General features: G+C 37.7%; 4 protein-coding genes, 1 long non-coding RNA gene, 2 other non-coding genes and 2 pseudogenes across 11 annotated transcripts in view; all 9 read right to left on the reverse strand.

Annotated features, from left to right (window-relative positions):
- Window positions 1–3,525, reverse strand: part of LOC148724795 (uncharacterized) — a 5,295-nt pseudogene extending 1,770 nt beyond the window's left edge. The window contains exons 1-4 of the transcript XR_015991086.1: window positions 3,389–3,525; window positions 2,733–2,824; window positions 2,054–2,210; window positions 719–1,118 (exon numbers count right to left, since the gene is read on the reverse strand). The product of XR_015991086.1 is annotated as an uncharacterized LOC148724795 (transcript). The remainder of the gene's footprint in view (window positions 1–718; window positions 1,119–2,053; window positions 2,211–2,732; window positions 2,825–3,388) is intronic.
- A 7,139-nt stretch (window positions 3,526–10,664) lies between these two features.
- Window positions 10,665–42,112, reverse strand: LOC148724796 (uncharacterized). Of its 3 annotated transcripts, XM_088731661.1 has the most exons (31): window positions 41,877–42,112; window positions 38,989–39,081; window positions 38,282–38,556; window positions 37,644–37,767; window positions 36,767–36,826; window positions 35,883–35,940; window positions 33,336–33,654; window positions 32,400–32,511; window positions 31,802–32,076; window positions 31,158–31,281; window positions 30,235–30,294; window positions 29,351–29,408; window positions 26,805–27,123; window positions 25,869–25,980; window positions 25,182–25,230; window positions 24,565–24,608; window positions 24,220–24,319; window positions 22,972–23,025; window positions 20,276–20,350; window positions 20,128–20,181; window positions 18,877–18,914; window positions 18,573–18,699; window positions 17,520–17,732; window positions 14,386–14,418; window positions 14,064–14,105; window positions 13,922–13,978; window positions 13,239–13,276; window positions 12,920–12,953; window positions 12,558–12,599; window positions 12,351–12,435; window positions 10,665–11,883 (listed from the first exon to the last, which is right to left on the reverse strand). In XM_088731661.1, the coding sequence occupies exons 3-31, from the start codon at window positions 38,551–38,553 to the stop codon at window positions 11,877–11,879; spliced, it is 2,985 nt and encodes a 994-aa protein (XP_088587787.1). In that variant the 5' UTR covers window positions 38,554–38,556; window positions 38,989–39,081; window positions 41,877–42,112; the 3' UTR covers window positions 10,665–11,876. The 3 variants fall into 3 exon arrangements, with proteins under 3 accessions (XP_088587787.1, XP_088587786.1, XP_088587788.1); XM_088731660.1 differs by lacking the exon at window positions 38,989–39,081; XM_088731662.1 differs by lacking the exon at window positions 41,877–42,112 and having other exon boundaries at window positions 38,989–40,331.
- Window positions 42,113–53,682: 11,570 nt separating this feature from the next.
- LOC148724797 (uncharacterized) lies at window positions 53,683–111,231 on the reverse strand (annotated as a pseudogene). Its single transcript, XR_015991087.1, has 29 exons — window positions 111,220–111,231; window positions 110,458–110,521; window positions 110,004–110,095; window positions 108,712–108,841; window positions 102,469–102,828; window positions 101,796–101,894; window positions 101,322–101,480; window positions 99,248–99,978; window positions 97,686–97,839; window positions 96,121–96,386; window positions 95,014–95,118; window positions 90,399–90,491; window positions 89,789–89,881; window positions 88,178–88,279; window positions 87,054–87,146; window positions 86,556–86,651; window positions 84,451–84,558; window positions 83,340–83,435; window positions 82,209–82,316; window positions 81,098–81,193; window positions 79,981–80,076; window positions 78,878–78,973; window positions 77,432–77,533; window positions 76,321–76,416; window positions 75,198–75,293; window positions 55,355–55,390; window positions 55,014–55,126; window positions 54,439–54,507; window positions 53,683–54,318 (listed from the first exon to the last, which is right to left on the reverse strand). The product of XR_015991087.1 is annotated as an uncharacterized LOC148724797 (transcript).
- Window positions 61,057–74,261, reverse strand: LOC148724798 (uncharacterized). The gene is made up of 5 exons (XM_088730803.1): window positions 74,075–74,261; window positions 72,636–72,731; window positions 71,519–71,614; window positions 63,324–63,862; window positions 61,057–62,002 (listed from the first exon to the last, which is right to left on the reverse strand). Exons 1-4 carry the CDS (start codon window positions 74,117–74,119, stop codon window positions 63,752–63,754), a joined length of 348 nt encoding a protein of 115 aa, XP_088586929.1. The 5' UTR covers window positions 74,120–74,261; the 3' UTR covers window positions 61,057–62,002; window positions 63,324–63,751.
- On the reverse strand, window positions 104,535–104,607 carry Trnai-aau (transfer RNA isoleucine (anticodon AAU)). The gene has a single exon. It is a non-coding gene; the product is annotated as a tRNA-Ile (tRNA).
- Trnai-aau (transfer RNA isoleucine (anticodon AAU)) lies at window positions 105,024–105,096 on the reverse strand. The gene has a single exon. It is a non-coding gene; the product is annotated as a tRNA-Ile (tRNA).
- Window positions 111,232–113,867: 2,636 nt separating the features above from the next.
- LOC148724801 (uncharacterized) lies at window positions 113,868–118,710 on the reverse strand. The gene is made up of 5 exons (XM_088730802.1): window positions 118,165–118,710; window positions 117,505–117,628; window positions 116,583–116,642; window positions 115,947–116,004; window positions 113,868–114,509 (listed from the first exon to the last, which is right to left on the reverse strand). Exons 1-5 carry the CDS (start codon window positions 118,485–118,487, stop codon window positions 114,271–114,273), a joined length of 804 nt encoding a protein of 267 aa, XP_088586928.1. The 5' UTR covers window positions 118,488–118,710; the 3' UTR covers window positions 113,868–114,270.
- A 13,669-nt stretch (window positions 118,711–132,379) lies between these two features.
- On the reverse strand, window positions 132,380–133,717 carry LOC148724802 (uncharacterized). The gene is made up of 2 exons (XM_088731370.1): window positions 133,364–133,717; window positions 132,380–132,906 (listed from the first exon to the last, which is right to left on the reverse strand). Exons 1-2 carry the CDS (start codon window positions 133,715–133,717, stop codon window positions 132,466–132,468), a joined length of 795 nt encoding a protein of 264 aa, XP_088587496.1. The 3' UTR covers window positions 132,380–132,465.
- An 8,141-nt stretch (window positions 133,718–141,858) lies between these two features.
- Window positions 141,859–144,179, reverse strand: part of LOC148724803 (uncharacterized) — a 3,267-nt gene continuing 946 nt past the window's right edge. The window contains exons 2-3 of the long non-coding RNA XR_015991044.1: window positions 143,790–143,835; window positions 141,859–142,806 (exon numbers count right to left, since the gene is read on the reverse strand). This is a non-coding gene — a long non-coding RNA (uncharacterized LOC148724803). The remainder of the gene's footprint in view (window positions 142,807–143,789; window positions 143,836–144,179) is intronic.

Raw genomic sequence — 144,179 nt, forward strand, 5'->3', positions numbered from 1 at the left:
ATAGAAAGATTTGATCTTTGTATAAATCTGCCTCATGTTTGAAGGGTAGAATTACGGTCTTTTCGTCCAGAAGTCTTTTCGTCCAAGTCTTTTCGTCCAAAAGTATTTTCACCTAAGTTTGTTCGTTTACTTGTTAAGTCTTTTCTCGAAGCAAATAAATAACTTTTAGAAGGCTAGACAAGGCTATAGAAAGAACTTGTTACGAGCTATTCACGTAGTGACGTTACACTTCGTTGACCTTTTACGCTCAATAGACGCTTAACAACAAGCCTACTATTCCCATTTCTTTCGCGCGAAATAATTAAACGGCAAGCAAGTCTTTACTTTCGCCACTATTTAATATAGTATTTTGCGTTACAACTTCATTCATTCTCTGTGTATATATCGTAAAATTCATGACGTTGAATTCGTAAACGAAGATTGGTGACTAAAGATATCGGTACCAAAATGGCGGCGGCTCGCAACAAGTTCTTTCTATAACCTTATCTAGCCTTCTAAAAGTTATTTATTTGCTTCGAGAAAAGACTTAACAAGTAAACGAACAGACTTAGGTAAAAATACTTTTGGACGAAAAGACTTGGACGAAAAGACCGGACACCGACGGAGAATTGAAGAGTAGCAGCTACAAATTTCAAGTTTAGACCATCATGTACATCAATGAACCTGGTTAAATTTCAAGAGGTCCCACCATTAAGGAATGAAAGAGAGAATTTTCCACCTTTCCTGTCTTACTCCACCAATCTGTATCTCTTTTCCTTTACTCTCTTCCTTCTATCATGGCTCTTGCAGACTCCACACTATTAAGCAATGTAAGAGTATCATTGTGAACAGTGTCTAACGATTCTGGACCACCAGGAGACAGAAATGGCAAGCCATTAGCAGAGCAGATAGACTGTAGCCAACCCTCTACTATTTCATAGGTCGATATATTAATTGGTCTTAGGTCCTGACCTCCTTTTTTCTCTACCTCCTCAACAAGAAGGGTGCTTTTGCATTCAGAGCCTTGCCCTGAGGCTTCAAGCTGAGAGCTTGCAGTGGAATCCACAAGACTGGTATTGCATCTTGGGTCAGAGTACAACTCAGGTTCATCACCATGTGTACCACCATTGCCTTCAAAAAAAGAAAACAGCTTAGTGCCCCCAGATGATGCAAAAGAGGCCTTATTGAAATTTATAAATAAAAATGAAATGCCACCAAAATGGTTAAAAAAAAAAAAAACAATAAGAAATGGGGAGTTCTAGACCCTCGTACTCTGCAATGGCAAAAACATGGTCAATATTATTCCACAAAAGCTGAATAAATAAAAAAAGAACTTCACTTAAAATAATTGAAACACATGACCACTGTGCAAATTAAATGTGTTAAACCATAAGTGGAGGTCAAATGTGTAGAATGAGCAAATCTGTAATAATATGGTAAGTATACATATGCATGTGAATAAAGGCTGATAGTTTCGAAAGAAACTGTTTGGGGCTGCGTCGGTGGGAGTAACGAAATAACTTGGATATATCAACAAAGTTGAAGTGGTAAATTGGCCACCGTAACGATTACAAAAGCTGACGTTTCGAGCGTTAGCCCTTAGTCGGAGCGAATAGAGGAATTGTGGGTTGTGTGTGCGTTACGGTGGCCAATTTACCACTTCAACTTTGTTGATATATCCAAGTTATATATATACATACATACCAAATGTCATTTCTTTTTCATGCTACGCTTTCCTTCACCTGTGTTCTTCTCTGACACTTCCCACTTTTTACACTAAAGTTCTTTTCTTGTGAAGGTACGTTTTTAATGTTTCACTTTTTTAAGCTGCTGCCATTTACAAATGTCCAAAATAATTGTTGAAAGGCTGCAAACAAGAACATTGAACTGATTTCTAGATAATTCTTTCAGTTGCTACATATATTGCTGAACTTTTTTTGGCAGGTTAAATGGACTAAGTTTTCAAGAAATAAGCTCTACCAAATTTTTTTTCACATCCCAAGCAGCAGTTTTTGGGATATTTATTCTTCACATACAGTTATTATAATTATTGTTTGTGTTTGGTAGAAATCCCTTACCATTGAATGATCCACCACAGTCCTTTGAATCAGACAGCGAGACACTGTCAAGGTGAGATGACTCGCGTGAAGAATTCTCTGCATCCGCAAAGTAGTTTTCTTCACTTTCTCTACAGAGTGCCAGATGATCATGTAGAAGAGTCTGCTCATATCCTGTAAAAGATGTAACAAATGAACTTCACATCAAAATTCAAGTGTCCAAGGAGACTCAGCACAAAGTTTTCACTTAGAATTATGAAAAAGAGATAGGAGTAAATGTACTTATCCACATAATTATTTTACGGTCAATTTAGAATCTAAAAACCTGCCAAGAAAATTGAATGTCCACTAGTTATGAATTTCAAATGGTGAGCATCTAAATAACAACCATCCAATCTAATATTGTAAATGATGGAAAAAGACCAAATGACATATTGCTGTTCAGATGAAACATTGCCACACATTGTGTCAAACATTGTGGGCCAAACATGCAATTCTAACTGGTGGCAATTTAAGAATTTTTCACAAGTGAAAATTTTGTTACTAAATTCACCACAGGTAACCCAACTTAAAGTATTGAATTATAAAATCAACACTAAGGTTATTTGTTTGAGGAACCATGAGTGGATTACAATGATGTAAGGTTCTTGTGAAGAAAAAGATACAGTTTTCTCATTGAGCACCACATCAACTTACCCAATTGTCCATATATCTTACAAAGAACTCTTGAAAGTTGTATCCACTTTTCTGGATAAGTGGAATGTTGGCTGCAGTTTTCTTCTAACAAACTGAAAATCAACATAAATGCGAGGAGACATTGAATCAAAATCTTTCAGCTTCTTAGGAATTTTGTTAATTTTAATCCACTACCAACTATCTCTGTCTAACAGACAGCTTCCCCATGTCTGTCTTTCTTCGTTCAACTGTCTTTTGGCTGGCTGTCAAACTAATTGGCATAAATTAAAGTAGTATAGTAGTAATCTTTAAAATCAACATCACAAAGTGGTTTACAGAGGGGTCCTCAAAAGAATACTAAGTTTAGATTAAGAACTAGTTAAACATATAAAAATGTAAAAGATTTATAAAAGTATATACAATCACCAAGCATCAAATATAACTAGTTAAAAATACAAGAATTTAAAAGATAAAAAGAATATACACCTGCTTGAGTGTCTCGTTGAGAAGAAAAAAATACCTGACTGCAACTTAAACTAATTTTTAAATTTTGACCCAAGCAACATTGTGGTGTGATCCATTTACTAACAGTTGTTTAGAGTAGTCATTTATCAATGAGAACCTATCAAAGCATCATTTATCACAAGTCAAAACATGTGTGGTTGAAATTAATTTACCATTTCATTAAATCAAAGAGCTGCATCAGGTCTTAAAACCCATAAGCCAATAGAGGGTCTTCAGCAAAAGGTTTGTCCTCACAGCCATCATTTAGAGCATCTGTTCCTTGTCCTGATAATGCTTCAAAGAACACAAATCACTTTACATAATACCTTAATGTAAAGTTTTCTTTGCCTGTTCCACTCGGGAAAAATCACTATTAAGACTTTCACTCCAACTAAATGCAACAAGGAAATTCAGACCTATTCCCTGGCCCAGACCAGTTATGGGTTCCTCTTTAATAAGTAATTTCAGCCACTAATATCAATGCCATTGACAAACATCTGCTCCTCTTCGCCAATTGATGATTACATGTTAATTCAAATTATCTATATTCTCAAAGCAGAGAATGTAGTCCTTTCTAATGCATTCAAACCTCACTTTTTATTTTCTGGTATGTATTGTAAATGAAAATCTCTGTTTGTGACTAAAATCGAGACCTGATATCTGTAAGAAACAGCAAATAGAGGTTTAAACGTTTTTTATTAAAAAAATCACACTGCCAGCACGACCGAACTACGTGCTCTCCTCGAATGACACAAGGTCCCCGCACATGCCCGGACAATGACGCATACAAAAGCTGATTGACAGAATCACAATAGAGCATTATAAAAAAGTCACGCAGCTTGTCACATCTTCCCTTTTTCCTAAGAAACGTTAAACGAAACAACAACAACAAAAAAACATTAGGGAGTGACAAAGTCTTTGAACCAATGGGGTGGCTTCACTTCCCGTTGTGACCGCCTCGGTCCAACGTGAACTTCAGATGGAGGGCAGTTTCCGGGTGGGACAGTGGCCTCGGGCTCTGGGCTTGCTTCTGCTGACTGATCCGGAATAATAAGTTCTGGGACATCTTTGGGTTCCCCTGCGTCGATTAGCTGCCGTCGATTTCTCCTATACACCGTCTGTCCTACCTGTACCCTGTAGCTCCTTGGGCCAGCTGTAGCCGTGCATGTTCCTGAACTCCATGTTTTCTCACCAGGTAGTTTCATTCGCACTGTTTCTCCCACGCTGATTGGGTCTAAAGGTTTGGCTTGCTTGTTGTAGTAGTGCTGTTGTCTTTGCTTGGTTCCTATCAACTTGCGAGTGTCCTCCTCAGTGGGAAAGTTGGGCTGTAACAGTGAGCCTGCTATCGGCAGCAGTGTTTTACAACGGTGACCCATGAGGCGTTGGGCGGGGCTGGTGCCAATTCCTGCCGTAGGTGTGTTACGCCAGTCTAAGAGTGCCTGAAACTCTGATGCTCCAGACGCCTTGCACTTTGTAAACAAATTCTTAACTGTCCGAACTGCATTCTCTGCCTTTCCATTCGACTGAGGATAGGCCGGCGAGGATGTCTTGTGCTCGAACATCCAGGCCCTGGAGAAAACTGAAAACTCGGCGGACGAAAACTGTGGACCATTGTCTGTGACCAGAGTGTCTGGAACTCCAAATCTTGCAAATATGGCTTTCAGTTCCCTAATGATGGCTCGGGAAGTGATGCTGCTCAGGCGGGCCACTTCAATAAAGTTGCTGTAGTAGTCGCAAACAACTAACAACACCCTGTTATCGAATTCACAGAGGTCATCGGCAATCTTTGCCCACGGGCGTGCAACGAACTCGTGTGACTGCATTGGCTCCTTTCCTTGCTCATTGCGATGGGATAGGCAGATATCGCACTTGGAAATATATTCTCTCAGTTCTGTGGCCATACGTGGCCAGTACAGGGTTTCTCTGGCCCGGCGCAGACATCCCTCAATACCAATGTGAGACGCGTGCGTCTTCTCCATGAGTTCCTTTCTCATCACTAAAGGAACAACAATCTGCTGACCTTTGAAGATAAGCTCGTCCTGGATAGTTAACTCATCGCGCACGTCAAAGTAAGGGCGAACACATTCGGGTGCTTGAGCTCTATTTTCCGGCCATCCGCCTCTGGTCACTTCCCGTAACTTCTGCTGTACTGGGTCATCTGCGGCTGCATTTTTCAGCTGTTGCCAGCGGTCAATGGTCACTGGGAGCCAGCTACGGTGGTCAACGTCTTCCAACTCTCTGGAGAACTCGGTGGCATTCACTTCTGGTAGGTAGGCGCGACTTAAGGTATCTGCCAGCAGCATTTCTCTTCCTTTCTTGTATTTCACTTTGAGACTGTACTTCTGCAGGCGCAGCAACATTCTCTGGAGTCGTTTGGGGGCTGATGCCAGTGATTTCATAAAGATCGCCTCCAGGGGTTTGTGATCCGTTTCTACATTCAACAGGTCTCGGCCATACACATAGGCGTCAAAACGATCGCAAGCAAAGACTATCGCCAGGAGTTCTTTCTCAATTTGGGCATAGCGTGTCTCGGCCGGTGTCAGGGCTCGTGAGGCGTATGCGACAGGCTGCCCATTCTGCATCAGAGCGGCTCCTAGGCCGGACTGGGATGCGTCGCACTGTAGTGTAACTTCTTCCTTGAGATTATAGTAACGCAGAACTGGGGTGCGCGTAACCATTTCCTTTAACTTCACAAATGCAGTCTGTTGAGGTTCATTCCAAACCCACTGTACGTCATTCTGTGTTAAGTCCCTTAGAGGCTTAGTTGTATCGGAGAGATGTGGAAGAAACTTGGCCAGGTACTGAGCCAGTCCCAGAAGACGTTGTACTCCTTGTTTGTCTGTAGGGGGTGGCATCTCAACGATAGCTCGGACTTTGGCGGGATCTATTCCCAGTCCCTGAGCAGTGGCCATGTGTCCAATGAAGAGTACTTGTGGCTGTCGCAGCTTGAGCTTTTCTAAGTTTAGGCGAACATTTCTTTCCTTGCATCTTTGGAGGAAGAGCAGAAGATTTTTGTCATGATCCTGAGCCGCTTCTTCAAACGTGTCACCGTAACCGACTGCAATAAAATCGTCTGCCACCACCTCAATACCCGTCATGCCTTCAATAAGCTCGTTCATTTTCCGTTGAAACACTTCCGGAGCTGATGAGATTCCGAATGGCATGCGCCTCCAGCGATACCGACCGAAGGGGGTCTGAAAGGTCGTCAGGTATGAAGATTCTTCATCAAGGTTGACGTGCCAGAACCCATTCCTGACATCCATAATTGTGAAGACCTTTGCTCCATGGAGGCGTGTCGCAATGTCCTCAACTGTCGGAAGCTGATAATTTTCTCTCTGTATTGCACGATTCAGATCTTTGGGGTCCAGACATATGTGCAACTTTCCATTCTTCTTTGGTACTGCGACAACGGAGTTTATCCACCTGGTGGGCGTGGTCACCGGAGCTACGACACCCTGTGCTTCTAAATCATCTAATGCTTCCTTAAGCTTGGGCCTTAATGCCACTGCGATGCGACGTGGAGCATGCTGTACTGGGGGGATCGTTTCATCTAACTTAATCTTGTATTCACCGTCCAGTTGGCCTAGGCCATCACCAAAAACGTCTGGGAACTTTGACATGAGCGCCTCTTTGCTTAAAGGTGAACGCGGGGCATCCACTGCAAAAACCGAAGCACTTCCAGTCTCAGGCCTGTGGATAAGGTCATTATCTTTGTACTGGATAATACCCATAGCTAAGCACGACTTGATGCCAAGGATAGGACGTAGTTTAGCGTTGTTGACTAAACGGCAGTCCAGACGGAATGACCTTTCGTTTCTCCAGACGCGGATGCTGACGCAACCAATGACCTTAACTTTCGAGCCCCCATAGGCGACAAGCGATGCCTCGGTGTGAGTTACCTTTTCAAGTGTTTCGTCTTTGGATGCCTTCTTATAAATATGTAGTGGCATCACGTCACACTGAGCGCCAGTGTCCGGCTGAAAACGAACGAAGTTACCCGACTCTAATTTCAATGTGACCAGTTGTGAATCATCAAGCTCCACGGCTGCTACGTCTGTTTGGTACATTTCGCTGGCCTCTTCGTCTTCTAAATCGGAGGCTTTGACCTCCTTGGACTTGCATTTCGCTATGAAGTGATTCCTCTTTCCACACTTCAGGCATTCCTTACCGAGTGCGGGACAGGATTCCAAATTTTCCATATGTTGATATCCACAATTGTTACACTCTCTCCAGTTACGTCCGCGTTGACTTTGCTGTTGTCTTCTCCGCATATTCTTCTTTAGTTTTCTTACGTTAGAGGTACGCTCTTGATCTACTTTGTTGGTTTCCGATTCGGTGGCATCTCCAACAACTTTCATTTGGGCATGCATGCTTTCGGCGGCGCGACAAATCTCGTCTGTTTTGGCTAAGGTGAGAGCAGCCTCGCGAAGTAATCTCTCCCGGACTTTTGTGTCGCGTATGCCAAAAATCAAACGGTCTCTGAGTATTTCGTCCGGAGTTATGGTATTGAATTCGCATCCCGCGGCGAGTTTACGAAGTGCGGTCTTGTACTGGTCATATGTTTCTCCTGCTTCTTGTGATCGGCGGTTGAATCGGTAGCGCTCAAAGGGGACATTTTTTCGCGGTTGGCAATATTCGGCAAACTTCGTCAAAACCGGGGCAATCTCGTTCTCGTCGCCCTCCTCGGTCCAATCTGTAAACGTGGAATAAACATCGCGAGCCTCTTCGCCTATGACTGTGAGGAGAGTAGCAACTTGGACTGGTTGGGCTTTCTTGTTGAGTTCCGTAGCCAGAGAATAGCTTGTCCATGCTAAGTGAAATTTCTTCCACTTCTCTGCGGCGTTTTGATCGTGAAGTTCTAGGGGTGCCGGCGGCGGTAAACTAAATCCTGATGCCATACTAGTAGTCTTCCGTCCGTATGGGTCCTGTGACCGCTGCCACCATGTAAGAAACAGCAAATAGAGGTTTAAACGTTTTTTATTAAAAAAATCACACTGCCAGAACGACCGAACTACGTGCTCTCCTCGAATGACACAAGGTCCCCGCACATGCCCGGACAATGACGCATACAAAAGCTGATTGACAGAATCACAATAGAGCATTATAAAAAAGTCACGCAACTTGTCACAATATCCAAATCTAAAGGGCTGTACACGTGAGGAATGGTTAATATTCCTAAGGAATAACTTAATTAGCCCCAGGACTCCACGCCATTACCGGTTTGTCATTGACCGACGCGTCAGTGTCATATGATCATTTTGTTTCGCCCGTTCGGTCGTTCGAGTTGTTTTGTTCATTTCGTATCGATCCTGTTTTTACCTTCTTCTGCATGGCTTCTGCCGCCAGTAAACGCCAAGGCAAGGCACCTTCTTTACCGACGGGTTTTGGTTACGACCTACCTTCACTAAATCGGCCGCCTCACAGCGGGTAAAGCGTTCATGTTAGGTCCATATCATGTCCCAATAACTAATACACATCAATACTACGTATTATTACGTTCATGCATGTACCACGATATGTCCTACATAACCTTGTTCTATCAGTTACCTTTGCTCTCCCTCATTAACCCACACCTACCCTAATTTACCCATGTTCTACTACGTTCACCCCCATATACCCTTGATTAACCATGTTCTACCGAGTTCACCCTCATCTACCCTAGTTAACCCATTTTCTACCACGTTTACCCCCATCTACCCTTGTTTAGCCATGTTCTACCACGTTCACCCTCATCTACCCTAGTTAACCCATGTTCTACCACGTTAACCCCCATCTACCATAGGTAACCCATGTTCTACCACGTTCACCCTCATCTAGCCTACTTAACCCATGTTCTACCACGTTTACCCCCATCTACCCTTGTTTAGCCATGTTCTACGACGTTCACCCTCATGTACCATAGGTAACCCATGTTCTACTCCTTTTACCCTCATCTACCCTAGTTTAGCTTTGTTCTATCACGTTCACCCTCATCTACCCCAGGTAACCCATGTTCTACCCCCTTCTATTGCCATTTATCCTTGGTTAGCCATTTTTCTACCACGTTCACCCTCATCTACCCTAGGTAACCCATGTTCCTTATTTTGAAGCCGTGTTACACCTCGTAGGAATGATGGCTTATTACTTATCGAAGCCCAAAAAGTAATGGATTAAGAGGCGCATTGAAGAACAAGTCGACAGCCTATAAAGGTCACTTGGAATCTTGAAAAGGCTGAAGGGATCAGAATTACTATCGTCGACAGGAACTCTGCAAATACGTGGAACAAGGACAAATTTTTATTCGTTGCTTTTTACAAGTGTAATCAAAGTTACAAATCTAACTGATGTTGAGCTATCTGCTGGAAACAGATATCTTATTAACCAAGCGCGAGGGCCCTACTGGGAGAATATCGGACCGAGGTCTTGAGAGTACGGACCAAGCGTAGCGAGGTCCGTACAAAATAGACCGAGGAACGATATTCTTCCAGTACGTTCCCGAGCAAGCTTTGTTAATACGAGATTTATTATATGACTGAAGTTCGAAGGGACACAAGTGCGGTATCATTAGGTACTATTCGGGAAAATGCCCTTCCAATACTGAGAGAATATTTACCGGCAATAGAGCATTTTGATTGTTTGATTTTAGTTATTGGCCCTCTGACTGCCCGAGTCTTGTAATAAATTTCCTTATTATACACTTTTGTAATTAGTTCAAAAGCATCATGACAAAAGCCCTTTAATCTTTCATCTGGATAAGCTGCACAGATAGCTGCCAAGTTGACGCACAAACCAAAAAACAATTCAGTGTACGCTCGTCTCAATTCGGGCTTACATAATAAGTGCTGTGCTCGATTGATTTTTCCGCTACGATGCCTCTATCTGCTACGTTCGGTTCATTTACAACCTTAAGAATGACCCCCTCGCACCACTTAAACTTTTGAAAATTGGGAAAAGAAGCGTTAAGTAGCGCTTCCAAAGTAGATTGAAAATCCCTTTACATATTCTTTCATTTTCCTCTGAATGGAAGGAGATAAAAGCCACGAGCAACCCTTCTAAAGCTGTACTTTATTCATACTGTTCCTATAGACTTAATGCTATCTTTTTCACCCTGTACATCTCCGTTGCTTCTTTCTCTCCAGCGTAACATCGCTCGTTTATCGTTTTATCTTGTAAAAAGTTCTTGAAGTAAAAATTTGCCTTGATTGTAATACGTTTCAGGTTTTGATGGACATTATAAGGGACTAGATATTCGATTGATTACGCACTTACAAAAGCATTGATTAATTTTTTTTCCGGGGAAAAGATGCCTACCTAAAGTGCATTAATTTCGCAAAAGTTTAGATAAGAAACCTCGGGAATGGTGACGGGGTTCTTAACGATAACAAAACTCCCACTTCGAGCATTTATGCAATTTACTTACCCAAGAGAGAAACGCCCCTGGTATCACGACGACTAAGTAAAGTTACAAAGTAAAGTAATGCAAGTTTTTATTATTAAAGTTACTGTTTCTAACTGAAGTCAATGGAAGAAGTCTTGGAGTGATATCCGTTAGGAAAAATCTAATCACCTAAAAGTATGACCTAACACAACAAAACTATTTAACTACGGGTCACTATTATAAGCCGGCCAGATCTTTTTTTCTTTTTTACAGAGGACATTTCGCCACCAATCAGAACTTTAAACCAGATTGATCATTTCTCAGGCGGTACTGTATGTTCTGGTAAAATGTTTTTAATTGTTACTAGTACAATATTTTGCAAAACGAAACGAAACGAAACCAGGCGAGATGTAACGAGATTAAAACTATAATGCAGATATATTTTCCAATAAGTGAAAGGTGACTTTCACGAGGATTTGGATTAATCTTCAATCAATGAGAAGGATTTTTATACATTTTGCAAAGCAATAAGATAAGAGGATTTACTATTTTTTGAAATCAACTATTTTCACCCTGCGGAGAAAACGTGACGCCTTTCATGTCACAAAAATACATTTAACCACGTCAAATCATTATTTTACCGAGGACTTTTGCCTTGGTTTTATTTCTTAAATCGTATCTAAGTAAATGCGAAATGTACCATTTTCACCCTTCAATAACAATCTCTTTCTATTCAGGTCATACAAATACGTTCAAAAGTCACTATCCGAGGGCAAATATGCTATTTTAAAGAACATCAAAATTCCAAGGGGCAACTATCAGACCGATAAACCCTCTATTGTCTTTATTGTTCACCACCAAATTTTCTTCCTCGCGGTAGTTGAAAAACAGCCAAAACCCACTAAATGCGGATCACTCAAATATGTATTCATGCGTACAGCCTATCACAAATTTCATTAATTCGCAACTTTACATTGGCTAAATAATACGTTATACCTGTCAGAATTGAAAAATAATTGTTTTACCGATCTGCCTAACTTCGCGGCCGTCAAAGCATTCAAATTTTTTTCACTGATTTTCCGCGGGCTACGGACCGATAGTGTCTCTCCACGGATTAACACTATTGCTTCTCATTATCAATTTAAACCAGTACGAATCGGATAACATTTAGTGGTGAACTTTAATTCCCCTCAGCGGGTAGTAACGATGTTGCCATTCTCGTTTACACGATAGGTTTTAATTAAACGCAATATCGAATTAAGAAAGATCTTGGCCATCTCCACCTGCATTAACGTTCAGTATCTTCATTCCCTATCAACAACAACAACAACAACGACAATCATTACTTCTACTCTTGTATTTGTCAAGTTAAAAAACAATATTGAAAAAAAGAAGAGTATTGGCTATCTGGAATAACCATAGGGACTAGCGGAGCCAGGTACTCAGTAGACAACAACATTGAATGAAAATGAATTACTGATCAGCAACAACATTATAGCATCAAATACATATTATACAAAATAATTTATATTAAGGCCTATAAAGGTCTACAGAATTTAACAAACAAATAACTAAGAAGATAATTTAGGAAAAGACAGAATTGCAATCTAAGATGATATAAATACATATCTCTGATAATAATTCAAAACGAGATCGTATTGCACTGATTCCTTTAATTTTGAAAGACTCTTCACTCATAGACTTCCATACTGTAGGACCTTTACATCTTATATTGAACATGCCATAATTTGTTCTTGCTTCATGTAAAGTTTAAGTACCTGATAGCAATCTTTTTGCGAACTTTTTTCGCGGGAAGATCCTCAGCCGGAGTAAGCGCATCTCTTAACTTGTTCTTTCCCCTTCCTGAAGACAGGTTTGTGTCAGAAGGAAAAAAAAAGGAAACGGCACATATGACATTTCACAACGTAGGTTTTGAAAGATTATACCGAAGTTCTAAAATCTTTTTTTACACGTTTTTTGCATACCTTTGCGCTCTTTCATCTTTGATACTTGCCTTCTATCAGTTGCTGAAGAAAAGAAGAACTATATCATGTAACAAAAAATCTACTTCCTGCTTCTCATACAACAGAATCATTAGGCAATGATGAAAATGCAAAACCGACCGGTAGTTGACATGTACGAGTGAAACTTCCAGCAAACGTTCCACATTTGCACACCCTCTATGCGTGACTAGATTATATACTCAATGAAAAATGAATCTAGTTATTTTTATCTTTTCGTATACTTTCTGCTTTTCAACCTCCACATTCTAACGACAAACTATTCTTCAGCAATGAATTAAACCATGAAGTTTCCATCCTCCATAGTTAAATACTATGGATTTTACCTGAAACTTTTGAAGACATCGGGTTCCCCACTTTCTATAAACAGTGGACAAAAACATCATTTGGTCACATCGTTTGTGCAGATATGGACTTTGAGAACAGCGATGATTAAATTGCTTTGATCTCACCTCACAGCAAAGTTGTAAAAGAAATGGTTTCTTCCCCTTTTTTCCATGGAATTCGTTTTTCGATTTACAGTAATTTTATAATAACAAAGATGCACTCACGTTTCTTGCAGGATATAAAAACGTATAAAAAAGAGATTAGATCTCCCGGAACAGGACACGTATTTTATGGGTGTACCATAACAAAAAAGAATACCTTTTCTTTCTTTTCAGTATCACGCACAATTATCACGTCTGAAAAAGATTAAGAGATGTGTAACAATCAAAAGTATACATCATATAGAGATCGTGGAGCCAACGATAGATCTTCGCCAGTTTAATGGAGAACACCTTGCTTTGTGACCGTGTGAACATTATTATTGTTGCTTCTATATTTATGTTTAATATGGCTAATTTTAATTGAACAATCCATCAAATAATAAGGGGAGAAGGAGATCAAGTTCATCAAAATTCCTAAGAGTACTTTGCTCAGCATCTATTGATACATCACCTGAAGGAAAAGCTGACATAGCTAATAAGTGGCATGAAAAAACTACATCATTGTGAGGTTTATCGCATTACTTCAATCTCTCATTACTCAATAGCTAGATTTTTCGCTAGGTTTTTTCTGAAGTTTCAACGTGAGGAAGAACTTATAAAATGTTGTCATATTTAGACGATGCAGGTGTGCATGCTTTATAACCTTTACCATGGGGTTTTTAAGTGAGCTATTCATAACCCAAGGAATGTATGATTCTAGGGCACCCCGCACTGAATAAGAATATTGGAAAAAGCTTGCATAAAATAGATTCAAAACTTCATCCTGTGATTAAACAGATATCATACAAGTAACTTAACTGAAGGCAGGGAATACACTTGACGCTGAAAATTGTAACTTGCCTTGAATATCACTCGAGGAACTTGTCTCGCCTGTATCTGTTCCTGTTGGGGACTCAACTAGAAAAAGAAGCTTCTATAAGTATTCTTTCTTTCTTCATTTTACTTTTCAAACCCGCATTTTATTTTCAGTTGTATAACTTGCCCTGAAAATCGCTAGTTGAGCTTGTCTCGCCTTTATCTGTACCTGTTAAGGAATCAATTTAGAAAAAGGAGCGTCAATGAGTTATCTTTCTTCCTCTAGCGAATTTTTAATCCCAGGGTTATATTTCATCTGTTCGTTTAGTCAAAAGCTTTCTTTTGGATAGTTATTTAAACCAAATAAAACACTGCCCAGAAGACAATAAAAAACTTAAATTTTTGTGAAATTTTTTTAACGTACTTTCACTGATAACAAGTCTGGTTTAGTTGTTTTTATGGTAAAGTACTTGTACTTAGGTCATTAAATTCAATTGAGATGCACGTACTAGATGCGGTACTTGTAGTCAGTGATGAAAAAGCTGCAAAACAAGAAAATAAAGCAATGATTTGGCAAACCATAAATATCACAGAAGCGTAATGTACTTATGTACTTGTTGTGGTGTGTAGTCTTTAATAGTTTGGTCAAAGCAGTTTAATGAAAAGATTTTAAAAACATCAAAAAGGCCTTCAAGGTAACAATATTCTCTTAAACCAGCAATAGTCTTCTCAAGAAAAAAAGGTGACAACCGATATAAACTGGTAGAAAAGGAACAACAGTTGCCGACAAGGGCATTTCTCTTTCAGTTCTTCAGGGTATGGATCTTTGATTTGAAACATACCTGCATCGTCTATCACCCTTTAGATGAAAACAGAAAAGGTATAACTATATATTTTCAAATTGCAACGTTTTTTAAACGTGTGTATGTATTTTTTGATTCAAAAGAATGTATGACATTTTTGGACATTTTTAAGGGATGCACACTTCGTGCTACTGTATCGGTTGCAAAAATGTGTACGGTGCCAGTTCTCGCCCTACCTTAAAGCCGTCAGGGGTGAAGAGAAAAAGATCACTCGGAATCCATAAAAGGCTAAAATGATCAGAGTTCCTATCATCGACCGGAATGCCGCAAACATGCGGACCATGGACAAATTATGAGTCAGTTTTATTAGCAAGCGTAATAAAAGTTATAAATATAACAGATGTTGAACCATCTCCGGAAAACATTTCATCGATATACAATTTTGTAATTAGGTCAAATTTATCAGGGCAAAAGCCCATTCATCTGTTATCAAAAACAGCTGCGCAGATAACTGCCAAGTTGACGCACATGGTAGAACATGGCACGTGGTAGAACATGGCTAAACAAGGGTAGATGGGGGTAAACGTGGTAGAACATGGGTTAACTAGGGTAGATGATGGTGAAAAGGGTACAACAGGGGTTACCTAGGGTAGATGAGGGTGAACGTGGTAGAACATGGCTAAACAAGGGTAGATGGGGATCAACGTGGGAGAATATGGGTTAACTAGAGTAAATGAGGGTGAACGTGGTAGAACATGGCTAAAAAAGGATAGATGGGGGTAAGCGTGGTAGAACATGGGTTAACTAGCGTAGATGATGGTGAAAGGGGTAGAACAGGGGTTACCTAAGGTAGATGAGGGTGAACGTGGTAGAACATGGGTTACCTAGGGTAGATGGGGGTAAACGTGGTAGAACATGGGTTAACTAGGGTAGATGAGGGTGAACGTGGTAGAACATGGCTAAACTAGGGTAGATGGGGGTAAACGTGGGAGAACATGGCTTAACTAGGGTAGATGAGGGTGAACGTGGTAGAACATGGCTAAACAAGGGTAGATGGGGGTAAACGTGGTAGAACATGGGTTAACTAGCGTAGATGATGGTGAAAGGGGTAGAACAGGGGTTACCTAGAGTAGATGAGGGTGAACGTGGTAGAACATGGGTTCACTAGGGTAGATGGGGGCAAACGTGGGAGAACATGGGTTAACTAGGGTAGATGAGGGTGAACGTGGTAGAACATGGCTAAACAAGGGTAAATGGGGGTAAATGTGGTAGAACATGGGTTACCTATGGTACATCGGGGTGAACGTGGTAGAACATAGGTTAACTAGGGTAGATGAGGGTGAACGTGGTAGAACAGGGGTTACCTAGGGTAGATGAGGGTGAACGTGGTAGAACATGGCTAAACTAGGACTATGGGGGTAAACGTGGGAGAACATGGCTTAACTAGGGTAGACGGGGGTAAACGTGGTAGGACATGGGTTAACTAGGGTAGATGAGGGTGAACGTGGTAGGACATGGCTAAACAAGGGTAAATGGGGGTAAATGTGGTAGAACATGGGTTACCTATGGTACATCGGGGTGAACGTGGTAGAACATAGGTTAACTAGGGTAGATGAGGGTGAACGTGGTAGAACAGGGGTTACCTAGGGTAGATGAGGGTGAACGTGGTAGAACATGGCTAAACTAGGGCAGATGGGGGTAAACGTGGGAGAACATGGCTTAACTAGGGTAGACGGGGGTAAACGTGGTAGGACATGGGTTAACTAGGGTAGATGAGGGTGAACGTGGTAGAACATGGCTAAACAAGGGTAAATGGGGGTAAATGTGGTAGAACATGGGTTACCTATGGTACATCGGGGTGAACGTGGTAGAACATAGGTTAACTAGGGTAGATGAGGGTGAACGTGGTAGAACAGGGGTTACCTAGGGTAGATGAGGGTGAACGTGGTAGAACATGGCTAAACAAGGGAAAATGAGGGTAAACGTGGAAGAACATGGGTTAACTAGGGTAGATGAGGGTAAACGTGGTAGAACACGGGTTAACTAGCGTAGATGAGGGTGAACGTGGTAGAACAGGGGTTACCTAGGGTAGATGAGGGTGAACGTGGTAGAACATGGGTAAACTAGGATAAATGTGGCAGAACATGGGTTAACTAAGGTAGATGGGGGTAAACGTGGGAGAACATGGGTTAACTACGATAGATGAGGATGAAGGTGGTAGAATATGGCTAAACGAGGGTAGTTGGGGTAAACATGGTAGAACATGGGTTAACTAGGGTACAAGAGGGTGAACGTGATGGAACATGGCGAAACAAGGGTAGTCATTTACGACATTGTTAATATGACTCTCGAAGTTCCTGAAGACAAGTTGTCATGCGCCTCCGAACTTATTCTTTCTTTCTCTTTCTTTCTCCTCGGGCCCCGGAGGCCTCTCGTTTTGTTTTTTTTTTTTTTATTAAAGATGCCCAAACATTTTCTGTCTCGTTTGTTTGTGTGTTGCGAGAGGGGTGTGGCAGGGGATAATTTGGTGCTTATTCTAGTAAATACAGTAATCAGATACTAGTTGGCACCTTGGTATGTGCCATGAATTATCAGAGTATAAATTGTTCTGATGCTGTTGATTAGTAAGGACCTTAAACTTAACAATGGGCAGAAAATCTTCAGAGTCCTCCTTCTAATGATATTACCACGATCACTGGCATATATGAACATAAAACTTACTCCTTAAAACTTGTAAATGTGCCTTAATTGTTATAAACTGGAGCATGTAAAAATTTTCTTGACACTAAATGATTATCATTTGCGAGAAGTAAACTTTAAAAAACATGTGAGATACCCACCTGGATTCTGCTTGACAGATGCACTCTGTTTCCACCAATCAATGCTGTGTTTTCCCATTAAACCATACAGCTTGGTAACCCCTTCAATACCATGCTGTACAGCCTCAGAGACAACCCTGTTCATCAGGTCTATATAACGGACTTCTGTTTCTCCCAGAAACGTTTCAGATTGTGAGTACACGCGTACTTTCACAATTCCAGGCTGGTGAGCAGCTGAAGTGAACACAATATAGAAATCAAAGGAGTTGTAAATCTGCATGTCAAGAATAAGACTAGCCCTATGCATAAGTCTTTATAAGTCTATGACAAGTCTTTAAGCATTTATTTATTCATTAAAATTTTTGGTGGTTGGTTTTTTTTTTAAGACTTGACATGGCTTGCATCACTTGCGTGGGGGAATGGCCTCCAAAGGAAAACCTTTAAAATTTCCTTTTATATCTAATTGCAACCAAATTGTGAGGATCAAATTGCAATCACTGGCACAATTTAAATAAAATTTCCTTCATACAGCTGTATATGACTAGTAAAAGTATGGATTCAGCTCTTTTTCAACTATAGTAGGGTAGATGCTACAGACGGTCTAGAGAGGCAGTTAGTAATCTCCTCAATAGCAAGGAGGTCACCATGGAAATTAAGCAATGGCCCACCTCAAGGCACCAGTTAACATGATACCAAAATACTGGTGTGTGGAATTGACACAATACCAGGGGAACAGAACAAGTAAAGCAGGTAAGAAACCAATCAAAAGCACACAGCAATAAAGCTAAAAATCTCCTTCCAGCTCGCCACATTTCATTGACGAAATTGCTGTACTGACTTGGTTTGAACCTTACCTTATAAAATTTTGTCCTCTTTTTTCCAATAACATACTTGTAATATTCAATCTATACCAATTTTCATACATTACAATTTACTTAATATAGAGATCCCACATGTTAAAGTGAATGTGACATGGTCTTTTGAACACAACTTTAAACATCCAACTTAAACTACAGACTGAGGCTGTTACATTTTTTATCTCATTCCTAAAACTTGAATTTTGCAAATACTTGCCAGGAATTATCCCAGTGAGGTTTAGAGTGTTTAATTTCTTCAACTCTACACGATGTTCTCCAAAATAAGCATAATTGATGTCTTCTAGCAGCACACCCCCCAATGCAATAAGGAATTCTGTTCCACCCTGCATGGATGTAACACGGAAGGTTATCAGAAAGTCTAGTTCAACTGTGTGGTGGCAATATCATTAGAGCTTCCACAGATGATATTACAAAATTATTAAAATGCAAACCAAAGGGTCTGCAGGTTACTTTCAATATCGTAAAGAAAAGGTTGAGAAAAAAAAAAGACTAAAACTAACTTCCAAAGCGCTTGATGAAGGGATCATCTTCTGCACCACTGTAATGAAACAATTATACATATTATTATCATAATATCACTGCCACCAAAATTGCATGAATTTCATTCACAGGGTTGCCACTGATCGGGTATGCAAAAGTTGCCAAACCTTGCCGTTCCTCAATAAAAATGATATAAAACGATTTTGGTTTATTACGAACCAACATAATGACAAGCTCCCCGCTGGCTCGTTGGCTCAGTTAGTAGAGCCCATACTGCACTGGTATTGCAGAAGTCATAGGTTCAAATCCTGTACAGGCCTGAATTTTTCTCAGGCCTTACTTTCACCAATGCTTAAGTAGCATTCATTACTGAAAAGATCCCTTTTATATTCCTTCCTTGCCTTTTCTCTTTCTCTCGAAAGAAACTCTTTGGGGCTGCGTCGGTGGAGTAACGAAATAATTTGGATATATCAACAAAGTTGAAATGGTGAATTGGCCACCGTAACGATTACAAAAGCTGACGTTTCGAGCGTTAGCCCTTCGTCGGAGCGAATAGAGGAATTGTGGGTTGTGTGTGCTTTTAAAGGCAGAAAATGGAGCTACGTTATTGGTGGGAACATGGCAACGAGAAAAACATGAATAAATTAGTGGAATGAAAAGCGTTCGTTGATCCCTGTGGGATTTAGACTGCCGGTTTGAAAGATGAGCTTTTGTTCAAGATTTTTACGGCTTTCCGTGCTACCTAAGTGCAAGGAAAGACCGCAGAATGCCATAGACCGCTTTCATAAATGGCTGCCGGATTAATATTCTTTTGTTTAAATTTAAATTTGCCTGGGTAGCCTCGCTTGAGATAATGTATTCTTTTGAATTTTGTACTGGAGAACGAGGCCACCTAGGCAAGTTTAAATTTAAACAAAAGAATATTAATCCGGCAGCCATTTATGAAAGTGGTCTATATGTTACTTGAATGATTAGGTAAATCTAAATCCCACAGGGATCAACGGACGCTTTTCATTCCACTAATTTATTCATGTTTTTCTCATTGCCATGTTTCCACCAATAACGTGGCCCCATTTTCTGCCTTTAAAAGCACACACAACCCACAACGTCAGCTTTAATTTGTAATCGTTACGGTGGCCAATTTACCATTTCAACTTTGTTGATATATCCAAATTATTTCTTTTGGAAACAACTGGTAGTTGTTTCTAACTGTTTGACTTTAAGAGCTCCTACAAGCATCATTTGATGATGAAAACTAAAGATGAGCATACAGTTTACATGTTCTTCACTGTTGATAGCCTCAGCACTTTCCAGTCTTGAATCACCTGCAAATATTAGAGTGAAACTGGTTAGAGACAGGCACTGAATGGCGTATGTAGTACTAGATTGTTGGAACATCAATTGAAAACAAAAGCTTACAGCTTTCTGGTACAGCATTGCTGTTTTCTTCCTCATTTTCCAGTATTGAATGAGCTATTCCATTTGGAATAAAATCTAAAAAAAATTAATTGACATGAATTTAAGAACATGTTTTATGACAAGTATTTCCTTAGAATACTAATAAAACAAACAAACCAACATGTTGCCTGATCAACCCGACGAAATCCGAAATAGGCAAAGTGAGCAAAGAGATCCTCAACCGCATCAACACCAACATCGCGAGAAAAAGCAACTTCAACCTATGGAAAAACACCTCAGCCGTTATCAACTGGTTTCGATCTATAGACAACAAATACAACTCTAACTTCATCTGCTTCGACATAGAAGAATTCTACCCATCCATCAGCCTAGACCTCCTAAACAAAGCACTCAACTTCGCATCTGATTTTGACAACATCACCACCGACGAAAGGAACATTATTATTCATGCCAAAAGCTCGATTTTAATCCACAAACAGCAACCCTGGCAAAAAAAAAGGCAACACCACATTTGACGTAACCATGGGCAGCTTCGATGGCGCCGAAACCTGTGAACTTGTCGGAAACTTCCTTCTGTCCCAGCTACAGAATCTCAACATAAACATTGGTCTATACCGAGATGACGGACTTGCCACAACCGACGCCACACCCAGGGACACTGAAAATATCAAAAAAGAGATATGCCGCATTTTTAACGCTAACGGACTCCACATCACCATATAAGCCAACAAACAAGTAATCAACTTCCTGGACGTCACATTTAACCTCAGCCAAAACACCTACCAGCCATATACCAAACCCAATACCACACTACAATACGTCCACCGCGAAAGCAACCATCCACCGTCCACCACGAAAAACATCCCCGCCGGCATCAACAGACACTTATCATCCCTCTCATCCGACAAAACCTCCTTCGACCAAGCCGCTCCTGCCTACCAGAAAGCATTAAACACCAGTGGTTACAGCTACACACTGCACTACGAACCAACGCACACACAAAGTCGTAAGAACCACCAACGCAACAACATCCTCTGGTACAACCCGCCTTTTACCCAGAACACCAGCACTAACATCGGACATAAATTCCTCGCACTGATTGACAAACACTTCCCCAAAGATCATAAGCTCCGCACAATTTTCAACAGAAACACAATCAAAATTAGTTACAGCTGCATGGACAATACAAAACAAATCATCGACAACTACAACAAAAGAATCCTCACCTCCCACGTAAAGACTAACGCCACCACAACAACCGACACCTCTACCGCAAACAACAACAAGAAATGAAACTGCCGACAGAAAAACTCATGCCCTCTAGACGGAAACTGCCTCCAACAATCCGTCATATACCAAGCTACTATTACGCGTAAAGACAACAGCACGACAGACACATACATCGGGCTCACTGCAAGCAACTTTAAGTCGCGTTACAACAACCACACCTCATCATTCCGACCACAGGCAGCCCAAGCTCACTACTAGAAAAGCGGACGTGACTCTTACCGTGTTGCGTAACGTTTTATATTTATAAAGGTTTGTATGGGATGTTATCGGTTTGCCTTAAAAGAGAGAAAAAAATGTCTTGTTTTAAAATAAAATGGGCTTACCTTATTGCCTTGTTGTTTTCTTTGTTGATTCCGAGCGTCTCAGGCCATTTTGAAGCGTTTTCGGCGAGTTAGCGCTATGTTAGTTGAACACCAACATAGCGCTAACTCGCCGAAAACGCTTCAAAATGGCCTGAGACGCTCGGAATCAACAAAGAAAACAACAAGGCAATAAGGTAAGCCCATTTTATCTCAAAACAAGACATTTTTTTCTCTCTTTTAAGGCAAACCGATAACATCCCATACAAACCTTTATAAATATAAAACGTTACGCAACACGGTAAGAGTCACGTCCGCTTTTCTAGTAGTGAGCTTGGGCTGCCTGCGTTCCGACACGCAAAACACCGCAACTCCACCGAACTCAGCAAACACATCTGGACAACAACATCAATTATTCCTTCACCTGGCGCATCCTATCTTTCCACCTGCCCTACAACAGCTCAAGCAAACGATGCAACCTATGCCTTAAGGGGAAATTCCTAATCATCTGCCACCCAGACCTATCAACACTCAACAAGCGTAACGAACTCGTCTCTTCGCACCGATACAGAAACAAAGCACTCTTACGCAACAGCTGACTTGACACTTTTCACACTGCATAAACCATGTTAATTAGCAATTAGTGTAATATATAAGCGATGGTATCGCATTATTCTGCCATTAAAATCCCCTGATGAGTGGGCAACCACAAAACAGGTCTGTAGGGATGCATATGTAGTTGTTTTTTTCCGACTACCACATATTATATATATATATATATATATAGTTTATGGTGGTTATGCTTTAAATTGAGTGTTAAATAATTTTTAAGCAAAGGACATCCCAATGGTCTACTGTATGCTCTAGGAAATTGTACAGTTCAAAGCTTGTAAAGGAGTTTTGAAACATGGGATTTAATAAAAGCCACTTCTACAACAATGGATTTTCAGTTTCTGTTATGATTACTGTCATATCTAAACACATGACAGTCAATTAGCCACATTAGATTCAGGACACTTGCTTGGTTTCTGTTGTGAGAGTTTCAACAGACTTAAATCTTGACTACTTCCAAAAAAAAAAAAAAAATTAGTGAAATTAGTAACTTACTCCATTCTTGAGAGCTGGTTTGGTTGTTCCCCCCACTCTCTGCAACAGGGAAAGCTACAGAAATTGGAATAAAACAGATTAGTACCATGAAACCAAATAATGGTTGTAAGAAGAAATGTGTAATTTGCATGTCAATAGTTGACAAAGACCAAAAAGCAGCAGTAAATCCCCATCTATTGAAGGAGACAATGTAAACGGGCACTAGAAATATGGTTGTAGTGAAAATAAAGACCGGTACGCCAAGAGCTATTAAGACCCCAAAAAACAAAGACCTGTAAATGAAGACCGAAAAACCAAGACCCCTTTATATTCTATGTTGAACATGATCTTTTTTGGTTTCTCGTCAGCTCAAGTTTAATTCATTTTGAATGCATTAAAGCATGCAATAAAACATCAGTTTTATTTAAAAAGAGCCTAAAAACAAAGACCCAAAAACAAAGATCCCTAATTTTCAAAATAACATGCCAACTTTGAAAAGAGCAAGCTCTCCAGCTCGACCTCCAGATTAGTCCAAGATTGTGGCTGGCAAAAAAATTTCATTCACCAAGTTTGAAATCTTGGACAACATAAATAACTTCTGAATGAAGTTGTGATGTGTTCTCCATGGTGTTTGTGTGTGATTGCCAACACAGATTTCAAATTTTCAGGATTTATCTATAAAGCTCTGTTGAAGCTCTTTTGAAACTTCTATGAAAAAAAAATTGTTGCTAGTATAAATTGTGTTTCAGTTTGTAAAAATGCTACAAAGTAGTTGAAATCTTTTTATAGGCTTGTTCCATATTTAAGTGTGGAATTTTGAACGATCACCTTCGATCTTGTTTACCAGAATTTGGACGATCTAAAGCAGATCATAATCAATGATATGAATGATTGAGCTTTACTTTGATCTACAATGTATTTTCCTCCAGTTTTTGTTTGACACTGATTCAGCTGGGAAAAGTCTTGGAAAGCCTTCAATTCTGTCTTTTAAAAAAAACCTGAAATACATTGCCCATGTAACTACACCTCCTAACTCTGCCCAAAAAAACAGATTTTGTTGTGATCTAACAAGCCATATACTTTACAAGTTCTGGGTGGAATAGGTCAACAGTGAGAGGGCTTGCCTCTCAAAGTTATAATATGTTCAATTCCCAAACAAGATGTCATAAGTAGATTAGGTTTGTTCTTTGGTTTGGACCTTGTTGCTGTTGTTAAACCAATCATTTATTGTATTCTTTATCAATAACTGGTCTGTCTTAATTAACTTACTAGGAGTGACTGTCAAAGATGAGTGACAAAGATATTTACTGAACAACATCTCTTCAAGAGATGGTGCCTCTACCATGTCCTGCTCCATAGGGAAATAGAGCTAAACGACAAACACGGAAAGAAAATTTAAAACCATAATACTAAGCCTTCTAAAAAATGTAATGCCTTTCTTGAGTTTTTGCTTGTGAAAAGGCATTAAAGTTATACTGAGTTCAATCAATTTCATAAATGTAACCACAAGCCACATCAGTCGGTCACAGTCTTAAACCTATGTTAACTCAAGTAAACCAGACAAATTAATAAAATAATGCTTTATATGTTGTAATATGCCATTACCACATGTACCTGTACATCATAATCTTCTCTGTTGTTGACAAGGAGTGGACCCCCTGAAGTTAATACATGATAAGTAAGTAATAGACACAAAATAATACATTATTTTAACTGTCAAATTTATCATTTTATTTTTATTCATGTTTTTATTTTTTACATATCACACATAAGATTACAAAATTTAGTAAAAAAAAGAAAAATCATAAAAAATAGTAATATCAATAATATAATACTAATAATAACAGATTAGTAATGTGAGAAAACCTAAGACAAATCATTTGGTTGACCAGTAAAAATTACAATTATATCATATTTTCATGATGCACTTCACAAGGGTCCAATTGTGAAGGTTTTCAATCACCAAAATGCAATCACAGGTCTGGAAATCCATAATGTTAAGTGCATTACAGCAACCAAGCAGAACAGGTGACTAAATGCATGTAGTTTTCTCATATTTAATTTAGTCATGTTTCTCTTTTCTCATCATATTTTTATCAAGCATAGAATAATGTTTGATGATCAGGTTTTAGGCTGCATATAAAGAGGTTTTAGGAAATTGTGTTTCCTGAAAAGTCAAACTGCAGTGAGTGTCAATCAAAGACAATGTGCAAAAAGTTGAAGTAACATACCATCATTAGATGAATCTATGCCTGAGTCATAGGTATCTGAAGAATGTCCCTGTAAAATAAAATTTTGAAGCATTCAGTAAAATATGCATTCATTTTGGTTTAAAAATGTAGCACACTCTGTTGGCTTTCTTTCAAATAATTCTAAATGAAAATCATCATCATCATCATCATCATCATCACCACTACCTTAATCACAATCATTATGGAATAGATTTTCACAAAAAAGGCCATTACATTCTCCCACAACAATAAAAACTAGTTGTTACCCTGGAATCAAGGATAATATATTCTGCCTAGTCTGCAGATTGAAAATGTCTCTGGAAAGCCCATTTTCAAAATAGTTTGGATATATCAACAAAGTTGAAATGATAAATTGGCCACCGTAACAATTACAAAAGCTGACATTTCGAGCGTTAGCCCTTCGTCAGAGCAAATAGAGGAATTGTGGGTTGTGTGTGCTTTTAAAGGCAGAAAATGGAGCTACATTATCGGTGGGAACATGGCAACAAGAAATTAATTTATTCGTGTGCAACTTTGAAGACCTATGTATGACTAAAGAAAAATACTTTGTAAAAAATGACTGTAGTTGATGAGTCAGCACAATAAGTGTGTATTTCAGCCAAAAAATAGTTGTAATAATAACAAAGATTATATAAGTTTAGTTCTACTTTAAAGTGGTTTACCCACCGCTAGTACGCCAGGAGAGCAGCCACCCCCTTCATCATGCTCCACTGGTGCCTTTCGTCTTGTAACATGTAGTGCATGTGCTGGAGACTCATTGGCAATGAGCACTGGCACACTGAGGCAAAAAAAAGAAAAAAAACGCAAAAACAAAAGACACAGAAAGATTAATGAATGCTTTCCTCTTCTGCACATTTTATTTGGTACATGCCTGTCTTAATTATCCAATTGAGCTACAGCCTGCTACTTTTGTGCTTAAATTCTACTTAATGTAGTCACCAAAATACACTTATCATTTCCATGCCAAAGTCAAAAAGCATGGCAAATGGTAAAAAAATTCCAAACCTCCATATTGTGCTCAGAGATACCCCAGATACCCCCAGATGCTGAGTTTTCAATCACAATATCACTATGGCAGTTTTGCCAAGATCTGCTCCTAAATTCTAGAATAGTCACCAAAACTGAAACAGACACTGATATCCATAATACAGAAGCAGATCTGGGTAAAAAAACCTTATCACATTTCTAAGTTCTAGGGTAACTCCAATCAAAATATGAAAATTAAGTCAATTTTCTGTGACTTATTCTCTCATGCCTTCTAGAAACAAAGTTGCTTTAAGCTCTAATTTAGTTGTTAGGTAAATAATTTTATACAAATTCAATGGCAACTTAGGTTATTTAGACTTATGCTGTTGAAAAATAAAAATTGTGTACTTTACACCACATATTTTTCCCAAATATTTTAATTATTACTTGCCATTTTCGTTCTACCACTGGAAAGTCATAAAAAGAATGAAAAACATCAACTAGCATATACTGTTTAACTTATTTACAAAACTATTCAAGCTGAAATTACAAGTAGGTTTGCAAAACAATAACAGATCATTACAATGAGAGACGACATACTTTTAATCACACTCCTCCGAAGCTTCTCTTACCTACCTGACATTCTGTACATTGTTCTGAGGGAGGTTTGGAACTCCATCAGATAACACAGCCTCAGTAGCAGGTAGGTGATCCAACAGCGATAAGTCTGTGGTATGCCTTGCCAAAAAGCTTGGAGGTATACCAGTTGCACATGTATATTGCTGGTTGACTTCAGAAACAGCTAACTGTGGATAACTTTGACTCCCTTTTGCTGTAAATGTCTCCATCAAAGCCTGTTTATGAGATGTCTTGTTCACTTCATCTTTCTCAGAGATTTTAACACTCTCAAATTGAGATATAAGAGTGGTAGTCCTTGTCTGCTCTTGTAAATCATCTACAGACAAAAATATCATATATTTAAGTTTATTTCAAAATATTTAATTTTTTTCTCCAATAACTGAATTTTCTTGAGCATGATGCATTACATTGACTTTTACCCATTTACTTCCTGATCAAAATGATCTTTTTATAGGCTACCAAATAATGAGCCTTTTGTACATTCATGTGTTTCTGACAACTCAAATAGAGTATCCATAACTAGTTCTGTTATCAGCAGTGTTCCCCTCTTTACACCCGTCATAAGTTTCATTAGAACATAGCTAGCAGAGTCTTGCAATCAAATTCATTATACGTGAGCGTGCCCAAAATCCCAATAGTGCACGCTAATAGCATCAGCAAATCCAACTTCACCAGAAATTTTTCTTTTCGCGCGAGCGGCCATTGTTAGCGCGGGGAAAAATAATATATTTCGCGACAATAATGGTTACAAACAGAAACTCGGCCTACTAGTCCGAAAACGAAGACAATGTTTCGACCTTTTCCCTTGGGTTAGAGTTCTTAAATGAGGCAGAAAAAGAGAAAAACAAAGGAAAAGGAGACTCGGCATCAGCGCCGTCACGATTCGGTTCAACTGATATTGTTGTCCGTTTTTCGCATCAGATTTGATGCACAATTCCACCGGTTATGTTCTAAATCAATTGGTTCATGGTTTTAGCTGTGCCCTATCGAGTTATGGAGCACGTGGGAAGTTTGGAGAGCACTCAAGAAGCTAGAGTTGCCAAGGCTTTTGCCTCGGGCAACTCTTACGCTTCTTTCGTGCTCTCCAAACTTCCAGCGTGCTCCATAACTCGATAGTGCACGCTAAAGCATGAACCAATTGTTAAGTATTACATGGCTGTAATCAGCTTCACTTGTGCAAACTCAATTTTCATGGAGAGTGGACAATACCTTGCTGTTTATATTGCCTCCTAGCTATGGGTTACCTTTTTAATAATAATAATAATAATAATAATAATAATAATAATAACAATAATAATAAAAAGTCTTTATTCTATCATAAGATAAAACTACATATCTTATGTTACAATGAATTTGGAAAAACTACAGAAATCTACATACATATTATGAATTAAAAAGTATGTCATTACAATAAATGGAGCTTAAAATAATATCAACCTATTTACAAAGGTGTTCATAAAGCGCTGTCTATTAATTTTTGGGCGCACGCAGCCTTTTTTCCAAAGATTGTGTACATATGTCTTTTGGACAGGAATGATGTCTTTCAGGGGGTGGCAATCCGTTGATTTTAGTTTCTTCAAAATGTTTCGGTCTTGTTTGTTTAAAAGGTTCCTGATTTAAACTGGAAATGAGAAAAAACCGCATTTATGACATCGGTCTAAAAAATTTTGTACAACTGTGTATCATATATTTGATCATATATTTGATCCCAAGACAATTTTTTTTTTGACCCACTATTTACTATGCAATAATTAAATACATGAGAAAACTTAATAAATAAGGGTGCAGGACATCCTAAAAAACCATAAGGGCTTGCCAGATAAAAATCCCATGCCAACTGATACCTCTCAACCAATTTCTCACACATTGCTAATGTTTAAACAGGACTGAAGTTTCAAATTATATGTTAGAGAACTACTTACATTCACTCATTATAGAGAAACTAATAAAGAGGAGAACATGAGGGGGGGAGGTTCAAAGTACTGCAAAACCACAAACAAAATAGAACAAACTGTTTATTAAACATTATCTGGTATGTAATGCTTATTTTGTTTGACGATTAACCACAGGTTATTAAAATGTAGTAAAGAACAAACTGCAACACCAGAAATGGTTTATTTCACTGAACACCATGAATTTGAAATTATAAACATTGCACACTGTAAGGTCTGAGATCACTGCAACACTGCAATGCAAGTTGTTCTTCACCTCAATACCTCATTCAAAAAGGGGTCAACACCACAACACCAAAAACCCCAATGTCCCCTCAATAAATTAAAGGTTGCAAGGGAAAAATGTGACTTATTGCACAATATTCCCATCTCTACTCTGTGAACCCAAGAACTGCTGAAAGCAACACTTCAGAGTGTTTGTTTAATGCCATGGGTGAGACACTTATGAAACAAGGGGCATAAATGGGTGAGTTGCTACACATTAAAACACTAGTAACATTATAATCAACTTGTTGGAAGTGTTGGTTGCGGTGGTAATGGCAATGTCATTTGAACCAATTTTGTTAGATCACACTGGTGAAAGTGTAATACCTGCTCCTGACTGTCCTGAGTCTGTGGAGAACTTGTTGGAGTCTTGTATTTGGTCTTCCTGGAAAAAAATTGAAAAAAATATATAATTAGATTGTAGAGCAATTCTCCTTCTATCCTTAATCTTTTTTAACGAATCCCTGAGTCTAACAAATTAGTCAGCTTATATTAAAAACTTGATATATATATTACTGTTGCTGTAGTAATATAAGCTACTGTTATCAATGATGAAAAAGTCTCCTACCTAGAGCATGATTGTTTTAGTTTACTCTCATGTGATTTGCAAGGAAATAAAATTTATCTCAAAAACCTTGTATGCATTATAATTTGTCAATAAAAGAAAATTTGATTGAGTGATGGTTGCAGAAAAAAATGGTCCAAATTTATAAGGTTTGTTTTTTAACAGAATATCATTATCAACTCAAAACAAGCAATTTTATTTATTTAAAAAACAGAAATGCTCTAGCTCTAAGCAGCAAAAGCTCAGGAGTTTTTTTTCTTATTTCACAATGGAATGACCCCAATTCCTATAGATAGGTAACTGGGAGACTTAGCCAAACCCAAGTCAAAGCTGCCAAATTAAAGAGTATATTTTTCAACTCCAGGCAGTCTCCATGTTAAGTTAGTATCTATATGCATGATGCACGATCCTCGCAGTAGATAGCGCTATTTGTGCAATAGCGAAAATCAGACCTGAAAAAAATCAGGCCTGTACGGGACTCGAACCACTGACCTCTGCGATACTAGTGCAGCGCTCTACCAATTGAGCTAATAAGCCAAGTGGGAGCAGGCCGTTAAGTTGATTCGTAATAAACCCGTGAAAGTGATAAATGAAATAGAATAAATATATGAAGTTCATATATTTTGAACTGCGGTCTTCAAAATACCTTTGTCTGAGGAAATTCTGAGTCTGAGGAGTAAAGGCCTGAGTCTTCACCTTTCTCTTCCTTAAAAACAAGTCAAAATGTCATTTACATAATCCTTATTTCCAGCAGTACATTCCACATATTTCATAAGGAAGCTTAAAATGGATTTTAAGAGGTACAGTTTATTTAAGTCGAACGATAATTCTGTAAAATTAAGTAACAACAGTGGAGGGCAGCAGGGAAGTCACCATGGCAACAAAGCCAAACTAACTTAGGTACCTGTCAAAACAAACACTAAAAAAGAGTCTGGAATCAATGCTTACCAATTAGTGGAAAGAATCGAAAGGGAGGGAAACAAAGCAAGCAAACCTAGAAACCAAGTAAAGGCACAGAAAGTTCCCCACAAACCTCCCTTGAGACCCCACATCTCACAAGTGAGACTGCTGCATTGACTTGGTTTTAACCTGGCCTAGGCTACAATTAGTCTTATTTACCATACTTATATCTACGCATGACATGCTAATTTAGGTGGCTCTGAACTGTATGTACAGATTTTTATAAAAGTTTGAAAGAACATGGAAAATGTGGTAACTATTTTGAAAAGAACAGCTCCCCTCCACCAACTGTGGGCCAACAAATAACTGACAGGCCACTACCAATTATGACCCACAGGTGATACGATGAGGGTTATTGGAACAAAACTTTGAATGTGCTGTATGTATCTTATTCTCAAAAAGCAAAGTATGTCAAATCACACCACAGTGCTTTGCAAATAACCTTTAGGGACATCATATGTCCCAAATGTGAAAATGGGTATTCCAGGAAATCTCCACCTGGTAAAGTGACACAACATTAACCAACATAAGGCATTAAATACAGAGCAAAGTAACACAAAGAACTACTTAAGACTTTGCAAAATGATGTACTGTCTGAGTAAGACGAACCTTATAATAGACATACAACACACTATCTCCCTTTATCATACTGTTTGTATATCTTCCACTCCAGATACCACACGCCTTGCGAAAGTCAAGTTTCGCTTGCCCAGTTGCCCTGGCAAAATAAAATCTGCAAAACAAAGTTAATTATAAGTAGAGAGGTCAACATAAGTTGTAATAGGTGAATCAAGGATGAGGCATCAAAATGTTTAGCTGCATGACTTAATGTAATGTGTACTCTCTTAAATTTATTTTCAGGTAGTGAAATAAATCACTTGTTCTGTACTTGAATGTTGAAGATAGAGATTGCCAGCCCTTGGGGACCTTGTAGTAGTTTTATGATTACAATTATTGTAATTACAAGTACCCTATATTTGCAGCCTATTAACCATGGATTATCTCCTAATTTATCAGTGAGCAACTGTTAATTGCTATAGGTAATAGGGCATGGTCATGCTAAAATGCAGACTGCAGACTACAGACTGCAGACTGTGCAGAACATACTGAGTGGGGAATTATTAAGAATTACTTATTCATTTGATAATTAACCTTCCAGTCCAGTACACCTATCATTGTCCCTGAAAAACTTAGTGGACAATGCAAGCTTCTAATATTAAGGGCTTTTAACTCTCATGACAACAAAATATTACCTTTCAGTGCCAGCAAGAATTGGGAAAGTATCCCTGAGCTTCTGTTCCATTTCTTCTTGTGTTGAGCTTACTGTGAATAACACTTGCCCGCGTTTTGTTTTATCTTTCTTTATCTTTGCCAAAGTTATTGTTGTTGGCATCCATACTTCGCTTGATCCAGGCTTTCTATTGGCATCCTCCTCTGTTATGAGCGTTACAGACTTTTTGATGACATCACCAGCAGCTTTCCTCTTCCTCTTTTTAGGAGGACATTCGCACTGATTTGTAGCCATATCCTTTTGAACAATGAAATTTAATTAACTGAAACAGTAAAATAGGGCATGTCTCAGCCCAACCCAGCTTGTCAAAGAACGAAAAATCTGTATTCACAATTCTAAACCAAACATTTCTAATATTTGGTGAACCCAAACATGGCAAAAAGAAATTAATTTATTCGTGTGCAACTTTGAAGACCTATGTATGACTAAAGAAAAATACTTTGTAAAAAATGACTGTAGTTGATGAGTCAGCACAATAAGTGTGTATTTCAGCCAAAAAATAGTTGTAATAATAACAAAGATTATATAAGTTTAGTTCTACTTTAAAGTGGTTTACCCACCGCTAGTACGCCAGGAGAGCAGCCACCCCCTTCATCATGCTCCACTGGTGCCTTTCGTCTTGTAACATGTAGTGCATGTGCTGGAGACTCATTGGCAATGAGCACTGGCACACTGAGGCAAAAAAAAGAAAAAAAACGCAAAAACAAAAGACACAGAAAGATTAATGAATGCTTTCCTCTTCTGCACATTTTATTTGGTACATGCCTGTCTTAATTATCCAATTGAGCTACAGCCTGCTACTTTTGTGCTTAAATTCTACTTAATGTAGTCACCAAAATACACTTATCATTTCCATGCCAAAGTCAAAAAGCATGGCAAATGGTAAAAAAATTCCAAACCTCCATATTGTGCTCAGAGATACCCCAGATACCCCCAGATGCTGAGTTTTCAATCACAATATCACTATGGCAGTTTTGCCAAGATCTGCTCCTAAATTCTAGAATAGTCACCAAAACTGAAACAGACACTGATATCCATAATACAGAAGCAGATCTGGGTAAAAAAACCATATCACATTTCTAAGTTCTAGGGTAACTCCAATCAAAATATGAAAATTAAGTCAATTTTCTGTGACTTATTCTCTCATGCCTTCTAGAAACAAAGTTGCTTTAAGCTCTAATTTAGTTGTTAGGTAAATAATTTTATACAAATTCAATGGCAACTTAGGTTATTTAGACTTATGCTGTTGAAAAATAAAAATTGTGTACTTTACACCACATATTTTTCCCAAATATTTTAATTATTACTTGCCATTTTCATTCTACCACTGAAAAGTCATAAAAAGAATGAAAAACATCAACTAGCATATACTGTTTAACTTATTTACAAAACTATTCAAGCTGAAATTACAAGTAGGTTTGCAAAACAATAACAGATCATTACAATGAGAGACGACATACTTTTAATCACACTCCTCCGAAGCTTCTCTTACCTACCTGACATTCTGTACATTGTTCTGAGGGAGGTTTGGAACTCCATCAGATAACACAGCCTCAGTAGCAGGTAGGTGATCCAACAGCGATAAGTCTGTGGTATGCCTTGCCAAAAAGCTTGGAGGTATACCAGTTGCACATGTATATTGCTGGTTGACTTCAGAAACAGCTAACTGTGGATAACTTTGACTCCCTTTTGCTGTAAATGTCTCCATCAAAGCCTGTTTATGAGATGTCTTGTTCACTTCATCTTTCTCAGAGATTTTAACACTCTCAAATTGAGATATAAGAGTGGTAGTCCTTGTCTGCTCTTGTAAATCATCTACAGACAAAAATATCATATATTTAAGTTTATTTCAAAATATTTAATTTTTTTCTCCAATAACTGAATTTTCTTGAGCAAGATGCATTACATTGACTTTTACCCATTTACTTCCTGATCAAAATGATCTTTTTATAGGCTACCAAATAATGAGCCTTTTGTACATTCATGTGTTTCTGACAACTCAAATAGAGTATCCATAACTAGTTCTGTTATCAGCAGTGTTCCCCTCTTTATACCCGACATAAGTTTCATTAGAACATAGCTAGCAGAGTCTTGCAATCAAATTCATTATACGTGAGCGTGCCCAAAATCCCAATAGTGCACGCTGATAACGTCAGCAAATCCAACTTCGCCAGAAATTTTTCTTTTCGCGCGAGCGGCCATTGTTAGCGCGGGGAAAAATTATATATTTCGCGACAATAATGGTTACAAACAGAAACTCGGCCTACTAGTCCGAAAACGAAGACAATGTTTCGACCTTTTCCCTTGGGTTAGAGTTCTTAAATAAGGCAGAAAAAGAGAAACACAAAGGAAAAGAAGACTCGGCATCAGCGCCGTCACGATTCGCTTCAACTGATATTGTTGTCCGTTTTTTGCGTCAGATTTGATGCACAATTCCACCGGCTATGTTCTAAATCAATTGGTTCATGCTTTCAGCTGTGCCCTATCGAGTTATGGAGCACGTGGGAAGTTTGGAGAGCACTCAAGAAGCTAGAGTTGCCCAAGGCTTTTGCCTCGGGCAACTCTTACGCTTCTTTCGTGCTCTCCAAACTTCCAGCGTGCTCCATAACTCGATAGTGCACGCTAAAGCATGAACCAATTGTTAAGTATTACATGGCTGTAATCAGCTTCACTTGTGCAAAATCAATTTTCATGGAGAGTGGACAATACCTTGCTGTTTATATTGTCTCCTAGCTATGGGTTACCTTTTTAATAATAATAATAATAATAATAATAATAATAATAACAATAATAATAAAAAGTCTTTATTCTATCATAAGATAAAACTACATATCTTATGTTACAATGAATTTGGAAAAACTACAGAAATCTACATACATATTATGAATTAAAAAGTATGTCATTACAATAAATGGAGCTTAAAATAATATCAACCTATTTACAAAGGTGTTCATAAAGCGCTGTCTATTAATTTTTGGGCGCGCGCAGCCTTTTTTCCAAAGATTGTGTACATATGTGTTTTGGACAGGAATGATGTCTTTCAGGGGGTGGCAATCCGTTGATTTTAGTTTCTTCAAAATGTTTCGGTCTTGTTTGTTTAAAAGGTTCCTGATTTAAACTGGAAATGAGAAAAAACCGCATTTATGACATCGGTCTAAAAAATTTTGTACAACTGCATGTGTATCATATATTTGATCATATATTTGATCCCAAGACAATTTTTTTTTTGACCCACTATTTACTATGCAATAATTAAATACATGAGAAAACTTAATAAATAAGGGTGCAGGACATCCTAAAAAACCATAAGGGCTTGCCATATAAAAATCCCATGCCAACTGATACCTCTCAACCAATTTCTCACACATTGCTAATGTTTAAACAGGACTGAAGTTTCAAATTATATGTTAGAGAACTACTTACATTCACTCATTATAGAGAAACTAATAAAGAGGAGAACATGAGGGGGGGAGGTTCAAAGTACTGCAAAACCACAAACAAAATAGAACAAACTGTTTATTAAACATTATCTGGTATGTAATGCTTATTTTGTTTGACGATTAACCACAGGTTATTAAAATGTAGTAAAGAACAAACTGCAACACCAGAAATGGTTTATTTCACTGAACACCATGAATTTGAAATTATAAACATTGCACACTGTAAGGTCTGAGATCACTGCAACACTTCAATGCGAGTTGTTCTTCACCTCAATACCTCATTCAAAAAGGGGTCAACACCACAACACCAAAAACCCCAATGTCCCCTCAATAAATTAAAGGTTGCAAGGGAAAAATGTGACTTATTGCACAATATTTCCATCTCTACTCTATGAACCCAAGAACTGCTGAAAGCAACACTTCAGAATGTTTGTTTAATGCCATGGGTGAGACACTTATGAAACAAGGGGCATATTGGGTGAGTTGCTACACATTAAAACACTAGTAACATTATAATCAACTTGTTGGAAGTCTTGGTTGCGGTGGTAATGGCAATGTCATTTGAACCAATTTTGTTAGATCACACTGGTGAAAGTGTAATACCTGCTCCTGACTGTCCTGAGTCTGTGGAGAACTGGTTGGAGTCTTGTATTTGGTCTTCCTGGAAAAAAATTGAAAAAAATATATAATTAGATTGTAGAGCATTTCTCCTTCTATCCTTAATCTTTTTTAACAAATCCCTGAGTCTAACAGATTAGTCAGCTTATATTAGGAACTTGTTATATATATTACTGTTGCTGTAGTAATATAAGCTACTGTTATCAATGATGAAAAAGTCTCCTACCTAGAGCATGATTGTTTTAGTTTACTCTCATGTGATTTGCAAGGAAATAAAATTTATCTCAAAAACCTTGTATGCATTATAATTTGTCAATAAAAGAAAATTTGATTGAGTGATGGTTGCAGAAAAAAATGGTCCAAATTTATAAGGTTTGTTTTTTAACAGAATATCATTATCAACTCAAAACAAGCAATTTTATTTATTTAAAAAACAGAAATGCTCTAGCTCTAAGCAGCAAAAGCTCAGGAGTTTTTTTTCTTATTTCACAATGGAATGACCCCAATTCCTATAGATAGGTAAATGGGAGACTTAGCCAAACCCAAGTCAAAGCTGCCAAATTAAAGAGTATATTTTTCAACTCCAGGCAGTCTCCATGTTAAGTTAGTATCTATACGTATGATGCACGATCCTCGCAGTAGATAGCGCTATTTGTGCAATAGCGAAAATCAGACCTGAAAAAAATCAGGCCTGTACGGGACTCGAACCACTGACCTCTGCGATACTAGTGCAGCGCTCTACCAATTGAGCTAATAAGCCAACTGGGAGCAGGCCGTTAAGTCGATTCATAATAAACCCGTGAAAGTGATAAATGAGATAGAATAAATATATGAAGTTCATATATTTTGAACTGCGGTCTTCAAAATACCTTTGTCTGAGGAAATTCTGAGTCTGAGGAGTAAAGGCCTGAGTCTTCACCTTTCTCTTCCTTAAAAACAAGTCAAAATGTCATTTACATAATCCTTATTTCCAGCAGTACATTCCACATATTTCATAAGGAAGCTCAAAATGGATTTTAAGAGGTACAGTTTATTTAAGTCGAACGATAATTCTGTAAAATTAAGTAACTAACTTAGGTACATGTCAAAACAAACACTAAAAAAGAGTCTGGAATCAATGCTTACCAATTAGTGGAAAGAATCGAAAGGGAGGGAAACAAAGCAAGCAAACCTAGAAATCAAGTAAAGGCACAGAAAGTTCCCCACAAACCTCCCTTGAGACCCCACATCTCACAAGTGAGACTGCTGCATTGACTTGGTTTTAACCTGGCCTAGGCTACAATTAGTCTTATTTACCATACTTATATCTACGCATGACATGCTAATTTAGGTGGCTCTGAACTGTATGTACAGATTTTTATAAAAGTTTGAAGGAACATGCAAAATGTGGTAACTATTTTGTAAAGAACAGCTCCCCTCCATCAACTGTGGGCCAACAAATAACTGACAGGCCATTACCAATTATGACCGACAGGTGATACGATGAGGGTTATTGGAACAAAACTTTGAATGTGCTGTATGTATCTTATTCTCAAAAAGCAAAGTATGTTAAATCACACCACAGTGCTTTGCAAATGACCTTTAGGGCCATTATATGTCCCAAAGGTGAAAATGGATATTCCAGTAAATCTCCACCTGGTAAAGTGACACAACATTAACCAACATAAGGCATTAAATACAGAGCAAAGTAACACAAAGAACTACTTAAGACTTTGCAAAATGATGTACTGTCTGAGTAAGACGAACCTTATAATAGACATACAACACACTATCTCCCTTTATCATACTGTTTGTATATCTTCCACTCCAGATACCACACTCCTTGCCAAAGTCAAGTTTCGCTTGCCCAGTTGCCCTGGCAAAATAAAATCTGCAAAACAAAGTTAATTATAAGTAGAGAGGTCAACATAAGTTGTAATAGGTGAATCAAGGATGAGGCATCAAAATGTTTAGCTGCATGACTTAATGTAATGTGTACTCTCTTAAATTTATTTTCAGGTAGTGAAATAAATCACTTGTTCTGTACTTGAATGTTGAAGATAGAGATTGCCAGCCCTTGGGGACCTTGTAGTAGTTTTATGATTACAATTATTGTAATTACAAGTACCCTATATTTGCAGCCTATTAACAATGGATTATCTCCTAATTTATCAGTGAGCAACTGTTAATTGCTATAGGTAATAGGGCGTGGTAAAATGCAGACTGCAGACTACAGACTGCAGACTGTGCAGATCATACTGAGTGGGGAATTATTAAGAATTACTTATTCATTTGATAATTAACCTTCCAGTCCAGTACACCTATCATTGTCCCTGAAAAACTTAGTAGACAATGCAAGCTTCTAATATTAAGGACTTTTAACTCTCATGACAACAAAATATTACCTTTCAGTGCAGGCAAGAATTGGGAAAGTAACCCTGAGCTTCTGCTCCATTTCTTCTTTTGTTGAGTTTACTGTAAATAAGATTTTCCCGCGTTTTGTCTTATCTTTCTTTATCTTTGCCAAAGTTATTGTTGTTGGCATCCATACTTCGCTTGATCCAGGCTTTCTATTGACATCCTCCTCTGTTATGAGCGTTACAGACTTTTCAATGACATCACCAGCAGCTTTCCTCTTCCTCTTTTTAGGAGGACATTCGCACTGATTTGTAGCCATATCCTTTTGAAAAATGAAATGTAATTAACTGAAACAGTAAAATAGGGCATGTCTCAGCCCAACCCAGCTTGTCAAAGAACGAAAAATCCATATTCACAATTTTAAACCAAACATTTCTAATATTTGGTGAACCCTTGCCTAGCAAAGGCAGAACAGTCTACTCTAAATCAGTATGAAGGAATGATGCTATTTCTTTCTCTGGGAAGATATCAGATAAAATCATCCAGAGACTTTGGGTGTTTTCTCATATAGAAAGGAATTGAAATATCTGGAGGTAATAAAGAGAAATGGACTACTAAAGGTTACAGAGGGGTCAGTAAATAGAACCACTGACTAGATACCCTTTGTACCAGCATTCTCTATATACACCTCAACTATTTGAATAAAAACATTTAGCTACATTTCTTAACATCTCACTAAAGAAGAAACTCTCACCTCCTCTTATATCCTGGGCAGGCAGTGTTTCAAACTTCTGCTTTCTATAGATTGCTCTTTTTTAGAGCAAAGTGTGTTTGGGCTTCCACAGATCTAGTTTAGGCACAAATGGTTAGTTATTTAGAGGTCAACGCCTTGCATTTGAGTATTCTCTATAAAAGGGTTGATTTCATTAAATTCATATCCTTCCACTGTTAGCTTTTGGCCCTTAATTGACACTTCACAAAAATAACTGTGCAGATAACAAGTTCCCCTAAAATGAGGATTAAACTTTGTTTAAATAAGGGGCATAAATGAAGTTTTCAACCACTACATTTTACCAACAACTAAATTGATCCCAGTTTGGGCTTTCCACACATTGGAGAGTAACTTGTTGATGACAACAGCTAGTGTAGAGCAGGCCAGCAGCCCTTAGAAATCAAAATCCAGGCCTGAAGTCTAATTGTCCAGTCAAACCTATATTTTCTCAGACACAACCCCATTTTGGCCAGAAAAACATCCATTGCATCTTATCACTATAAAAGTGCCCTCCTTGACATGATATTTAAATACATTTAAATATGAAACAAGTAAATTTTCAGAGCATTTTCTGACTGTACATGAGCATCCATCTCAATGCAGGAAAAGTGGTACAACCAAAACAGTCTGTGAAATCAGTATTACATCTACATCTTTTATATGGTTAAATTTTCATACTTACCTAGGTTATGAAGTTAATGAAATTAACTCAGGCTTGCAAACTAATTGATTCTCAAAGTAATACAAGCTAAACAAAGTTTATTTACTACGACAGAAACACAAATAGCATCCTTGTCCGCTGATTTGACATAATTTGAGCTCAGAATGACTAAGCTTAAGCATCACATTGTTTCACTGCTACATCTTATTGAAAGGGGCAAAGCAAAAATGTGCAATCACATACAGCCAGAAATCTTACAACCAATACAAATCCCTTATTAAAACTTCTTGGTCTGGTACTTAAGTATCTGTCTTCTTCTCAAGTCTTTGAACCTTAAAATATTAATACTTGAAACTCTACATATTTTCCTTACCATTATAAATGACTGGAAAAATTGTCAATCATCTAAGGACTGGACAAAAACTTTTTTTGACTGGACGTTGTTCATTACGCAGCTCTGAATGGGCCCTTACATGAAGAAAGCTCAAACCCCCCCCAAACAAAAACAGTTTAGGGCCATTGAAGAAACAAATGCCAAGGAATTTTTCAAAACATTTTTTCCTATGCAGAACAATTACATCTCCTTTTCAAAAAGTAAGGGAAACACTGCCTACCAACCAAAAACCAAGAGGCACGTGAACTGCAAATAAAGAAATTGAATTGCAGAAAAAGTAATACAATGTACTACTCAACTGGCACCTTAAGCAGGCACAGGCTCGAAAACCCCGTCCAAAACTGAATTTTTAGAGGCTTCTTTTTCTACAATTTGTTAAATTTCATTTTACCTAGAAGGACTGTTTTGTCAGGTCTTGCGAGAGTTGAATGATTTATTCATTGGCTTGAGACGTAACTGAAAAGTTCACATTCAGTTAACTTTAGCATCTCTCAGTCACTGTAATTGTGTTGAAGTTGTAAAAACGTTTTAGCTTTAGTCTTTAAAAAAGTAAATGTTAATTTGCAACCGTTGATTACACCTCTAAAATTCGATCCGAAAAAAATTCTCTCCTTCCTTCTGTTTTACTGAAACCAAGCAGTTAATAAGCACGGTGAAAATTTTTAGAACAACGTTACGACGCTTATATAAGAGCACAAAGGGGCCATACAATCTGTTTGTGTAGCCGACTGTTGTTTTATCGTGAATGTACCAGATTTACCGTTTGCCTCACCTATAGTGATATACTGCTGACTATGTAAATAAATCAATGATAAATAAACGTTGAATTACTTTACCTGCTGTGAATAGTCCTTTTGCCTCAAAAATGTTTTTTTTAGCGATTTTGAAAAAGTCTGTAACGACGAACTCAGACTTTTTCACTCAGCAGACAATTTTATCTTTTTGCAGCGGTAGTAACCACTGAAATTCTAATAACTTATTTTATATGTGGAGGGACAAACCCCTTCATCGATGTAACAACTTAAAAGTGCAATCATGTTCCCAAGCTCTTCAACGCTTTGGTTGCAATTATGAAAGGCACTTACCGCGCCAGTAATCATATCTAGCATGAAGCATAAGTGACATAGTTCTGGTATAGTAATATAATGGCAAATAATATAATGTTTTTTTCAATAATTTTTACCTTTACATTTTAGTTTTATTTTTATTGCATGTTGCTTTTATCCTGGGGGCTGCCATCAATGAGAATTTAGTTCCTCTCTGGCTTGACCCTTTTTGCCTTTTTGCATCTCGATGTTATTTCTATTGTTATCTGTCTGTATTATTATTATTATTATTATTATTATCTTATTATTTAGGCAAATGAAGTTATTATGAATAAATAAATAAATAAATAAAAACATGCACTAATAAAATGGACACGTGATCAGTGCTACGAGAACGCATGTAACATCCGCATGACCCCTGCTGGCAGAGGATTTGATAGTAACACAAGCAGACAACAATTTAGCAGCATTACGGAGCCGTGATTAACTTGAACTGGTGGGCAACAACCAGGGAAATTTAACCAAAACTCGAGTATGTGCGTAAACATCAATCAAGTAATGTCATATGCTCTCTTCAACTTCGACATGAATCCTACGATGAGATTGTGTTTTCCACCTCTATTCCATACGCGTCAATATGATAAAATTATCGTGACGAACATTTTTGATGAACAAATCACAAGAGTCAACACCCTGTCTCATAGTCTTTGTCTGTGATACTCTGAAATTACAGCTCTAAAACTTCGCAGAATTTGTGTTTGAAACTTACCATTGCGGCCGGGCTAAATCCTCACTTAGCGTACAGATACAAGAATCGAATCTGGCCTAAAATAAGGACGTTATCTAATGCCAGGCAATTCTAAACACGTCTGCGAGGAAAATCGATAAGTACTTCCGTCTAAAACATTTTGAAAATGTTTCTTAAGGTATCGATCCGCTCTATGAATTCTGATCGAAATTGATGAAAAACCCCTACAACACTGCTCACGTAGCCAGTCTAGAACATTTGCGTGACTTTTGTTATGTGACGAGCAGCGGATAACTTAGAAAATATGAATGATCACATGACCAACCTATAACAACAAGCGGACAAAAGAGATTTTATCAGTCGTTACTCTTGGTATTTCAGTTTATCAAGGCTAGCAGCTTGGTGTTTCACCATTTTTTTGAGATCATTCACCACTTTTTTTAAGGTTACCGTGCACCTTCAGGGGTCTCCCGCGTGCAAGCGACGTAGTGCGTCCGGTTTATAGGACTGGCTATCAAACTATACCAAAACTTTTGAAAAAAAATTAATTATCGAATTTTTCGATACTTCTAAATGCGAGCGCCCGAATCACCTTTTAAGAGCTGCAAGTCAAAGGGAATTTGTTTGATTTCTCTCAAATTTTTACAGTAGCTAGTTTTACATATAAACTACAAAAAGATGGCTCCGAATTTTTTATTTCTCAATACTTTTTTTTCAAGAGCGATTTTTGTACATTCACTCCACATTTTTTTTAATCCTATTTCAAAAGTGTCCTGTAACTTTTCACTGAAATTGAATATGGCAAATCGCAGACACTTTTTTTTTAGCGCTTTGGCCCCGGAAACGGAGGAACACATTACTTAAGAGAAAAACAAAATTCGCTTTAACATGTAACGTTCAAAAGGTGATTCGGGCGCTCGCATTTAGAAGTCGTGAAAAACTCGACAATTCATTTTTTTTCAAAATTTTTGGTATAGTCTGATAGCCAGTCCTATAAGCTTTAATTTAATTGGGGGTTTGGATATCTACAGTTTAAACCGGACGCGCTACATCGCTTGCACGCGAGACACCCCCTGAAGGCGCACGGTAACCTTAAGATCTTACACAAACTGAGATAACCGTGACCTGCTGCAAAGTCCTTCTTGCTGAAATTTCTCGTCGCGGTATTCCACTCCGAAATCAAAGCAATATTAAAGCGTAGAAGATTTTGTGAGGAAAACTGCAATATAAATAATCTCATCGATGCTTATATACGCACAAGTCGCCGACTTCTAGCATACAACATATATACTAATATGATGCACGACATTTCGGTCAAAACTTCCGCCATAAACTTTTGAAAGAATTTCCCCAATAAAAAAGATATTGTTGTCCTTTTACGGGTCGGAAATAAGTACAAAAAGAACTATGATGCTATTTCTCACCTTTAAACGCTCTTGAAGCTTCAAAATCAGCCTACGCACTGATGATAAACTGCTTCGACAACCTTCTTAAGAGCGATTAGATAAAAGTTGTTCACGTGGTCAGTCTAAAACATTTACATAACTTTTGTTATGACGAGACAAACAGCGGATGACTTCGAAGATATGAATGATCACATGACTAAGCCATAACGCCACACGGACAACAGAGATTTTAACGCAGTTATTATTCTGAGTATTTTATTTCATCAAGACTAACAGCTTGGTGTTTCACCATTTTAATGCTCCAAAAAGGCGGCAACAAGGACAAGTTCAGTAGAAATAATAAAGACATTGTTCAATGAAAGGCAACTACAAATGTTCATGTCATGTTCCGCAAAACACAGTTTCTACGATCAAGCGAGCACGAATCGATGGTTAAATTCAGAATAATATGAAAACCTCATTCGTCTGCATATTACCACGATATATTTATTTTTGCCCTTTTTTCTTCAGAAAAGTTTCGAAGTCGCCAAATTCTAGTATACAACATATACTCGTGTGATGCACGACATGTCGGTCAAAACTTCCACCATAAACTTTTGAAAGAATTTCCACAACAAAGAGATATTTTTGTCTGTTTACGGGCCTGAGCGAGTAAATTACTGGTCATGTGATCAACTTGTTTTCGCATTCCGGAAGGTAACGACCAGCAGGGCCGGGTGGTTCAAAGCTGGGTAAGATAACAAAGGGTCTGTGTGAAATCCGATTTCAGATTTAAAGGCTTTAAAAGAAAACTCCTTATAGCTATTTTTCGCTACGATTTGGTGATTGGATGCTCTAAACATAATAGAGAAAATTTCTACGAAAAAGGCTTAGAAACCCGGATTGAAATTTAACTTTGAGTTAACGCTAATCGGCCCTCGAACAACTGGGCCAAGGCAAATGTAACCATAGTTAGTAGAGGGGAACACAGGAATGCGTCAACGAAGTAATGGCATAATTGCTAAAATACGGTTTCTTAGGTGGAGCCAACACGAATCGGTACTTCATTTTAAAATATTTTTCGTACTTTAGCTATTTCCGCGCTCTTAAAGCATATTTTCTGCCCTTTCTCTACAACAAAGACGAATAGGAATTGGTATCCAATATAAAATTATTTTCGTACTCCAACTGCCTCTGGGTTATCGACAAATCTTTTGAATTCCCTTTCTCTTTAACTATGACGGGAAGCCTAAAATGTAAGTGTTTTCCACCTCTATCCTTTTCATACCCTTGATTATATTTAATCGATCGTGACGATACAACGAACTGATAACAAACACTCAGTCTGAATTTCGATCACGGGAAGCCGACAGTCCTGAATCAATTCTGTATCAGTGATGAACGTTTTTTCCAAAACAAGCCTCAAGAGTCTGAACTCTACGACATAGTCTTTGTTTCTGATACTCTGAAATTACACGTCATTGTAGCTCTAAAACTTCGCAGAATTGGTGTTTGAAACTGACCAAAGCGACCAGGCTAAATCGTCACATCGAGCATAAAAATACACGAATCAAATCTGGCTTAAAGTAAAAGGATTTATCTGATGCAACGCATTTCCAAACATGTCCGCGACATTTCCAAACATGTCTGAAACACTCGATGCCCAAAATCTACCTCAACTACTACATTGCTTTACGCCAATTTAAAAAAACTGCCCTGTAGTGCCTATCGAGCACTTTCCCGAACAGAAAAAACCAAACCGAATTTCTGATTCTATTCCTTTACGACCAGAATAGTAATTGTAAAAACCCTTCCCATTTCTCACCTTTAGAGGCTAAGCTCAGCTCGATCCGCTCTATGATTTAAGATCGAAATATTGCTCATGTGGTTAGTCTTAAATATTTACGTGACTTTTGTTACGACGTGACAAGCATGACGGAAGAGGAAGTGGATGAATGATCGCATGACTAAGCTGTAACAACACGCGAACAACAGAGATAGGAATACATATAATAACATAATACGTGAGTATCTCTCTCTATAAACTGGGAGATTTTATACCACAATCGTTCTCGGTATAATCATATGATTAATTATGTATGCAAACTAATCTAAAAAGTTAAAAAATCAAAAAGAGAAAGGTAATGTATTTTTACGTCTACAGTATATCTATCACCGACTGAAGCAAATTACACCGTCAGTTTACGGCGTTAAACCCTACATTACATATATCACCGACTGAAACAAAAAAGGCCGTTAATTAACGGCGTTAATCCTATACAAGAGCCAATTAGGGCTCTTGTCCTATAGTATATACATTACCGACTGAGATGAATTACGCCGTTAGTTAACGGTGTAAAATCTTCCAGTATACTGCATTATCCAATGTTCTATCTTACGCCTTAGCTTGCTATTTCTTAGCACAGTTGCCTTGGTAGGTCTTAGCTTGAAAAGTGACGGGGTGGGTGTTTGTAAAATATTTCTCGGGGTAGTTCGACACGACAAGTCATCGATTCATAATTGGTTGTCTGAGAAGTATGACAAAAAATAGAATTAGAACTAAGTTCGTCATTCTTCGAAAATTTCGTCGATGGAAATGCTAAAAGTGGCAGAAGATAGTCAATACAATGAAAATAGAAACGATCGATTCTCGTGAGTTTGTTGTGCTACAAACACAATTTGGTTTTCTTTACATACATACATGCATACTAACTTTATTGGAACTCCCTTAAACAGGGCTTTTCAGTCATAATAAACTAACTAAACATATTTACACAAACAATTTAACCTAAAATTATTTCTTATAAAACACATTTTTAAAAAGAGTCTTAAAACTATCAATTTCTCTCACATTCTTAATATTCTCAGCTAGCCCATTCCATTCCCTTGGACCCCGGTAGTAAAACCCCCTTTGTCCCGTTGACAGTCTACATCGGGGAACCACAAAACTATTACATCCCCTTGTATTCCTAATTGTGAACTCCTGAACGTTTAACAAAAAACTTAGCTGAATAATCTAGCTGGAGCTAGACCATTTACACATTTAAATGCTAAGACCAACTTATCAAATAGAACTTTCTCTGTAACATCTAACCATCTAAGAGATCTCTGATCCCGAGAGATATGGTCAAACTTCCTTAACTCTAATACAACTCTCGCTGCAAACTTCTGCACCAACTGTAATTTGTGTAGATTATGTTTAGACGTCTCCCCCACACTGAGGAACAATAAAATGATTTGCGGAAAACAAAGCTCTCGTAGTAAACAACTCATCTACCCAAAGTTACCCATGTTCTACCACGTTAAACCTCATCTACCCTAAGTTGGCCAAGTTCTACCACGTTAACCGTCATCTACCCCAAGTACCCATGTTCTACCACGTTCAGAATGGCAAGGATGAAATCTTAAAAATTCCTTAAAATACTTTCATTAAATTCTTTTTAAAATCATTGAACGAAGCAGCGTCTCTAATGGATTTTGGAAGCTCGTTCCATGCCTTGGCTCCACGAAAGCTGAAGGATCGTTGCCCTGTGGCGAGGCAACATTTAATCAACTCCAAGCCGTTACGTGTCCTTGTAATTCGGTTATGGATCTGGGAGCGTTTCCTGAACCTCTGTGATAGATACGCAAGAGTGTCTTCATTGGGGCTTTTATACATCATGACACAGATATTAAACTTTGAGTCTATAGTTTACGTCAAGGCATCCTAATGATTTTAGTCCTTTAAAGTTGTGATTGTATTTCTTCAGGTCGAGGAACATTCTTGCTGCAAAGTTTTGAACAAAAATGTTTTTCTCTGAGTTATTACTTCATACTATGGAGCGATAGAATAGTTTATTAAAGACAAAAGCGTAAAGTAGTACGATAGTTTTCTTATCAAGCAGGTTTTTTATGCGATTAATCATGATTAACTTGAAGATACAGCTTGAAGAAATTTTGTTGATGTGGTCATTGTGATTCAAACTATTGTCGAGGTAGACTCCAAGGTCCTATGCCGAGGTGACAGGTTCAATGTTCTTACTCACGAGAGTTACGGTTTTTTTTTCCAGCAAACAAAAGAGTATACCCTTGATAATTGAGCATCGTTAGTTATTGCTCACTGCACCCCTAAAAGTGTAAGTAATTTTGTTGGACTCCTTTCTCTTCACACTTTCTGCTCTGAACTTCAACCATCGTTCCAGCTTTCTATTCGTTACCACCACTCAAATTAACTTCAGATCTTGTTTTTTATAAGTGACCTGAAGGAATCAAACCCTCAATCTCTGACCGTCCTTTCTTCACCGGCAGTGCCCTAGCAGTGTATCGTCTGAACCTTTGTACCATGCAATTTTATCAAATATTTGAGACAATACGCGTGTTCTAATACGTTAATAGGTGTGTCTAAACGAGAGCATGTAAACACGGTTGTGAGGTATCGCTTTCTACGTTCCCTCAGGAGTATTTTATAACAGCAACAGAGGATTTTTCCCTCTGTGTTTACACAGCCTAATCCAAACACTCGGGGGGGATGGGAGGACTCCACGAATCGTCAAAGAGTCCTGGTTGAACAAAACAGGTGAATATAGTTGGTTCAAGAGGTCAACCTATTCACGTCTTTAGTGGAGTGTCCCAAAGCAGGGTGTATGAACAGCCTCCACCGGACTAGACGAAGTTCATCGCCAGATGGGTACAAATGGCGATGCTCTAAGGACAGTTGCAGTGGAAGGGTATCGATACGCCATAATCGATGGCTTTACGACAGTAGAGTTTCCATTAACAAGCTATTAACCCTGTGGTACACTTAGGCACATAATTTTTCAACTTCTCAAGCAGTGCACGAAACCTCAGTCGACGGCGAAACAACACTAACAGAAATGGTGGTAGACTGCGGGTATTAATTAACAAGAATGTCGTTGGTATTATTCCAAATGAGGGCTGCGTTTGTTATTCCTAAAATGTTTTTGCAAAGGCGGGACAGCTTCGCATTTTCTCTGTTTCAAGGTTTGACTTTATAAACTAACAAGTATGTCCTTTCTCCATTAACAACAGCAAAACGCTCACTAAAAATAGTTATTCTTAATCATTTCGTCCAAGACCATATGCTCATTTCGATTTCTCTTTATTGTCGCGAACAAATACATAAACTGAAACTTGGCTTAATAACTTGGATAATAATTATTTACGTCATCAATGCACATAACTGACCCGACCATAAAAGCTATACGCCTCTAATAATATACATAAAAATTAAATTGTTTTCAATTTCGTATAATATGCCTATTTCCTTTTTTTTTTTTCAAATTCACCCAAAACAATTCTTTAATAGGGCATGGTGTCATATATGAAGACTTTTCTAACACTCGCTAAGCATATAATAGATCTGAGTTTGCAAACTTTCACATTCTTGCGAAATTTAAAGTTACTGACCTTCCCCTTCCATTTTGGTGCTTTAGTTTTCGAAATTGCAAACAAATGTTGCTTACAAAAAGCAAAATATAACTTGTAAAATATTTGGGTATCATCCAGGTCATTTCAAAATTGACCCTAGCGTTAAACTTAGTAAAAACAAATCCGGACTCTTAGCCCTGTAAAACTAAGTTTGTGCTCTATGCATCCTTCACCTGACTGCAGGTAAAGGCGTGTGAGGAATTCCTTAAAGTTACGGACCATGTTCTGCCATATGATAGGTAGTCTTTACAAATATAAAAATTATCTATAGTTATGTCAAACCCACCAACTGTTAAGTATCATAATGTCCTTTTCAAATAAGTTCTGTAAAACCAGAACAACCGTAAATATTTCTTGGAGCCGAAAGATGTAAAATGTGCTTTATTGGAAGGGCAAGTTCGCAATTCAGTCAAAGAATTGAAGTAAATGAAAGGTTACCCAAACGACTAACGACATCAATAGAAATAGAAGGCAACAAAGGCCTCTGACACTCTGTGCTCAGTTTAGGAACTACCGCAATGACTGAAGTATTATAATATTTCTAAGGATACATAAATTTCCAAATAATACACCTAAAAAAAGCGCCAATAATTTCATCAACCTTACAATTGTGTCCTCTGACGATAGTTAATAACATAATGGTTGCCACTCCACGTTACAAAATATCGCCTTTGGCAATACAAATTTTAACTTTCATATTTTAATTCCACGTTGAGAGTTTCTATCTCATCTTGGGCATGGCTGTTTACTTACCCATTTTAAATTTCAAGTAATATCTTTTAGGATTCATAACATATTATCATCTTCATCGTCGGTTTTCTCGGCTTCATCTTCAGGTTTCTTGTCAAAAAAACTTTTTCCAGGCTCATTTTCTAGGTAGAAAGAAAGTTTCAAAAGTTAAAACGTCTACATAGTTAGCATAAAACGTAAGCTGGCTTTAAACTCTTAAAACCCATACCAGATTTTCTAGGCAGGAAGGCGCAAAGATTACCGCTATTACAACTGGATTGCTTGCTAATTCATACTGTCAACGTTAGAATCGCATAATTGAATAAAATCTCGCATTCTGATTGGGTATTACGCATGGATGCGAATTGAATGCGAGGCTAAGTAATATTGTTTCGTATCTCTTGGTTCTCGCTCAAAATGAAAAACAAAGATATCAATGCTGGTTTTTTTTTCCCGTATTGTTATTGAATTACGCGATTCAAGGAAAATCCATTTCCTGACGAGGAAATTCGGCGCTAAATCATGATTCCACATCGTCAAGTTATGAAGTTTCCCATAACATGCCGCAATGAAACTTCTGAGGTTCGGCCTGCCAAAACATCTTTTTCTTGGCTTATGTCTACAAGTTGTGGCAGCTGATATTATTTATGTTTGACAGTTGGGTCTGAAGCATTTCTCTTCCCCCCCCTCCCCCCTCTCCCGAGTGTAATGAAGAACTTGTGACATATAGATATATAGTTTTCCTATATATCACAAGTTCTCCATTACACTCGGGAGAGGGGGGAGGGGGGGGAAGAGAAATGCTTCAGACCCAACTGTCAAACATAATTAATATCAGCTGTCACAACTTGTAGACATAAGCCTTTCTTGAAACGATTTGATAGCACACGTGATGCAAAAAATACCGGGGAGTAAATTCATGCTCAGTTATTTAAATGAATCAGAAAACGACCTCTCGAAGAGTCAGTCAACTTTCGTGCACATTTGCCGGGAAACATGTATTTAAAACATTTTTGGTAACTGTCGCACCTTAGCAATGAAAGTACAGAATAGTGCACCTAAGTATACTGATGTCGAAACAAAGCTTTTTGCTTCCGCGTCAAAGCCAATTCAGTTTCTTTTTCTGATAAAAGGTCCTTAAGCCACCGAAGTATCTTTCGTTGGTGTGGATGAGGCTTTTTGGTCAGAACTTTTGTCCATCTTTAGATATACCTCGGAATAATATGGATATATCAACAAAGTTGAAATGGTAAATTGGCCACCGTAATGATTACAAAAGCTGACGTTTCGAGCGTTAGCCCTTCGTCGGAGCGAATCTTTTTTTAAGGGCCAGAAGGCCTTCGCCATTAGGAATGACAGTGTAAAGAGACGTAATGTCCATGGTGAAAAGAAGTTTGTTTTTGCCAAGGAAATTAAAGTCTCGAAAAACTTGAAGAGCGTGTTGGCTGTCTTTAATATATGATGGTAAAGTTTTGACGATTGGAGCCATAATTTTGTCTAGATAGCTGGAGATAAGTTCGGTAGGGCAACTGCAAGCCGAGACAATGGGCCGACCCGGGTTGTTAGGTTTGTGAATTTTAGGTAAAAAGTAAATACGAGAAGTTCTAGGAGTGGTTGTGATGAGATTCTTTGCTGTGGCTGGCAATTCTTGTTTAGTTATGAGTTGGTTGATCGTATTCTTGACGGAGTTTTGATTGCTGGCAGTGAGGTCTTTGTCGATCTTTTGATAAAAAGAGGTGTCAGAAAGTTGCCGCAAAGCTTCTTTTTGGTAGAGGTCGGTGCGCCAAACAACGACTGAGCCGCCCTTATCGGCCGCTTTGATAACTATGTCTTTGCGTTTTCTAAGACTTTTTAGAGCCGACCACTCTTCAGAAGAGAGATTAGAAAATTTGGTAATACGTTTGAAATTGAGTTTGTTGATATCGTGGCGGCATTTTTTGATAAAAAAGTCTAATGATGCGAATTGGCCCTCTGGGGGAGTCTATTTAGACTTTCGAGTCTGAAGTGTTTCGAAAGTGTCTTTGTTCGAGGTGTTAGAATCATCCTCTTTGTTGTGAAAAAAGGCTTTTAATTGAACGCGGCGAAGGAATTTTTCTACGTCTTGTTTAATTGAGAATTCGTCCGTTGTTTTAGAAATGGGAACGAAATTTAAGCCCTTACTGAGGACGGATTTTTCTGAATCGGAAAGTGAGAGGTTTTCTGGAATGCTAACTACAGTTTTGAGGTTTTCTGGTGATAAGTGGTTAGCGATTTGGGGACCGATAAGTTGGTCAAGTTTTTGGGCTTTAATTTGGTTTAAATGATTGAAAAGTTTGGAATTAGTTTTCTGAATTTTGGCGCGGATAGATTTTAATAAAACTGCTGGACAGATTTTGGAAAGTTCAGAGCGGCAATGTAGGATTTGTTCGGTGAGGCGATTACGTTTTTGGCACATAGCTGTAATGGTGATTCTCATGATGTTACGTGAAAAAGAATTTTGGGCGCATTGAATTTGGTGGTGGTATTGTTTGGTGAATGAAGATGCATGAAAATTGGAGCGAAAAGGCAACGACCGATGAAGTTTATGTGGCTACAAAACCTAGTTTTGGCGAAAGTGAAAATGGCTAAACGGAATGCTAGATCTTTACTAATAGGGGGAAAAGGGAAAAGATAACTTACGATTTCCTGGCGTAGCTCCTTTGTGAGTTTCTTAAGGCTTGGCATGGTCCGCTGTTCTGAATGCTGTGGATTGAAAAATGCTAAGACAAAAGTTAGTAGTCGCAGCAATCAAAATACAAATGAATAAAGGCTGATAGTTTCGAAAGAAACTGTTTGGGGCTGCGTCGGTGGGAGTAACGAAATAATTTGGATATATCAACAAAGTTGAAATGGTAAATTGGCCACCGTAATGATTACAAAAGCTGACGTTTCGAGCGTTAGCCCTTCGTCGATTAACTATGGTCGGAGCTAACGCTCGAAACGTCAGCTTTTGTAATCATTACGATGGCCAATTTACCATTTCAACTTTGTTGATATATCCAAATTATTTCGTTACTCCCACCGACGCAGCCCCAAAAAGTTTCTTTCGAAACTATCAGCCTTTAGATATACCTCGTCAGGAGGAAAACAGGCTCCTTTTGTATTTATGATCTGGGACACTAAAGTTAATCCCCGTAGCAAATATTAAGAAAATTATATCATTATTTTTGTATAGCTTTATGCCCAGAAGGGTGAAGAGGATATTGTGATTATTTAGCTTCAAAGTTGCGTACCGAATTTCCCCGAATAACTTCTCACGCTCAAATAAACGCCCCTCTCAGCTTCTTCCCACACTTTCTGAAATAGTAAGGAAACAAAGGAAAACTGTTTCTGTTGCCATTTTATTTAGAAATTTTTAAGGTTTAACTATAGCGGGGCCAGTATAGGTTGATAGTTTCTGAATAAGCGCCCCCTCTATTAAGTGCCCTCCTTCCAATGAGCACTCTTACTTTTAGCCGAAATTTTAAAGAGGGGCCTGGGCGCTAATTCGAGCAAAAACAGGATGATAAGAAGTTAAATTTACTTACTCGGAATGAGGCCCTCGGAAATAGCTTGGAAATGCGATTTACTTAAACCGTCATCTCCCGTAATCAGAAGTGGTTCTCCCATCTTCACACCAGCGACATCGACAACATCGTCGGTGTCTTCCCTGTCAATCAGTTGCAAAGCACCGGGAGATGGATAAAGCATACAATGTTCTCTGCAATTAAGCTTGAGGTTCAAGAGTTCTACAAGCTTGGCTACGAATGCAATTGATTCATTTTGGATCCCGCTACATTTAAGGCTGATAAGGCATAAGATCTCATCAGATGCATAGTCTTCGTGAATCCTTTCAGAGGAGATTTCTACGTAAGAAAAGGCATCTTCAGTGTCTCTGCAGGAACCAGCAGCACAGCGTAGGTCCAGAAGAATCTTCTTCACATTCTGCAAACAAATGCATTTTTAAGTGCCCTCGAAGTGGTTTATTCTATAACAAAACTTTTAAATGTGAACGTCTTAAGAATCTCGGCAGGATATTTGCAAAAAAAAAACAAAAAAAAACAAAAAAAAAAAAAACCTAACACTAACTAACAACAATAACGACAACATCAATAACAAAAACCAAAAATGCAACAAAAAAATCAGAAAGTACCCCAAAAATATCATTAAAAATTATCAGAATCCTTCAAGTCCCGTGGCCAAATCAGACTTTTGAGAACCTGATGCGCATTATTTAAAAAAAAATTGACTCCTTGATCACTTCTGCCCTATATGAAATTATACATACTCCTATGTGCGAACAGTTCTAATGTTTCACAACCTCTTTCTTGGGATCTATAAGTTTCTAGACAGCGAGATATTCCAAATCGAAGTAAAACATAATTAGAGAAAGCCGCCTGCTCACCTGTCGCGGCCGTTTCGTGTTCCCTTGAAAGACAAATTCATCTACCACTTGAACGTACTTGACAATTGAACCAACTTGGACATTTTCTGCTTTCACCTCCTCATCCTCCCAGGTACCTATGAGATCTTTCGTCACCAGTTGATAAGGTTCACCCACACCGGATCCTTCTTCATTGATCTTCCTCCCATAAATAAGGCTAGTAGCACCACTAAGGTGAGTGTTTGATATTTCAACGACTACGCAGTGACCTTATTTGGCATTGTCTGCAGCTGTTAATGTCAGTCTGTTCATACGTTGCCTGAGAGGTATAAAATCGTGATGCATTATGGAAAATTCACCAGGTTATTCTTCCATAATGCAAGGCTTAAACTGTTCACATCTCGGGATAAGATGTAAACAGTTTAAGCCAAGCTCAACATCTTTCGTTGACTCTTTTCCACGTTTGGCTTCTTCAACGATGTCTCTCGGATTAGTCATCTCTGTTTGCGTCGTAAACTTCTTTCCAGGCCTTTTAGGCAAACTACGTTATTCCATTTGACGTACCTGTTTATGTTCAATATTGAGGATAAATATGGTTGATTAGAAAATGCGAAATTCCTACTACAAAATTAAATTTCTTCCGAGGAGCAACCAAACATACCCTGGCATCAGCTTCGAACTTTCTCCTAAAACTAAGCCGCTTCTCTTTTTCCAGCCCTTCTTCTTCGCCCTGGAAAAATAATTAAAAACACTCCTGGGCTCAACAGTTTCACTTAAGAAACTAAAGTTAATGCAGCTTCGCAATAGCAGATTCTGAAGAAAGAGTGGATTTGAAAAGCTACTATTTCAAGCAAGAAAGCAATGCCTCTCACAATAACAACAGAATGCCGGAGACAGAGCAATATTTGAAGCTCAACCATTATCCTCTACGGCCTAAAATTAATCTAAATTCAAATCCGTAAATCTGCCCCGGCTTCAACCGACTATTCTTTTTATAGAGTTTGATACTTGGAAAATAATCTTAATTATCCCCATAAATGAAACAACACAATGACCCTACTGATAAGGCTTTAACGTCTCCCTTTTAAAGCTAACTACGAATGATAATCTGAACACATGTACGAGAATGACATCTTCGTGAATTCAAGAATGCATTCATCTGAACAGCAACTATCTTAAAGAAAGAAAACACAATACGAAGATACGTGAGGATGCATTTCCTTTAGAGAAAAGTACCTGAATGCAGTAAAATATCCCCATGAGCCAACTGCACTCAGCAGGTCTTCGTGGCAAGAGAATACCAGGAGTATTTTGTGCGCAGAATTTATGTCACTGGGCGAACAGGGCACCTTAAATGAAAAAAAAATTACGATAACCCTAACAAAATACTGAGTTTTCCACATGTCTTTTCAAGAAAAGCAGCAACAATAATCTTTACACACCATGCCAATAACGTCTTAAGATGTACAGCACCGAGTTTAAAGGAACTATGAACTGCCATAAAAGGTCTGATTTAGAACTTTGACTAAACTTTACATGAAAAATACAATTACAATATAATTGAACTTAATACGTACCGATGGCATGATCGTGACCCAGCAAAATCCTTCGAGCTTCAAAAATTCAAAAAAAAAAATTAGACCACGAACAGTACCATCTTTTCGGCCAAGTCCATTGCGCGAGTCAAAAAAATTCATTTAAAAAAAATTAATGTTAGCGTGCTGCGGGAACTATTGGAGTGAAGCCGATGCGCCGCGGGAGCTCCATGAGTGAGCGCTATCTGACTCTTCGAGCGACAAACCCGATATGTATTATGGCTGAAAAATGAAAACTGAACTTGGATTGCTTTTTGAAACGGTGACCATCATATCAAAATATAGGTGTTCATTTCCAAAAGGCACTATTAAATAGATACCCTAGTCCCAGAGGTTCTCTTCTCTCTACCGGAGTACGAGAGCTCGGCGCAAAGCGCCGACTAACGAGCTGCAAAGCAGCGAGCGGAGAGAACCTCTGGTCAAGAGCTTTGAGAATCTCATTTTCATGCCACCAAGCCTCGGGTAACAGCCATCAATCACGCCCCTTTCCGACAACCAATCAGAGGTATTTTACCCCCAGAGGTATTTTAGTACTTTACTCTGGTAGGACAGGACTCAGGAAAGCGTTGAAAGGTTTTCAGCAATGCTATCCGTTTAAAAATCTGACCACCGGTAGGCCATAGGGTAGGCCACAGGGTAGGGCCATGACCTAGGCCACCTGTTGTCCACACCCCGTCACAGAACATAAGTAGAGAACAAGATAAACTTGGCTTCATTCGATTTGCGTTTTCCTTGACAAAAAAGATCTAAGGTTGATTGCTTTCGCTTTTGACCTCGCAGGTCATTAATTTTCGCAATTTCGTACTGATAGTCACCTACGATGACTACTTTTTCCCAGTTTCCTGCTCGCACTAATAATGCATTCAGGTATCGAAATCCAATATGGCGGACAACACGGATGTTCCGAAAACACACACTGACCCCCAGTCCATGGACCCCCCTACGGACCTGGTTCACGAACCCCTGTACGGAGCGGTCCTCGGATCCTCTATGGACCCCCCTTTACGGACCCCCCATGAAAAGACAATAATAACAATGACAACTTATAGAGATTTGACTTACCGTAGTTTTTTTGTTCGTGATGGCGAAATTTTGACTGTTAATATTCCAAACATTACCGTGGCAGTAAAAGGAGGAAAAAAAGCTGACTAAAAAGTAAAAAAAAAAAAAAAAAAATGAAAAGACCGATAACTTAGCTAACTTGTGAATATATACCCTTCGGCATTCGCTGCCACTGACTGCCTCCGCCATTTTGTTCGGCTCATTCCCCTGCGTGTTCATTAACTCGTCCCAGTCTTCCACAATATGACATTCCTTCTCTTCTCTCTCGTGCAACCATGGATGACTGGTGAGCTTTTGAATTCAATCACCTTTGTTCTTTTGTTTTATTGTGACATCTACATCTAAAACAGTTTACAAATATATGTTCTTTCTTTAGCAGTAATTTCGTCTATGAAATTATGTCAAGTGACGAGGTGAGTTGAATTTGTTATACTTCAATGAGCAAGTCAAATCTCTATAAGTTGTCATTGTTATTATTCTTTATATGTCTTTATACTCGTCATCTGTGACAGTATTCTCAGCTGGCGCAGATCTCTTTTGACAACTACCATTCAGAGCACCTGTTGATGTGCTGCCGAACACTTCCAATGCTTTTCCCCATCAGAAATTCTTCTCTTGAATCGCTCCAAAGCCTTATCCCTCCCTTTACAATAGAAACCCACGACGGCTTTCAACACACTGGACATGACGAGATGTGATGTAAGCCGTTGTCAGTAGTGACTAAGTCAAAAGGTTGGAATAACGTTGCGTGCTGCGTGGCGTGGCCACTGACCAGAACAGATTAGTTTTCAAATAGGTTTAGATTAAGTTATCTCTTTTCAAACAAAAACTATTAAAATTTAAAAAAAAATGAGAATATTTTCAAACTGTCAGTTTAAGTAAAACATAGTAAACATTGCTATAAAGTGAGTATATATGGAGGGCTGGAAACTGGTTTACCAGTTTAAAGATCTTTTAATGACCTATTAGATCTTCAACTGCACGCAGCAAGGAGCGAGTATAGAGAAAGTGGCGAGACCCGAAACATCTTGAAGGCACGTGAGGGTAAGCATTGAACTGCTATTTTGACGGTTGACGGTAAAAATTTATTTACTTTTTAGACAACTGACCTTTAAATATTAGGTCCTCTGACGGCGGACGGTTAAACCCCTATGAGGCCTTTTAATGGTGCGTCGTCTGGACTTTTGTATTGTGCGTGTTTATCAAATATTGAGATGAAAAGAGTGTTCTCATTGGCCGATAAGCGTGTCTGGATGAGATTATGCAAACATTTCTAAGACGTCACACTTTCTATAATATTCCAGGAATATTTTATAACAGCAAAAGAGGATTTTTTTTCCTGTGTTAACACAGCCTCATCTCAACACCAAGGATTGTGAGTAATAAAAATAAAAAAAAAGCGCGAGGTTCAGTCGAGACTTTGCACAACTTTCTCGTATTCTCCCAATCCCTGTCGTGTTTAGATGGAATGATAACACAAAAAACCTTCTCCTTTGCTTGATTGTTCTATCTATGGTTCAATTTTTAATTTCAAACTATATTTTTAAAGCCTCATTCCTTTAGCAAAACATTTACTTATAAGAAATTTCCTCCCCTAAATCGAATGTTTTCATTTTCAAGATATGAACAAAGAAATTGTTTGCAGACGCCATTGCTGCATAAAACATCTATCTTACCATCTCATTTTCAATCACTTGCCACCCAAAATGGCTGCAATGGAGTTTGATTTCCTCAAATTGTTTCAAATCCTGTTTAAACAAGACAGATGGGTACAGTTGGTTCAAGAGGACAACCTGCTCCCGTCTTCAGTATGGTGTCACAACGCAGGGTGTATGAATTCCTTGTGCTGGACTAGACAAAGTTCACTTCGAGATAGATATGAATGGCGATGCTCCAGGAGCAGCTGATATGGAATACCATTGATACGCCATAATTCTTGGTTTTATGGCACTAGGCTTTCATTTTGACAAACTATCAACCCTGCAACATACGCTTCGGCTCAAATTTTGCAACTTCTCAAGCATGAAACTTCATCTAATGACGAAACAAAACCAACAGAAACGGTGGTAAATCGCGGGTATCAATAAACTAGAATGGTTTTGGTATCATTCAAAAACATGGGCATGCTACGCATGCAGGAGTTGTTTTTTTTGGATACGTAGGTTGAAATGGGACACGATATAACTGATGTTGGTGTCTTAATAACTGTTGGCAAAAATAAACTGCATTGGTACAACGCTTCCTGCAGTCCCCTCCACAGCCCTCATTTAAACTTGTCACGCAACGCTATCCCTCTCTCCAACATTGCATGACGAGACTAAACAACAACCTGCTCGTAGGTTAAAATTGTGCTTATTGCCGTTCCTTCGTCAGAGACAAAGTCCTAGTTATTATTCTGACCATTAAGGGCCAGAATCAGACATTCTGTTTGGTTTTTCCTGTGCAAGAAAATTCACAATAGCGTGCAGTTTTTAATTGGCGTAAAGTAATGTGGTGGCATATCCAGGGAACGAGGTTGAGTTTTGGCATCGAGTGTCAGTCAGATTTGAAGTACTGGCCGCGCAGCAACGATAAGCTTGTTACAGTTTATACTCATCTTTCGAGTGAACTTAAATATATTTATTTAAAGTACAAACCTAATACTGTGAATCACTACTATTATTAACGTACTAATGAAAACAACAATCCTTGGGAACAGTAATACAACCATCTTATGTAAACGTTGGCGATTGAAACCATACGTAAACAAATATTGCGAACAAAACAATTGTACTTTTCTGACCAAAAAAGGAAAACTTGTGGAAGTCACTGTCACATACCTTTAATTTTAATCAGCCAAAAAACTTGAGGTCTATAGAATGCCTTCTGTGATATATCGTTCCGAGGCAACCAAAAAATTGAAAGGTTTGTTATTAGAAGTAAGCAAGAGAAGTCCTTGTAAATAACGTCATCGCGTTCAAATACAACTTTTTAGTGAGTGATCCCGCCTTTCCTCCGGCGATTTTAGCAATTCCAAATTGTCATGGATGGCATCAACTTTTTCCGAAGTCTTAGTCTCCATAACTCTCCATGTTAACAAACCATGAAAAACACTCGACAGCGATTTTGCTAAATTAGCAAAGCCCTCAATTCGAACCAATTCAATTCAATCCGCTGATCCACAAATCCGGCCCAAATACAGGCTCCATATAGCTTCTTGTTCAGTAACAGATGGTTGCCTCAAAATACTCTTCCATATAATTTTGCAGTGGAAAGCTCTATTTTATCTCTTACAGCCTCTGGACAAAGATATTTTCCGGTCTCCGTTCTTTGGAACAAGTAAAAGTAGATTGAACCAAGAGAAAGTATCATTCTTCAAAAGATAATAAGGTGGGCTACTTGATTGGTTGTTGCCTATCTGGACTTTGCCCTTTGCGTGCGAAATACGGGATGAAATGCAGGTTGTTTACAGGAAATTGACACGCAATGGGGTGAAGTCCAGGTTAGCCATAAGCGAATTTTATTGGTAGAAAACGTCTAAGCACGTGAGAGTTGCGTGGAAAATTAACCGACCGTACCATTCTGTCCCTTGTGAAATATTTTTCATTGAGGTAGATTATGTCATAAAATTTGCGTTGTTTACTGGAAAATGGCATTTCATGATCTAAAAAAATCTAATCCATACTGGCGAGTACAAGTAACACGGAATTGTAACGGGAAAGTATCGTTTAAGCAATATTTAATTAATGGAAGACTTTTAGAAGCAAAGAAACCGATATGTAACATGGCAGTGGACGCAGAAAGTAAATGTAACTTGGTGGTCGTTTCAACCGCTGCTAAAAGAACAACCATATGGCAAAAAAAAGATTATCAATCAAATATGATTTACGCAAATATCTTGCGCAAGATTTACCAGAGTCAGTAAAACTAGCCTTTCCGAAACAACACGCCATAGCGCTAAATTCGTGTTAGGCCTCCAGCTGACGGTGTATGCGTCGTAAGTGAAGGAGCGGTACACAAAACATGCACGTTTTAACTCGCTAATCGGTAGAAAAAGTTCCCTGACGACCTTTCAAATCCAGACAGATCATAGCGATAGAATCCTCACGAAGGACATGAGCCATTACACTGAATAGATGATCTTACAACTCTTGTAGATGTCATCTTACCTCGCTCCTTTAGCGAAATTCAAAATTGGAATCGCTGATAAACTCATATAAAGCAATGAAATATCCTGAAGTTGCTCTTAGCAACATCTGAAGTAATATTTGATTCAAAATTGTTCTTATGTTCCACTCAGTCTCCTTCAGAAGGAAGAATAAGCATAGTCGTACAACGATTACAACTCCGCCACTTTCCCAACACGACTAATATATTTCCTTAATTCGCGAACCGCTCTCTCCGACTCAGGCGTTGATTCGCTGAAATTTGAAGACCTTTCAAACCACAAATTAGCAAGAACAAGAACGCTCTGATTGGTGCCACATCGAAAAATACTACAATCTGATTGGTTTGTGATACACCAAAAAATTGGGCCAATCACATTGCGTTGAGATAACCAAAAAAGATGCGCCAATCAGATTGCTTAGAGATACACTAAATTGCGCTGATCAGATTACACTACACCACAACACATCAATCTATACGCTAACATATAGTTATTTATTTTTTAAAAAAAAAACTCAATAAAGGCTGTCTACTATCCCTCAGATATTTTTGCAACGAACGGAACAAAATGTTAACGAACAGCTTAGCATTAACTCTGTGCAACATTCACTTTCCAGTGTTCTTTGCTTCGAATTCATGTAAAAGCAAATTTGTCCACTACTTCTATAACAACAGCAAAACGCTCTATAATTGATTGGTCATTCCATTCAAGCTCACATGTTAACTTTGATTTCTTTTTATAGTCGCGAACAAGTATATATACTGAAACTGTGCTAACACTTGATAACAATCATTTAAATTAGTCATCATTGGACATAGAAGTAACCTGAACCTGACCATAAAGAAAAGCTATACACTTCTAATAATATAAATAACATTACGTTACTACTGATCAATTTCGGATAACATGCTATTTACCTTTTTTGCATATTCACCTTAAATGATTATTTAATTAAGCATGGGATCGTATATGAAATAAAAGCTAAACACTTCTAATTCTCTAAAACTATAAATAACATTACGTTATTACTGATCAATTTTGGATAACATGCTATTGACCTTTTTTGCATATTCACCTAAGAAAAATTATATAATTAAGCATGGAATCATATATGAAAACTTTTCTAACACTTGTTGAACATACAATTGACCTCATAGTACAACCATTCACATTCTTGCGAAATTTAAGGTTACTGGCCTTCCTCTTCCATTTCGTGTTAAAGTTTTCGTTATTGTAAACAAGTGTTTTATTTACGAAAAAGAAAACATAACTTGTACACGATTTAGGTATCATTTAGGTCATTCAATATTGACCATAGCACGGATATGAACTGACTAAAGAGAGTTCCGTATCTACATGGTCGTTCTCCTCAGCTTCATCTTCACGGTTCTTGTCAAATGAAATTTCTCTGGGCTCATTTTCTGGGTAGGTAGAAATTTAAAAAGTTAGAAAGTCTACAAAGTAGGTACAATCATATAAGCTGGCCTCAAACTCTTAAAACCCAGGTTTTCTGGACAGGAAAGCACAAAGACTAGTGCTATTACTCCTGGATTACTTACTTATCCATAGCGTTAATATTGATATGTCGCAATGAAACTTTTGAGATCACGCCATCCAAAAAATATTTTTCTTAGCCCACTATCTTTACAGGTTTCATAGTATTACAAGTTTTTCATTTCACTCCTGGGGGGAGATAAATGTTCTATAAACAACAAGAGAGCCTTCCAGAAAAGAATTAATTATTGAAGCCAGCTTCTATTTGAATCTGGATATCCGTATTAGAATATCCTTGGTGTAGGCAGCTGTCAAACAGTTAATATCAGCTATCATTTCATGTAGACATCAGCCTTTCCCAGGAACAATTTAATAGCACGCGTGAAGCATAAAATAACTTTATCCGCTGATTGGGTCGTTGCGTGTAAAATTGAATTGAAAGCGGAGAGTACATGCCTCACAGATCTGGCAAACAATACATATTAAGATAAAGTGTCTCCCTGCCAAAAGCTTTAAAAAAGAATATAAACTCTTTCTACTTAGCAGGCAGACATCTTGAACAACTTTAACCTATCCTTGAGCTCTATTTTACTATTTTAACTATTTAGTATATGTGCTATCTCCTTAAGTGTATTTAACTTTCACCCATCCGTAACTGCTCTGGGGGTAGTGGCCAACTCGAAAGCTTGGCTCCTTTGGCTACTACATACTCTTTCCACTGCTTTGTGTAAATTCATGTATAATTAGAACTCTCTTCTTTTTTTTTTCTCTACTTTTTCTCTTTCTCGTTGTAGTATTTTTAGTAGAATAAGTGTGAATAAAAGAATGAATGAATGAATGAATGAATGAATGAATGAATGAATGAATGAGCTGCTAGATATAAACTTCACTCGTGATACCGTCTCAGTTCAAGTTGGACGCATTTACAGCTCTGCTTGTTTTGTTGCACAGCAAGTATATTGAACACGTCACTACGATCTTTATCGTTCAATCGCCCCATATCCTTGGCCTCATTTTCAAAACGAGTCCTCGTGCTCAACCATTCTTGTGAAAATGAGTTTAATTTGCATGTGAATGGAAACTTATTATCATTTGAAAGGATTAGCACGAGGACTCGTTTTGAAAATGAGGCCAAGGGTAATTCGCAAATGGGCTATCGTAGATGAATTCATGTGTTGACTCGCATCTCTCTTTAAAATCATTGAATGAAAATGTGACGGGAGAATAGTTTACAACTTCCAAACATACCTGTACATCTACAACATCTACACATCTTTCGAGTTATAATTCAGTACTCTAAAATAAGAATAAAATAGGTCAAAATTGATCAATGCACTTAAGCTATAAATTATTATTCTTAGAAAGCAAGTTGTTTCTTTAGCCCTTTCAGCTCTATGTTTAGACTTAGCACAGCGAGTAAACACTGACAACAATTTTTTTACACATATCAATTAAAAAAATACAATAATGCAAATTGGGGATATCAATTTTTCAGCCTGTTTTTAGTATCACATCTGATATGTCATGAAGAAGATCAAGGAAATTCAGCTAAATAAGTTCATACTGATACAGGAGGGTTTACAAAGATCACACAACATGAAGCCCGTTTCCTGAAATATCTCCACGTCATTCCGTTTGACAAGGTTAAAGATCGTTAATTAACCAATGCTGAATTTCTAACACAAAATTAAACTTCTTCTGTAGAGCAGCAAACATACACAGGCATCAGCTTCGAACTTTCTACTACGCAGGCCCTTTTCAGTCAGCTTGCTTTGAATGACAGCCAACTAGAAAAATAGTTAAAAACACTCACAAGCTCAACAGTCTCACTTAAGAAGCTAAAATTAACGTAGCGTTGCAATGGCAGATTCTGGAGAGAGAGGGAGTGGACCTAGAGAGCTACTACTTCAGCTACAAAACAATGCTTCTTAAAATAACAGCAACATAAGGAGAAAGAAGATTACATTTGAATCTCAACCATTTTCCTCCAAGGGCTATAAAATGCGTATATTTAAATCGGAAAATCTGCCCCGACTTCAGCCAACTCTATTCTACAAGGAAGTAACCGGACATCTTAAGGAGTTGTACTTGAAAAAAGTTCACCAAGTAGTCTGCATTTAAGTGGAAAGAGGTACTCCTTACGAAACGACACGATCGAGGACTGTAAGTGAGCACAATTAGTGGAGGAAGTCTTCCCAAACGATTTATTATGTAGAATGATCGGGCTCGAATTTACTGAACATGGGGCAAAGGGGCCACAAACTGGAAAGAAGACTGTTTGATTGCTCCGAGATGCACCAATTTCAGAAAGAAATAGGCCTCTCGTGTCACCCACGCTCCAACATTGCATTTTGTTTAACAGCCACTAAGCAGTCTTAGTGAAAACTATAAAGAGTAAATAATTCTCGATTTTAAAACTTTTCCAGCAACAAAATTAGTTTAGGAGCTAACAAAACTTTGATTCCCAAACGTCAAAAAAATTATCGGTGAAAAATGAAAACTGAACTTTGGAAGAATTTTTCAACGGTGAATATCGTTTTAAATATAAGTGTTAGTTTCCTCATAGTATTGCTGAATAGAAAAATTTGTTTCAAATCCTTTTCCTTATAAACATTTCCGACATTACCACGCAATTTTCTGGCCGGAGAGTCTAGTAAACAACGATTTAATCATGGTGAATCCGATGTACACATCAAAAAAACAAATAATCAGGGCACTCAGAATTTAGCCCTTTTTGAAATAAGCTTTAGTCTCCAAATGTTTTCTCCCGAGGTGTGGCTCGCTCTCAATCCACATTTTCTTACAGCTAGCGAACATATCATGTTATGACTGATGGTGGCACTTTAACGTTACTACTGGAAAACTGCGCAGTTTTAAACGATATCTAATCAAAATGTCCTTTGAGTCGTTCCTTTCAAGGCCATGATTTCCATCATCGAGTAACCCGCTTAGTGCACACTTTTAACAGTACCTTTTTTTCCCGTCGATGATTTTTTTTCAATTACTCTAATTTAAAGAGGATAATTTATACACTAAAAATTAGGCAAAGAAAATATAGGTAACCGTGCTCGTTCGAGAGCTAAAAACCATCGTACCTCTTTACATGATCTATCGATTGAAAACCAATACCATGATCCAGGCATGTGTGCACGCTTATTCCCTTGATTACATATTTTTTTATGCGCAGTACCCGATGCAATACTGATCATTTAACTTAAACATTCTCGACTAGCCACCACCATCAAACAAATTTAGCCCTTCCTTTAAAAAGAGCATTGGTCTCCAAATCATTTTTTTTGCCAGGTTTGCGTTACTTTCTACCCAAGTTTCCTAGTAGCTTGCGAGAAAATTATTTTATGACTAGGCTGGCACTACATCGTTACCAAAGAAACAACAAGAAAGGAATAGAAAGAGCTCGCAACTTTTCGGACGTTTCGCTCAACACCGAAATAAATTCCACCAACCATACAAAACTTGACTTTCAAACTTTGCCTAAACCCGACATAACAAATACAATTTTTGCTGCTAACGTACCCGTACTCCTTTGTTGACATCAGCTCCGTTCTCTAAAAGTAAGCTAACACTATCAGTGTTACCATTTATTACAGCTGCAGTCAGCGGAGTGTCCTCCTATAAGTAGGAAAAAAATTGGAAATAGCACGGTAATGTATAAAGGTCATATTCTCCTCTTTTAATGGCCACGGTAAGGATAAATCTGCGTTTGGAACAACTACATTCTGCAGGACTTTTTCGAGCTAAGGTCAGAAGGAGTTTTACCTTGTACAATAGTTCACCAAATCATAGGAATTCTTATTAATGGTTCGAAGGGGTACTCAGAATGAAGCGAAAAAAGAATACTCTATCCAGGAATAATGGGCATCAACTTTTCAAGCAAGGCTTATCAAAGTAACACTTGAAAAGAACTTAATGGGTAGAAAGTCTCAAGCGCATGAGACAGTTTAATATTGACTAATGGCAAAACTGCGCAGTTTTAAACGATATCTAATCAAAACGTCCGTTGAGTCGTTCCTTTTAAGGTCATGATTTCCATCATCGAGGAACCGGCTTGGTGCACACTTTTAGCAGTACCTTTTTTTCCCATCGATGATTTTTTTTCAATTACTCTAATTTAAAGAGGATAATTTATACACTAAAAATTAGGCGCAGAAAATAGAGGTAACCGTGCTCGTTCGACAGCTACATACCATCGTACCTCTTTACCTGATCTATCGATTCAAAACCAATACCATGATCCAGGCATGTATGCACGCTTATTCCCCTGATTACATATTTTTTATGCGCAGTACACGATGCAATACCGCTAATTCAACTTAAAACTTCTCGGCTAGTCACCACCATCAAACAAATTTAGCCCTTCCTTTAAAAAGAGCATTGCTCTCCAAATAATTTTTTTCCATGTTTCCGTTACTTTCTACCCAAGTTTCCTGGTAGCTCGCGAGAAAATTATTTTATGACTAGGCTGGCACTACATCGTTACCAAAGAAGCAACAAGAAAGAAATAGAAAGAGCTCGCGACTTTTGGAACGTTTTTCTCTACAGCGAAAAAAAGTCGACCAACCATACAAACTTGACTTTCAAACTTTGCCTACACCCGACATGACAAATACAATTTTTGCTTCTAACGTACCCGTAATCCTTTGTTGACATCAGCTCTGTTCTCCAAAAGTAACCTAACAATATCACTATGACTATTCTGTACAGCTTCAGTGAGCGCAGCGCTCTATAAGTAGGAAAAAAATTGGAAAAAGCACGGTAATGTATAAAGGTCATATTCTCCTCTTTGAATGGCCACGGTAAGGATAAATCTACCTTTGGAACAACTACATTCTGCAGGACTTTTTCGAGCTAAGGTCAAAAGGAGTTTTACCTTTTACAATAGTTCACCAAATCATAGGAATTCCTATTAATGGTTTGAAGGGGTACTAAGAGTGAAGCAAAAAGAGAATATTCTATCCAGGGAATAATGGGCATCTAAAACTTTTCAAGCAAGGCTTATCAAAGTAAACACTCCAAAAACACATAATGGGTAGAAAGTCTCAAGCGCATGAGACAGTTTCATATTCACTAATGGAAAAACTGCGTAGATTTAAACGATATCTAATCAAAACGTCCTTTGAGTCGTTCCTTTTAAGGTCATGATTTCCATCATCGAGTAACGGGCTTGGTGCACACTTTTCGCAGTACCTTTTTTTTCCCACCGATGATTTGTTTTCAATTACTCTAATTCAAAGCGGATACTTTATACACTAAAAAATTAGGCAAAGAAAATATAGGTGACCGTGCTCGTTCGAGAGCTATAGACCATCGTACCTCTTTACCTGATCTATGGATTGAAAACCAATAGCATAATGCAGGGATGTGTGCACGCTTATTCCCCTAATTACATATTCTTTATGCGCAGTACACAATGCAATACTGATAATTCAACTTAAACATTCTCGACTCATCACCACCATCAAACGAATTTAGCCCTTCCTTTAAAAAGAGCATTGCTCTCCAAATAATTTTTCTTTCACGTTTCCGTTACTTTCTACCCACGTTTCTCAGCAGCTCCCGACGAAATTTTTTTATGACAAGGCTGGTTACCGAAGAAACAACAAGAAAGGAATAGAAAGAGCTCGCAACTTTTGGAACGTTTTTCTCAACAGCGAAAAAAATTCGACCAACCATACAGAACTTGACTTTCAAACTTTCACTAAACCCGATATAACATATACAATTTTTGCTTCTAACATACCCCTACTCCATTGTTGACATCAGCTCCTTTCTTCAAAAGTAACTGAACAATATCAGTGTGACCATTCTTTACAGCTGCAGTGAGCGGAGTGACCTCCTTTAAGTAGGAAAAAAATTGGAAAAAGCACGGTAATGTATAAAGGTCATATTCTCCTTTTTTAATGTCCACGGTAAGGATAAATCTGCGTTTGGAACAACTACATTCTGCAGGACTTTTTCGAGCTAAGGTCAGAAGGAGTTTTACCTTTTACAATAGTTCACCAAATCATAGGAATTCCTATTAATGGTTCGAAGGGGTACTAAGAATGAAGCAAAAAGAGAATATTCTATCCAGGGAATAATGGGCATCTAAAACTTTTCAAGCAAGGCTTATCAAAGTAAACACTCCAAAAACACATAATGGGTAGAAAGTCTCAAGCGCATGAGACAGTTTCATATTCACTAATGGAAAAACTGCGTAGATTTAAACGATATCTAATCAAAACGTCCTTTGAGTCGTTCCTTTTAAGGCCATGATTTCCATCATCGAGTAACGGGCTTGGTGCACACTTTTCGCAGTACCTTTTTTTTCCCACCGGTGATTTGTTTTCAATTACTCTAATTCAAAGCGGATACTTTATACACTAAAAATTAGGCAAAGAAAATATAGGTGACCGTGCTCGTTTGAGAGCTATAGACCATCGTACCTCTTTACCTGATCTATGGATTGAAAACCAATAGCATAATGCAGGGATGTGTGCATGCTTATTCCCCTAATTACATATTCTTTATGCGCAGTACACAATGCAATACTGATAATTCAACTTAAACATTCTCGACTCATCACCACCATCAAACAAATTTAGCCCTTCCTTTAAAAAGAGCATTGGTGTCCAAATAAATTTTCTTTCACGTTTCCGTTACTTTCTACCCAAGTTTCCCAGCAGCTCCCGACGAAATTTTTTTATGACAAGGCTGGCACTATATCGTTACCGAAGAAACAACAAGAAAGGAATAGAAAGAGCTCGCAACTTTTGGAACGTTTTTCTCAACAGCGAAAAAAATTCAACCAACCATAAAGAACTTGACTTTCAAACTTTCACTAAACCCGATATAACAAATACAATTTTTGCTTCTAACATACCCCTACTCCATTGTTGACATCGGCTCCTTTCTTCAAAAGTAACTTAACAATATCAGTGTGACCATTCTTTACAGCTGCAGTGAGCGGAGTGACCTCCTATAAGTAGGAAAAAAATTGGAAAAAGCACCGTAATGTATAAAGGTCATATTCTCCTTTTTTAATGTCCACGGTAAGGATAAATCTGCGTTTGGAACAACTACATTCTGCAGGACTTTTTCAAGCTAAGGTCAGAGGGAGTTTTACCTTGTACAATAGTTCCCCAAATCAAAATAATTTTTATTAAAGGTTCGAAGGGGTGGTAAGAATGAAGCAAAAAAAGAATACTCTATCCAGGAATAATCGGCATCTAAAACTTTTCAAGCAGGGCTTATCAAAGTAACACTTGAAAAGAACATAATGGGTAGAAAGTGTCAAGCGCATGAGACAGTTTGATATTGACTAATGGCAAAACTGCGCAGTTTTAAACAATATCTAATCAGACCGTCCTTTGAGTCGTTCCTTTGAAGGTCATGATTTCCATCATCGAGTAACGGGCTTGGTGCACACTTTTAGCAGTACCTTTTTTTCACGTCGATGATTTTTTATCAATTACTCTAAGGGAAAGACGATAATTTATACACTAAAATTTAGGCACAGAAAATATAGGTAACCGAGCTCGTTCGAGAGCTATACACCATCGTACCTCTTTACCTGATCCATCGATTCAAAACCAACACCATGATCCAGGGATCAAGCGCATGAGACAGTTTCATATTCACTAATGGAAAAACTGCGTAGATTTAAACGATATCTAATCAAAACGTCCTTTGAGTCGTTCCTTTTAAGGTCAAGATTTCCATCATCGAGTAACGGGCTTGGTCAACACTTTTCGCAGTACCTTTTTTTTCCCACCGATGATTTGTTTTCAATTACCCTAATTCAAAGCGGATACTTTATACACTAAAAATTAGGCAAAGAAAATATAGGTCACCGTGCTCGTTCGAGAGCTATAGACCATCGTACCTCTTTACCTGATTGATAGATTGAAAACCAATACCATGATCCAGGCATGTGTGCACTCTTATTCCCCTGATTACATATTTTTTATGCGCAATACACGATGCAATACTGATCATTCAACTTAAACATTCTCGACTAGTCACCACCATCAAACAAATTTAGCCCTTCCTTTGAAAAGAGCATTGCTCTCCAAATAACTTTTTTTCCACGTTTCCGTTACTTTCTACCCAAGTTTCCTAGTAGCTCGCGACGACATTTTTTTATGACTAGGCTGGCACTACATCGTTACCAAAGAAACAACAAGAAAGGAATAGAAAGAGCTCGCAACTTTTGGAACGTTTTTCTCAACAGCGAAAAAAAATCGACCAATCATACAAAACTTGACTTTCAAAATTTTGACTACACCCGACATAACAAATACAATTTTTGCTTCTAACGTACCTGTACTCCTTTATTGACATCAGCTCCGTTCTCCAAAAGTAACATAACAATATCAGTGTGACCATTCTCTACAGCTGCAGTCAGCGGAGTGTCCGGCTAAAAGTAGAAAAAAATTAGAAAAAGCACAGCAATGTATAAAGGTCATATTCTCCTCTTTTAATGGCCACGGTAAGGATAAATCTACGTTTGGAAAAACTACATTCTGCAGGACTTTTTCGAGCTAAGGTCAGAAGGAGTTTTACCTTGTACAATAGTTCACCAAATCATAGGAATTCTTATTAATGGTTCGAAGGGGTACTAAGAATGAAGCAAAAAGAGAATACTCTATCCAGGGAAAAATGGGCATCCAAAACTTGTCAAGCAAGGCTTATCAAAGTAACACTCCAAAAGAACATAATGGATAGATAGTCTCAAGCGCATGAGACAGTCTGATATTGACTAATGGAAAAACTGCGCAGTTTTAAACGATATCTCATCAGAACGTCCTATGAGTCGTTCCTGTAAAGGTCATGATTTCCATCATCGAGTAACGGGCTTGGTGAACACTTTTCGCAGTACCTTTTTTTTTTCCCACCGATGATTTTTTTTCAATTACTCTAATTTAAAGAGGATAATTTATACACTAAAAATTAGGCAAAGAAAATATAGGTAACCGTGCTCGTTCGACAGCTACATACCATGGTACCTCTTTACCTGATCTATGGATTGAAATCCAATACCATGATTCAGGGATGTGTGCACGCTTATTTCCCTGATTACATATTTTTTTATGCGCAGTACACGATGCAATACCGTTAATTCAACTTAAACATTCTCGACTAGTCACCACCATCAAACAAATTTAGCCCTTCCTTTGAAAAGAGCATTGCTCTCTAAATAGTCTTTTTCCACGTTTGCGTTACTTTCTACCCAAGTTTCATGGTAGCTCGCGACGCAATTTTTTTATGACTCGGCTGGCACTACATCTTTACCAAAGAGACAACAAAAAAAGAATAAAAAGAGCTCGCAACTTTTGGAACGTTTTTCTCACCAGCGAAAAAACTTTGACCAACCATACAAAACTTGACTTTCAAAATTTTGACTACACCCGACATAAAAAATGCAATTTTTGCTTCTAACGTACCAGTGCTCCTTTGTTAACATCAGCTTCGTTCACTAAAAGTAACATAACAATATCAGTGTGACCACTCATTACAGCTTCAGTCAGCGGAGTGTCCTCCTATAAGTAGGAAAAAAATTGGAAATAGCACGGTAATGTATAAAGGTCATATTCTCCTCTTTTAAAGGCCACGGTAAGGATAAATCTGCGTTTGGAACAACTACATTCTGCAGGACTTTTTCGAGCTAAGGTCAGAAGGAGTTTTACCTTGTACAATAGTTCACCAAATCATAGGAATTCTTATTAATGGTTCGAAGGGGTACTCAGAATGAAGCGAAAAAAGAATACTCTATCCAGGAATAATGGGCATCAACTTTTCAAACAAGGCTTATCAAAGTAACACTTGAAAAGAACTTAATGGGTAGAAAGTCTCAAGCGCATGAGACAGTTTAATATTGACTAATGGCAACACTGCCACAGTTTTAAACGATATCTAATCAAAACGTCCTTTGAGTCGTTCCTTTTTAAGGTCATGCTTTAAATCATCGAGGAACCGGCTTGGTGCACACTTTTCGCAGTACCTTTTTTCCCATCGATGATTTTTTTTCAATAACTCTAATTTAAAGAGGATAATTTCTACACTAAAAATTAGGCACAGAAACTAGAGGTAACCGTGCTCGTTCAAGAGCTATAGACCATCGTACCTCTTTACCTTATCTATGGATTGAAAACCAATAGCATAATGCAGGGATGTGTGCACGCTTATTCCCCTAATTAGATATTCTTTATGCGCAGTACACAATGCAATACCGATAATTCAACTAAAACATTCTCGACTAACCACCACCATCAAACAAATTTAGCCCTTCCTTTAAAAAGAGCATTGGTGTCCAAATAAATTTTCTTTCACGTTTCCGTTACTTTCTACCCAAGTTTCCTAGCAGCTCCCGACGAAATTTTTTTGTGACAAGGCTGGCACTATATCGTTACCGAAGAAACAACAAGAAAGGAATAGAAAGAGCTCGCAACTTTTGGAACGTTTTTCTCAACAGCGAAAAAAATTCGACCAACCATAAAGAACTTGACTTTCAAACTTTCACTAAACCCGATATAACAAATACAATTTTTGCTTCTAACATACCCCTACTCCATTGTTGACATCGGCTACTTTCTTCAAAAGTAACTTAACAATATCAGTGTGACCAATCTTTACAGCTGCAGTGAGCGGAGTGACCTCCTATAAGTAGGAAAAAAATTGGAAAAAGCACCGTAATGTATAAAGGTCATATTCTCCTTTTTTAATGTCCACGGTAAGGATAAATCTGCGTTTGGAACAACTACATTCTGCAGGACTTTTTCAAGCTAAGGTCAGAAGGAGTTTTACCTTGTACAATAGTTCCCCAAATCAAAATAATTCTTATTAAAGGTTCGAAGGGGTAGTAAGAATGAAGCAAAAAAAGAATACTCTATCCAGGAATAATCGGCATCTAAAACTTTTCAAGCAGGGCTTATCAAAGTAACACTTGAAAAGAACATAATGGGTAAAAAGTGTCAAGCGCATGAGACAGTTTGATATTGACTAATGGCAAAACTGCGCAGTTTTAAACAATATCTAATCAGACCGTCCTTTGAGTCGTTCCTTTGAAGGTCATGATTTCCATCATCGAGTAACGGGCTTGGTGCACACTTTTAGCAGTACCTTTTTTTCACGTCGATGATTTGTTATCAATTACTCTAAGGGAAAGACGATAATTTATACACTAAAATTTAGGCACAGAAAATATAGGTAACCGAGCTCGTTCGAGAGCTATACACCATCGTACCTCTTTACCTGATCCATCGATTCAAAACCAATACCATGATCCAGGGATCAAGCGCATGAGACAGTTTCATATTCACTAATGGAAAAACTGCGTAGATTTAAACGATATCTAATCAAAACGTCCTTTGAGTCGTTCCTTTTAAGGTCAAGATTTCCATCATCGAGTAACGGGCTTGGTCAACACTTTTCGCAGTACCTTTTTTTTCCCACCGATGATTTGTTTTCAATTACCCTAATTCAAAGCGGGTACTTTATACACTAAAAATTAGGCAAAGAAAATATAGGTCACCGTGCTCGTTCGAGAGCTATAGACCATCGTACCTCTTTACCTGATTGATAGATTGAAAACCAATACCATGATCCAGGCATGTGTGCACTCTTATTCCCCTGATTACATATTTTTTATGCGCAATACACGATGCAATACTGATCATTCAACTTAAACATTCTCGACTAGTCACCACCATCAAACAAATTTAGCCCTTCCTTTAAAAAGAGCACTGGTCTCCAAATAACTTTTTTTCCACGTTTCCGTTACTTTCTACCCAAGTTTCCTAGTAGCTCGCGACGACATTTTGTTATGACTAGGCTGGCACTACATCGTTACCAAAGAAACAACAAGAAAGGAATAGAAAGAGCTCGCAACTTTTGGAACGTTTTTCTCAACAGCGAAAAGAATCGACCAACCATACAAAACTTGACTTTCAAAATTTTGACTACACCCGACATAACAAATACAATTTTTGCTTCTAACGTACCTGTACTCCTTTATTGACATCAGCTCCGTTCTCCAAAAGTAACATAACAATATCAGTGTGACCATTCTCTACAGCTGCAGTCAGCGGAGTGTCCGGCTAAAAGTAGAAAAAAATTAGAAAAAGCACGGCAATGTAAAAAGGTCATATTCTCCTCTTTTAATGGCCACGGTAAGGATAAATCTGCGTTTCGAAAAACTACATTCTGCAGGACTTTTTCAAGCTAAGGTCAGAAGGAGTTTTACCTTGTACAATAGTTCACCAAATCATAGGAATTCTTATTAATGGTTCGAAGGGGTACTAAGAATGAAGCAAAAAGAGAATACTCTATCCAGGGAAAAATGGGCATCCAAAACTTGTCAAGCAAGGCTTATCAAAGTAACACTCCAAAAGAACATAATGGATAGATAGTCTCAAGCGCATGAGACAGTCTGATATTGACTAATGGAAAAACTGCGCAGTTTTAAACGATATCTAATCAGAACGTCCTTTGAGTCGTTCCTGTAAAGGTCATGATTTCCATCATCGAGTAACGGGCTTGGTGAACACTTTTCGCAGTACCTTTTTTTTTTCCCACCGATGATTTTTTTTCAATTACTCTAATTTAAAGAGGATAAATTATACACTAAAAATTAAGCAAAGAAAATATAGGTAACCGTGCTCGTTCGACAGCTACATACCATCGTACCTCTTTACCTGATCTATCGATTGAAATCCAATACCATGATCCAGGGATGTGTGCACGCTTATTTCCCTGATTACATATTTTTTTATGCGCAGTACACGATGTAATACCGTTAATTCAACTTAAACATTCTCCACTAGTCACCACCATCAAACAAATTTAGCCCTTCCTTTGAAAAGAGCATTGCTCTCCAAATAGTCTTTTTCCACGTTTGCGTTACTTTCTACCCAAGTTTCCTGGTAGCTCGCGACGCAATTTTTTTATGACTCGGCTGGCACTACATCTTTACCAAAGAGACAACAAGAAAAGAATAAAAAGAGCTCGCAACTTTTGGAACGTTTTTCTCAACAGCGAAAAAACTTTGACCAACCATACAAAACTTGACTTTCAAAATTTTGACTACACCCGACATAACAAATACAATTTTTGCTTCTAACGTACCTGTACTCCTTTATTGACATCAGCTCCGTTCTCCAAAAGTAACATAACAATATCAGTGTGACCATTCTCTACAGCTGCAGTCAGCGGAGTGTCCGGCTAAAAGTAGAAAAAAATTAGAAAAAGCACGGCAATGTATAAAGGTCATATTCTCCTCTTTTAATGGCCACGGTAAGGATAAATCTGCGTTTCGAAAAACTACATTCTGCAGGACTTTTTCGAGCTAAGGTCAGAAGGAGTTTTACCTTGTACAATAGTTCACCAAATCATAGGAATTCTTATTAATGGTTCGAAGGGGTACTAAGAATGAAGCAAAAAGAGAATACTCTATCCAGGGAAAAATGGGCATCCAAAACTTGTCAAGCAAGGCTTATCAAAGTAACACTCCAAAAGAACATAATGGATAGATAGTCTCAAGCGCATGAGACTGTCTGATATTGACTAATGGAAAAACTGCGGAGTTTTAAACGATATCTAATCAAAACGTCCTTTGAGTCGTTCCTGTAAAGGTCATGATTTCCATCATCGAGTAACGGGCATGGTGAACACTTTTCGCAGTACCTTTTTTTTTTCCCACCGATGATTTTTTTTCAATTACTCTAATTTAAAGAGGATAATTTATACACTAAAAATTAGGCAAAGAAAATATAGGTAACCGTGCTCGTTCGACAGCTACATACCATCGTACCTCTTTACCTGATCTATCGATTGAAATCCAATACCATGATCCAAGGATGTGTGCACGCTTATTTCCCTGATTACATATTTTTTTATGCGCAGTACACGATGCAATACCGTTAATGCAACTTAAACATTCTCGACTAGTCACCACCATCAAACAAATTTAGCCCTTCCTTTGAAAAGAGCATTGCTCTCCAAATAGTCTTTTTCCAGGTTTGCGTTACTTTCCACCCAAGTTTCCTGGTAGCTCGCGACGCAGTTTTTTTATGACTCGGCTGGCACTACATCTTTACCAAAGAGACAACAAGAAAAGAATAAAAAGAGCTCGCAACTTTTGGAACGTTTTTCTCAACAGCGAAAAAACTTTGACCAACCATACAAAACTTGACTTTCAAAATTTTGACTACACCAGACATAACAAATACAATTTTTGCTTCTAACGTACCTGTACTCCTTTATTGACATCAGCTCCGTTCTCCAAAAGTAACATAACAATATCAGTGTGACCACTCATTACAGCTTCAGTCAGCGGAGTGTCCTCCTATAAGTAGGAAAAAAATTGGAAATAGCACGGTAATGTATAAAGGTCATATTCTCCTCTTTTAATGGCCACGGTAAGGATAAATCTGCGTTTGGAAAAACTACATTCTGCAGGACTTTTTCGAGCTAAGGTCAGAAGGAGTTTTACCTTGTACAATAGTTCACCAAATCATAGGAATTCTTATTAATGGTTCGAAGGGGTACTCAGAATGAAGCGAAAAAAGAATACTCTATCCAGGAATAATGGGCATCAACTTGTCAAGCAAGGCTTATCAAAGTAACACTTGAAAAGAACTTAATGGGTAGAAAGTCTCAAGCGCATGAGACAGTTTAATATTGACTAATGGCAAAACTGCCACAGTTTTAAACGATATCTAATCAAAACGTCCTTTGAGTCGTTCCTTTTTAAGGTCATGCTTTAAATCATCGAGGAACCGGCTTGGTGCACATTTTTAGCAGTACCTTTTTTCCCATCGATGATTTTTTTTCAATAACTCTAGTTTAAAGAGGATAATTTCTACACTAAAAATTAGGCACAGAAACTAGAGGTAACCGTGTTCGCTCAAGAGCTATAGACCATCGTACCTCTTTACCTGATCTATGGATTGAAAACTAATACCATAATGCAGGGATGTGTGCACGCTTATTCCCCTAATTACATATTCTTTATGCGCAGTACACAATGCAATACCGATAATTCAACTAAAACATTCTCGACTAACCACCACCATCAAACAAATTTAGCCCTTCCTTTAAAAAGAGCATTGGTGTCCAAATAAATTTTCTTTCACGTTTCCGTTACTTTCTACCCAAGTTTCCTAGCAGCTCCCGACGAAATTTTTTTGTGACAAGGCTGGCACTATATCGTTACCGAAGAAACAACAAGAAAGGAATAGAAAGAGCTCGCAACTTTTGGAACGTTTTTCTCAACAGCGAAAAAAATTCGACCAACCATACAGAACTTGACTTTCAAACTTTCACTAAACCCGATATAACAAATACAATTTTTGCTTCTAACATACCCCTACTCCATTGTTGACATCGGCTCCTTTCTTCAAAAGTAACTTAACAATATCAGTGTGACCATTCTTTACAGCTGCAGTGAGCGGAGTGACCTCCTATAAGTAGGAAAAAAATTGGAAAAAGCACCGTAATGTCTAAAGGTCATATTCTCCTTTTTTAATGTCCACGGTAAGGATAAATCTGCGTTTGGAACAACTACATTCTGCAGGACTTTTTCAAGCTAAGGTCAGAAGGAGTTTTACCTTGTACAATAGTTCCCCAAATCAAAATAATTCTTATTAAAGGTTCGAAGGGGTAGTAAGAATGAAGCAAAAAAAGAATACTCTATCCACGAATAATCGGCATCTAAAACTTTTCAAGCAGGGCTTATCAAAGTAACACTTCAAAAGAACATAATGGGTAGAAAGTGTCAAGCGCATGAGACAGTTTGATATTTACTAATAGCAAAACTGCGCAGTTTTAAACAATATCTAATCAGACCGTCCTTTGAGTCGTTCCTTTGAAGGTCATGATTTCCATCATCGAGTAACGGGCTTGGTGCACACTTTTAGCAGTACCTTTTTTTCACGTCGATGATTTGTTATCAATTACTCTAAGGGAAAGACGATAATTTATACACTAAAATTTAGGCACAGAAAATATAGGTAACCCAGCTCGTTCGAGAGCTATACACCATCGTACCTCTTTACCTGATCTATCGATTCAAAACCAATACCATGATCCAGGGATCAAGCGCATGAGACAGTTTGATATTGACTAATGCAAAAACTGCGCAGTTTTAAACGAAATCTAATCAAAACGTCCTTTGAGTCGTTCCTGTAAAGGTCATGATTTCCATCATCGAGTAACAGGCTTGGTCAACACTTTTCGCAGTACCTTTTTTTTTCCCACCGATGATTTTTTTTCAATTACTCTAATTTAAAGAGGATAATTTATACACTAAAAATTAGGCAAAGAAAATATAAGTAACCGTGCTCGTTCGAGAGCTACATACCAACGTACCTCTTTACCTGATCTATCGATTGAAAACCAATACCATTATGGACGGATGTGCGCACGCTTATTCCCCTAATTACATATTTTTTATTCGCAATACACAATGCAATACTGATAATTCAACTTAAACATTCTCGACTAACCACCACCATCAAACAAATTTAGCCCTTCCTTTAAAAAGAGCATTGGTGTCCAAATAATTTTTCTTCCACGTTACCGTTACTCTCTACCCAAGTTTCCTAGCAGCTCCCGACGAAATTTTTTTATGACTAGGCTGGTACTACATCGTTACCAAAGAAACAACAAGAAAGGAATAGAAAGAGCTCGCAACTTTTGGAACGTTTTTCTCAACAGCGAAAAAAATTTGACCAACCATACAGAACTTGTCTTTCAAACTTTAACTAAACCCAATATAACAAATACAATTTTTGCTTCTAACGTACCCGTCCTCCTTTGTTGACATCAGCTACTTTCTTCAAAAGTAACTGAACAATATCAGTGTGACCATTCATTATAGCTGGAGTGAGTAGAGTGAACTCCTATAAGTAGGAAAAAAATTGGAAAAACCTCGGTAATGTATAAAGGTCATATTCTCTTCGTTTAATGGCCACGGTAAGGATAAATCTGCGTTCGGAACAACTACATTCTGCAGGACTTTTTCAAGCTAAGGTCAGAAGGAGTTTTACCTTGTACAATAGTTCCCCAAATCAAAAGAATTCTTGTTAAAGGTTCGAAGGGGTAATAAGAATGAAGTAAAAAAAAGAAAACTCTATCCAGGAATAATCGGCATCTAAAACTTTTCAAGCAAGGCTTATCAAAGTAACACTTGAAAAGAACATAATGGGTAGAAAGTGTCAAGCGCATGAGACAGTTTGATATTGACTACTGGAAAACTGCGCAGTTTTAAACGATATCGAATCAAAACGTCCTTTGAGTCGTTCCTTTGAAGGTCAAGATTTCCATCATCGAGTAACGGGCTTGGTGCACGCTTTTAGCAGTACCTTTTTTTCCCGTCGATGATCTGTTATCAATTACTCCAAGGGAAAGACGATAATTTATACACTAAAATTTAGGCACAGAAAATATAGGTAACCGAGCTCGTTCGAGAGCTATACACCATCGTACCTCTTTACCTGCCTGATCTATGGATTCAAAACCAATACCATGATCCAAGCATGTGTGCACGCTTATTCCCTTGATAACACATTTTTTTATGCGCGGTACACGATACAATACTGATCATTCAACTTAAACATTCTCGACTAGTCACTACCATCAAACAAAGAGCATTGGTCTCCAAATAACTTTATTCCAGGTTTCCGTTACTTTCTACCCAAGTTTCCTAGCAGCTTGCGAGGAAATTATTTTATGACTAGGCTGGCACTACATCGTTACCAAAGAAACAACAAGAAAGGAATAGAAAGAGCTCGCAACTTTTCGAACGTTTTGCTCAACACCGAAAAAGAGTCGACCAACCATACAAAACTTGACTTTCAAACTTTGCCTAAACCTGACATAACAAATACAATTTTTGCTTCTAACGTACCCTTACTCCTTTGTTGACATCAGCTCTGTTCTCTAAAAGTAACCTAACAATATCAGTGTGATCATTCTTTGCAGCTGCAGTGAGCGGAGTGTCCTCCTATCAGTAGGAAAAAAATGGAAAAAGAACGTTTGTGTATAAAGGTCATATTCTCCTCTTTTAATGGCCACGGTAAGGATAAATCTGCGTTAGGAACAACTACATTCTGCAGGACTTTTTCAAATTAAGCTCAGAAGGAGTTTTATCTTGTACAATAGTTCACCAAATCATAAGAATTCTTATTAAAGGTTCGAGGGGGTACTAAGAATGAAGCAAAAAAGAGAATACTCTATCCAAGAATAATGGCCATCTAAATCTTTTCGAGCAAGGCTTATCAAAGTAACACTTCAAAATATCATAATGGGTAGAATGTCTTAAGCACATGAGACAGGTTGATATTCACTAATGGAAAAACTGCGCAGTTTTAAACGATATCTAATTAAAACGTCCTTTCAGTCGTTCCTTTCAAGGTCATGATTTCCATCATCGAGTAACGGGCTTGGTGCACACTTTCAGCAGTACCTTTTTTTCCCGTCGATAATTTTTTTTAATTACTCTAATTTAAAGTGATAATTTATACCCTAAAAATTAGGCAAAGAAAATATAGGTAACCGTGCTCCTTCAACAGCTATAGACCATCGTACCTCTTTACCTGATCTATCGATTCAAAACCAATACCATCAGCCAGGGATGTGTGCACGCTTATTCCCCTGATTACATTTTTTTTTATGCGCAGTACACGATACAATACTGATCATTCAACTTAAACATTCTCGACTAGTCACCACTATCAAACAAATTTAGCCCTTCTTTTAAAAAGAGCATTGGTCTCCAAATAATTTTTTTCCAGGTTTCCGTTACTTTCTACCCAAGTTTCCCAGCAGCTCGCGAGGAAATTATTCTATGACTAGGCTGGTACTACATCGTTACCAAAGAAACAACAAGAAAGGAATAGAAAGAGCTCGCAACTTTTGGAACGTTTTTCTCAACAGCGAAAAAAATTTGACCAACCATACAGAACTTGACTTTCAAACTTTAACTAAACCCAATATAACAAATACAATTTTTGCTTCTAACGTACCCGTCCTCCTTTGTTGACATCAGCTCCTTTCTTCAAAAGTAACTTAACAATATCAGTGTGACCATTCATTACAGCTGCAGTGAGCGGAGTGTCCCCCTATAAGTAGGAAAAAATTGGAAAAAGCACGGTAATGTATAAAGGTCATATTCTCCTCTTTTAATGGCCACGGTAAGGATAAATCTGCGTTTGGGACAACTACATTCTGGAGGACTTTTTCAAATTAAGGTCAGAAGGAGTTTTATCTTGTACAATAGTTCACCAAATCATAAGAATTCTTATTAAAGGTTCGAGGGGGTACTAAGAATGAAGCAAAAAAGAGAATATTCTATCCAAGGATAATGGCCATCTAAATCTTTTCAAGCAAGGCTTATCAAAGTAACACTTCAAAAGAACATAATGGATAGAATGTCTTAAGCGCATGAGACAGTTTGATATTGACTAATGGAAAAACTGCGCAGTTTTAAACGATATCTAATCAAAACGTCCTTTGAGTCGTTCCTTTCAAGGTCAAGATTTCCATCATCGAGTAACGGGCTTGGTGCACACTTTCAGCAGTACCTTTTTTTCCCGTCGATAAATTTTTTAATTACTCTAATTTAAAGAGGATAATTCATATACTAAAAATTAGGCAAAGAAAATATAGGTAACCGTGCTCGTTCGAGAACTATAGACCATCGTACCTGATCTATCATTTGAAAACCAATACCATGATCCAGGGATGTATGCACGCTCATTCCCCTGATTACATATTTTTTTATGCGCAGTACACGATGCAATACTGATAATTCAAATTAAACATTCTCAACTAGTCACCACCATAAAACAAATTTAGCCCTTCTTTTAAAAAGAGCATTGGTCTCCAAATAATTTTTTTTTCCAGGTTTGCGTTACTTTCTACCCAAGTTTTCTAGAAGCTCGCGACGAAATTATTTTATGACTAGGCTGGCACTACATCGTTATCAAAGAAACAACAGGAAAGGAATAGAGAGAGCTCGCAACTTTTCGAACGTTTTTCTCAACAGGGAAAATAATTCGACCAACCATGCAAAAGTGGATTTTCAAACTTTGCGTAAACCCGACATAACGAATACAATTTTTGCTTCTAACGTACCCGTAGTCCTTTTCCTTCTCTTCTGTTGACATCAGCTGCGTCCTCTAAAAGTAACCTAAGAAAATAAATGTCACCATTCTCTACAGCTGAAGAGAGCAGAATGTCCTCCTGTAAGTGGGAAAAAAAATGGAAAATGCAAGGTAATGTATAAAGGTCATATTCTCCTCTTTTAATGGCCACGGTAAGGATAAATCTGCGTTTGGAACAACTACATTCTGCAGGACTTTTTTAAGCTAAGGTCAAAAGGAGTTTTACCTTGTACAATAGTTCACCAAATCATAAGAATTCTTATTAATGCTTCGAAGGGGTACTAAGAATGATGGAAAAAAAAGAATACTCTATCCAGGAATAATGGGCATCTAAAACTTTTCAAGCAAGGCTTATCAAAGTAACACTTCAAAAGAACATAATGGGTAGAAGGTCTCAAGCGCATGAGACAGTTTGATATTCACTAATGGAAAAACTGCGCAGTTTTAAACGAAATCTCATCAAAACGTCATTTGAGTCGTTCCTTTGAAGGTCATGATCTCTATCATCGAGTAACGGGCTTGGTGCACACTTTTAGTTGTACCTTTTTTTCCCGTCGATGTTTTTTTAAATTACTCTAATTTAAAGAAGACAATTTATACCCTAAAAATTAGGCAAAGAAAATATGGGTAACCCTGCTCGTTCAAGAGCAATAGACCATCGTACCTCTTTACCTGATCTATCGATTCAAAACCAATACCATGATCCAGGGATGTGTGCACGCTTATTCCCCTGATTACATATTTTTATATGCGCAGTACACGATGCAATACTGATAATTCAACTTAAACATTCTCGACTAGTCACCACCATCAAAAAAATTTAGCCCTTCCTTTAAAAAGAGCATTGGTCTCCAAATAATTTTTCTTCCAGGTTTGCGTTACTTTCTACCCAAGTTTCCTAGCAGCTCGCGAGGAAATTATTTTATGACTAGGCTGGCACTACATCGTTACCAAAGAAACAACAAGAAAGGAATAGAAAGAGCTCGCAACTTTTGGAACGTTTTTCTCAACAGCGAAAAAAATTTGACCAACCATACAGAACTTGACTTTCAAACTTTAACTAAACCCAATATAACAAATACAATTTTTGCTTCTAACGTACCCGTCCTCCTTTGTTGACATCAGCTCCTTTCTTCAAAAGTAACTTAACAATATCAGTCTGACCATTCATTACAGCTGCAGTGAGCGGAGTGTCCCCCTATAAGTAGGAAAAAAATTGGAAAAAGCACGGTAATGTATAAAGGTCATATTCTCCTCTTTTAATGGCCACGGTAAGGATAAATCTGCGTTTGGGACAACTACATTCTGCAGGACTTTTTCAAGCTAAGGTCAGAAGGAGTTTTATCTTGTACAATAGTTCACCAAATCATAAGAATTCTTATTAAAGGTTCGAGGGGGTACTAAGAATGAAGCAAAAAAGAGAATATTCTATCCAAGGATAATGGCCATCTAAATCTTTTCAAGCAAGGCTTATCAAAGTAACACTTCAAAAGAACATAATGGATAGAATGTCTTAAGCGCATGAGACAGTTTGATATTGACTAATGGAAAAACTGCGCAGTTTTAAACGATATCTAATCAAAACGTCCTTTGAGTCGTTCCTTTCAAGGTCAAGATTTCCATCATCGAGTAACGGGCTTGGTGCACACTTTCAGCAGTACCTTTTTTTCCCGTCGATAAATTTTTTAATTACTCTAATTTAAAGAGGATAATTCATATACTAAAAATTAGGCAAAGAAAATATAGGTAACCGTGCTCGTTCGAGAACTATAGACCATCGTACCTGATCTATCATTTGAAAACCAATACCATGATCCAGGGATGTATGCACGCTCATTCCCCTGATTACATATTTTTTTATGCGCAGTACACGATGCAATACTGATAATTCAACTTAAACATTCTCGACTAGTCACCACCATCAAAAAAATTTAGCCCTTCCTTTAAAAAGAGCATTGGTCTCCAAATAATTTTTCTTCCTGGTTTGCGTTACTTTCTACCCAAGTTTCCTAGCAGCTCGCGAGGAAATTATTTTATGACTAGGCTGGCACTACATCGTTACCAAAGAAACAACAAGAAAGGAATAGAAAGAGCTCGCAACTTTTGGAACGTTTTCCTCAAGAGCGAAAAAAATTCGACCAACCATACAGAACTTGACTTTCAAACTTTAACTAAACCCAATATAACAAATACAATTTTTGCTTCTAACGTACCCATACTCCTCTTCCTTCTCTTCTGTTGACATCAGCTCCGTCCTCTAAAAGGAACCTAACAAGATCAGTGTCACCATTCTTTACAGCTAAAGAGAGCAGAATGTCCTCCTGTAGGTAGGAAAAAAAAATGGAAAAAGCAAGGTAATGTATAAAGGTCATATTCTCCTCTTTTAATGGCCACGGTAAGGATAAATCTGCGTTTGGAACAACTACATTCTGCAGGACTTTCTTAAGCTAAGGTCAAAAGGAGTTTTACCTTGTACAATAGTTCACCAAATCATAAGAATTCTTATTAAAGGTTCGAAGGGGTAATAAGAATGAAGGGGTAATAAGAATGAAGCAAAAAAAGAATACTCTATCCAGGAATAATGGGCATCTAAAACTTTTCAAGCAAGGCTCATCAAAGTAACACTCTAAAAGAATAAATGGGTAGAAAGTCTCAAGCGAATGAGACAGTTTGATATTCACTAATGGAAAAACTGCGCAGTTTTAAACCATATCTAATTAAAACGTCCCTTGAGTCGTTCCTTTCAAGGTCATGATTTCCATTTGTTCAAGCGGGTTACCACCGCGCTCAACTTATTGATCGACATTCAGCACTACAAACGTCGCATAAGGAAGATTCCGACCGCATTCCATTCACTCTCACGTTTCACCCTCACAACCACTCAGTTAAATCCATCATTCTTAAAAACTTCAAATTACTTCAAAACGATCCAGAGACAAGCACTATCTTTTCGCAGCCTCCGCTCATTTCATTCAAACGCGAGAAAAACTTAGGCAATTTTTTGGTCAGAAGTTCTTTTCAGACTAATGAGCAACCAGGCACTTTTAAATGCGCTCGTGCGCGATGCAAAACGTGTCCTTTCATTCACAACACTGATGAAATATCGGGACCTAAACGATCCATTAAGATCACCGATCACTTCACGTGCACCTCCGCTAATGTAATCTATTGCATAACTTGCACTTATTGCAAAAAGATATACATCGGCGAAACGGGCAGAAGACTAGGTGACCGATTCCGAGAACACCTTCGAGACGTGGAAAGGAATGACAAGGACACATCTAAACCAGTCGCTAGACATTTTAATTTACCTAATCATTCTAAGCAACATGCGGTCTTTCCTTGCACTTAGGTAGCACGGAAAGCCGTAAAAATCTTGAACAAAAGCTCATCTTTCAAACCGGCAGTCTCAATCCCACAGGGATCAATGAACGCTTTTCATTCCACTAATTTATTCATGTTTTTCTCGTTGCCATGCACCCACCAATAACGTAGCTCCATTTTCTGCCTTTAAAAGCACACACAACCCACAATTCCTCTATTCGCTCCGACGAAGGGCTAACGCTCGAAATGTCAGCTTTTGTAATCATTACGGTGGCCAATTTACCATTTCAACTTTGTTGATATATCCAAATTATTTCGTTACTCCCACCGACGCAGCCCCAAACAGTTTCTTTCGAAACTATCAGCCTTTATTCATGATTTCCATCATCGAGTAACGGGCTTGGTGCACACTTTTCGCAGTACCTTTTTTTCCATCGATGATTTTTTTTCAATTACTAGAATTTAAAGAGGATAATTTACACACTAAAAATTAGGCAAAGAAAATATAGGTAACCGTGCTCGTTCGAGAGCTATAGACCATCGTACCTCTTTACCTGATCTATCGATTCAAAACCAATTGAAGACCAATACCATGACCCAGGGATGTGTGCACACTTATTCCCCTGATTACATATTTTTTTATGCGAAGTACACGATGCAATACGGATAATTCAACTTAAACATTCTCGACTAACCACCACCATCAAACAAATTTAGCCCTTCCTTTAAAAAGAGCATTAGTCTCCAAATACTTTTTTTTCCAGGATTGCGTTACTTTCTACCCAAGTGTCCTAGCAGCTCGCGACGAAATTATTTTATGACTAGGCTGGCACTACATGTTACCAGAGAAACAACAAGAAAGGAATAGAAAGAGCTCGCAACTTTTGGAACGTTTTTCTCAACAGCGAAAAAAGTTCGACCAACCATACAAACCTTGACTTTCAAACTTTGCCTAAACCCGACATAACAAATACAATTTTTGCTTGTAACGTACCCATACTCTTTTGTTGACATGCGCTCCTTTCTCCAAAAGTAACCTAACAATATGAGTGTGACCATTCTTTACAGCTGCAGTGAATGGAGTGTCCTCCTATAAGTAGGAAAAAAATTGGAAAAAGAACGGTAATGTATAAAGGTCATTTTCTTTCTTTTAATGCCCACGGTAAGGATAAATCTGCGTTTGGAACAACTACACTCTGCAGGAGTTTTTCGAGCATAAGGTCAGAAGGAGTTTTTCCTTGGATAACAGTTCCCCAAATCATAGGAATTCATAAAATTGGTTAAAAGGGGCACTGAGAGCGAAGCTACAAAATAATACTCTATTCCGGAATAATGGACATCTAACTTTTCAAGCAAGGCTTTTCAAAGTAACTCTTGAAAAGAACAATGTGTAGAACGTCTCAAGGGAACAATTTAAACAGCCATACGAAATTTGTATGTCAAATTCTGACTAAACGCGACATCACAAATGCACGTTATGTTTCTAACCTACCCATTTTTCTTTGTTGACATCAGCTCCCTTCTCCATAAGCACCCTTACAACATCAGTGTGACCACTCTTTGCAGCTGCGGTGAGCGGAATGTCCTTCAAAATTTAGGAAAGAAAAAAATAGGAGAAAGTACAGTAATAGAAAGCTCCTATTCTCTTCCGTAATGACCTACGTAAGGATATATGCTTGAATCTGCTTTTGAGACGAATACACTCCGTAAGTGCTTTTTAAGCTTAAGGTGAGAAGGAGTTTTGCCTTGCACAACAGTTCACCAAATCATAGGAATTCATAGTAATAGTTAGAAAAGGCACTCAGAATAAGGCATTCTAACGATTCCTCCCCCCCCCCCCCAGCTTGACATGGCTTCTGTCTATGCATAGTTTCCTCCTGTTTAACCACAAGTTTCAAACCTTTAATAGCTTTTCAGTTCTGGTCTGATGGAGATAGCTTTTTGAAGCTCACAAATTTAGATCAAAACTATGTAAACTAAATAATACTCGATTCGGAAATATTGGGTATAACTTTTCAAGGATAGGTTTTTAAGTTAATATTTGAAAAAAACTTGATAGGTAGAAGGTCTCGGGCGTAACGAAAAAATTTGATATAAATTTGTCGAAAATTACGACATCGACTCAAAAACGTTCCTCGAGTCGTTCCCTTCCAGGTGATAATTTGCGTCATAAGGTAACGGGCTGCGTGGACATTTTCAGCTATACCTTTTTTCCCATCAAGGAGTTTTAAGGGGGGGGGGATAATTGTACACTGAAATTACCCAATAAAAGAATCTAGTTCACCGTACTCCTTCATTAGCTATAGACCATCGTACCTCTTCACCTGGTCCATTGATTGAACAACAATACCATGTTCAAGGAATGCACGCAAGCTCATTTGCTTGATTACGTGTTTTTTAATGCGATGTACAAGATGCGCAATGACACTGAAAAGTCACCTTAAACATTTTCAACACATTACGACGCAATTTCCTGGACAAGAAAGAAAGAGGAAGAGCTTCCATCTTTGTGCAACGTTTTTCTTAACAAAAAAAATTTGAACAGCCATACGAAATTTGACTTTCAAATTCTGACTAAACTCGACATGCCAAATACAATTTATGCTTCTAACGTACCCTTCCTCCTTTGTTGAGATAAGCTCCGTTCTCTATGAGCAACCTAACAGTATCAGTGCAACCATTTCTTGCAGCGTGAGCGAGTGGAGTGTCCTCCAATTCCTAGAAAACAGAATACACAATTAAAAAGCACAGTGATATATGACGCGGCCATTCTGTTCTTCAATGACCAATGTAAGGATATGGTTGAATCTACTTTTAATACAACAACATTCTTCACTTGTGTAAGCATAGGTTCAGAAGGAGTACTGCCTTGTAAAACAGTTAAACAAATCATATAGAAACTATAGAAAGTATATAAACTAAATAATACTCGAGTTGGACCGAAGTTATGAAATAAAAAAGACAGGTCACCGTACTCGTTTAAGAGCAAGAGACCATCGTACCTCTTTATCTGGTTCATTAATTGCAAAAGAATACTATGCTCTGGGAATGCACGCGAGGTTATTCGCCTGATTATGGCTTTTTTTTTTTTTTTTTTTTTTTTTTTTTTTAGTGGGGGGTACCAGATGCGCAATGACACTGAGAAATCACCTTAAACATTCTTAACACATTACCACGAAATTTCCTCGCAGTTAAGTCTAATGAACAACAATTTAATCCTGATGAATCTGTTGCACTTAGCTACAAAAATTCAGGGCATTCAAATGTTTGTGATTCTAAACAAATTTAGCCGTTCCTTAAAAAAGCTTTGGTCTCCAAGTATTTTCTGGCCAGGTTTACCCTGTTATCTATCCAAGTTTTCTGGCAGCTCGCGAGCATATCATCTTATGACCAAGGTGACACTATCACGTTACGAAAGAAACAACGAGAAAGAAATACAATGTTTTGCTCGACAGAAAGAAATATTTTAGCAGCCAAATGAAATTTTACTTTCAAACTCCGACATAAGGTTACCGTGCACCTTCAGGGGTGTCTTGCGTGCAAGCGATGTTGCGCGTCCGGTTTAAACTATAGATATCTAAACCCCTAGATCAAATTAAAGCATATAGGACTGGCTATGAGACTATACCAAAAATTTAAAAAAAAATTAATTGTCGAATTTTTCACGACTTCTAAATGCGAGCGCTCGAATCACCTTTGAACGTTACATGTTAAAGCGAATTTTGTTTTTCGCTTATTTAATGTGTTCCTCCGTTTCCGGGGCCAAAGCGCTAAAAAAAACGTGTCTGTGATTTGCTATATTCAATTTCAGTGAAAAATTACAGAACATTTTTGAAATAGGATTAAAAAATGTGGAGTGATAGTACAAAAATCGCTCTTGAAAAAAAAGTATTTAGAAATAAAAAATTCGGAGACATGTTGTTGTTGTTTATTAGTAAAACTAGCTACTGTCAAAATTTGAGAGCAATCGAACAAATTCCCTTTGACTTGTAGCTCTTAAAAGATGATTCGGGCGCTCGCATTTAGAAGTCGTGAAAAACTCGAAAATTAATTTTTTTTCAAAATTTTTGGTATAGTCTGAGAGCCAGTCCTAGAAGCTTTAATTTGATATAGGGGTTTAGATATCTACAGTTTAAACCGGACGCACTACATCGCTTGCACGCGAGACACCCCTGAAGATCCACGGTAACCTTAAATCTGCATTACAAATATACGCTTCTATCATACCCCTCCTAGTTTGTTGACATCAGCTCCATTCTCTATAAGTAATCTAGAAATATCAGTGTGACCTTTCGTTACAGCTGCAGTGAGTGGAGTGTCCTTCAAAATGTAGGAAAGAAAGCAAAGGAGAATCATAGTAATATATGAAGCTCATATTCTCTTCTTTAATGATTAACGTAAGGAAATGCGGTTGAATCTGTCATACAAAATAATTTAAACAGCCATACGAAAATTGACTTTCAAACTCTGAACAACGAATTAATTATGGTGAATTTGGTGCACAAATCCAAATAAGAATAAAATAGGGCTGTTACAAGTTTTGCGATTCTAAACAAATTTAGTCCTTCCTTGAAAAAGGCTTTGGTCTCAAAACATTTTCTGGCCAGGTTTGCCTTCCTAACTGTCCAAGCTCTTACAGCTCGCGAGCATATTATTCTATGACCGAGGTAGCACTTTGGCGTTACGAACGAATCAACAAGAAAGAAAGAGAAAGAGCACGCATCTTCGTGCGACGTTTTGCTCAACAATAAGAAAAATTTGAACAGCCATACGAAATTAGCCTTTCAAATTCTGACTAAACTCGACATCACAAATACAATTCATGTTTCTAACGTACCCATTCTTCTTTGTTGACATCAGCCTTGTTCTCTATGAGCAACCTTACAATATCAATGTGACCATTCTTTGCAGCTGCAGTGAGTGGAGTGTCCTTTAAAATGTAGGAAAGAAACAGTCTGCAGGTGTTTTCAAGCATAAGGTCAGAAGGAATGTTACTTTGTACTAAGTCATAGGAATTCATAGTACTGATTAGGAGGGACACTAAGAATGAAGCAACAGAATGATCCCCCTCACCACTGACATGGTTTCTGTCTATGCAAAGTTTCCTTGTGTTAAACCATGTTTGAAGATGGTTTGTTAGTTTCCTTGCGATGGTAAAACACCTTTTGGAGCTCAAAATGAGCGATAAAAAAGCTAAATAATACACGTTCTAGAAAATAATGGACATGTAACTCCTCAAAGTGACAGAATTAGGTTTAGAAATAACGATAGATCGATTCGCAATCGTGATAGAATCATCATAAGCTCAGGGTACTTATTAAGGATCGTAGGGAATAACAAATGTTATGGAATTGATAATAATAATAATAGTAATAATGATAATGATAATGATAATAATAATAATAATAATAATAATAATTATGATAATAATGATGATGATAGTAATAAGATCTGCTTGCTGGGATCTCCGCGAATCCTCAGAGGGGTGCTTAGTGTATGAACAGCATGATTTGACTTGAGTGACTGATGCTCTTGCAAAAAAAGGAACACCAGAAAAGACCGTGATAGAAGAGGAAACAATAATAACAATAACAAAAATAATAATAATGTAGAGCTTTAAAGCTTAGACCATAAAATCCAAATCATTTAGGTGTTAGGGTTATTTACAAGAATATTCCAAATCAAAGTGATCTAAGTATTTAAAACTTCGAACACAACATATTTGAGAGTACTAACTGTTGTCATCTAATCAGTTTAAACTGAAAACAAACAGAAACATAGGCATGCTACGCGTGCAGGAGTTTTTTTCCTTTTGGATGTGGGGGCTGGAATGGGGCACTAAGTATGGACACTGTCTGTCACGGTATTTTTGAAAAAGAAAAAGATGTGACGATAGTTTTTCGCGCCCAAACTGGGAAACTCAACCTTCGCGGACGGCACAACAATAACTGGGGGAAATGAACGCGGTAGAGTCCACTCGGCAGCGAGAACGGACACTCGTCACGGAAAATGGTGCACAGAGATCTACTTCGAGCTAACTTATACGGACGTCAAGGATGAGGCAGCGTTTTGGTTTCATAGTACACTTATTCTAGGTCAGGCCAACAACTGACATGACATCTAGCGTACGCAAGTTGGTAATCGAAAAGCCTTTACGAAATGCGTACTTAAGTACTGAGCTGGTATAAGGTTCTGTTGTCCTCCAAATTGAAAATATCTATATAAGAATTACAAAGGAACGGAAAACTTGTATTTAAAGCAAAAATGATTCACATTGAAAGTTTCATGTGTCGAAATTGGAAGACCATGTTCAATAAACTTAAGGCCATTAAAAATAGGAAACTTAGGTGAGAATTCGCAGCTTTGATATTGAAAATATACCCCGGGAAATTACAACAGAGCAGCTTACAAAATAAATTGAAAACTACAATTAAAAGTTTCCGCTTATCTAAGCAAGGTTGGTGTTAAGTTTGATCGTATGAAAGGAAATTGAAGTTTCGAGTATAACCTCAGCTGCCAACTACCATAAGAACCTATTTTGCCAGAAAGACCATTAGCACTTTTATCTATCAAAAATTTCACTTCAAAATTTACTTGTGGCTTTTATCTTTTTAAAACACCGCAATCAAAGAAACTCGCATGAATTGAGAACGGCTAGAATACCAAAAACAACGAATAAATATGCTTAAACATCCACACGGAAAAGTCACTAAATTTTCTCGTAACAAAGAGCATTTACTTTCAAAATATTCTACTGAAAATATCGTTCACTGGAGAACAACAAAAAACCCTTCCAATTTATCTGAAATAAACTCAGACACAAGTATTTTTATTGTCTGTTGCAATTGGTGTCTAAATAACAGTTGGGGAAAATATACTGTATTTATACCACACTTCCTGCACTTTCTTCCACAGCCCTAATTCGGTCTCGTCATGCAGCGTTCTTTCTCCCAAGTTGTGTGACGAGACCAAACAATGACCTGCTCGTAGCCTATGACAATGCTTGCCGTCAATCCTTTGTTAGAGACAAAGTCTTAATTATTCAGTCACAACTAATTGCCTCAAAAACATTCCTCCATATAATTTTGCAGTGGAAAGCAATTCCATCTCTAAAGACTTTGAACAAAGATGTTTTGCGGTCTCTGTTCTTCCAACAAGTGAAAATAGATTAAACGCAGAGATAAGTATCATTGTACAAAGCACAACAACGTAGGCTCCTTATTTGGTTGTTGCCTATCTGGACCTCTGGAATGCGTGTGAAAATACGTGATAAAATACAGGATGTTTTAAAAGGAAATGGCAGGTGAGAGGGTAAAGTCTAAGGTAGCTAAAAACGAATTTTATTGGTAGAAAACGTCTGACCGCGTGAGAATTGCGTGGAAGTTGATTAACAGTAACATTAAATTCCTTGTGAAATTATTTCAGTGAGGTAAGATTATGTCATAAAATTTACGTTCATTGTCCACTGGAAAATGGCATTTAATTTGAGAAAGTCTGGTCCACAGTGGCGAGTAAAAAGTAAACACGTGATTGTAGCGTAAAAATACCGTTTAAACACAATATTCAATTCATGGAGAACTTTTAGAAGCAAAGAAACGAATATTTAACATGGCAGTCGACGCAGAGGTAATTATAACTTGGTGGTCTTTTCAACCTTTCCAAAAAGAGCAACCAGTAGGCAAAAACAAGACTATCTATGAAATATTGATTATGCAAATACTTTGCGCAAGTGTTACCGAGTCAGCAAAACAGGCTCCACCAAAACAAAAAGCTCTAGTGACAAATTCGTGTTAGGCCTTTGGCTGACGGTGTGCGCGTTGTAAGTGCAGGAGCAGAACACAAAATACGTTTTAACTTGAAAATGGCAGAGAAATTCCCTAATGATCTGTCTAATCCCGACAGATCATGGCAAAAAAAGTTCTCAGTAACAGTAACAGTAATGTGAAGGTGAAGTCTGATCGTCCGGGTGAGTGTAGTCCTGAGAAGGACTGTTGTCGGTGGTAGTGACTGACGTTTCGACAACCTGTGCGGAAGTCATCAGCAGAGTCAAGTGAATGATTGTTGTCAGTAGAATGTTCTTATTCCAGTTCGTGTGAAATGATCGGTTGGTTTTGCCGAGATGTTATTGGCTGTAAGACTCAAGTGACGTAAGTCGGTCGTGATTGGTCTGTTTCGATCTGTCGGTAAAGTTAGGTCGTTCTTTTTCGGTCGTTTGTGATGTTTATGCCTCCTACATCGGTGAGACTGGCAGAAACCTCACAACAAGACTGACTGAACACAGACGGGCGACGAGGAAAGGTGATGTCAGCAATCACATTGCTGAACACCATCGACTTACCAACCACAACATTGACTGGGACTCTGCGCAATGCCTAACCTACAGCACTGACTATTTTCAACGACTGACTCTGGAAAGCTGGTTTACCAACTTATAACAGTCTCCCCTAAACAGATCTCAACAACTACCCGCTCCATACAAACGACTCATTCACGACATAAACATCACAAACGACCGAAAAAGAACGACCTAACTTTACCGACAGATCGAAACAGACCAATCACGACCGACTTACGTCACTTGAGTCTTACAGCCAATAACATCACGGCAAAACCAACCGATCATTTCACACGAACTGGAATAAGAACATTCTACTGACAACAATCATTCTCTTGACTCTGATGATGACTTCCGCACAGGTTGTCGAAACGTCAGTCACTACCACCGACAACAGTCCTTCTCAGGACTACACTCACCCGGACGATCAGACTACACCTTCACATGTTACCCCCGGGTTCAAACCATTTACTGCAGTAACAGTAATGAGCCATTTCACTGGGTAGATGGGCTCACAGTTCTTGTTGCTGTCATTCTTGGTGTGTGTCAATGTCGGGTTGATTTCATCGCAACGTATCGTGGTACCATAATTTCCAGACATGATTAGCAAGGGGGACGGCATTCTTATTGGTGCAAGCCTACCCCAATGCTGTGATCTTATAGGTGCGGAATACATACCCTAGTGCGGCAATCTGATTGGTACGGGATACAAACCCTAATGCGGCAATCTGACTGGTTTGCGATACAGGAATAATGCGGTATTCTGATTGGTATGGGATTGATTGGTTTGCGATACAAAAAAAAAATTGGGGCGATCTGATTGGTGCGAGCGACAGAGCACTCTGCGCTGAGAATTGATGGAGTTATTAAAAAAAAAAAGACCCAGTAAGTCAAACAACTTCCTTCTCTTTGTTTGAAACAGGCACCAAATGGAAGGACTCCCAAGTTCTCGTTGAAAGATTGGTTCAAAAGAAATATAACAGACCCCATGAGTCACTGTGATCTAAAAGCACAAGAATTCCACTGAACAATAACAAACTGTCATCTGTCTTCCGAAATGTAAATTCAAAACTGTGACACAAATCTAGATAAAAATACAGTTAAGCTCAAAACATACCACTCTCCCTCTTTGGTTGACATCAGCTCCTTCCTCTATCAGCTGCCGAACTCTGTTAGAGTAACCTTTCTCAGCTGCTTCAATTATTGAGATGTCACCAATCAACTGAAAACGACAAAAGGAGAAAGAGACATGCAAAGCTGAACCATTCCTGAATAAAATAATAAAATCTAAACATACACTTGAGCCAACTGCACTTCACAGTTCTCAGAGCAAGAAGTTACCATGAGGTTTGCTCTGTGGAAATCCAAAATCTAGTGGGGGTCTTGATTTTGGATCACATTCACATCCCTATTGAAAATTTGTAAATTGACAGCTTCATAACAGTCTGCCTACACAAACAGAGCTGAAAAGGAGGTAAAATTGAAGAAGAGCTTCCCAAAATATCTGTCGGCCGACAGGTCACCGACAGTTGGCCGACATAATGAAAACAAATTCAGAAACAAGTTAATAGACGCTTTTCATTCCACTAATTTATTCGTGTTTTTCTCGTTGCCATGTTCCCACCAATAACGTAGCTCCATTTTCTGCATTTAAAAGCACATACAACCCACAATTCCTCTATTCGCTCCGACGAAGGGCTAACGCTCGAAACGTCAGCTTTTGTAATCGTTACGGTGGCCAATTCACCATTTCAACTTTGTCGATATATCCAAATTAATAGACAGTCATTTTGAACTTTCACAATTACCTCAAAATGAATTTTGACGAACACGACGCGATAGAGGTAAATTTCGAGTGCAATAAATGTTCATTTATGTAAACTTGATGTGCAGTAGTATCTGACTGACACATTCAATTTTACCAGATTTATTGCACTTTATTGTTAGCAGATCAAGTTCAAATCAAAACTTGACCCTCGTATTCAAAAGTTGTATGTTGTCAGTCAATCATCTAGAAGGCTGAAGTAAAGAATTGAATGTGTATTTGAGAAGAAAACTTGAACATTGAAAATTACAATTAAACATCGAGGTTAAAACTGGAATATTGAAAATAAAACTTGAATGATAAAAAATAAAATTTTTGCAGGGATTTAACACCATGCATATACTACGAGCGTGAGCTGAATAAATTGAATGTAAACTTATCCTTTTTGTAAATGATTACCTGATCATCAGAAGCTCCTACAGTCACAGGTGTATGTTGCTGGTTGTCTTTAGCCACAGCAGATACACTGGCTTCTTTTGCAGAAACTTGAGTTTCTAAATTCCTAGGCTGCCTTAGCGGTTGACCACTCAGACTCCCTTTCACTGGGAATGTCTCTGTGTAAGCCTGTTCATGTGACTTCTGGAACTCTTTATCTTCCCCAGAAATTTTTAGACTCTCCAATCGAGATAAAAGAGTGGAATAATTCTTCTGCTCCGCTACGTCACCTAAACACACACAAAAAAAGAATCAATTATCTATTAAGATATTTAATTTTTTTCCTCCATGAGCTGAGTTTTCTTGAGCACAGGTCTTTTGTTAATTTTTTCAATCTTTTAGTTCATGGTCTAAATGATCTTCTTAAAAGCTTAATTCTGAAAACTCAAATAGATAACCGTAAAAGCCCGCGGATAAGCCACACCCTTTTTCCAAAACTTATCGCTAGAAATTGGCAGTGTGGCTTATTTGTGGGAACATTCGAAAAAAGGCGTCGTGAATGTCCATTTTTCGCATCTGATCTAAAGCCTGGTAACTAAGCTTCAAATGTTCTTGTTGTAATGCAAAGATCTATGGAAAAAATGTTGAATGAAGAAATTCCTGTCAACAAATACCAGAAAAAGACCAATCATATGTCAAAGTTGGTAGTAACGACATTCATTATATTACAGTGCTAAAATAGTCCATTTTACAGTTGCATGCTAGGTTGCCAAGCGTTTGAATAAGAGTGAGGCTAAGGGTGACCTTGTTATGATACAAATGAATAAAGGCTGATAGTTTCTAAAGAAACTGTTTGGGGCTGCGTCGGTGGGGGTAACGAAATAATTTGAATATATCCACAAAGTTGAAATGGTAAATTGACCACCGTTACGATTATAAAAGCTGACGTTTCGGGCGTTAGCCCTTCGTCGGAGCGAATAGGTCAATTCGGTGAATAGGCCAATTCCATTTCAACTTTGTTGATATATTCAAATTATCTTGTTATGATACAGATGTTGCTGCTTTTCGAATGTAAATTAATTTGTTATCATGCTAAATAGGGGCTGGTCTCTATCACAACAGGGTCACTTTCAGCCTCACTCCAAATCGAAGGCTTAGCAACCAAGCGCAGAACTGTAAAATGGCCTATTGTGGGTAACACTTTGAAGTATTTTCATTTGTAATGGTAATAAGTTTGCGTTCGATAAACAGTGGATGAAGAAGACTTCTCAAGACTCGACTTTGGATTTCTTTGGATTTCTATCAAAAAACTTTTTTTCAAAATTTGAGCTGCTAAATTTGGGGTGCGGTTTATCTGTGGGTGTAGCTTATCAAGGGGCTTTTACGGTATCTATATTTTCTACTGTTTTCAGCAGTGTTTCCCTGCTTATACCCGACACACTCTTCAGTTTGATGGTCATCATCAACTACATCTATGAGATGATCAGATGACGGATATTTTCATGGAGTGAATAAGCAAGAGGGATAATGAGTGAGAGTTGGCAGACATTGAAATACTGCGTGTACCCGTAAAATTACACATTATCAACCTGTTGGAAGGTTTGGTTGCAGTGCTAGTGGCAATGTCACTGGAATCATTTTTGGTATATCACTTGCGTTGGAACACACTGGTGGAAGTGTAATATGTGCTCCTGACTGTTTTGAGTCTGTGGAGAACTGGTCAGAGACTTGCATTTGCTCTTCCTAGAAAAAAAAAAATTGGAAATTCGTATCATAGATACTACAGTACATCTCCTTCTATCCTAATCTTCTTTAATGAAAAAAGGTGAAGTCCGTTTATGGGCCAAGTAGCCCATCAGGCCGGCACTTAACTCTGGTTTCCGTAACGTGAAGCAAGTAGGAGCATTTCTACTCCATCCTGGAGGGGTTGCTAGTACCACAGGCGGCCCAAGCTCTCTTTGAGAACCACACAAGGAACACAATTTGCATATCGATTTATAAGGATTTGTATGGGATTTTCTACAAGATATCCATAGAGATAGTTAAAAGTGAAAATATTAAATAAAAATGGCTTACCTTATTCCATACGTGTATTGCTTGCTCCTGGTGTCGTTATTTTACCGATTTCACTTGATTTAAGCGGTTTTTTTTAATCCTGGTTTTTTAAATCAAGTGAAATCGGTAAAATAACGACACCAGGAGCAAGCAACACACGTATGGAATAAGGTAAGCCATTTTTATTTAATATTTTCACTTTTAACTATCTCTATGGATATCTTGTAGAAAATCCCATACAAATTCTTATAAATCGATATGCAAATTGTGTTCCTTGTGTGGTTCTCAAAGAGAGCTTGGGCCGCCTGTGCTAGTACGTTACAGGGTTACCCCTGCATTAAATTTGCCAGTACCCATTTAAACACCTAAGTGAAGAGAGGCACTGTGAGAGTAAAGTATCTTTCTCAAGAACACAACACAATGTCCCCGGCTAGGGCTCAAACCAGGACCACTCAATCAAGAGTTGAGCCCACTAACCATGAAGTCACCAAACCTCACAATGAATAATGAACTCTTAGACCTAAAAAATAAGTTAGTTCAAGAAACTTGTTGGTATGAAAGTTAACTTTTTCACAAGTATCTCATTGGTTTCAAATCCTAAATCCTCAAATCTGATTGGCTAAATCTACATGCTCCAGCGATCGAGATTTTCCTTACCAGGCCCTAGTACAGACTGCTTCAAGTTTTGCAATTTGCACTTTTCAATGTTTTCACAAGCGAGGCTAAAAGATTTAGAAATTGTTACAAGTGACTCACGGTTATGAGTTCAGACGATGAAAGCTACCAAAGGGGAAGCAAATTCTTTTATCCAGAAGAGGAAAACATATTTCAAGATAAAGAAGACCAGGCTGAAGGTGGTATACAAAACCTCGGGTGCAGTTTGTCCCAGTACAGACCTTCTGGCTGGTGAATAATATATATGTATTTTGTTGTTTTTTGTTGTAATGGCTACAAGAACTTGTAAAACTACAAGAACTTGTAAAAGAAAATTGAAGTCTACTTATTTACTTTATTTATTCAAGGTTTGCATGTGGATCATATATGCCTTCAAGGAAGAACTTCCAAACTCTGACAAAACTCTACATAACAAACACACCTGGCTCTCTTTATTCTCCACTTCTAAACGACGAATCTGAACAGAAGTATCGTCAGGTAATGACAAGTGAGTATGCAAGTTCCCTTCTTCAGAAAAGAGTCCTTCTTCTAGGCTTAAATCTTGCTCTGCATCAAAGTTATCTTCCTCCACACCTCCATCAGTCTTATTTGGTTCTATAGACCGTATTTCCGATCTTGAATGCACAATCTTTCCAGCATCTTCATTCTCACAAAGATCAAACCCATTGACCAAAACCTCTGTAAGTGCGAATGAAATATCATGGCTTGATTCAGAATGTTGAGGTTTTTCTGTATGAAGTATCTCAGAAAGTTCATCATCTGAGTACTGACTTTCTTCATTCTCCACATTAACACCAGGAACATCAAGAAGAAGCATTGGGGTATTATCCTGTGATGCTAACAGAGTATGCGAGGCACTTTCTTCAGAATAGAGAGCCCACTCCGGACTTAAATCCTGCTTTTCATCATGGTCTTCTTCCTCATAATTTACTTCAGTCTTTGTTGACTCTGGTAAAGGCGTGTTCCATTCAGGACAATCACCACTTCCAACATATTTATTGTCACCAATGCTGAACTCACTAGTGAAACCCTCTGTCATTGTTGCTTGGATTTCTTGGCTCATATCAGGTTCACCTTTGTGTGAATGTTGACTTGATTCTGCTTTTGGATCAACTTCTTGATATTCACTTGAACTACCACAAACCAAGGGCACTGAACGTGAAGAGTCCAGAAAAAAAGATAAAAGTTTAGCAATAACCACAAATTAAAACAGTGTTATAATAACAAAATCTAATATCAAATTTGACTTTCCTTTACTTAACATAGTACCCACAAAAGAATTCTCTAAATTTGGAGAAAAGTCATCTGCAGTGTTGAACTGGATCAACTAAACTGCAGCAGAAAATGGTGTGAACTGCACTGACTGAACTGTAAGAGGTTCACCTAACTTTAAGAACATGTAGTTGGGCAACTCAATTCCACAAATGCTCAAAAACAGACTCAATATTGGGGGTGCCATGCTCTACCTTTTCAGAGAGGAATGTGAGTTTAGACCACACTATGGCACTTTACATAATAAGTGAAAGATCAAATTTTTTTCTCTCAATTTAGAGTAAATATTAACTGACGTATCAAGATATTGAAACTGAAGGTTTAAACTTTGTTAACTATTATAAGGCAATGTTAATTAAATACTACAGTGGGCATCTTCCGCCATTACCATATCACGCACTGCAAATAGCTGCCATGTGCATTTCCTGTGCTTACCTCACAATAGTTGGAGTGGCCGCTGGCCATTGCAACTGTTGCAACGCTATACGCAAAACTGCTTGCCCGCGAAGAAAAAGAGGAATTGTAACGCTGTGTTCAAGTTGAATAATATTAAAACTCTCGTTTTATTTGGTCCTACCAATTTTGGTCCATTTTGGTCCAATTTTGAGCTGGATGCAAATCAGCCGCTCACGATGAGCAATCAAGAATCATGGCACTTTTTGGTCAACAAATGTGTGATATCACTGCTTCACAGCAGCCTTGAAGTGACTCCTAAAGATTTGGTAAGCAGAGTAAGCCAGGTCGATTCTGGTCATTCGAAAGCGCTTTCTCGCTCTAGTTTTTCGTTGTCCTTGTCAAAGAAAAGAAGAGACGCTAAAATAAAGGCCTAGCTCCATTGCAAGCCTTCAAGCAAAACAGCTTGCCCAATGAGTTAAGAGAGACAATGAAGTACGCGAACTGGAGTTTCAAGAAGAAATGGCTCAAAGGGATATAAAGTGGAAACTTGAATGTCGAAAACGAGAGCTTGACCTACTACGAAGGAAAAGAGAAGACGAAATGGCTGTGATTTCTGCTCAAAATCAAGCTGAAGTGGCACACCTTGAGCATGAAATACTGGGTCAAGAATTTAATGAAGGAAAAACACCAGTATGTTATTTGTGCACTATCTACTTATGGTTTATAGCTCAAGTATTACATCAGGTCTCACTGTCATAGTTATTGTATGGTCAGGGAGAGCAAATTAATTGAAATATAAAAAAAAGGATTAAAAACAAATATCTCACCACTTAAAGATTCATCCCAGTTTTCTGAATCAGACAAGGCACTATCACTTCCAGATGAAACACTTGAGCAATCCTCAGTGTCCGCAAAATAGTTTTCATTGCTTTGCTGAGAGCATAACAGTTGATCATCTTCTAAATCCTCCTCATCTTCAGTACATGCTGTGAGAAGGAACACTTCACATGAAAATTTATGTGTAAAAAAAAACCCTAGCCAACAATTCACCAAAAAATACCCAAAGCTCACGACAAAAGTTCTCGTTTGCCTTTAATATTGAAATTTAACCATGGGTAGCATAATTATATGGTATGGGAAAAGAAGGGAAGCCAAACTATTTGCACTCAACATTGAGGAGCACATATTTAAAACTCTCAGTTGAAAACAAAGACCAGTGCAGATCATTTTAATTTCTTAATACAACATTTTAACTGTACAGTTACAACTGAAAGTACAAATAGGCTCTTAGATGAATTTACCTCTATTCTGTGATAGATTCTGCCACCAGATACACTCACTGCACTTTTGTATAAGTTCATACAACTCCCACACCACAACTGAGCCTGGTTGTGAGGCATCTGAATTTTAACACAATCAAAATGAAACATGAGAATCAGTGCAACCTGCCTTTCAAAAATGTAGACATGGTGATCGATGTACCGATTGATACTAAGAACAATTCAAGTTACTTTTAGCACAAATGCAACTAATCTATGATGACATGTCTCCTTTCTACAATCCTAGCAAGGAAAATTGTCATGATTCAACTTTGTTCTTACCTTAATTTATTTTAAATATCTTTGTCTGATATCTGTTATCATAATTGCGAGACAAAAAAACAAGGAAATGTTTACATCATATCAGAAAAATATGTAATTCACGTCAAAAAACTTCACTCCAGTAGATGCTGACCTTCATTACCATCTTAAAAAGATGTACAACTGACCACGTCTCTCTTCCATTTCCCTAGACCCCTTATTTAGTTGAAGTTCTCTATGTAGCACTCAGACAATAGCTTATAAAAAGTAAAGAATTACCTGACTGCTCCATTTTCTGAGATTCCCTAAATTTGTCCTTTGGTGTCACTAATCTACACAATTAACTGGGAATTTAATTAGTTTCAATTAAGGGTATTGAAAGTTTGAGTTTCACCTCTACTGTAATGACATTCAGTAGCTCCACCTCCATAGGTTCCCCATCTACATCCACTTACTCCGGTTGCAATGGTACCATTTCCACTGATTCCACTTCCACTGGCTTCCCCCCGACTGGTTCCTCCCCCATAGGCTCCTCCTCCACTGGTCCCACCTCCACTGGCACCTCCTCCACTGGCGCCTCCTCCACTGGTTCCACCTCCACTGGCTCCAGGCATTCCTCCAAAACTATCTTGCATGTTCACTGACAACTGAGTGACTATCTTGCAGTACATCATAGAGGTCTGTGCCAGAATTTCTTTAGTGGTTGTTGAAATGAGCAAGACTGGAATAACAGCAGGTGTCATTTCAGGTGAAGCTTTGGATAAAATGGTGATCAAAAACCACATTGAAATACATCCATAAAACAGTGATATTTGTTCTGATAGTGAATAATGTAATTACATTTACTACCATGAAGAAAAACACAGAGAACATTCAAAAGAACTTGCTTTTGCTTGGGAACCCTTCATTGTATTATACTCCCACCTACAAGTCAATAAAAGGGATCGATCAGAAACCTGGGTGTTTTTCAAGCTGTGCCAAAACGTATCATTCAGGACTATTCTCTGGTGTTTTTGTGGGGAAGGAGAGGTAATTTTCTCAAGGTGAACACTGTTACAGGCCAGTTTTCACTGACCTGGTTATCAGAGATTGACCATCAATTCTAACATTTCACTATAAAGAAGAAAATCTCAGTCCACTGCACAACTGGGATAGTACTTTTTAAAAATGAAACTGGACAACCAAACGTTGAGAGTTCAATACTCCTTTCTAATTCCCTGCTTTTAGTTTCACTGATTGCATATCTGTGGTGGGTAATTATGATATCACAAGTCTTGTTGGAATTGTGACAACAGCTTTATCATGGACAGGTAAAAACAAGCGATACAATATCCCGACGTTTTGGCTGCTTCATGACGCCATTATCATGACGCCATTATCAAGGGTACAAATGAAAATAAAATTAACAAATGCGAGTTCAAGAGTTACAACTAATTAACATAGGGGAGGTAGCTACACAAATACTTTAGCACGGATAGAATCCATTTGCACATTCAAACTCGGTGATAATTGTTTGATGTAAAGCAGCTCGTTGACAAGACAATCGAATTTGTTCATGCACCTCTTGAGAACTTGGAAACAGCAAAGAAGGTCCTCAGGGACAGCACCTGCGTGGTTATTTTCATAGTGCTTGTGTGCTGAAGATGACGTGCTCTTATGGCCAGCCACGCGGGCATATAAATGCCCACACGTGTAACCAACATAGCTCCCTGTATCTGGTTACACATGCAGGCATTTCTATGCCTGCGTGGATAGCCATAAGAGCACGTCATCTTCAGTACAAAAGCACTATGACAATGACCATGCAGGTGCTGTCCCTGAGGACCTTCTTTGCTGTTTCCAAGTTCTCAAGAGATGCATGAACAAATTTGATTGTCTTGTCAACAAGATGCTATACGTATATGTGCACGATCCTTCGCAGTAAAGCACTATTTAAGCAATAGTGAAAATCAGACCTGAAAAAAATTCAGGCCTGTACGGGATTCGAACCTCTGACCTCTGCAATACTAGTGCAGTGCTCTACCAATTGAGCTAACAAGCCAACTGGGAGCAGGCCATCAAATTAATTCGACATAAACCCGTAGATGATAAATCAAACAACAAACATATGAAATACATATATATGAACTGCGGTTATGAAATGTATATGTGCACGATCCTTCGCGGTAAAGTACTATTTAAGCAATAGTGAAAATCAGACCTGAAAAAAATTCAGGCCTGTACGGGATTCGAACCACTGACCTCTGCGATACTAGTGCAGCCCTCTACCAATTGAGCTAACAAGCCAACTGGGAGCACTAGGCCATCAAATTAATTTGACATAAACCCGTAGATGATAAATCAAACAACAAACATATGAAATACATATATATGAACTGCGGTTATGAAACGTATATGTGCACGATCCTTCGCAGTAAAGCACTATTAAGCAATAGTGAAAATCAGACCTGAAAAAAATTCAGGCCTGTACGGGATTCGAACCACTGACCTCTGCGATATTAGTGCAGCGCTCTACCAATTGAGCTAACAAGCCAACTGGGAGCAGGCCATCAAATTAATTCGACATAAACCCGTAGATGATAAATCAAACAACAAACATATGAAATACATATATATGAACTGCGGTTATGAAACATATATGTGCACGATCCTTCGCGGTAAAGTACTATTTAAGCAATAGTGAAAATCAGACCTGAAAAAAATTCAGGCCTGTACGGGATTCGAACCACTGACCTCTGCGATACTAGTGCAGCCCTCTACCAATTGAGCTAACAAGCCAACTGGGAGCAGGCCATCAAATTAATTTGACATAAACCCGTAGATGATAAATCAAACAACAAACATATGAAATACATATATATGAACTGCGGTTATGAAACGTATATGTGCACGATCCTTCACAGTAAAGCACTATTAAGCAATAGTGAAAATCAGACCTGAAAAAAATTCAGGCCTGTACGGGATTCGAACCACTGACCTCTGCGATATTAGTGCAGCGCTCTACCAATTGAGCTAACAAGCCAACTGGGAGCAGGCCATCAAATTAATTCGACATAAACCCGTAGATGATAAATCAAACAACAAACATATGAAATACATATATATGAACTGCGGTTATGAAATGTATATGTGCACGATCCTTCGCAGTAAAGCACTATTAAAGCAATAGTGAAAATCAGACCTGAAAAAAATTCAGGCTGTGATTTCAATAGTGCTTTACTGCGAAGGATCGTGCACATATACGTTTCATAACCGCAGTTCATATATATGTATTTTATATGTTTGTTGTAAGATGCTATACATCAAACAATTATCACTGAGTTTGAACATGCAAACGGATTCTATCCATGCTAAAGTATTTGTGTAGCTACCTTCCCTATGTTAATTAGTTGTAACACTTGAACTCGCATTTGTTAATTTTATTTTCATTTGTACCCTTGATAATGGCATCATGAAGTCACCAAAACATTGGGATAATATTATTGCTTGTTTTTACTCGTCTATGTATTATTAAATCTTTGTTAATACGAGCTTTATCTTGATAGTAATCTACACTCTGTAATAATATACCACATCTGACAAAACTGAAGCACATCAATAAATAATGCCCTCTAACAACATTTGATCTGACTCGCTTTATTCACTAGAGAATTTCCATTGCTTAACAGCTTGTAAGACACTGCATGAGAAACTCATTCATGTCATGAGCTATGACACAAAACCAACTTTGATAGGTATCCAGATTATATTTAAGTTTACAATTAAAGCAATCATGTGAACAATCAGACATGGTTTGATGCTATTCTGGTTTAAAGATGTAATGAATGTAACTGCGAGTTACAATTCCTAGACCCAACATTTCTACACTTCTGTCCTCAATTAAGTGCCTTCATCAGGGGTGATTTAATCTTTGCAACAAGATCAAGAGGTCCTTTTTATATGCTCACTAATTAGCTGCCCTAGCTAGCTTTTTTCTGAATAGGCCTTGATAGCAAGGCATCACTGCAAGCCACTATCATCACGATTTAAGGGGTGTGGGCAGAGTTAATATGCCAGGCTTCCAAACAAAGGCACTGGTGGTAATTAATGTCAATTAGTGATAACTTTAGAATCTTCTCACCCAATTGTAAGGTTTAAGTTGGGAATGTGTGCTCCAAACAAAGCTGAATTTTCATTCTTGCAATGGTGCTCTTTCAAACGTGTACCAAACGACATTTGGTCTGTCTGATGTACTTGTGATCACATTCATTGCACAGAATAGAATAAACAGCATCAGTTCATTGTTCTTTTGAGATAAAATTATTAGGTTTGGTAAAAATACTCCCCAAAGTCTGAAAAGGTTTTTTAGCAAATTTAACATTGTGGCTGTTCAAAATTCCTTGATGGGTCCTGTAACAGTGTCTTTAAAGGTAAGGAAAAACAGCAAAACCAGTCATTGGTTCCTTCTCATCAGGGGCCTTTCTAGTTGTAACTAGTACCTGGCAGCTACGGAGAAATGTTTTGGTATAGCCATTTACCTTTAGGGTGTTTAAACTATACTTTATCTCCTCAGCTTTTGAAATCGATAGAAGATAGTAGACAGTCAGCCCTCCTGAGTAAAGTTTAAGCAATGGACTTTTTATGGCAAGTAGGTTGGTGAGAGTTGAAAGTGAGGTATTTGTCAGTGTGAGTTGGTTTACAAAAGACACTTGTTGTTTAATTCCCCAGTTCCACTCTGCACACCTTTAAACCAGGAATTCCATTGGGACCAATCATCTCTTTTGTTAGTCTCTGACTTATACCATTACTAGTAAACTTGCAAGAATTTTGTTGCATGTTGTTGAGAGTATTGATTACCCTCCCTTATAAAACTTTTTTATGGTTCAGTTGACATTAAGGATGGTGGATGCTAATAGGGAACTAATTTGTCCCAGCAAATGATTTTGCAAGCAAAACAGATCAAGGGCCATCAAACTCCAAAAAGAAAACCGGCATGGGTGTAGCCATGCTATTTTTTTGAGATAAGGTTTGAATTCAGAAAAAATGCTGATGTTGCATTTTTTTAAAAAGTGAAGGAAAATAAAATGCCCCCTTCAATTCCTTTTGAATTCAATTTTTTACCACAAAATCAATAGTATACATAAAAAATCTTCAAAATAAGAGGCAAAAACAATCCTCAGAACAGAGTGATGCAAGCTTTTATCATCAGTTGCATTAATATTGAGGCCATTTTTAATCCTGATCACAGTCTCACTTGCACAACCAAAAATACTGGCAAAACAGTTTTTGCAATGAATGAAAAATTAACTGTTTGTTCTATAGATGTGTTTCTTTTGTTTGCCGCCATTGAAAATAGGGGTCACCAAATGTTTTCTTAAGTTATTTCAGTTTCTTCAAGTTTGTCATCACACTTTGTTCAGCTTTCCTAACACTCCCCTGTAAGTAAACACATTAACACCTGCATAGCATGATTGTCTTATGTGAGATAAGCCTTTCCCTGCCTCACCATGCTTAGTAGTAGTACTACTGTGATCACAACAAATGAGCAAACTGAAGTCTTCGCAAGTATGATTTTTGGTTCCTTTCTGACTGCATAGACCTTCTGAAGCTCAAAATGAAATGTGAATATGCTATTAAAAACTCTGTTTGGAAAATAATGGGTACAAAAGTCTTAGAAGTGACAGAATCAGTTCTCGAGTCAACCACTTTTAGATTCTCTGAAGCAATACCGAGTATGGTCATAAAGTGAAAAAAGAACTTTACTACTTCAAGTGAGGCCTGGCAACAACTTGATGTTTCCAGGGCTAGGTAGTTATTATGTTTACACTACATATGTTGTTTCACAATTTGCAACTTAATGCTATGCAATTTAATCCTATGCAATTTACTAGCCATGAAGTAAAGTAAACAATGAGCTAGGCATGGAATATTCGAGTGATCTTACTGCTCGGGTTTTGTACACGCAAGAATTTTGTACCAGCTCTTTCACTTCTAACAGTCCATCAAGAAATGGTTTGAATAGACCTTTTGTCCTGAAATATTTCCTGATGTTTATTGTCTAGCTTCTCGTTCACAGTTTCCAAGAAACAAGAGATTCACAGGCGTGTTTGGACAAATGCGTAGAATTCACTGATTTCATGTTTATATTTTATCTTAATTTTTGAGTAAAACTTTTATGCATCTTTGGTTTTTTTCCTTGAAATATGTTCTTTAATGGTCTTCTTTCATCAGAGCATTTCTTTGAGGAAAGATGATTTAAGAAAAAAATAACTGAGCATTGTGTTTTCTTTTCTATTTCCCCATAGGCAAGATCCAGCTTCCCACCGGCTCTCCTACCCTTTTTTCTCTTGGGCCCTCATCCCCCATCCCCTCTACTTGTATGCTATTTTTTAACTTCAGTTACCACCAGCTGCAGGAGAAAGTTCACATTTTATGAAAGCAACTATTTTCATCTACAAAAAGATGCTTTAAGTAAATGATGCTCTTAGGAGGTCTACCCATAAGACTGTATAAAACAACAAAAATAATAAAACAAAGACAGCTGAAATCATAAATCAATTAAAATCCAATGTCAATGTTGTCTCTATTGATTCTTTACTAGAGAGGAGTTAAATAGCTCTCTGATTTGTATGCTAGTTAATAATTAACCTTTACAAACCTGGAATTTTACAAATGTAGCCAAGACTTGTCTTCTCCAGCTTAATTGGTTCTAAATTACCAAAGCGAGCTATCACATTAACATTCGATGGCAGCTCAGGTTTAAAGTTGAAAATACAGGGGTGTCCTCCCTAAAGATTTGGAGAAAAAATTAAGTGTCAACAAATTATTACTTTCTTCTTATTCAAACTTGCACTTACACATGACAGACAAACAAAACGAAAATGGCCCACAAATTTGTCCATTATCTTGAGCTCTGGCACAAACACCTTACAGAACTGCGTCAAGAAATAGTGAAAAAGAGTTCACAAACTATTTGTCCTTAAAAAAAAGAAAAAAAAAACAGCAGAGCTGAAAGCATTAAAGGAAAGGCTCGATACAGACACAGAATAAGTAATTATGGCTAATTAGCAAAACTAAACAAAACAAAATGAAAATCTGTAATTAGTAAAATAGAAATCTGCTGATGATTTGCAAGATAGAATTCCTTAATTTGCTGAATAGAATCTGTAATTGCAAAGTAGAAAACTGTAATTTCAAAATAGGAATTGGTTAATATGATTTTCAAAATAGAATTCCGTGACTTGCAAAACAGAAATCTGTAATTCGCAAAATGGAAATCTGTTATTTGTGAAACAAGAATCTATACAGAAAACTCCACAGGCTGGAAAAATGAATTTGTCAGTTCACCACAAGTGAAGATAGCATACCCAAGCTATCAAATCATAATAACATGAGCTAGCAAAAGTGAGAAATGAGAAATCTGCATGGTGTTCGTTGTCAAATCTCCACTACATTGGTGGATAAATCAATGTGTCATCTATGTGAAAGAAGAGTGCCATTATGCCACAAGGAGTAAATGAAATTTGAAATATTAGCTGGCACTGTAGCTGCACTATATATTACCAATAGGGTGTAAGTAATTTAGGTTGTCAATGAATAATTCCAATGCATGATAGGTCACTTTCCTGACAAAAAATACAAGTTGAAAATGTGACAGCATGTTTCTGGATAAAACATCATGTCTGCTGGGAAAATGGAACTGACCCAAGCTCTTTGATTTTCTTGAGTTTCAAGCATGTTTATGACTTTTCTACAGATTTTTATTTCACGATGAAATTACAGATTTTCTTTTCATTTTGTATTGTTCTGCAAATTACAGTAAGCCATATAACCATAAGAGACTATGAAATCAACTTCCTTTATTGTTGTTTTGAAGATACAATGCATGTTTCTACATCTGTTTTTAATTTGAGCATTATTCTATTGGTATATACAATGCAATTTCTTTACCTGCAAAAGACTCACTGGAGGATTTGCATGAACCTCATGATCACATTGCTTCAACCACGCTACTATGCTTTCAACATCCTGGAACTTTGGAGCTAAAAAGTTAATATCAGTTAATAAAAAGAAGAAGATATGCTCATCTCTACACCATATTTTTTTATCTCTTGCTGCCTACAAAATAAAGCAATCTGAAACTTGTAAGGGTGAGCCAAGAACCAAATTTAGGGAAAGTACGCAGGGGATGTGATCCAAATTCAAACCTCGAGCCTCCAGATTTTTTATTTTCAGAGGTTCACATCTCAGCTGATGCAAAGAAGTTATTCAAGGTTGAGCAAGCTAATTAGAAAGCATTGAAAAGTGGAGGTATGTTGATGGAAGAGCTTGATGGGGATGAAATTATATTTGCTTTACAACATTAATTTACAGTGACAATGGATTATTAGTTTTTTAAACTTACCTTGGGAATTAGCCCCAACCTGTTGGAAAATTGATCCTCTGTCAATTTCACTTAGTTGAATGATCTGTATCCAGAAAATTTAAAGTTAATTTTAACTCAGTTTCTCTGACACACAGGATTTTTTTGTTTTTATCTATTCTTTGTTTATCCAACCATCCTACTGGTGGCAGAGTGCCACATTACATTTTTTATGGTATTTGTGATCATTGACTTGAAAATAGAGTCGAACAAAGCAAAATGACATGCTAATAAAAGTTTTAATTTTGCCTCTGTCACACCATAAAGACAAAGATGTGAGTGCAGGAGATCATTCTAGATAAGAGAATTATCACCACAAATGCTACAAATTTTGGGAAAGAAGTCATCATCTTCTGTCTAAATTTGAAGAAGTCCTGATAGACTGAATCAAAATCAATCAGTCCTTCACGGTTCTGCTCATAAGCAGATAAATATCAAATATAAGGAGAGTAACATATAATTCACCTATCACTTCAAACAGTACACACAGAACAACTCAATATTTTGCAAAGATGTAGAGATGAATCAGTGCTGTAGAAAACATGCACTTTATGGGGCGTGACCAAACCCGAATCAGATCACAGATTCGGCTCACAGACTGGATCACAAATCAGTCAGACTGCATCACTGTTCAGATCACAGATCAGATTACAGAAAGAATATGGTTTAGATCACCAATTGGATCAAGCATTTTTAGCTATGGACTCAAGTACTGAGTGGATGTGTCTTTCTTTCCTCCATTACTTTGTAACTCATCTGAGATAAACCAAACAAGATGATTGGAAAAGAAAGTCAACTTAAAAAAGAAAATCAGTGATTGAGAAACAAAACATTTGGAGAAGTTGAATGTTGAAATTACCAATTGAATATTTTAGTGAGATACAATCTAACAGCGAGCTTCCACAGGAAAAACAATAAAGGGCATGGGCTACTTTGACATATGTCTGATAAAGACCAAAAAAATCTCAATACAGCCAAGACTAGTACTTGTTACTGGCCTTACAGAGCAGTTACCTCCTTTGGATGATTGACAAACCAACAGACGTGCAAAAAATGTCAGCCTCTCTTACTTTTTGCTGACAATTCCGAAAGAGTTTTAGTTAGTGATAATATATATCATCACTAACATTTCTGATAATTTCTCTCAGATTTACATTTTGACTTCAGAAAGGGAGGAAGTTTATAACAAAACAACAAAGAAACATGACTTCTCAGACTTCTCCTCAGTACAGTTTAATAATGATCTGTCTATAGTTGACTAGGATAGTATTATAGCATCAAAAGCAAAATTAATAGAGTCGATGACCAATAATCATCTTTTCATAAGGGCGTAAAAAACAAGTGCCTTCAAAATTTGTATCAAAATGTAAAATTAAACAACTTGCAAAACCATGGATAACAAAGAGAATAAGAACTTCAGTTAAAATAAAGGATAGATTATATAAAACTGGAAATTAAAGCAAATATAAATCTCAGGAACAAAATCATCACTCTTATGCATTTAAGCAAAAAGCAATATTTCTTTGATTTTTTTAAAGAAAACATATCGTAACAGACATGAAAAAACATAACAAGGAATACATGAATTTTTAAACCATCAAAAACATCATAAAGGGTTACGGAATCCAAGGACCCAATAGTCAAGTTACCCATGATTATAATGACCTGTCACGTATAACAAATATTTTATCGAGGAAACTACCCGCAAAAATCAACCATACGGATTATCTCAAGAAATTAAAATCACCTGATTCTTTTTTAATTACAGAGTGAAGGACTTTATTTACAAAAACAAGTTAATACATTCCTCACACTGTGGCTTCTGTAAGACAAACTCCCCTGGTCATGCAATTCCAAATATTGTCAAAACTTCACTAAACAATACAGATAAGCATTATTTTTTGTGTGTGGTGTTTTCATTGATTCAAAAAGGCTTTTGATATTATCAATCACACAATACTACTTAATGAAATAATTTTTTTTTGGTTTTCAAGGAATTTTCAATAAGTGGTTCCAGTAATACTTAAGAAATCAAACTCAAACAACTCAAATTGGATCGCACATATCAACTCATAACTAATTTCTTCATGTGGTGTCCCTCAGGGTTCGGTCTTAGGACAGCTTCCCTTTTTACTTTAATAATATAAATGACACTTACCTCTGTTCCAATAAACTTTAATTTTTCTTATTTGTGGATGACACTAAGATTGTCTACGCTGACAAGGACCTCAAGTCTTCAGAACAGATTATCAACGCTGAACTGAACAATTATTTGCATGACTGGCGATAAATTGACTTTGAATGCAAACTAATTAAATCTTGTAATTTTTCTCCCTCGACAAAAGAGAATATGTTATTCCCCACAAATAGGAATATTTGACAGTGAAAGAAATAGAAGGGTCAGTTTAGAATATGCAAGTTTTATCAAGTATTATGCATTTTAAACAATAAAAATCTTCCTTGGAAAAACCAATTTGACGTGTTAATTATCACTAAAATATGTGAGACCATAGGAACTATTGCCAAGCTGAAATACTTTGTTCCATCATCTGTACTTATAGATATTTATGAATCCTTAATTTTACCGTATTGAACTGCTATGGACTTGTTACTTGGAGTAATGTGTCTAAAACTTATCTAGTAAACAAAATTGTTATTCTCTAAATTAAGGAAAGTATTACATTTAATCTATCTTGTTGATAAAGAAGAACATGCACCCCTTATTTGAAAATGTAAAAATTCTACCTGTCAGTACCTTCTTATATTATGACCTGTATGTAAATTAATGATGTTCATAATGACTGTGCACCTTCTAACATCATGAAACTTTTTACACGAACTTTAAACATCCCCACATATACTACTTCCTCATCAATGTCACTACTCTTTAGCCATAAGGTCTTTTCACAGGCTGATGGAATGAGATACCTTATAAATACAACAATTTGTCCAAGAAATCCTTCAGTGTGTTTGTGTGTGTGTGTGTGTGTGTGTGTGTGTGTGTGTCTATTCACACTCTGGTAATAAATGCAGACAGATAGCAGAGATCTCCACATGTAACCAAAATCAAGAGATGTTTAATATGTAATTGAAATTCAATGACCAGGATGTTTCACTGCAAGAAACCCTAAGGGTGTCATTACTATTGACATGTTATAATTCACAATCTGGCAGGCTAAAGAGTTCAGTTTGAAAATACCTTTTTGTGCACAGCTCATTCAGGTTTCAATATTTTACCCCGATTTTTCTTGGAAACTATAATAGGTAAAATCAACCATTTTTACCATAAAATTTTTTTTTAAAAAATTGGCCTTGAAAGTCTAACCCATCCCTAACATATTTTAGTGTTTTAATTTTTTCCAAAACCTTTTTTTTTCTGATCTGTGATCTGATCTGTGGTCCAGTCTAGGATCCAATCTGTGATCTGGTCTGTGATCCAGTCTATGATGTAATCCAGATTTTGTCAATGCTGCACTATAGGCAAACTCTGCAAGATTTCATTCTCAAAATCTTCTTCCAGAAATTTTTTATTTCATTTTTTATCAGCAGACATTCCCAAATTCAATACCTATATTATTAAATTATCTATTTTCTGATTTTGAACTTTCCTTCATTACTATTTCCTAAAAACTATTCCACTAATTAATACTTATTGTGAAAAATTATTTCATTTTAACATCAACTTGAATGCCTTTTGGTTTGTTTATTAACTTGTTATCTTCAAAATATTTCAAAATTTTCCCAAAGCCATTCATCTATTATTTTATATTATACTACCACCCATTTCATTCATTCTTAATTTTTGTTACTGATTACCTTATCATCAGGGCTAGAAGTCCCTAAAGTTGCACATGTATATTGCTGGTTGACTTCAGTAACATCTAACTGTGGATAACTTTGACTCCCTTTTGCTGTGAATGTCTCCATCAAAGCCTGTTTATGAGATGCCTTGTTCACTTCCTCTTTCTCAGAGATTTTAACACTCTTAAATTGACATATAAGAGTGGTAGTCCTTGTCTGCTCTTGTAAATCATCTACAGACAAAAAAATCATATATTTAAGTTTATCTCAAAATATTTAATTTTTTTCTCCAATAACTGAATTTTCTTGAGCATATGATGCATTACATTGACTTTTAACCATTTACTTCCTGATCAAAATGATCTTTTTATAGGCTACCAAATAATGAGCCTTTTGTACAATCATGTGTTTCTGACAACTCAAATAGAGTATCCATAACTAGTTCTGTTATCAGCAGTGTTCCCCTCTTTATACCCGATTTAAGTTTCAGTATTACATGGCTGTTATCAGCTTCACTTGTGCCAAATCAATTTTCATGGAGAGTGGACAATACCTTGCTGTTTATATTGTCTCCTAGCTATGGGTTACCTTTTTAATAATAATAATAATAATAATAATAATAAATAATAATAATAAAAAGTCTTTATTCCATCATAAGATAAAACTACATATCTTATGTTACAGTGAATTTGGAAAAACTACAGAAATCTACATACATATTATGAATTAAAAAGTATGTCATTACAATAAATGGAGCTTAAATATCAACCTATTTTCAAAGGTGTTCATAAAGCGCTGTGTATTAATTTTTGGGTGCGCACAGCCTTTTTTCTTGACAATTTTTTTTTGACCCAGTATTTACTATGCAATAATTAAATACATGAGAAAACTTAATAAATAAGGGTGCAGGACATCCTAAAAAACCATAAGGGCTTGCCAGATAAAAATCCCATGCCAACTGATACCTCTCAACCAATTTCTCACACATTGCTAATGTTTAAACAGGACTGAAGTTTCAAATTATATGTTAGAGAACTACTTACATTCACTCATTATAGAGAAACTAATAAAGAGGAGAACATGAGGGGGGGGGGGGGGAGGTTCAAAGTACTGCAAAACCACGAACAAAATAGAACAAACTGTTTATCGAAGATTATCTGGTATGTAATGCTTATTTTGTTTGACAATTAACCACAGGTTATCAAAATGTAGTAAAGAACAAACTGCAACACCAGAAATGGTTTATTTCACTGAACACCATGAATTTGAAATTATAAACATTGCACACTGTAAGGTCTGAGATCACTGCAACACTTCAATGCGAGTTGTTCTTCACCTCAATACCTCATTCAAAAAGGGGTCAACACCACAACACCAAAAACCCCAACGTCCCCTCAATAAATTAAAGGTTGCAAGGGAAAAATGTGACTTATTGCACAATATTTCCATCTCTACTCTGTGAACCCAAGAACTGCTGAAAGCAACACTTCAGAATGTTTGTTAAATGCCATGGGTGAGACACTTATGAAGCAAGGGGCATAATGGGTGAGTTGCTAGACATTAAAACACTAGTAACATTATAATCAACTTGTTGGAAGTGTTGGTTGCGGTGGTAATGGCGATGTCATTTGAACCAATTTTGTTAGATCACACTGGTGAAAGTGTAATACCTGCTCCTGACTGTCCTGAGTCTGTGGAGAACTGGCTGGAGTCTTGTATTTGGTCTTCCTGGAAAAAATTGAAAAAAATATATAATTAGATAGTAGAGCATTTCTCCTTCTATCCTTAATCTTTTTGAACGAATCCCTGAGTCTAACAAATTAGTCAGCTTATATTAGGAACTTGTTATATATATTACTGTTGCTGTTATAATATAAGCTACTGTTATCAATGATGAAAAAGTCTCCTACCCAGAGCATGTTTTAGTTTACTCTCATGTGATTTGCAAGGAAATAAAATTTATCTCAAAAACCTTGTATGCATTATAATTTGTCAATAGAAGAAAATTTGATAGAGTGATGGTTGCAGAAAAAAATGGTCCAAATTTATAGGGTTTGTTTTTTAACAGAATATCATTATCAACTCAAAACAAGCAATTTTATTCATTTAAAAAACAGAAATGCTCTAGCTCTAAGCAGCAAAAGCTCAGGAGTTTTTTTTCTTATTTCACAATGGAATAACCCCAATTCCTATAGATAGGTATATGGGAGACTTAGCCAAACCCAAGTCAAAGCTGCCAAATTAAAGAGTATATTTTTCAACTCCAGGCAGTCTCCATGTTAAGTTAGTATCTATCTTCAAAATACCTTTGTCTGAGGAAATTCTGAGTCTGAGGAGTAAAGGCCTGAGTCTTCACCTTTCTCTTCCTTAAAAACAAGTCAAAATGTCATTTACATAATCCTTATATCCAGCAGTACATTCCACATATTTCATAAGGAAGCTCAAAATAGATTTTAAGAGGTACAGCTTATTTAAATTGAACGATAATTCTGTAAAATTAAATAACAACAGTGGAGGGCAGCAGGGAAGTCACCATGGCAACAAAGCCAAACTAACTTAGGCACCTGTCAAAACAAACACTAAAAAAGAGTCTGGAATCAATGCTTACCAATTAGTGGAAAGAGTCGAAAGGGAGGGAAACAAAGCAAGCAATCCTAGAAACCAAGTAAAGGCACAGAAAGTTCCCCACAAACCTCCCTTGAGACCCCACATCCACAAGTGAGACTGCTGCATTGACTTGGTTTTAACGTGGCCTAGGTTACAATTAGTCTTATTTACCATACTTATATCTACGCATGACATGCTAATTTAGGTGGCTCTGAACTGTATGTACAGACTTTTATAAAAGTTTGAAAGAACATGCAAAATGTGGTAACTATTTTGTAAAGAACAGCTCCCTTCCATCAACTGTGGGCCAACAAATAACTGACAGGCCACTACCAATTATGACCAACAGGTGACACGATGAGGGTTATTGGAACAAAACTTTGAATGTGCTGTATGTATCTTATTCTCAAAAAGCAAAGTATGTCAAATCACACCACAGTGCTTTGCAAATGACCTTTAGGGACATTATATGTCCCAAATGTGAAAATGGATATTCCAGTAAATCTCCACCTGGTAAAGTGACACAATATTAACCAACATAAGGCATTAAATACAGAGCAAAGTAACACAAAGAACTACTTAAGACTTTGCAAAATGATGTACTGTCTGAGTAAGACGAACCTTATAATAGACATACAACACACTATCTCCCTTTATCATACTGTTTGTATATCTTCCACTCCAGATACCACACTCCTTGCCAAAGTCACGTTTCGCTTGCCCAGTTGCCCTGGCAAAATAAAATCTGCAAAACAAAGTTAATTATAAGTAGAGAGGTCAACATAAGTTGTAATAGGTGAATCAAAGATGAGGCATCAAAATGTTCAGCTGCATGACTTAATGTAATATATGTACTCTCTTAAATTTATATTCAGGTAGTGAAATAAATCACTTGTTCTGTACTTGAATGTTGAAGATAGAGATTGCCAGCCCTTGGGGACCTTGTAGTAGTTTTATGATCACAATTATTGTAATTACAAGTACCATATATTTCCAGCCTATTAACCATGGATTATCTGCTAATTTATCAGTGAGCAACTGTTAATTGCTATAGGTAATAGGGCGTGGTCATGCTAAAATGCAGACTGCAGACTACAGACCGCAGACTACAGACTGCAGACTGTGCAGATCATACTGAGTGGGGAATTATTAAGAATTACTTATTCATTTGATAATTAACCTTCCAGTCCAGTACACCTATCATTGTCCCTGAAAAACTTAGTAGACAATGCAAGCTTCTAATATTAAGGACTTTTAACTCTCATGACAACAAAATATTACCTTTCAGTGCCAGCAAGAATTGGGAAAGTAACCCTGAGCTTCTGCTCCATTTCTTCTTCTGTTGAGCTTACTGTAAATAAGATTTTCCCGCGTTTTGTCTTATCTTTCTTTATCTTTGCCAAAGTTATTGTTGTTGGCATCCATACTTCGCTTGATCCAGGCTTTCCATTGACATCCTCCTCTGTTATGAGCATTACAGACTTTTCAATGACATCACCTGCAGCTTTCCTCTTCCTCTTTTTAGGAGGACATTTGCACTGATTTGTAGCCATATCCTTTTGAAAAATGAAATTTAATTTAACTGAAACAGTAAAGTAGGGCATGTCTCAGCCCAAACCAGCTTGTCAAAGAATGAAAAATCCTTATTTACAATTCTAAACCAAAGATTTCTAATATTTGGTGAACCCTTGCCTAGCAAAGGCAGAACAGTCTACTCTAAATCAGTATGAAGGAATGATGCTACTTCTTTCTCTGGGAAGATGTCAGATAAAATCACCCAGAGACTTTGGGTGTTTTCTCATATGGAAAGGAATTGAAATATCTGGAGGTAATAAAGAGAAATGGTCTACTAAAGCTTACAGAGGGGTCAGTAAATAGAACCACTGACTAGATACCCTTTGTACCATCATTCTCTAAATACACCTCAACAATTTGAATAAAAACATTTAGCTACATTTCTCAACATCTCACTAAAGAAGAAACTCCCTCCTCCTCTTATATCCTGGGCAGGCAGTGTTTCAAACTTCTGCTTTCTATAGATTGCTCTTTTAAGGAGCAAAGTGTGTTTGGGCCTCCACAGATCTAGTTTAGGCACAAATGGTTAGTTATTTAGAGGTCAACGCCTTGAGTATTCTCTATAAAAGGGTTGATTTCATTAAATTCATATCCTTCCACTGTTAGCTTTTGGCCCTTAATTTGACACTTTACAAAAATAACTGTGCAGATAACAAGTTCCCCTAAAATGAGGATTAAACTTTGTTTAAATAAGGGGCATAAATGAAGTTTTCAACCACTACATTTTACCAACAACTAAATTGATCCCAGTTTGGGCTTTCCACACATTGGAGAGTAACTTGTTGATGACAACAGCTAGTGTAGAGCAGGCCAGCAGCCCTTAGAAATCAAAATCCAGGCCTGAAGTCTAATTGTCCAGTCAAACCTATATTTTCTCAGACACAACCCCATTTTGGCCAGAAAAACATCCATTGCATCTTATCACTATAAAAGTGCCCTCCTTGACATGATATTTAAATACATTTAAATATGAAACAAGTAAATTTTCAGAGCATTTTCTGACTGTACATGAGCATCCATCTCAATGCAGGAAAAGTGGTACAACCAAAACAGTCTGTGAAATCAGTATTACATCTACATCTTCTATATGGTTAAATTTTCATACTTACCTAGGTTATGAAGTTAATGAAATTAACTCAGGCTTGCAAACTAATTGATTCTCAAAGTAATACAAGCTAAACAAAGTTTATTTACTACGACAGAAACACAAATAGCATCCTTGTCCGCTGATTTGACATAATTTGAGCTCAGAATGACTAAGCCTAAGCATCACATTGTTTCACTGCTACATCTTATTGAAAGGGGCAAAGCAAAAATGTGCAATCACATACAGCCAGAAATCTTACAACCAATACAAATCCCTTATTAAAACTTCTTGGTCTGGTACTTAAGTATCTGTCTTCTTCTCAAGTCTTTGAACCTTAAAATATTAATACTTGAAACTCTACATATTTTCCTTACCATCATAAATGACTGGAAAAATTGTCAATCATCTAAAGACTGGACAAAAACTTTTCTTGACTGGACGTTGTTCATTACGCAGCTCTCAATGGGCCCTTACATGAAGAAAGCTCAAACCCCCCCAAACAAAAACAGTTTAGGGCCATTGAAGAAACAAATGCCAAGGAATTTTTCAAAACATTTTTTCCTATGTAGAACAATTACATCTCCTTTTCAAAAAGTAAGGGAAACACTGCCTACCAACCAAAAACCAAGAGGCACGTGAACTGCAAATAAACAAATTGAATTGCAGAAAAAGTAACACAATGTACTACTCAACTGGCACCTTAAACAGGCACAGGCTCGTAAACCCCGTCCAAAACTGAATTTTTAGAGGCTTCTTTTTCTACAATTTGTTAAATTTCATTTTACCTAGAAGGACTGTTTTGTCAGGTCTTGCAAGAGTTGAATGATTTATTCATTGGCTTGAGACGTAACTGAAAAGTTCACATTCAGTTAACATTAGCATCTCTCAGTCACTGTAATTATGTTGAAGTTGTAAAAACGTTTTAGCTTTAGTCTTTAAAAAAATAAATGTTAATTTGCAACCGTTGATTACACCTCTAAAATTCGATCCGAAAAAATTCCTCTCCTTCCTTCTGTTTTACTGAAACCAAGCAGTTAATAAGCACGGTGAAAATTTTTGGAACAACGTTACGACGCTTATATAAGAGCACAAAGGGGCCATACAATCTGTTTGTGTAGCCGACTGTTGTTTTATCGTGAATGTACCAGATTTACCGTTTGCCTCACCTATAGTGATATACTGCTGACTATGTAAATAAATCAATGATAAATAAACGTTGAATTACTTTACCTGCTGTGTATAGTCCTTTTGCCTCAAAAATGTTTTTTTTTTTTAGCGATTTTGAAAAAGTCTGTAACGAAGAACTCTGACTTTTTCAATCAGCAGACAATTTTATCTTTTTGCAGCGGTAGTAACCATTGAAATTCTAATAACTTATTTTATATGTGGAGGGAAAAACCCCTTCATCGATGTAACAACTTAAAAGTGCAATCATGTTCCCAAGCTCTTCAACGCTTTGGTTGCAATTATGAAAGGTACTTACCGCGCCAGTAATCATATCTAGCAAGAAGCATAAACATGCACTAATAAAATGGACACGTGATCAGTGCTACGAGAACGCATGTAACATCCGCATGACCTCTGCTGGCAGAGGATTTGATAGTAACACAAGCAGACAACAATTTAGCAGCATTACGGAGCCGTGATTAACTTGATCTGGTGGGCAACAACCAGGGAAATTTAACCAAAACTCGAGTATGTGCGTAAACATCAATCAAGTAATGTCATATGCTCTCTTCAACTTCGACATGAATCCTACGATGAGATTGTGTTTTCCACCTCTATTCCATACGCGTCAATATGATAAAATTATCGTGACGAACATTTTTGATGAACAAATCACAAGAGTCAACACCCTGTCTCATAGTCTTTGTCTGTGATACTCTGAAATTACAGCTCTAACATTTAGCAGAATTTTTGTTTGAAACTTACCATTGCGGCCGGGCTAAATCCTCACTTAGCGTACAGATACAAGGGGCCATTCCATTTAAAATCCGCACCCCCCCCCCCTATTGAAGGCTTTCCACCCCCTTCAGAATTTTATGTAGCTATCAAGCAAACCAATTGAACCTCCTTCAGAAACTACTCGTGAGAATTTCTGTCAAGGGTACTTTATGGCGACCCCTCTCAGAAATATGGTTCAACCCCCCTAAGAAAAAATATAGCATTGACCCCCCTCCCCCTAAGAAATCCCAGGCCTTCAATAGGGGGTGCGGATATTAAATGGAATGGCCCAAGAATCGAATCTGGCCTAAAATAAGGACGTTATCTAATGCCAGGCAATTCTAAACACGTCTGCGAGGAAAATCGATAAGTACTTCCGTCTAAAACATTTTGAAAATGTTTCTTAAGGTATCGATCCGCTCTATGAATTCTGATCGAAATTGATGAAAAACCCCTACAACACTGCTCACGTAGTCAGTCTAGAACATTTGCGTGACTTTTGTTATGTGACGAGCAGCGGATAACTTAGAAAATATGAATGATCACATGACCAACCTATAACAACAAGCGGACAAAAGAGATTTTATCAGTCGTTACTCTTGGTATTTCAGTTTATCAAGGCTAGCAGCTTGGTGTTTCACCATTTTTTTGAGATCATTCACCACTTTTAAGGTTACCGTGCACCTTCAGGGGTCTCCCGCGTGCAAGCGATGTAGTGCGTCCGGTTTATAAGACTGGCTATCAAACTATACCAAAACTTTTGAAAAAAAATTAATTATCGAATTTTTCAATACTTCTAAATGCGAGCGCCCGAATCACCTTTTAAGAGCTGAAAGTCAAAGGGAATTTGTTTGATTTCTCTCAAATTTTGACAGTAGCTAGTTTTACATATAAACAACAAAAAGATGTCTCCGAATTTTTTATTTCTCAATACTTTTTTTTCAAGAGCGATTTTTGTACATTCACTCCACATTGTTTTTAATCCTATTTCAAAAGTGTCCTGTAACTTTTCACTGAAATTGAATATGGCAAATCGCAGACACTTTTTTTTTAGCGCTTTGGCCCCGGAAACGGAGGAACACATTACTTAAGAGAAAAACAAAATTCGCTTTAACATGTAACGTTCAAAAGGTGATTCGGGCGCTCGCATTTAGAAGTCGTGAAAAACTCGACAATTCATTTTTTTTCAAAATTTTTGGTATAGTCTGATAGCCAGTCCTATAAGCTTTAATTTAACTGGGGGTTTGGATATCTACAGTTTAAACCGGACGCGCTACATCGCTTGCACGCGAGACACCCCCTGAAGGCGCACGGTAACCTTAAGATCTTACACAAACTGAGATAACCGTGACCTGCTGTAAAGTCCTTCTTGCTGAAATTTCTCGTCGCGGTAGTCCACTCCGAAATCAAAGCAATATTAAAGCGTAGAAGATTTTGTGAGGAAAACTGCAATATAAATAATCTCATCGATGCTTATATACGCACAAGTCGCCGACTTCTAGCATACAACATATATACTAATATGATGCACGACATTTCGGTCAAAACTTCCGCCATATACTTTTGAAAGAATTTCCCCAATAAAAAAGATATTGTTGTCCTTTTACGGGTCGGAAATAAGTACAAAAAGAACTATGATGCTATTTCTCACCTTTAAACGCTCTTGAAGCTTCAAAATCAGCCTACGCACTGATGATAAACTGCTTCGACAACCTTCTTAAGAGCGATTAGATAAAAGTTGTTCACGTGGTCAGTCTAAAACATTTACATAACTTTTGTTATGACGAGACAAACAGCGGATGACTTCGAAGATATGAATGATCACATGACTAAGCCATAACGACACACGGACAACAGAGATTTTAACGCAGTTATTATTCTGAGTATTTTATTTCATCAAGACTAACAGCTTGGTGTTTCACCATTTTAATGCTCCAAAAAGGCGGCAACAAGGACAAGTTCAGTAGAAATAATAAAGACATTGTTCAATGAAAGGCAACTACAAATGTTCATGTCATGTTCCGCAAAACACAGTTTCTACGATCAAGCGAGCACGAATCGATGGTTAAATTCAGAATAATATGAAAACCTCATTCGTCTGCATATTACCACGATATATTTATTTTTGCCCTTTTTTCTTCAGAAAAGTTTCGAAGTCGCCAAATTCTAGTATACAACATGTACTCATGTGATGCACGACATGTCCGTCAAAACTTCCACCATAAACTTTTGAAAGAATTTCCACAACAAAGAGATATTTTTGTCTGTTTACGGGCCTTACTGGTCATGTGATCAACTTGTTTTCGCATTCCGGAAGGTAACGACCAGCAGGGCCGGGTGGTTCAAAGCTGGGTAAGATAACAAAGGGTCTGTGTGAAATCCGATTTCAGATTTAAAGGCTTTAAAAGAAAACTCCTTATAGCTATTTTTCGCTACGATTTGGTGATTAGATGCTATAAACATAATAGAGAAAATTTATACGAAAAAGGCTTAGAAACCCGAATTGAAATTTAACCTTGAGTTGACGCTAATCGGCCCTCGAACAACTGGGCCAAGGCAAATGTAACCATATTTAGTAGAGGGGAACACAGGAATGCGTCAACGAAGTAATGGCATAATTGCTAAAATACGGTTTCTTAGGTGGAGCCAACACGAATCGGTACTTCATTTTAAAATATTTTTCGTACTTTAGCTATTTCCGCGCTCTTAAAGCATATTTTCTGCCCTTTCTCTACAACAAAGACGAATAGGAATTGGTATCCAATATAAAATTATTTTCGTACTCCAACTGCCTCTGGGTTATCGACAAATCTTTTGAATTCCCTTTCTCTTTAACTATGACGGGAAGCCTAAAATGTAAGTGTTTTCCACCTCTATCCTTTTCATACCCTTGATTATATTTAATCGATCGTGACGATATAACGAACTGATAACAAACACTCAGTCTGAATTTCGATCACGGGAAGCCGACAGTCCTGAATCAATTCTGTATCAGTGATGAACGTTTTTCCAAAACAAGCCTCAAGAGTCTGAACCCTACGACATAGTCTCTGTTTCTGATGCTCTGAAATTACACATCATTGTAGCTCTAAAACTTCGCAGAATTGGTGTTTGAAACTGACCAAAGCGACCAGGCTAAATCGTCACATCGAGCATAAAAATACACGAATCAAATCTGGCTTAAAGTAAAAGGATTTATCTGATGCAACGCATTTCCAAACATGTCCGCGACATTTCCAAACATGTCTGAAACACTCGATGCCCAAAATCTACCTCAACTACTACATTGCTTTACGCCAATTTAAAAAAACTGCCCTGCATGATAGTGCCTATCGAGCACTTTCCCGAACAGAAAAAACCAAACCGAATTTCTGATTCTATTCCTTTACGACCAGAATAGTAATTGTAAAAACCCTTCCCATTTCTCACCTTCAGAGGCTAAGCTCAGCTCGATCCGCTCTATGATTTAAGATCGAAATATTGCTCATGTGGTCAGTCTTAAATATTTGCGTGACTTTTGTTACGACATGACAAGCAATGGATGACGGAAGAGGAAGTGGATGAATGATCGCATGACTAAGCTATAACAACACGCGAACAACAGAGATAGGAATACATATAATAACATAATACGTGATTATCTCTCTCTATAAACAGGGAGATTTTATGCCACAATCGTTCTCGGTATAATCATATGATTAATTATGTATGCAAACTAATCTAATCAGAGAATGTTTAGAAATACATTTGATGATAAAAATTAACGGTAAAAAACTACGACGTTTCGAAGTCTGCATGACCTCATTATCAAGTAAAATGTTAAAACTGATGTAAAAAACACTCTTTCCGCTGGTCGAAGTTGCTCCATCGACATAAATTGGTGTCTCCATTTCACCTGCGCAAATAACAATGTTTCAAACAAATTTTAAATTCGATCTACAAATCCACTGGGACCAAATCGCCCCTGGGACCCCTTATGGCAAACGTTTTCCTGTGCTCCATTGAAGAACAACTGGATCGCAACAACAAGTTACCAAGTTTCTACAAAAGGTACGTCGATGACACATTAGCCACGATGCCAAATATTCAAGCCGCAACAGCTTTCCTTTCAACATTGAACGAATGCCATCCTGCCATACAGTTCACAATGGAAATTGCTGAAAACAACAAGCTTCCATTCCTCGGTATGATGATTGAGAAAAACGGTTGCCACCTGACAACGAGCGTATATCATAAACCAACTGATACAGGACTGCTCTTACATTACCAGAGCCATGTCGATCAGCGTTACAAAAGATCTCTGCTGAATACAATGCTGAACCGAGCTTACCGCCTGTCATCAACGAAAGAATCTTTTACGAAGGAATGCCAGCACCTCAAGCGGATGTTTACTAAGCTTAAGTACCCAGTGAAACTCATCAACTCAGCTATCGCCTGGTACACGAGTTCTACGATCCAAAGCCGTCACGAAACCCCAACTGAACTTGACGCGGCTACACAAAAACCTGTCAGAATAACTTTACCATTTAAAGACCAAAAATCGGCCGACACAGTAAGACATCAGCTGAAAGATCTTGGCCGGAAAATCGGAACTGACCTACAACCAGTTTTCACGAGTCGTAAGATCGAGGGAAAGCTCAAGATACAAGAAGAGAAGCCCGCTTTAATTAACCACCAATGCGTTGTTTACACTTTTAAATGTGATTCGTGCGATGCGGATTATATCGGTTATACCACACGCCATCTTCATCAACGCATAGAAGAACATAAAGCCTCTGTCATTGGCAAGCATCTGAGGGAGGCCCACGGTGTAGCGTCCGCTGGCCTGGGGAAAATGTTTTCCGTTCTCAAGAAATGCCGCGGGAAAATGGACTGCCTAATCCACGAAATGTTATTCATTCGCGAACAAAAACCAAAGTTAAACACGCAGTCTGACTCAATACGTGCAAAAGTATTTATTTAAACATATACTGCACGATCTGACACCAATAACAATGAACGCTCATTATTCTAATGAAGTTATCACATTTTATTTGTATATAATCTCTGAGCTACAATTTTACATCAGTTTTAACATTTTACTTGATAATGAGGTCATGCAGACTTCGAAACGTCGTAGTTTTTTACCGTTAATTTTTATCATCAAACTAATCTAAAAAATTAAAAAATCAAAAAGAGAAAGGTAATGTATTTTTACGTCTACAGTATATCTATCACCGACTGAAGCAAATTACACCGTCAGTTTACGGCGTTAAACCCTACATTACATATATCACCGACTGAAACAAAAGAGGCCGTTAATTAACGGCGTTAATCCTATACAAGAGCCAATTAGGGCTCTTGTCCTATAGTATATACATTACCGACTGAGATGAATTACGCCGTTAGTTAACGGTGTAAAATCTTCCAGTATACTGAATTATCCAATGTTCTATCTTACGCCTTAGCTTGCTATTTCTTAGCACAGTTGCCTTGGTAGGTCTTAGCTTGAAAAGTGACGGGGTGGGTGTTTGTAAAATATTTCTCGGGGTAGTTCGACACGACAAGTCATCGATTCATAATTGGTTGTCTGAGAAGTATGACAAAAAATAGAATTAGAACTAAGTTCGTCATTCTTCGAAAATTTCGTCGATGGAAATGCTAAAAGTGGCAGAAGATAGTCAATACAATGAAAATAGAAACGATCGATTCTCGTGAGTTTGTTGTGCTACAAACACAATTTGGTTTTCTTTACATACATACATGCATACTAACTTTATTGGAACTCCCTTAAACAGGGCTTTTCAGTCATAATAAACTAACTAAACATATTTACACAAACAATTTAAACTAAAATTATTTCTTATAAAACACATTTTTAAAAAGAGTCTTAAAACTATCAATTTCTCTCACATTCTTAATATTCTCAGCTAGCCCATTCCATTCCCTTGGACCCCGGTAGTAAAACCCCCTTTGTCCCGTTGACAGTCTACATCGGGGAACCACAAAACTATTACATCCCCTTGTATTCCTAATTGTGAACTCCTGAACGTTTAACAAAAAACTTAGCTGAATAATCTAGCTGGAGCTAGACCATTTACACATTTAAATGCTAAGACCAACTTATCAAATAGAACTTTCTCTGTAACATCTAACCATCTAAGAGATCTCTGATCCCGAGAGATATGGTCAAACTTCCTTAACTCTAATACAACTCTCGCTGCAAACTTCTGCACCAACTGTAATTTGTGTAGATTATGTTTAGACGTCTCCCCCACACTGAGGAACAATAAAATGATTTACGGAAAACAAAGCTCTCGTAGTAAACAACTCATCTACCCAAAGTTACCCATGTTCTACCACGTTAAACCTCATCTACCCTAAGTTGGCCAAGTTCTACCACGTTAACCGTCATCTACCCCAAGTACCCATGTTCTACCACGTTCAGAATGGCAAGGATGAAATCTTAAAAATTCCTTAAAATACTTTCATTAAATTCTTTTTAAAATCATTGAACGAAGCAGCGTCTCTAATGGATTTTGGAAGCTCGTTCCATGCCTTGGCTCCACGAAAGCTGAAGGATCGTTGCCCTGTGGCGAGGCAACATTTAATCAACTCCAAGCCGTTACGTGTCCTTGTAATTCGGTTATGGATCTGGGAGCGTTTCCTGAACCTCTGTGATAGATACGCAAGAGTGTCTTCATTGGGGCTTTTATACATCATGACACAGATATTAAACTTTGAGTCTATAGTTTACGTCAAGGCATCCTAATGATTTTAGTCCTTTAAAGTTCTGATTGTATTTCTTCAGGTCGAGGAAAATTCTTGCTGCAAAGTTTTGAACAAAAATGTTTTTCTCTGAGTTATTACTTCATACTATGGAGCGATAGAATAGTTTATTAAAGACAAAAGCGTAAAGTAGTACGATAGTTTTCTTATCAAGCAGGTTTTTTTATGCGATTAATCATGATTAACTTGAAGATACAGCTTGAAGAAATTTTGTTGATGTGGTCATTGTGATTCAAACTATTGTCGAGGTAGACTCCAAGGTCCTATGCCGAGGTGACAGGTTCAATGTTCTTACTCACAAGAGTTACGGTTTTTTTTTTCAGCAAACAAAAGAGTATACCCTTGATAATTGAGCATCGTTAGTTATTGCTCACTGCACCCCTAAAAGTGTAAGTAATTTTGTTGGACTCCTTTCTCTTCACACTTTCTGCTCTGAACTTCAACCATCGTTCCAGCTTTCTATTCGTTACCACCACTCAAATTAACTTCAGATCTTGTTTTTTATAAGTGACCTGAAGGAATCAAACCCTCAATCTCTGACCGTCCTTTCTTCACCGGCAGTGCCCTAGCAGTGTATCGTCTGAACCTTTGTACCATGCAATTTTATCAAATATTTGAGACAATACGCGTGTTCTAATACGTTAATAGGTGTGTCTAAACGAGAGCATGTAAACACGGTTGTGAGGTATCGCTTTCTACGTTCCCTCAGGAGTATTTTATAACAGCAACAGAGGATTTTTCCCTCTGTGTTTACACAGCCTAATCCAAACACTCGGGGGGGGATGGGAGGACTCCACGAATCGTCAAAGAGTCCTGGTTGAACAAAACAGGTGAATATAGTTGGTTCAAGAGGTCAACCTATTCACGTCTTTAGTGGAGTGTCCCAAAGCAGGGTGTATGAACAGCCTCCACCGGACTAGACGAAGTTCATCGCCAGATGGGTACAAATGGCGATGCTCTAAGGACAGTTGCAGTGGAAGGGTATCGATACGCCATAATCGATGGCTTTACGGCAATAGAGTTTCCATTAACAAGCTATTAACCATGTGGTACACTTAGGCACATAATTTTTCAACTTCTCAAGCAGTGCACGAAACCTCAGTCGACGGCGAAACAACACTAACAGAAATGGTGGTAGACTGCGGGTATTAATTAACAAGAATGTCGTTGGTATTATTCCAAATGAGGGCTGCGTTTGTTATTCCTAAAACGTTTTTGCAAAGGCGGGACAGCTTAGCATTTTCTCTGTGAGATGTTCATTTTCAGTGTTTCAAGGTTTGACTTTATAAACTAGCAAGTATGTCCTTTCTCCATTAAGAACAGCAAAACGCTCACTAAAAATATTTATTCTTAATCATTCCGTCCAAGACCATATGCTCATTTCGATTTCTCTTTATTGTCGCGAACAAATACATAAATTGAAACTTGGCTTAATAACATGGATAATAATTATTTACGTCATCAATGCACACAACTGACCTGACCATAAAAGCTATACGCTTCTAATGATATACATAAAAATCAAATTGTTTTCAATTTCATATAATATGCTATTTCATATAATATGCTAAGGTGTCATATATGAAGACTTTTCTAACACTCGCTAAGAATATAATAGATCTGAGTTTGCAAACTTTCACATTTTTGCGAAATTTAAAGTTACTGACCTTCCCCTTCCATTTTGGTGCTTTAGTTTTCGAAATTGCAAACAAATGTTGCTTACAAATAGCAAAATATAACTTGTAAAATATTTGGGTATCATCCAGGTCATTTCAAAATTGACCCTAGCATTAAACTTAGTGAAAAACTCCGGACTCTTAGCCCTGTAAAACTAAGTTTGTGCTCTATGCATCCTTCATCTGACTGCAGGTAAAGGCGTGTGAGGAATTCCTTAAAGTTACGGACCATGTTCTGCCATATGATAGGTAGTCTTTACAAATATGAAAATTATCTATAGTTATGTCAAACCCACCAACTGTTAAGTATCATAATGTCCTTTTCAAATAAGTTCTGTAAAACCAGAACAACCGTAAATATTTCTTGGAGCCAAAAGATGTAAAATGTGCTTCGTTTGAAGGGCAAGTTCGCAATTCGGTCAAAGAATTGAAGTAAAATGAAAGGTTACCCAAACGACTAACGACATCAATAGAAATAGAAGGCAACAAAGTCCTCTGACACTCTGTGCTCAATTTAGGAACTACCGCAATGATTGAAGTATTATAATATTTCTAAGGATACATAAATTTCCAAATAATACACCTAAAAAAAGCACCAATAATTTCATCAACCTTAAAATTGTGTTCTCTGACGATAGTTAATAACATAATGGTTGCCACTCCACGTTACAAAATATCGCCATAGCATGGATGCGAATTGAAAGCGAGGCTAAGTAATATTGTTTCGTATCTCTTGGTTCTCGCTCAAAATGAAAAACAAATATATCAATGCTGGTTTTTTTCCCGTATTGTCATTGAATTACGCGATTCAAGGAAAATCCATTACCTGACGAGGAAATTCGGCGCTAAATCATGATTCCGCATCGTCAAGTTATGAAGTTTCCTATAACATGCCGCAATGAAACTTCTGAGGTTCGGCCTGCCAAAACATCTTTTTCTTGGCTTATGTCTACAAGTTGTGACAGCTGATATTAATTATGTTTGACAGTTGGGTCTGAAGCATTTCTCTTCCCCCCCCCCTCCCTCCCTCCTCTCCCGAGTGTAATGGAGAACTTGTGATATATAGATATATAGTTTTCCTATATATCACAAGTTCTCCATTACACTCGGGAGAGGGGGGAGGGGGGGGGAAGAGAAATGCTTCAGACCCAACTGTCAAACATAATTAATATCAGCTGTTACAACTTGTAGACATAAGCCTTTCTTGAAACAATTTGATAGCACACGTGAAGCAAAAAATACCGGGGAGCAAATGGATCATTCATGCTCAGTTATCTAAATGAATCTGAAAACGACCTCTTGAAGAGTCAGTCAACTTTCGTGCACATTTGCCGGGAAACATGTACTTAAAACGTTTTTAGAACATAGCTAGCAGAACCGCGCAATCAAATTCAATATTTGTAAGCGTGCTCAAAATCCCGATAGTGCACGCTGACAGCGTCAGCAAATCGCTTCGCCAGAAATTTTTTTTTCGCGCGAGCGGCCGATTGTTAGCGCGGGAAAAATAATATATTTCGCGACAATAATGGATACAAACAGAAACTCGGCCTACTAGTCCGAAAACGAAGACAATGTTTCGACCTTTTCCCTTGGGCTAGAGTTCTTAAATGAGGCAGAAAAAGAGAAAAACAAAGGAAAAGGAGACTCGGCATCAGCGCCGTCACGATTCGCTTCAACTGATATTGTTGTCCATTTTTCCCGTAGGATTTGATGCACAATTCTACCGGCTATGTTATAAAACAATTGGTCCATGCTTTCAGCTGTGCACTATCGAGTTATGGAGCACGTGGGAAGTTTGGAGAGCACGAAAGAAGCATAAGAGTTGCCCGAGGCGATAGCCGAGGGCAACTCTAGCTTCTTTCGTGCTCTCCAAACTTCCCGCGTGCTCCATAACTCGATAGTGCACGCTAAAGCATGAACCAATTGTTAATTGGTAACTGTCGCACCTTAGCAATGAAAGTACAGCACCTAAGTATACTGATGTCGAAACAGAGCTTTTTGCTTCCGCGTCAAACCCAATTTAGTTTCTTTTTCTGATAAAAGGTCCTTAAGCCACCGAAGTATCTTTCGTGGGTGTGGATGAGGCTTTTTGGTCAGAACTTTTGTCCATCTTTAGATATACCTCGTCAGGAGGAAAACAGGCTCCTTTTGTATTTATAATCTGGGACACTAAAGTTAATCCCCGTGGCAAATATTAAGAAAATTATATCATTATTTTTGTATAGCCTTATGCCCAGATGGGTGAAGAGGATATTGTGATTATTTAGCTTCAAAGTTGCATACCGAATTTCCCCGAATAACTGCTCACGCTCAAATAAGCGCCCCACTCAGCTTCTTCCCACACTTTCTGAAATAGTAAGGAAACAAAGGAAAACTGTTTCTGTTGCCATTTTATTTAGGAATTTTTAAGGTTTAACTATAGCGGGGCCAGTATAGGTTGACAGTTTCTGCATAAGCGCCCCCTCTATTAAGTGCCCTCCTTCCAATGAGTACCCCTACTTTTAGCCGAAATTTTAAAGAGGGGCCTGGGCGCTAATTCGAGCAAAAACAGGATGATAAGAAGTTAAATTTACTTACTCGGAATGAGGCCCTCTGAAATAGTTGGAAATGCGATTTACTTGAACCGTCATCTCCCGTAATCAGAAGTGGTTCTCCAATCTTCACACCAGCGACATCAACAACATCGTCGGTGTCTTCCCTGTCAATCAGTTGCAAAGCACCGGGAGATGGATAAAGCACACAATGTTCTCTGCAATTAAGCTTGAGGTTCAAGAGTTCTACAAGCTTGGATACGAATGCAATTGATTCATTTTGGTTCCCGCAACATTTAAGGCTGATAAGGCATAAGATCTCATCAGATGCATAGTCTTCGTGAATCCTTTCAGAGGAGATTTCTACGTAAGAAAAGGCATCTTCAGTGTCTCTGCAGGAACCAGCAGCACAGCGTAGGTCCTGAAGAATCTTGTTCACATTCTGCAAACAAATGCATTTTTAAGTGCCCTCGAAGTGGTTAATTCTATAACAAAACTTTTAAATGTGAACGTCTTAAGAATCCCGGCAGGATTTTTGCAAAAAAAAACAAAAAACAAAAAAAAAACAAAACCTAACACTAACTAACAAGAACAACGACAACATCGATAACAAAAACCAAAAATGCAACAAAAAAATCAGACAGTACCCCAAAAATATCATTAAAAATTATCAGAATCCTTCAAGTCCCGTGGCCAAATCAGACTTTTGAGAACCTGATGCGCATTATTTAAAAAAAAATTGACTCCATGATCAATTCTGCCCTATATGAAATTATACGTATTTCTAAGTGCGAACAGTTCTAATGTTTCACAACCTCTTTCTTGGGATCTATAAGTTTCTAGACAGCGAGGTATTCCAAATCGAAGTAAAACATAATCAGAGAAAGCCGCCAACTCACCTGTCGCGGACGTTTCGTGTTCCCTTGAAAGACAAATTCATCTCCCACTTGAACGTACTTGACAATTGAACCAACTTGAACATTTTCTGCTTTCACCTCCTCATCCTCCCAGGTACCTATGAGATCTTTCGTCAGCAGTTGATAAGGTTCACCTACACCGGATCCTTCTTCATTGATCTTTCTCCCATAAATGAGGCTAGTAGCACCCCCAGGGTGAGTGTTTGATATTTCAACAACTACGCAGTGACCTTGTTTGGCATTGTCTGCAGCTGTTAATGTCAGTCTTTTCATACCTTGGCTGAGAGGTATAAAATCGTGATGCATTATGGAAGATTCACCAGGTGATTCTTCCATAATGCAAGGCTTAAACTGTTCACATTTCGGGCTAAGATGTAAACAGTTTAAGCCAAGCTCAACATTTGTCGTTGACTCTTTTCCACGTTTGGCTTCTTCAACGATGTCTCTCGGATTAGTCATCTCTGTTTGCGTCGTAAACTTCTTTCCAGGCCTTTTAGGCAAACTTACGGTCTTCTTTCCTCTCAGCTATGAGAAGAGAAAAAAGTACATCATGGATAGAGGAAGCGAAGTGTAAAAGTATTTTATCGTTTTTTAGCAATGGTTCTATTTATAGGACTCTGTGGCCTTTGCAGAAAGGAAAGGAGGTTCAAGTAGGGTAAGGTAAAAGGATAAGGGTGGGAAAGGTGAAAAACGCAAATGAGAAGGCGAAGGAAACTAAAGCATTAACCCTTGATTGTAGAGACGATTTTCCATTTTATCAAATTCGAGAAAAATAAAAAGTTCCAATGAGGAGTCGAACCTCAGAATTTTTAGTTTATTTTTCTATGTTCCACGTTCGCTACAAGACGAAAATCATCTTTCCCCTTTCACTTATGAGCTTAAAGTTCACTAAACCCTCTGTAATTTATTAATTGTCACCCTTACAACATGTATTCGCTAAATGTTTCCTAGTTCAAAGTGTTTTTCTGTTTTTCAGTCAAGTATGAGCTGCCAGACTTAAATTGTGATACCGTCTCAGTTCAAGTTGACGCATGTACATCTATGATTTTTTTTTGTTGCACAGCAAGTGTTTTGAATATCATTAATATTTTTATCATTCAATCATTACACATCCTACACCAAGTGTAACTTGTAGATGAATTCAAAGTGACTTCAAGTCAAGTGAATTCAAGTTGACTCACACCATCCCGCTCCTAATGCGGATTTTTGAAATTATTGAATGAAAACGTTTACAAGAAAATAGCTTCCTAACTTCCAAACATACCTGTATATCTACATCTCTTTCAAGTGATAATTTAGTGTCCTAAAGTAGGAATAAAATCGGTCAATAAATAAAATTATCATTCGATGCACTTAAGCTACACATTATCATTCTTAGTATGTAACCCTCTCAGCATCATGCCCAGGCTTAGCACAACGAGTAAACACTGACACCAAAAATATATCCATAAATGCAAAGAGGGAAATTACGCTTTCACCTTGGTAAGGTAAATACTTTGGAACACAGCACGGGTAGGGATGCACCAATTAACATGCTGTACAAAAAGAAATGCTTTCAAATTCATAAAGTATTTTAAATTCAGCCAAGGGGCTGCAAGCAATGAAACATTCTTAATAACACATCTGCGTTGTAATGAAGAAGATTACGGAAGTTCAGGTAGTAATTTCATATAAATACTGCAGTGTGTACAAAATGCACATGACATGAAGCTCATTTCCTAAAATGTCCCTACGTTATTCCATTTGACGTACCTGTTTATGTTCAATGTTGAGGATAAATATGGTTGATCAGAAAATGCGAAATTCCTACTACAAAATTAAATTTCTTCCGAGGAGCAACCAAACATACCCTGGCATCAGCTTCGAACTTTCTCCTAAAACTAAGCCGCTCCTCTTTTTCCAGCCCTTCTTCTTCGCCCTGGAAAAATAATTAAAAACACTCATGAGCTCAACAGTTTCACTTAAGAAACTAAAGGTAATGCAGCTCCGCAATAGCAGATTCTGAAGAAAGAGTGGATTTGAAAAGCTACTACTTCAAGCAAGAAAGCAATGCCTCTCAAAATAACAACAGCATGCCGGAGAGAGAGCAATATTTGAAGCTCAACCATTATCCTCTACGGCCTAAAATTAATCTAAATTCAAATCCGTAAATCTGCCCCGGCTTCAACCGACTATTCTTTTTATAGAGTTTGATACTTGGAAAATAATCTTAATTAGCCCCATAAATGAAACAACACAATGACCCTACTGATAAGGCTTTAACGTCTCCCTTTTAAAGCTAACTACGAATGATAATCTGAACACATGTACGAGAATGACATCTTCGTGAATTCAAGAATGCATTCATCTGAACAGCAACTATGTTAAAGAAAGAAAACACAATAAGAAGATACGTGAGGATGCATTTCCTTTAGAGAAAAGTGCATGAATGCAGTCAAATGTCCACATGAGCAAACTGCACTCAGCAGGTCTTCGTGGCAAGAGAATATCAGGAGTATTTTGTGCGCAAAATTTATGCCACTGGGCGAACAGGGCACCTTAAATGAAAAAAAAATTACGATAACCCTAACAAAATACTTAGTTTTCCACATGTCTTTTCAAGAAAAGCAGCAACAATAATCTTTACACACCATGCCAATAACGTCTTAAGATGTACAGCACCGAGTTTAAAGGATACGCCACACAACTATGAACTGCCATAAAAGGTCTGATTTAGAACTTTGACTAAACTTTACATGAAAAATACAATTACAATATAATTGAACTTAATACGTACCGATGGCATGATCGTGACCCAGCAAAATCCTTCGAGCTTCAAAAATTCAAAAAAAAAAATTAGACCACGAACAGTACCATCTTTTCGGCCAAGTCCATTGCGCGAGTCAAAAAAAATTCATTTAAAAAAAATTAATGTTAGCGTGCTGCGGGAACTATTGGAGTGAAGCCGATGCGCCGCGGGAGCTCCATGAGTGAGCGCTATCTGACTCTTCGAGCGACAAACCCGATATGTATTATGGCTGAAAATTGAAAACTGAACTTGGATTGCTTTTTGAAACGGTGACCATCATATCAAAATATAGGTGTTCATTTCCAAAAGGCACTATTAAATAGATACCCTAGTCCCAGAGGTTCTCTTCTCTCTACCGGAGTACGAGAGCTCGGCGCAAAGCGCCGACTAACGGGCTGCAAAGCAGCGAGCGGAGAGAACCTCTGGTCAAGAGCTTTGAGAATCTCATTTTCATGCCACCAAGCCTCGGGTAACAGCCATCAATCACGCCCTTTCCGACAACCAATCAGAGGTATTTTACCCCCACAGGTATTTTAGTACTTTACTCTGGTAGGACAGGACTCAGGAAAGCGTTGAAAGGTTTTCAGCAATGCTATCCGTTTAAAAATCTGACCACCGGTAGGCCATAGGGTAGGCCACAGGGTAGGACCATGACCTAGGCCACCTGTTGTCCACACCCCGTCACAGAACATAAGTAGAGAACAAGATAAACTTGGCTTCATTCGATTTGCGTTTTCCTTGACAAAAAAGATCTAAGGTTGATTGCTTTCGCTTTTGACCTCGCAGGTCATTAATTTTCGCAATTTCGTACTGATAGTCACCTACGAAGACTACTTTTTCCCAGTTTCCTGCTCGCACTAATAATGCATTCAGGTATCGAAATCCAATATGGCGGACAACACGGATGTTCCGAAAACACACACTGACCCCCAGTCCATGGACCCCCTACGGACCTGGTTCACGAACCCCTGTACGGAGCGGTCCTCGGATCCTCTATGGACCCCCCTTTACGGACCCCCCATGAAAAGACAATAATAACAATGACAACTTATAGAGATTTGACTTACCGTTGTTTTTTTGTTCGTGATGGCGAAATTTTGACTGTTAATATTCCAAACATTACCGTGGCAGTAAAAGGAGGAAAAAAAGCTGACTAAAAAGTAAAAAAAAAAAAAAAAAAATGAAAAGACCGATAACTTAGCTAACTTGTGAATATATACCCTTCTGCATTCGCTGCCACTGACTGCCTCCGCCATTTTGTTCGGCTCATTCCCCTGCGTGTTCATTAACTCGTCCCAGTCTTCCACAATATGACATTCCTTCCCTTCTCTCTCGTGCAACCATGGATGACTGGTGAGCTTTTGAATTCAATCACCTTTGTTCTTTTGTTTTATTGTGACATCTACATCTAAAACAGTTTACAAATATATGTTCTTTCTTTAGCAGTAATTTCGTCTATGAAATTATGTCAAGTGACGAGGTGAGTTGAATTTGTTATACTTCAATGAGCAAGTCAAATCTCTATAAGTTGTCATTGTTATTATTCTTTATATGTCTTTATACTCGTCATCTGTGACAGTATTCTCAGCTGGCGCAGATCTCTTTTGACAACTACCATTCAGAGCACCTGTTGATGTGCTGCCGAACACTTCCAATGCTTTTCCCCATCAGAAATTCTTCTCTTGAATCGCTCCAAAGCCTTATCCCTCCCTTTACAATAGAAACCCACGACGGCTTTCAACACACTGGACATGACGAGATGTGATGTAAGCCGTTGTCAGTAGTGACTAAGTCAAAAGGTTGGAATAACGTTGCGTGCTGCGTGGCGTGGCCACTGACCAGAACAGATTAGTTTTCAAATAGGTTTAGATTAAGTTATCTCTTTTCAAACAAAAACTATTAAAATTTAAAAAAAAATGAGAATATTTTCAAACTGTCAGTTTAAGTAAAACATAGTAAACATTGCTATAAAGTGAGTATATATGGAGGGCTGGAAACTGGTTTACCAGTTTAAAGATCTTTTAATGACCTATTAGATCTTCAACTGCACGCAGCAAGGAGCGAGTATAGAGAAAGTGGCGAGACCCGAAACATCTTGAAGGCACGTGAGGGTAAGCATTGAACTGCTATTTTGACGGTTGACGGTAAAAATTTATTTACTTTTTAGACAACTGACCTTTAAATATTAGGTCCTCTGACGGCGGACGGTTAAACCCCTATGAGGCCTTTTAATGGTGCGTCGTCTGGACTTTTGTATTGTGCGTGTTTATCAAATATTGAGATGAAAAGAGTGTTCTCATTGGCCGATAAGTGTGTCTGGATGAGATTATGCAAACATTTCTAAGACGTCACACTTTCTATAATATTCCAGGAATATTTTATAACAGCAAAAGAGGATTTTTTTTCCTGTGTTAACACAGCCTCATCTCAACACCAAGGATTGTGAGTAATAAAAATAAAAAAAAAGCGCGAGGTTCAGTCGAGACTTTGCACAACTTTCTCGTATTCTCCCAATCCCTGTCGTGTTTAGATGGAATGATAACACAAAAAACCTTCTCCTTTGCTTGATTGTTCTATCTATGGTTCAATTTTTAATTTCAAACTATATTTTTAAAGCCTCATTCCTTTAGCAAAACATTTACTTATAAGAAATTTCCTCCCCTAAATCGAATGTTTTCATTTTCAAGATATGAACAAAGAAATTGTTTGCAGACGCCATTGCTGCATAAAACATCTATCTTACCATCTCATTTTCAATCACTTGCCACCCAAAATGGCTGCAATGGAGTTTGATTTCCTCAAATTGTTTCAAATCCTGGTTAAACAAGACAGATGGGTACAGTTGGTTCAAGAGGACAACCTGCTCCCGTCTTCAGTATGGTGTCACAACGCAGGGTGTATGAATTCCTTGTGCTGGACTAGACAAAGTTCACTTCGAGATAGATATGAATGGCGATGCTCCAGGAGCAGCTGATATGGAATACCATTGATACGCCATAATTCTTGGTTTTATGGCACTAGGCTTTCATTTTGACAAACTATCAACCCTGCAACATACGCTTCGGCTCAAATTTTGCAACTTCTCAAGCATGAAACTTCATCTAATGACGAAACAAAACCAACAGAAACGGTGGTAAATCGCGGGTATCAATAAACTAGAATGGTTTTGGTATCATTCAAAAACATGGGCATGCTACGCATGCAGGAGTTGTTTTTTTTGGATACGTAGGTTGAAATGGGACACGATATAACTGATGTTGGTGTCTTAATAACTGTTGGCAAAAATAAACTGCATTGGTACAACGCTTCCTGCAGTCCCCTCCACAGCCCTCATTTAAACTTGTCACGCAACGCTATCCCTCTCTCCAACATTGCATGATGAGACTAAACAACAACCTGCTCGTAGGTTAAAATTGTGCTTATTGCCGTTCCTTCGTCAGAGACAAAGTCCTAGTTATTATTCTGACCATTAAGGGCCAGAATCAGACATTCTGTTTGGTTTTTCCTGTGCAAGAAAATTCACAATAGCGTGCAGTTTTTAATTGGCGTAAAATAATGTGGTGGCATATCCAGGGAACGAGGTTGAGTTTTGGCATCGAGTGTCAGTCAGATTTGAAGTACTGGCCGCGCAGCAACGATAAGCTTGTTACAGTTTATACTCATCTTTCGAGTGAACTTAAATATATTTAATTAAAGTACAAACCTAATACTGTGAATCACTACTATTATTAACGTACTAATGAAAACAACAATCCTTGGGAACAGTAATACAACCATCTTATGTAAACGTTGGCGATTGAAACCATACGTAAACAAATATTGCGAACAAAACAATTGTACTTTTCTGACCAAAAAAGAAAAACTTGTGGAAGTCACTGTCACATACCTTTAATTTTAATCAGCCAAAAAACTTGAGGTCTATAAAATGCCTTCTGTGATATATCGTTCCGAGGCAACCAAAAAATTGAAAGGTTTGTTATTAGAAGTAAGCAAGAGAAGTCCTTGTAAATAACGTCATCGCGTTCAAATACAACTTTTTAGTGAGTGATCCCGCCTTTCCTCCGGCGATTTTAGTAATTCCAAATTGTCATGGATGGCATCAACTTTTTCCGAAGTCTTAGTCTCCATAACTCTCCATGTTAACAAACCATGAAAAACACTCGACAGCGATTTTGCTAAATTAGCAAAACCCTCAATTCGAACCAATTCAATTCAATCCGCTGATCCACAAATCCGGCCCAAATACAGGCTCCATGTAGCTTCTTGTTCAGTAACAGATGGTTGCCTCAAAATACTCTTCCATATAATTTTGCAGTGGAAAGCTCTATTTTATCTCTTATAGCCTCTGGACAAAGATATTTTCCGGTCTCCGTTCTTCGGAACAAGTAAAAGTAGATTGAACCAAGAGAAAGTATCATTCTTCAAAAGATAATAAGGTGGGCTACTTGATTGGTTGTTGCCTATCTGGACTTTGCCCTTTGCGTGCGAAATACGGGATGAAATGCAGGTTGTTTACAGGAAATTGACACGCAATGGGGTGAAGTCCAGGTTAGCCATAAGCGAATTTTATTGGTAGAAAACGTCTAAGCACGTGAGAGTTGCGTGGAAAATTAACCGACCGTACCATTCTGTCCCTTGTGAAATATTTTTCATTGAGGTAGATTATGTCATAAAATTTGCGTTGTTTACTGGAAAATGGCATTTCATGATCTAAAAAAATCTAATCCATACTGGCGAGTACAAGTAACACGGAATTGTAACGGGAAAGTATCGTTTAAGCAATATTTAATTAATGGAAGACTTTTAGAAGCAAAGAAACCGATATGTAACATGGCAGTGGACGCAGAAAGTAAATGTAACTTGGTGGTCGTTTCAACCGCTGCTAAAAGAACAACCATATGGCAAAAAAAAGATTATCAATCAAATATGATTTACGCAAATATCTTGCGCAAGATTTACCAGAGTCAGTAAAACTAGCCTTTCCGAAACAACACGCCATAGCGCTAAATTCGTGTTAGGCCTCCAGCTGACGGTGTATGCGTCGTAAGTGAAGGAGCGGTACACAAAACATGCACGTTTTAACTCGCTAATCGGTAGAAAAAGTTCCCTGACGACCTTTCAAATCCAGACAGATCATAGCGATAGAATCCTCACGAAGGACATTAGCCATTACACTGAATAGATGATCTTACAACTCTTGTAGATGTCATCTTACCTCGCTCCTTTAGCGAAATTCAAAATTGGAATCGCTGATAAACTCATATAAAGCAATGAAATATCCTGAAGTTGCTCTTAGCAACATCTGAAGTAATATTTGATTCAAAATTGTTCTCATGTTCCACTCAGTCTCCTTCAGAAGGAAGAATAAGCATAGTCGTACAACGATTACAACTCCGCCACTTTCCCAACACGACTAATATATTTCCTTAATTCGCGAACCGTTCTCTCCGACTCAGGCGTTGATTCGCTGAAATTTGAAGACCTTTCAAACCACAAATTAGCAAGAACAAGAACGCTCTGATTGGTGCCACATCGAAAAATACTACAATCTGATTGGTTTGTGATACACCAAAAAATTGGGCCAATCACATTGCGTTGAGATAACCAAAAAAGATGCGCCAATCAGATTGCTTAGAGATACACTAAATTGCGCTGATCAGATTACACTACACCACAACACATCAATCTATACGCTAACATATAGTTATTTATTTTTAAAAAAATAACTCAATAAAGGCTTCTACTATCCCTCAGATATTTTTGCAACGAACGGAACAAAATGTTAACGAACAGCTTAGCATTAACTCTGTGCAACATTCACTTTCCAGTGTTCTTTGCTTCGAATTCATGTAAAAGCAAATTTGTCCACTACTTCTATAACAACAGCAAAACGCTCTATAATTGATTGGTCATTCCATTCAAGCTCACATGTTAACTTTGATTTCTTTTTATAGTCGCGAACAAGTATATATACTGAAACTGTGCTAACTAACACTTGATAACAATCATTTAAATTAGTCATCATTGGACATAGAAGTAACCTGAACCTGACCATAAAGAAAAGCTATACACTTCTAATAATATAAATAACATTACGTTACTACTGATCAATTTCGGATAACATGCTATTTACCTTTTTTGCATATTCACCTTAAATGATTATTTAATTAAGCATGGGATCGTATATGAAATAAAAACTAAACACTTCTAATTCTCTAAAACTATAAATAACATTACGTTATTACTGATCAATTTTGGATAACATGCTATTGACCTTTTTTGCATATTCACCTAAGAAAAATTATATAATTAAGCATGGAATCATATATGAAAACTTTTCTAACACTTGTTGAACATACAATTGACCTCATAGTACAACCATTCACATTCTTGCGAAATTTAAGGTTACTGGCCTTCCTCTTCCATTTCGTGTTAAAGTTTTCGTTATTGTAAACAAGTGTTTTATTTACGAAAAAGAAAACATAACTTGTACACGATTTAGGTATCATCTAGGTCATTCAATATTGACCATAGCACGGATATGAACTGACTAAAGAGAGTTCCGTATCTACATGGTCGTTCTCCTCAGCTTCATCTTCACGGTTCTTGTCAAATGAAATTTCTCTGGGCTCATTTTCTGGGTAGGTAGAAATTTAAAAAGTTAGAAAGTCTACAAAGTAGGTACAATCATATAAGCTGGCCTCAAACTCTTAAAACCCAGGTTTTCTGGACAGGAAAGCACAAAGACTAGTGCTATTACTCCTGGATTACTTACTTATCCATAGCGTTAATATTGATATGTCGCAATGAAACTTTTGAGATCACGCCATCCAAAAAATATTTTTCTTAGCCCACTATCTTTACAGGTTTCATAGTATTACAAGTTTTTCATTTCACTCCTGGGGGGAGATAAATGTTCTATAAACAACAAGAGAGCCTTCCAGAAAAGAATTAATTATTGAAGCCAGCTTCTATTTGAATCTGGATATCCGTATTAGAATATCCTTGGTGTAGGCAGCTGTCAAACAGTTAATATCAGCTATCATTTCATGTAGACATCAGCCTTTCCCAGGAACAATTTAATAGCACGCGTGAAGCATAAAATAACTTTATCCGCTGATTGGGTCGTTGCGTGTAAAATTGAATTGAAAGCGGAGAGTACATGCCTTACTCGTGGTGAGTTATCTTAATAAATTTGAAAACCATCTTTTGAAGAGTCAACTTTCATGCACATCTGCCGGTAAACATGCGATTAAAATACTTTGGTAATTGTCGTACATAGGCATGAAAATACAGAATGGTGCACCTTCTGATATCGAAATATAGCTTTTTGCTTCCGCATTAAAGCCAATTCAGTTTTTTTTTTTTCTGATGAAATGTCCTTAAGCCATCTAAGTATCTTTCGTTGATGTGGATTGGGCTTTTTGGTCGGAACTTTTGTCCATCTTTAAATATACATCACAGGAGGAAAAGAGACTCATTTGTGTTTATGATCTAGGTACTCAAGTTAATTCCCGCAGGGAAAATTAAAAAATATATATATGATCATCATTTTTGTATAACTCAACGCCCAGAAGGGTGAAGAGTATATGGTGATTATTAAGCTTTAAAGTCACATACCGTATTTCCTCGAATTAGCCGGACTTGTTTTCTTCTTCTCTCTCAGCTTTGGGGAGAAAAAGGTACATTATGCATACAAAAAGCGATGCGTAAAAGTATTTTATCGTTTTTTAGCATTGTTGTATTTATAAGACTGAGTAGCCTTTGAAGACAGGAAAGGAGGCTGAAAATAGGGTAAGGTAAAAAGGATACGCGTGGGAAAGGTGAAAAATGTGATTGAGAAAGAGAAGGAAACTACAGTATTGTCTTGTGCGTGGGAAAAAGAAGAGTTCCAATGAGAAGTCAAACCTCAGAATTTCAGTTTCGTTTATTTTTCTATGTTCGCGTCAAGACGAAAAAATCTTTACCTCTTTCACTTATGAGCTTAAATTCACGAATCCCTCTTTTATC

The sequence above is a fragment of the Stylophora pistillata genome, chromosome 8, assembly GCF_964205215.1.
Source record: "Stylophora pistillata chromosome 8, jaStyPist1.2, whole genome shotgun sequence".
Classification (NCBI taxonomy): domain Eukaryota; kingdom Metazoa; phylum Cnidaria; class Anthozoa; order Scleractinia; family Pocilloporidae; genus Stylophora; species Stylophora pistillata.

Bases quoted from the DNA above. Each gene is read 5' to 3' on its own strand.
- LOC148724796 (XM_088731660.1), bottom strand. The intron at 14,419-17,519 runs GTGGGTATCTCA...CTTGTTTTGCAG, and splicing joins ATCTGTCAAGCAGAATCCAG to CTTTTTCATCACTGACTACA. The intron at 12,954-13,238 runs GTATTCTTTTTT...CACTGTTTATAG, and splicing joins ATACTGAAAAGAAAGAAAAG to AAAGTGGGGAACCCGATGTC.
- LOC148724802 (XM_088731370.1), bottom strand. From the start codon at position 133,717: ATGGAAGAATCACCTGGTGAATCTTCCATAATGCATCACGATTTTATA. The intron at 132,907-133,363 runs GTGAGTTGGCGG...ATTTGTTTGCAG, and splicing joins ACACGAAACGTCCGCGACAG to AATGTGAACAAGATTCTTCA.
- LOC148724801 (XM_088730802.1), bottom strand. From the start codon at position 118,487: ATGCCCTACTTTACTGTTTCAGTTAAATTAAATTTCATTTTTCAAAAG. The intron at 117,629-118,164 runs GTAATATTTTGT...TTTGTTTTGCAG, and splicing joins ATTCTTGCTGGCACTGAAAG to ATTTTATTTTGCCAGGGCAA. The intron at 116,643-117,504 runs GTTCGTCTTACT...CTTGTTTTTAAG, and splicing joins TGTTGTATGTCTATTATAAG to GAAGAGAAAGGTGAAGACTC.
- LOC148724798 (XM_088730803.1), bottom strand. From the start codon at position 74,119: ATGTTACTTTTGGAGAACGGAGCTGATGTCAATAAAGGAGTACAG. The intron at 71,615-72,635 runs GTATGTTAGAAG...TCCTACTTATAG, and splicing joins ATGTCAACAATGGAGTAGGG to GAGGACACTCCGCTGACTGA. The intron at 63,863-71,518 runs GTACGTTAGAAG...CTATTTTTCTAG, and splicing joins ATGTTAACAAAGGAGCACTG to TTGGCTGTCATTCAAAGCAA.